This window comes from Hirundo rustica, chromosome 24 (assembly GCF_015227805.2).
Source record: "Hirundo rustica isolate bHirRus1 chromosome 24, bHirRus1.pri.v3, whole genome shotgun sequence".
Classification (NCBI taxonomy): Eukaryota; Metazoa; Chordata; class Aves; order Passeriformes; family Hirundinidae; genus Hirundo; species Hirundo rustica.
In genome coordinates, this window is record NC_053473.1 from 2784909 (window position 1) to 2887400 (window position 102492).

The 102492-nt window shown below is 50.2% G+C and overlaps 5 protein-coding genes across 12 annotated transcripts; all 5 read left to right on the forward strand.

Annotated features, from left to right (window-relative positions):
- Positions 1–1104: 1104 nt before the first annotated feature.
- NRAS (NRAS proto-oncogene, GTPase) lies at positions 1105–9864 on the forward strand. Of its 2 annotated transcripts, none has more exons than XM_040085644.1 (5): positions 1105–1248; positions 1979–2157; positions 3927–4086; positions 5328–5450; positions 5555–9864. In XM_040085644.1, the coding sequence occupies exons 1-4, from the start codon at positions 1138–1140 to the stop codon at positions 5445–5447; spliced, it is 570 nt and encodes a 189-aa protein (XP_039941578.1). In that variant the 5' UTR covers positions 1105–1137; the 3' UTR covers positions 5448–5450; positions 5555–9864. The 2 variants fall into 2 exon arrangements, with proteins under 2 accessions (XP_039941578.1, XP_039941577.1); XM_040085643.2 differs by having other exon boundaries at positions 6129–9864.
- A 3399-nt stretch (positions 9865–13263) lies between these two features.
- AMPD1 (adenosine monophosphate deaminase 1) lies at positions 13264–23881 on the forward strand. Of its 2 annotated transcripts, none has more exons than XM_058423442.1 (15): positions 13264–13288; positions 16506–16680; positions 17490–17655; positions 18989–19151; positions 19351–19570; positions 19906–20035; positions 20321–20515; positions 20717–20848; positions 20930–21093; positions 21214–21340; positions 21747–21910; positions 22242–22362; positions 22564–22737; positions 23156–23266; positions 23688–23881. In XM_058423442.1, the coding sequence occupies exons 2-15, from the start codon at positions 16508–16510 to the stop codon at positions 23841–23843; spliced, it is 2196 nt and encodes a 731-aa protein (XP_058279425.1). In that variant the 5' UTR covers positions 13264–13288; positions 16506–16507; the 3' UTR covers positions 23844–23881. The 2 variants fall into 2 exon arrangements, with proteins under 2 accessions (XP_058279425.1, XP_039941771.1); XM_040085837.2 differs by lacking the exon at positions 13264–13288 and adding an exon at positions 13617–13748.
- A 454-nt stretch (positions 23882–24335) lies between these two features.
- DENND2C (DENN domain containing 2C) lies at positions 24336–49111 on the forward strand. Of its 6 annotated transcripts, none has more exons than XM_058423470.1 (20): positions 24387–24404; positions 26372–26495; positions 30616–31538; positions 33020–33168; positions 33709–33821; positions 34182–34349; positions 36985–37081; positions 37739–37783; positions 39400–39581; positions 41504–41613; positions 42084–42153; positions 42494–42571; positions 43326–43466; positions 44093–44241; positions 44628–44805; positions 45129–45170; positions 46113–46218; positions 47006–47245; positions 48031–48117; positions 48690–49105. In XM_058423470.1, the coding sequence occupies exons 3-20, from the start codon at positions 30751–30753 to the stop codon at positions 48719–48721; spliced, it is 2775 nt and encodes a 924-aa protein (XP_058279453.1). In that variant the 5' UTR covers positions 24387–24404; positions 26372–26495; positions 30616–30750; the 3' UTR covers positions 48722–49105. The 6 variants fall into 6 exon arrangements, with proteins under 6 accessions (XP_039941529.1, XP_058279453.1, XP_039941532.1 ...); XM_040085597.2 differs by lacking the exon at positions 24387–24404 and adding an exon at positions 24598–25350; XM_040085595.2 differs by lacking the exon at positions 26372–26495 and having other exon boundaries at positions 24336–24404; positions 48690–49111.
- A 544-nt stretch (positions 49112–49655) lies between these two features.
- Positions 49656–52871, forward strand: BCAS2 (BCAS2 pre-mRNA processing factor). Its single transcript, XM_040085432.2, has 7 exons — positions 49656–49781; positions 49865–49957; positions 50257–50327; positions 50478–50639; positions 51271–51321; positions 51854–51934; positions 52434–52871. Exons 1-7 carry the CDS (start codon positions 49689–49691, stop codon positions 52561–52563), a joined length of 681 nt encoding a protein of 226 aa, XP_039941366.1. The 5' UTR covers positions 49656–49688; the 3' UTR covers positions 52564–52871.
- A 1111-nt stretch (positions 52872–53982) lies between these two features.
- On the forward strand, positions 53983–89981 carry TRIM33 (tripartite motif containing 33). Its single transcript, XM_040085454.2, has 20 exons — positions 53983–54415; positions 65070–65188; positions 65459–65606; positions 67744–67876; positions 70777–70893; positions 72983–73097; positions 73968–74114; positions 75357–75474; positions 76729–76973; positions 77214–77378; positions 78176–78376; positions 80460–80592; positions 81569–81632; positions 81954–82113; positions 82826–83172; positions 83658–83781; positions 84764–84838; positions 85709–85861; positions 87521–87571; positions 87654–89981. Exons 1-20 carry the CDS (start codon positions 53989–53991, stop codon positions 87864–87866), a joined length of 3255 nt encoding a protein of 1084 aa, XP_039941388.1. The 5' UTR covers positions 53983–53988; the 3' UTR covers positions 87867–89981.
- The last annotated feature ends 12511 nt before the right edge of the window (positions 89982–102492 follow it).

Below are 102492 nucleotides of genomic sequence, written 5' to 3' on the forward strand. Positions count from 1 at the left end.
GTCCCTGCCTGTGAGCCCCAGTGCTGGAATTCTCTTTCCCCAGTTCCTGCTCCCTCCTGGGGCCTCTGAGCCAGACCGCCCCTTCCTCTTGGGCTTGTGGGCTCCTGTCCTTAAGAGATGAGCCAAATGCACGATGCTCACTCACCCTGCAGTTAATTACCAGGAACCGCCCAGCTCCAGCTACTCATTAACAGCTTTTAAAAAGCACGAAATCTGACTTAAAATCCCGCGAGGCTCGGTGTCAGTGCTAGTTTAAAAACCACAGGCTGCGGGTTCGGTGTCCCTTTCCCCCTTTAAAGCCCCGTGGTTCTGGTTTGGTGTCGTTTCCCCTCCACATCCCCGGGCGCGGGCTCGGTGCGGTTCCCCCTTGAAAGCTCCGGGAATGCGGGGCCGGCGCCGTTCCCCGTTTAGAACGCCGTGATCCGGGCTCGGTGCCGCTGCCGCTTCGGAGCCGCGGTGCCGGTGCCGCCGTGTCCCATATCCCATGTCCGGTATCCCGTGTCCCGCCGTGTCGCTTCCGTGTCCCCCCCCCGTGTCCCGCCGTGTCCCCCCGTGTCCCGTATCCCGTGTCCCCCCGTATCCCGTATCCCGTATCCCGTGTCCCCCCGTGTCCCCCCGTATCCCGTGTTCCGTATCCCGTGTTCTGTGTCCCCCCGTGTCCCGTATCCCGTGTCCTCCCGTGTCCCGTATCCCGTGTCCCATATCCCGTGTCCCCCTGTGTCCCCCCATATCCCGTGTCCCTTCCGTGTCCCCCCCCGTGTCCCCCCGTGTCCCATATCCCGTGTCCCGTCGTGTCCCGTGTCGCGCCCGTGTGCCGTGTCCCGCTGCATCCCGTGTCCCCCCGTATCCCATATCCCGTATCCCCCCCGTGTCCCGCTGTATCCCGTGTCCCTTCCGTGTCCCCCCCGTGTCCCCCCGTATCCCGTATCCCCCCGTGTCCCGTATCCCGTGTCCCGTGTCCCGTATCCCGTGTCCCCCCGTATCCCGTGTCCCGTGTCCCGTGTCCCGTGTCGCGCCCGTGTCGCGTGTGCGGAAGCGGCGCGGGCGGTGACGCGCGGGCGGGAGGCGGAAGCGGCGCGGGGCGATCGCGGGGCGGCGGCGGCGGGGCCGGGCCGGGCCCGGCGAGGCCGCGGGGCCATGACCGAGTACAAGCTGGTCGTGGTGGGCGCCGGCGGCGTGGGCAAGAGCGCGCTGACCATCCAGCTCATCCAGAACCACTTCGTGGACGAGTACGACCCCACCATCGAGGTGCGCGGGGCCGCGGGTGCGGGACGCGGGGGAAGCTCTGGCGAGCCCAGGGCGGAGCCGCCGCGAGGTCCCGGCGGCGCAGCGCAGGGCTCTGGGAGCGGCTCCTGCCCCGTTCTGCCCCGGGGCTTCCGAAAAGGCAACCGAAAAGGCAACCAGAAAGGCCACCACGGCTCTGTGCAGGGCGTGGGTTCTGCTCACGGGGAGGGTGTCTGCGGTACTCTTTTCCTTTTTTTTTTTTTTTTTTCGTTCTCCCGTTGAGGAATTTCTTTAAAGTGACAGGAGTTCTGTGTTTTGTAACAAAGGATGAGAGGGTTTAGAGGCTCATTTAAAGCGGGGCATTTGGGGTATGGTGTAAGATGTGATAGTCTGGGTAATATTTAAAATACCGTAGTTTTAGATACTGGTAGTTTTTCATCAGAGACGGATGAGAATCGCAAAATCCAGACTGCTTTGGGTTGGAAGGGAGCTTAAACCTCATCTCGTTCCACCCCTTGCCATGGGCAGAAACACCTCCCACTGTCCCAGGCTGCAACCTGGCCTTGGACACCTGCAGGGATCCAGGTGCATCCAGAGCTTCTGTGAAACAGCTGGAAAAGCTCCTCTCCGTGTTTTTAGTATCATCACTGTTTTTGTTTTTGCTGCGTACGCTGGGGCGGGCAGGGCAGGGCAGGGCAGGGCAGGGCAGGGCAGGGCAGGGCAGGGCTGACCCGGCGGTGCCCGTGTGTTGCAGGACTCGTACCGCAAGCAGGTGGTGATCGATGGCGAGACGTGTCTGCTGGACATCCTGGACACGGCGGGGCAGGAGGAGTACAGCGCCATGAGGGACCAGTACATGAGGACGGGCGAGGGATTCCTCTGCGTGTTCGCCATCAACAACAGCAAATCCTTCGCCGACATCAACCTCTACAGGTAGGGCTGGGGCTGCCACGCCAGCGGGGGACACGGGGACGGGGCAGGGACGCTGCAGAGAGAAGCGCTGCAGGGCCTCGGTGAAGGCTCAGTAATGTGACATTTCCCGTTTCTTTCAGAAGGTTTTGTCACTGTGCTTTTTGCCTTATTTGCAGGAGAAGCTTTTTTTTTTTTTTTCAATCCCTTTACAGTTTTTAGCTTTTGTTTCCCCCGCTCACTCTTAGCTTGAAAGGGTTCTGGGCTGGGCCGGTACAGGAATCATTTCAGACTCGTCCTGACTTCCTTTCAAGTGGGTCATGTTGATAAATAACATAGGGAATGCACAGAATCACAGACAGGGGTGGGTTGGAAGGGAATTTAGAGCTCATCCGGTGCCACCCCTGCCATGGGCAGGGACACCTCCCACTGTCCCAGGCTGCTCCAAGCCCCAGTGTCCAACCTGGCCTTGGGCACTCCCAGGGATCCAGGGGCAGCCACAGCTGCTCTGGGCACCTGTGCCAGGGCTGCACCACCACCTTTAGTCAGTTAAGGTTGGGATGGTTTTTAGGGTTTTTTGTGTTAATCATATCATCAATCTGTGTAAATGTTTCCAGGGGGTGCCAAGAGAACAGGGTCAGACTTTTCCATGGTGCCCAGGACGAGGAGCAGTGGCCATAAATTAAACCACAAGAATTCCACCTCAACATGAGGAAGGATTTCTTTCTGTGAGAGTAGCAGAGCCCTGAAACAGCTGCTCAGGGAGCTGTGGAGTTTCCCTCTCCAGACACATCCAAAACCCACCAGGATGTGGTCACCTGTTCCAGGTGACCCTGCCTTGGCAGATGTTGGAGTCCAAGGCATTCCTTTGGCTGCCCTGGAGAGTCAGGGACCTGGGCAGGGGGGTCTGGGACCCCAGCCCAGAGCTCAGAGAGACACTGGCTTTGATTTCAGTCCATGGGAAAAACTTCCTACACTGAGAGAAGGTTTACAGGCCACAAGAATGTGAGAAATAGTAGTTTAGCTTATCACAGAATGAAAAAATAGTAGTTTTAGGTTCCTAGCATTGAAGTGAATGGGGACAAGATGGAGAATCTGGGGCGTTGAGTCCTTCTTCTTCTCCTTCTCCTTCCCTCACTCCATTGCTGCATTGACGTGGCACAAAGTAGTTAGTGAGGATTGGGTCAAAGTAAAGATGACCTTTTTAGTAATAGTGATAGACATTGGTAAGAAATAGTAAATAAGAAATACGTAGTAATTAGTATAAAAGATAAGGACAGCCCAGCTCGGGGGGAGACGTGAGGAATCCATGCAGCTGCGAACATCTTGTCGGACTCCGAGAAAATTGTAAGATAAGAAACAATAAACGAAGTGTGCAACATTGAAAAATCTAAACCTGAGAACTCCGTCTCTTCCTTCGGCTCAGCTCAGAGCTGCGCAGGGGAGCAAGGACCCTGAAACCACCTCAATGTTGGGGTAAGCCCCCGACAGGCAGAGGGCTTGGGCTGGGTCCTTCCAACCCCAGCTGCTCTGGGATCCTGTGAATCAGCTGCCATTTACAGCTGCAGCATGTCATCCCTAAGAAAATGGGTGAGAAATCCAGCGTGGAGTTATCCGTGGGCAGAAGAGGAGGTGTACAAAGTGCTTTGCCATCCTGCTGATCCCTGAGGCCCTGCTCACCTTTAATATGTTTTTTGTGGCACAAGGTTGTTTGAATACTGAACTAAAACCAGGTTTTATGTTTAGAAAACAGTTCCTATTATTTTTTTTTTTTTTAATTTATCTTCCTGAAGAGAACAGATCAAGAGAGTGAAGGACTCGGATGACGTGCCCATGGTGCTGGTGGGGAACAAGTGTGATCTGCCCACGAGAACAGTGGACACAAAACAGGCCCAAGAATTGGCAAAAAGCTACGGAATCCCCTTCATAGAGACCTCTGCAAAAACGAGACAGGTGAGGGGCTCTCCCAGGGCCTGACTTCTTCCTGGGAAATGCAGGAATGACATTTGCCCATGTGCTTTTGCCTTATTTACAGGAAAAGCATTTTTTTCAATCCCTTTACAGTTTTTAGCTTTTATTTCCCCGCTCACTCTTAGATTGAAAGAGTTCTGGGCTCTTTCAAGTACAGGAATCACTTCAGATTCGTCCTGACTTCATTTCAAGTGTTGATAAATAACATAGAGGATAAAAAAATTTCAACTCCCCTGAAGTTACTAAATAAAACTTAAAAAGTAACTAGGGAAAAAAATATACTCAAAATAATAAACATAACTGAAACCAGTAAACACAGAGAGAAAGAGATCTACAGTGGGTTTGTGGAAAATTATGTAACAAGAAAAAAAATAACACAAAAAAAAATTCACCTTTACTATCAAAGCGTTCAATAAATACAACCACCAAAACCCCCTTTTAATAAACCTCCAAAATCATAAAAATACCTCCCAGTAAGAAACAAATGCCTGCAAAACAATTCCTAAAACACAATTCTTACGTCTCAAACAAAACCCACATTTTCATTGTAATAAATAAATACCTTCTTATAAAGCCTCACAAAACACACGGAAGGAAAAGAAACCCAGCTACTTTCTGCTGCTTCAAATGATGTTAAAAATTTTGATCGCAGCCAATTGCAGCGGCGTTGGCAGGAGGAGCAGCAGAGTTCCAGCTGCTCGCCCTGGGGAGTGTCAGAGGCTGAGCTCGCTCACCCCAGAGCTGCCTGGTCCTCTTGGCTCGTTAGTGAATGCCAATTAGCAGATTATGATTGCAGACAGAATTCCCCAGACTGGACTAATGGGCTGCTGCAGAGGCGCCTTGGCCGCGTGGGGCTGTGCAGCCCTGCTCTGCCTGCAGCAGGGGAACGGAGCAGGGAAGGTGCAACTCATCTGGCAGCAGCCAGAAAATCCCGAAGAGCTGAATTCTGAGAGTTCTAAAATTAGGCAAGGAGCAGTTTGTTTCCTGCATGGAACCTCCCTGAGGTTTCCATGTTTCTTTTAGTGGTTGTTACCCCAGGAGGAGTCAGGAGGGTTTGGGACATCCACGTGGGTTTCTTCCTCTTAGGAGCCACGGGATGAGCTGGGTGCTGCTCTTCCTGCAGAACTGTGTCTTTCACATCCATGAAGGGGTTCTGGGATGGGCAGATCAGTGGTTTTGAAAGCTCCAGGGAAGAAAACACCGGGCCTTGTGTTTGCATTCAGGGTGTGGAAGATGCTTTTTACACCCTGGTGAGAGAGATCCGGCAGTACCGGATGAAGAAGCTGAACAGCAGCGAGGATGGGAACCAGGGCTGCATGGGATTGTCCTGCCTTGTCATGTGAAAGGTGAGCTGGGGCTCCACTTCTCACTGGCCTCTTCGCCTCCCAGCACTTGAGAAGTGTGGCTTAGAAATGCTGGTTGCTCTAGGAGGGGTTTTCCTCTTTTCTAGAACCTGTTGGTTCCAGGAGATTTGGTTCCTATGAGGTTTTAATGCTCAAAAAAAGAAAAAGTCCCCTCTTAAGTTGGCGACAGAGCTTAAGAAAAGGAATTTTCATTCACGTCACCCCTTTGGCTGATGGCTGGATGGAACAAGATGATCTCTAAGGCTGCTTCCAGCCCGAAACATTCCATGATTTCCACCGATTTCCATGGTGTGACCCTCTGTGTCATTCCTTCCGTCCCCTTCCTTTGGGAAACCATTTGGACTGTTTGGAGAACGTGTAATTTCTGAAGGGACACCTTGAAAGAGGGGTGTGCACAGCTGTGCCCCTGAGTGATCGACTCCTGCACTGCCTCCCTCCAGCCGTGTTCCTCTGGAACCTGCTGATTCCGGGATTGACCAAATCAAACAATGAAATCCGAGTTCCCAGCTGAGGGCAGTTCCTTTCAGCGACTCCCTGAACGCTGTTGCTCGTGACTGTGAGAACACAGACCAGCTCAGGACTTGCTGTGCTGCACTGCACACCCCCCCCAGAGCGGGACAGAGCTAATTAGTGCTAATTGGAGGTGCCTTTCTGTTCCAGATGCCAAGAAAACGCGGTTCAGGTGCAGCTGCTGGACGAGCCTGGATCTCCTGTGCTGCCTCTCCTGCTGATCCCTGCAGTGTTTTGGTGCCACCGACAGACTCTGGGCACCAGAGTTCCTTGGCACAAGGTCCTTCTCCGTGCTCCATCTGAAGAGAACATCCATGGCATCTACCTCCCTGCTCAGCTCACGGAGCAGCAGCACCTCTGGATGTGCTGGGATTCTTTCCTCACTGTGTTACCTGGCTTTGTTCAAGAAGGAAACCAGTCACAGAAGTGAACTGTAGAGACTAAATGCTGTGAAAAAGATGACACTTTACCTCTAGAGTAAAAGCTAGAAGTGCTGTGTGTCCCCTGTCTGTTGGATTCCGTGCAGTGCTGTCAGAGGAGTGGCACAGGGTGATGTCACAGGGCGTGGTGCCACCAGGAGTGCCCCTGTCCCCTCTCAGCTGGGTGACACCTGTGCAGCAAAAGTGAAACACCTCCAGTGCCAGGAGTGCCACCTACCCGATCCTCCATTCCTGTAATAAAAAGGAAAGCCTTTCCTAACTAAGTGCCTGTTTGCTAAGAAGATTTGAAGTTGTCCCTTGGGTTGAGGAAAACCCCAAGGAACTGGAATTTCTTGGGAGCTCGTTGTCTCAAGCAGGCAAGTGTGGTGTGGGTGATCTGTGCCTGGCAGGATCCTCCAGCAGGAATTTGGAGGCTGGAAGGTTCAGCAGGCGCTTGTGAGACTCCTGGACGAGGGAGGGGACACGCTGCGTCTGTGCTTTGCTTTCTTTGTGGGTGGAACAGTTTTTGTATTCTGTATTGTTTTCCTGCAGCATTCAGATCTCTTCCAAGTTGGACCAAACCTGTCAGCTGTTCATTTTTAACATGAACTGCCAGCATTTCTGGGCAGCTCCTCACTAATAAATCTGGGAACTGGAGGTTGCTTTGGACAGCTGCTATTCAGCTCTCTCTGTAACTTGCAAATTGTTTTTTGGGTTTTTTTTTTTTTTTTTTCCTGAATTATTTTCTTACCACAGACTGTAAAGAGTCTCTTCAAAATGTCTCTATAGACTGTAAAATGTAGTTGGAGTTTCCTTGTCAGGGAAGGAGTGTGGGGGTTTGGGGTTGACTCTGTCAGGGCTGCAGAAAGTGGCTGCTCCATCCCTGGAGCAGTCTGGGACAGTGGGAGGTGTCCCTGCCCGGGGCAGGGCTGGGGTGAGATGGGATGAGATTTGAGATGAGTTTTCAGGTCCTTTCCACCCCAAACCACTCTGGGATTCTGTGATGAAGGGGAGAGCAGCCACACCTGAGCCAGCTCCTGGCTGCAGCATCCTTGCAGGATGAGGAAGGAGATGAGTTCAGTGATGGCTTCACAGAAGGTGTGGGACAGACTGGTGGGAATCCTGAGCTCGCTCTGGCAGCCTCCAGCTGAGGGAATTGTGAGCTGGGTGAGTTCTTCCCGGAACAAAACACCCTCCCCTCCTCACCTGGGTGCTCAGGAGTGGTCACTGCTGGCACGCTGCCTGCAGTGCCGCTCCTGCCCTGGTCCTGTGCTGCTGGCACTGCGTTCTGCTGCTGTGCTGGCGCAGGGGAGCCGAGTGCCCAGCTCTGGGAGCTCCGTTCCGGCTCTGGGGAGGAGGAGGAAGGAGCCCTCGGCCAACAGAGGGAGCATTCGGTCAGAGCCGGCAGCAGGGAATTGCAGGAGGCTCAGTTTCAGGTGCCTGGTGTCAGTCACACGTCTTAATTTGGAGTGCTCAATTTCAAACGGGCGTTAGAAATCAGTAAACAGAGAGAGAAGAATTCTCTCCTGTTAATGTTGCTTCCTTCACTACTTACAGACTTAATTCTCCTCTGGGAATGAAGAGGATCAATTTGCATCACATTTCCTTTATCCGTGATAATCCTTATAAAATACTTCTTTTTTTTTCAATTTATTTTAACTTTGTCTGACGTGACTGATACGAACTAAACCCACCAAGAAAATTAATGTAAAGTATTCTTTTCCAGCAAGGTGCACACGATGTTGGGCAGAATTGTGGGGACCGTTGGCCGTGGCTCGAGCTCAGTTTGTGTGATGTTGCCCAGAGCAGCTGTGGCTGCCCCATCCCTGGAATTGTTCAAGGCCAGGATGGAGCAGCCTGGGACAGTGGAAGGTGTCTGTGCCCATGGGATGAGCTTTAGGGCCCCTTCCAGCCCAAACCACTCCAGGAGCGATCTCATGCTGCAGTTAAACGTGACAGAGCTGCCAGGGCTCAGAAAGCTTTGTCAGGAGGAGTTTTGTGCCAAAACCTTCCCTGTGGCTGGAGATGAGGGTCTGCTCTGAAGAGGTGTGTGGCACTGGGGCAGCCAGTTCATAAAAACACCCTGGGAAAATGAGGAAAAGCTTTTGGGATGCACATCTGGTGACACAGAGCCAGCAGGAAGGGGCAGCGCGCAGTTGGTGAGGACGCTGAGCGGTGACGTTCCGTCCTCCAGCTCCCTGGGTGGGGTTTGATTTCTTGGGAAGTGCAGGAATTGGTTTCCTGGCCAGCAGGATTGCTCAGAGCACGGCTGCCTGTGGCCATGGGAAGCCTCTGGCATTTGATGTTCAAAGGCTGTGTGGTCAGCCTGGAGAATTGTTTGGATGAGGTTCATCATAGCAATGCTCAGTGTGCTCTGGTCGGCATTAAAATGTACCAGCTGGAGCTCCAAAAGTGGGAATTCTCAGAAATGTGTGGGAACTGACTGGAAAATTCATCTGCTTCTCTTTGCTGTTCCCTTTCTCTTGGGCTCCATAAAACCTGAAAAGGGAAAACGCCCTGGTGAGGATAGGTCTGCATTAGTGTCACCTTTGGAACCTTCAGAAAGGTTTTTAGGAGGTTTTTTTTCAGTTTTTAGGATGCTGCAGAGCTAACCTGCACAGGTGATACTTTCAGCTCCATCAGTGTAGTTCCAAATCCAGCAAAAAACACAAAGTCAGGGCGTTGTGCTCGTCAGGAGTGTGAACTGAATGGTTGCAATTTGTTTCCAGCTGTCTCACAGAGAACTCTGGGTTTGGTGGCAGCCAGGAACTGGAAGGACAAAACCCTGTGAACTTTTGGAAAAACGATTTAGAAGATAAGCACAGAAGGTTTTGCACAAGACAGGTCCCTGGAAAAGGTGGTTTAGGAGATTTGGTCCAAATATTGTTATTTAGAACTGCACAACGCTGCACTAGTGCCGAGCTGATTGCACTGCCCTGGCTGGGCAGGGCACGAACAACTCTTGAGGTAAAATGTTAAAAAAGGGTAAAGCTCCTGTTCAGAACCTCCAGGTGCCAATGACTGTAAGAGATGTTTCTGTTGCTGTGGCTGAGCACAGCTCTGCAAGGAGCCGCTGGAGCTCTGGCTGTTCCTCCCTGTGCCCCAAGCCTCGGTCTTGTTCAAACTGCTCAGATTATGTCCTTGTCCTTGCCAGGACTTTGGATTTTAACCAGGATGTTTAAGCTGCCCTCACTTTTAGTACAGCTCAGACTTAGAATTGGATTTCAAGCAGCCTCAGGCCTGTGGGGGAAGGAGAGCAGGGGAAGTTTGAATCACGTTCTGACCTGTCTGTGCTCCTCAAAAACCCCAAACCTTTGAGTGTGTAACCCTCAGGATGGTCGGGAAATGTTGGGATCTGGACTTTTAACCCAAGGGCTAATTTGTTGTTACTTTGTTTAATTGTTTGCTTTCAATAATGCATCTCTTTTGGTTTGAATTGAAGTAAATTATTTTGCTTCTTTAAATAACTTTTTTAAAGAATAAACTTGGAATTCTTTGGTTGTTCTCTTTGGGTTCTGGGCACGGGCTCCACGAGTGGGTTACGGGAGGTTTCTCCCCGTGCCTGTGGGGTATCTGTGGGGTGGGATTTACTCCATTCTGTCCTGGGGCAGGGTCAGCTCCATCACAGACGTGCCCTAGAGCATCAGTGAGCAGTGAGAGTGGCCTTGAGACCTGCCACAGGCTTGGTCCAGAGTCCGGTTTTAATGACTTCACCATTCTGCATTTTGCTGCCGCTGAATTCCTGTTTGCAGTGGGGGTCCCTCATGCTGACTTACACAAAAAAAATGGAGAGGGAAGCTTCTTTGTTTGATATTCCAATGGCAAAACCAGCTATTAAGTTACTGCTGTGCCCAAACCGTGCTCTGTTAGGCTTTTAAATTGCTTGATTCTTCTAAAATACTTCCCTGTTGCCTTCCCTCCTGCAAAGAAGGCAAATTGTGTCAGGCCACACAGCAAATGTGCTTCGAGGGTATTTCTCCTCAAACCTTGTGGCTGGCATCTGAAACCTGGAGCCCAGGCTGGGTTTGGTGCCAGGGGTTTAAAAGCAGAGCCCCAGGAAGAGGGGCACACAGCTCCTGCCGCCGCGGAGTCACCCCCTGTCCCCAGGGGAGTCCCACCCTGACTGCAGGTGGGGGTAACCCAAGGGGTTCTTGCTTTCTTGGGAAGGTTCTCTGTCGGGGCTCCTTTGCAGGAGTTTAAATTCCCCGGCATTCAGGTGGTTTTAGAGTCCTGGCCCTCTGCAAAGCTCTGTGCCAAACGCAGGGAAAGACGGAGTCTTCAAGGTTACGTGCTTCGTTTATTAGTTCTTATCTTACAATTTTCTCAGTGTCCAAAAGATGTTTGCCGCGGCTCGGACATCTGGTGACTCCTCCTGTCTCTGGGCTGTCCTTATCTTTTATACTAATTGTTATGTATTCTTTATTTACTATTTATTACCAATGTCTATCACTATTACTAAAAAGGTCATCTTTACTCTGACCCAATTCTCACTGACTACTTTGTGCCAACGTCACTGCAGAAATGGAGTGAGGGAAGAAGAAAGAAGAAGAAGGAGACAACGCCCCAAATTCTCCATCTTGCCCCATTCACTCCAATGCCAAAAATCCCAAACCCACTGTTTTTTCACCCCGTGATATTCTAAACTACTATTTTTACACTCTTGTGGCCTGCAATGCTTCCTGCAGTGCAAGAAGCCTCTCCCATGGACTGAAATCAAATCCAGTGTCTCTCTGAGCTCTGGGCTCTGGGCTGGGGTCCCAGATCCCCCTGCCCAGGTCCCTGACCCTCCAGGGCAGCCAAAGGAATGCCCTGGGCTCCAACAGTTTCCCTGCTGTGGGGTTGTTCCCTGGTCCTACAAAGCATCTCCCTGCTGAGGAGCCGCTTTTGGCTGTGCCCTGGAGCAGAGGGCGGCAGCCCCAGGGGATCCGCGCAGGGGATGACCGAGAGCAGGGCGGGGAGAGGAGAATTCGCTGAGGGCTTCCCCAGCCCTGGGTGAGCTGATCAGCGCAGCCAGGAGCGCTCTGGTGAGCCCCCTCTCTGTTCATGCTCCTCCTCTTCAGGAACTGAAGCCGTTTTGCAGCAGAGCTCGCCCCACAAGGCCGGGCAGGCTGGAGGAAGATGCTGCTCAGGGACACGAGCTGCCCAATTCCTGCCACGTCCAACCCTTCTCCCTGGGCTGGGCCTGGGCGGAACGAGGGCGGCTCAGGGGTAGAAGTGTGAGGGTTTAGAGGCGCTCCAAAGCCTCTGGGTGTGGATCAGTCCCTTTGCAGCTGGAAAAGAGTGAGAAGACAGGCTGTTTGTGTCAGCCCTTGAGTTTGCACCGGCCCTGGATCTAACTTTAGCTCAGCGTGCCCAGGCTTTACTCAGATTTCCACCATGAGCCCACCCAAGATGACCCCGTGATTAAAAAAGCTGAGGGATCAAGAGATGATCAAGATTCTTCTCTTGAGGAAGACGACCTCTGTATCCTAAAGGTTATTTTTGGTTTCAGATGTGAATCCCAAGATTCCCAAGGAGGGTTAAAGGCAGATACAGTCCTTGTGGGAGAGCAAACAAGCAGGAGACAGATTTCACGGACCTTGAATGAAACAGATGAACAGTAATGTGGTGTGGAGACTCAAATTTGGGGATGGGTGAGGGCAAAAAGAATTCAGAACCTGAAGATTTTATCAGCTTGAGAGGGAGACCAACGCTGTAGCAGCATCCCGGCTTTGCCCTGGTGCTGCACCTCTGCAGGTTGGAGGGAGGGAGATTTATATTCTTGGGGAATGACAGGGAAGTGGGGCTAAAATTCCCTAAATTCTGGAGAATTTCTCAATTGCCATCCAGCTTGTTTTGAAGTTGTGCCCATCAAACAGTGGGCACATCTCTTCCAGAGAGGTTCTGGATGCTGTGGAAATTACCTCAGCTGGAGAAGCTGTGCCAGGTCTCAGCTCAACCCACTCCACTGGCTGTGCCACAAGATTCCTGTGCTCCTAAGGACAAAGTCCATGCCTTGTTAGTTCCAGCTCTGTATTTTATTTTATTTTGTTTTATTTGTGCAAGTGACTCTCTCACCTATTCCAGCCTTCTTCTTGGGCAAGGCCTTTCCATAGCTGTTCCTGAAAAGCATGGCGCAGGAATTCCTTGGAATGATGGAATTCCAAATAACGGTGTCTGTTCCAGGGGTTTTTCTGTTCCCTTCAATGCTCTGGCCAAAGCCACCCTTTAAACCACAGCCAGACTGTGCCCAAATGTTCTGTCCTATTCCAGGGCAGTTTTCCAATGCCATCAAGAATCAAGAACTGAAGCACAAACAAACAGAAGACTCTGCTTCACATCAAAACTCTTTTATCCTCCTGACCTGTTCAGTTTCACCACTTCCCACCAGGAATCTGAATCAGAAGCTCAGAGTTATCCTGGCAACACTCAGGGCACAGCAAACTCCGGCCTTTCCCTTCCCACAGGAGGCTTTTTCCAGCTCAGGTGAGATCTGAAGAAGGTTTGAGGACACCCTAAAGGAGGGTAGAGCTCTCAAAGCCAATCTGCTGGAAAGAACCTGCTTCAAATGAAGCCACAGGTGCCTCCCAAGCTGGGAGCTGCTCTGCCAGACCCGAGCTGGAGGCAGGAGCTCCCTGACCCACCCTGGGCTTGGCTGAGGGCTGCTCTCTGTCGGATACACCTTGGTTGTGGCTCACCACATGCAGAACTGATTATCAGATCAACATCACGACACAAAGCTCGGAAAAGGCAGCTCCTGAAAAGCTCAGGAACAAACTGTGACCTCCTTGCACTTTCCTTTTATTTATTGGATTCACCTGGGAAGAAGTGAGGACATCTGGGCAGCCCTGATGGCAAAATCCAGGCTTTCACACAGATCCCTCCCTCAGCAAAAACCTCTGAACAGCTCAGGTGAGAGCACGTGGTTTGTCCCTATCCACAGCCCCTGTTCTGACTGGGAATTTCCTTTAAACCTTTGGTTCAGCACAGAAGGCATCGGGTTCAGTCACTCTTAAAAGACTGAATTCCACATTAGAAAGGTGCAGCTGCCCTGGAAAGCAGAAATCTGGCCAGACACCAGCTGACGCTCCACAAAATGGAAAATGCAACCGTGACCTGAAGAAAAAGATTCATTAAATCTGAGCCCCGCTTTCACCTGTTTCGGTGCGAGTGCTTGTGGCTGCACTTTAAATAGTCCCACAGTTAATCTCCACTCTCCTTTTGGAGTGGGAGGGTCTGGTTACAGGGAAGGGAAAGCAGTAAAATTAGTGTTGGGCTGACGGGCAGTCACTTGGCCCCTCGTGCCTGGGGACTCTGGGGTGTTACTGAGGCTCTGCAAACGCTGCTGCAATGTCCCGGGTGAGAATTCCAGGTAGGTCTGAAAGCCAAGTGTGAGCCAAGGAGCCACAGGGAAGGTTCCAGGCCCACAGCCTGGGAGATTTGGATGTGTGGTGTCCAGGGGACCTCACCGGGGCCTTCGGGCATTTTTTTTCCTGCTTGGAGCCGTTTTTTGGATAGAGCAGTAAAGAATTCGTGCTATTGTTTGAATCTTGCTCTGCTTGTACTGAAGGAAGGTGTTGTCTCACCTGCAGTGTAATGGGCCCTGTACTGACATCATGAAATCCCTGTGGAAGGGCTCGGAGGGACTTCAGGAACCTCTGGTGAAGCTCAGCTGTGGGGAGCTGCAGCCCCGAGGGGGTGGGAGCAGGAGCTGGGCAGCAGGAGCAGGGCCAGCCAGGCTCTCAGGACGTGTGGGACATGTGACAGGAGACTGCAGAGCCCCGAGTGATAACAGCACCAAACAGCCCCGAGAGGAGCGTGTTTGGAATCGCCGTGCTGTGAGAGACGCTCTCCCAGCGCACAGAGCCGGTGTTAAAGCCCGGCCCTGCACCGTCGGTGCGAGGTTGTGAACTTTCCCGAGTGTAATTTGCGTCCACTGAAGAAATGAAAGGTCAAAAGAAACATTTCTGGGCTGCTTTGTCGGCAAATGAATACGTGGGGTCGGGATTCCGGAGCGTGTGTTCCGCAGGCTGGGCTTTGGGAAGTCAGCAGCTGTGATGCCAGAGCTGCAGCCTGAACTGCTGCCTCGGAGGGAAAGGGCAGGGGCTGCACCCTCAGAAAGCTGCTGCCACCCTGTCTGAGCAGCAGTGAGGATCTCTGGGGGTGCAGTGTCTCAGCTGTCTCATCCTGTGGGGGGATAAGGGGAGCTGTGACCACAGGGGGATGGAACTCGGCATCTCTGAAATGACCACGCATCCTGAGGGCCACAAAGGAGGGCGAGTCAAGGGCAAAAATTAGCAAAGCTACTTGAGTCTCTGCAATATCTGCTGGCCTGGTCAGCAGGAGGAGGCTGTGCTGCCCTGCCTGTGTCCCTGCTGCGTCCCTGCTGCACCCCAGCTCAGCCTCAGCACAGGACTGGCACCTCTCAGGCTCTGGTGGCACCAGTGAAGGGATCTGGGCTCCAGAGAACGCTCCACCTTGGGCACTGCAGGGAGAGCAGGGGCTGTGCCAGGCAGCAGCTGGGCCAGAGCCACACTGGGGTGGATGGGTGGGACGGACCTGCAGTGGGGTTTGTTCCCACACTGAGGCATCACCGGGGCTTTGTCGTGGGACAGACGATGTAGAACTTCCTTGTGTTCCTCAAAGTGGCAACTCCTTCTCTGCCTTTTCCTTCCAGTACCTAAAGGGGCTACAAGAAGGCTGGAGGGACTTCTCACAAGGGCAGGGCATGACAGGACAAGGGGGAATGGTTTTAAGCCAGAAGAGGGTGGGTTTGGATGGGATATTGGGAAGGAATTCCTCCCTGTGAGGGTGGGCAGGCCCTGGCACAGGCTGCCGAGAGAAGCTGTGGCTGCCCCTGGATCTCTGGAAGTGTCCAAGGCCAGGCTGGATGGGACTGGCAGCAGCCTGGAATAGTGGAGGGTGTCCCTGCCCATCAGATGAGCTTTAAGGTCCCTTCACACCCAAACCATCCCAGGATCCTATGGTTCTTTTATAAGTGGCAGGTGTGGAAGGCTTTGGCTAAACTCTTATTTTGCTAATCCCTTTTTAAAGACTGATGAGGTGATGAGGCAAAAAGGCTCAGATTTTGGGGAGCTGATCACAACAGCTTTTATTTTGTCTCTGTTTTATCTCAAACAGCAGAACACAAACGTGAGTATTGCTGGTTTTCTCTATGCTCTCTGTGTTACTTCTTAGACATGATCACTGGAATCAAGCAGCAGTTACATGATCATGTAGATCATGTAGATCATGGTGATCCTTCAGCAGCTGGGGAAATGCTATTTCCTGGCAGTGCCAGCTCTGCCCATTGGCGTTACACGGAATGATCCCACATTTTGGTCCTTTGATACAGCACCAAAATATGCAATTTGTTAAATATCATTCTGGCACCCTGAATGCTGTTGAGAATCCTCTGTCTGTTCTGCTTTGGTCCTCACCTGTGACCATGTTCTGTCACTGGATGCTGAGGTCCATCTTGGGTGCTGATCCTCACCTTGCTTCGTGTCGAGCTGCCAAAACCTGCTGTCAGCGCCCCTGTGCTGCCACGCAAACATCTGCTTCTGGGAAACCCTTGGTTTCTTGTTTTATGGTGTTTTGTTGGCAGTGGAAGGGCTTTCAGCTTTCCTTGTCCTCCTCCATAAAGCTCCAGCTTTGTGCCAGTGCAGTGCCAGTGGTGGCTCTGGCACCTTTGCACGCGGTGGGCTGGGAGCTGAGTGCTCGGGCTGCCAGCTCTGCCCCATCCGTACCTCTGTCTTCCCCCTGACTGCTGCAGCAAGAGCATTTCAGGCTCCCTGGGGCTGTAAGGGCTCTGCCAACTTTCCCCTCTTCCACCCAGTGCATGCTCCCATAACTGCCCTTCCCAAGGACCCGCTTCTCTCTGGGCCTTTTGGCAGCACTCTTGGGCTGTATGTACTTTCCCTGCTCTGCTGGGGTATCAAGGTGTGTCTCCAGCCCACCAGGTGTGGCCCAGCCTCGCTGCAAATTTGGGAGGTGGCTCAGAGTCTTCTCTAGGGTGTGGGGGCCACGAGGAAATGGCAGCTGAGCACGGAGCTGCCTGCAAGGGGCACCTGCCTGTTCCAGTGGCTGGGAATCAGCCCCCTGTGGGACACTGAAATCCTCTTTGCAGAGATGGACGAGTCCCTGCGCTCCTTCGCCGAGAAGATCTTCGCCTCCGAGGTGAAGGATGAGGAGGTCAGGGGGGAAATCTCTCATTTTGATGTGGAAGAGATCTGCCCCATCTCCCGCCAGGAAATGACGATGCACATGATGCTCCAGGAGTCCAGTGCCACAGTGGAAAAGCGGTGAGTTCCCAGGAGCCTGGGCAAGGAGAGGAGCACAGCCTGCACCTCCTGGCCAGAGCAATCAGGGGGATGTAAATCACGGCCCTCGGGCACAGCTCACACACCTGTGGAATAAATCCTTGCTAATCCCAGGGCATCTGTCAGGTACTCCAGGATTTCCTCTCCAACTTTTTTTTTCCTGCTGGACAGAAAGACACCCTTGGCCTGTTCCCTGGGTGTCAGCACAGCAATGTCCACGGAGCTGTTGGGGAGGGAGACTTGGGGACCCTGGAAAGATGCAACTTCCAAAGCCTCTGGCTGCTTTGTGTGCTGTGGCCTGTGCTTCTGGCAGCGCCTGTTTCGGGTGCTTAGAAATCACCAGTGGGCTGGTTTGTGCTGGGTTTAGAAATTGTAAGTGAGCTGGTTCGTGCTGGGCTCAGAAATCACCAGTGGGCTGGTTTGTGCTGGGTTTAGAAATCACCAGTGAGCTGGTTCGTGCTGGGCTCAGAAATCACCAGTGGGCTGGTTCGTGCTGGGCTCAGAAATCACCAGTGAGCTGGTTCGTGCTGGGCTCAGAAATCACCAGTGGGCTGGTTTGTGCTGCACCCAGAAATCACCAGTGAGCTGGTTTGTGCTGCACCCAGAAATCACCAGTGAACTGGATCATGCTGAGCTCAGAAATCACCAGTGGGCTGGTTCGTGCTGGGCTCAGAAATCACCAGTGGGCTGGATCACGCTGAGCCCAGCTGGAACACGACTGTGGGAAGTGCCCCGGGCCCTGCAGCCGTGTGTGACCAGGAACGGGGCTGTTTTCCTGAGCCTTTCCGCAGCAGGAAGAAGCTGATCCGCATGCAGACGACCGTGCTGGCACCGCCCGTGGCTCCGGGCTCTGGACCCAGGCTGGCTGTCACTGAGGAGGCCAAGTACCCCTGCCCCCAGTACCAGACTGTGCCCGACTTCCAGCGGGTGCAGATCACTGGGGATTATGCCTCCGGGGTAGGTACTTCCATGGCTGCTCCCTTTCCGTACTGGCCACCCCTCTGGTCCCTGCCTGTGCCTCAGCAGTGCCCAGTGACACGGGCACTGTACCAGGGGGGAGGGTGTCTCTCAGCTCAGTCTGTGCCTCACCAGAGCTGAATTCCTCAGCAGGAGCTGTGGGATGCTGCATATCCCCATGGGATTCTCCAGGCAGGGCCTGGCAGGGCGGGCTGTGCTCGTTGTGTCACATCCTCTCTGCTTGCACACAGCTCTGTCTGTCTGAGGTCTGTGCACATCCAAGGATCCCAGAGCTGCTGAGGGAAGTCACCAAACCCCTGGTATAGGCAGGGTCACCTACAGCCAGTTGACCAGGACTGTTATCACATCCCGTGCTAATCCCGTCTCGCTCTCCTCCTCAGCCTCTTATTACATTTGTGCTGCTTCTAAGAACCTGCTGGAGGGTTGCTCAGCCTGGAGCTGCATAGCAGAGGGGATCTGGGAATCCCTCCTTGCTCAGGCACTGAGCACATTCCCCCTGCCATGAGTGCCCTAGCTGGGAGTGCTGATTTCCCAGCCTACTCCAGTCCAGCCTCTCCTGACTGCTCCAAACACTTGTCAGTGCAGTAAATCAAAAGTCACTGACACGCAGGGTTAGTGCATGTTGTTGTTCCTGCTTCAGTTTCAGCTTGGGCTCCAAAAATAGCTTTAATGTTTTGCCCAGGCCTGGCTTCCATTTCAGGGCCAATTACTGGTTGCAGTGAGGAATGCAAGAGGGGGTGACATCGAAATTCCCTGCTTCTGGAACCAGGAGCTTCCCTTTGCCGTGCCTGGGTCTCTGCCTCTCATCCCTTCCTTGTCCTGCTCAGGCAGAGCAGTGGGACATTGATATGATCTGATGAGATATATATGATGAGATAGATGAGATATGATACAATTATGTGATATGACAAGGAAGTTGGAGAGGGACTTTTTACAATACTATGTACTGACAGGACAAGGGGAAATGGCTTCCCACTGCAGGGATGGATGGGATATTGGGAAGGAATCCTTCCCTCTGAGGGTGGGGAGGCCCTGGCACAGGGTGCCCAGAGAAGCTGTGGCTGCCCCATCCCTGGAAGTGTCCAAGGCCAAGCTGGATGGGGCTGGGAGCACCCTGGGACAGTGGAATGTGTCGCTGCCCACAGCAGGGGCTGGAACAAGATGAGATTTAGGATCCCTTCCAGCCCAAACCGTTTTTTGACATTTATCTTGCCGTGACCAAAGTCTCCCTCCACCTGGGTGCACCAGGGTGTCTCCTGGACACACCAGTGCTCCAGCTGTGTGGTTGCCTTCAGCATCAGCACCCTTGCAGGTGACAGTGGAAGACTTTGAAGTGGTGTGCAGAGGCCTGTACCGGGCGCTGTGCATCCGAGAGAAGAACATGCAGCAGTCGCTGCAGAGGTTCCCCAAGACGCCCTCGCAGTACCTGCGCGCCATCGAGGGCGAGTCCTGGAAACCGAGTGACGTTGGCCCAGGTACATCCAGGCACCCCCAAGGCTTCCTCTGGCTTCAGCCTGGGGCAGGGCTCAGGAAAGGGCTGTGCAAGGCACTTGCCCAGGCCCCCTCCTTGGTGTCGCAGTGGTGGGTGTCCCTGCTCACTGTGTGGGGTGTGGGAGCAAGGCAGGCCTGGGAGGTTTGGGCTGGCAGCCTAACGGAATTCTCCTTTTGCTGCAGTGTTCACCCCGCCAGTGAAGGAGGGGCAGGATCCCTTTGACACTGGGAACCTCCCTGAGGACCTGGGATACCATGTGCAGATGAAGGATGGGATAGTTTATGTCTACGCAGACAAGGCAGCGGCTGAGAGAAACGAGCCAAAGGACCTGCCCTACCCCAGCCTGGAGCACTTCATTGATGACATGAACTTCCTCTTGGTCCTGATTGCACAGGGGCCTGTGTAAGTGCACAACCCGCCATCTCCTGCCTCAGTGGGCAGAGGGAGGTCAGGGCAGCCCCCTCCCCTTCCTGGGAGGAGGGAGGAACACGCTGGTGACACACCTGGCTGCCCAAGTGTCCTCAGCCCTTGTCAGCTCTCTTGACTTGGGTCTTAAGCAAAGGGGCTGGAGACAGGACCTGCAGGTAGGGTCCCAGCTGGCCAGCCTTCCTTCAGGGCTCTGTAATAGAGCCAGGGGAGGAACCTCCAGCATGAGCTCCTCCACCCCAGGTGGAATCCATGTCCCTGTGCCGAGGGGTGAGGAGCCCAGTGACTGTTCTGCCCTTCGCTCTCACCAGGAAGACCTACGCTCACCGGCGCCTCAAGTTCCTCTCGTCCAAGTTCCAAGTGCACGAAATGCTCAATGAGATGGAGGAGATGAAGGAGCTGAAGAACAATCCCCACCGTGACTTCTACAACTGCAGGAAGGTAAAAGGCAAGGCTTAGAGCCCCAGGGACTCTGGAGAGGAGCTGTCATGGTGCCTGTCCCTCTCTGGGAACTGGATGTTAAAGCCCATGTCTGTAGCAGCAGCATTGCCCCTGTGAATGGGAATGTGCTGCCTTCCATGCTCTTGGCAAAGTTGTTCTCTGGCTGCATTCACCCGCTGGGCTGAGCCCTGCTCCCCACACCACGTGCTCACCTGGGGGCTTTGTTCACCTCCCTGGGATGGCACCCGAGCATCTCAGCCTGAAGCTGCCCCTCTGTTCTCCCAGGTGGACACGCACATCCACGCTGCAGCCTGCATGAACCAGAAGCACCTTCTGCGCTTCATCAAGAAATCCTACTGTGTGGACGCCGACCGCGTGGTCTATGACGCCAAGGGCAAACAGCTCACCCTGAAACAGCTTTTCCAGCAGCTCAAACTGCACCCCTACGACCTGACAGTGGATTCCCTGGATGTCCATGCCGTAAGTGTTAGGACATTTACTCTAAGATCACTCTTGCCCCCACGGCTTTTCCCTTCCCTGCGCACCCACACTTGTTGTGTGCGTTAATATCTGTGTCAGGGCGCAGCAGCTCCTGGTTTCGCCATTTTGGGTCGTTTGGCTCAGTCCCTGCTCCCTGCCAAGCTGTGAGGGCAGTGTTTGAGCCTCATCTCCCTGCTCCAGGGCCGGCAGACATTCCAGCGCTTTGACAAGTTCAATGACAAGTACAACCCCGTGGGGGCCAGCGAGCTGCGGGACCTCTACCTGAAGACAGAGAATGCCATCAACGGCGAGTATTTTGCTACCATCATCAAGGTATAGAGAGAGGGGAGGAGAACAGGGTGAAGCTGTGCTGCTGCTGTGGCTTCCCTTGCCATGGTGTGCTCTGGTTTGCAGGAGGTTGGCTCTGACCTGGAGGATGCCAAGTACCAGCACACGGAGCCCCGGCTCTCCATCTACGGGCGGTCGCCCGACGAGTGGGCCAAGCTGGCCAAGTGGTTCAACACCCACCAGGTCTATTCCCCCAACATGAAGTGGATGATCCAAGTCCCCAGGATTTAGTACGTGCTGTGGGGCTGAGGGAGCACTGTGCCTTATAGATCCCTCATCCCTGAAAGGGCTGTGGGGACAGTGAGCCATATTGTCCTCTGGGAACAACTAATCCCCATCTCTGTCCACAGCGATGTGTTCAGGTCTAAGAATTTCCTCCCCCACTTTGGGAAAATGCTGGAATATATCTTTGTTCCTGTCTTTGAGGCAACTGTCAATCCCCAAGCCCACAAAGAGCTGAGTGTCTTCCTACGTCATGTGAGTGTCACCTGGCGCTGTTGTCAGGTGTAGGGAGAACTCACATTCCTGTTTGTGCACAAGAAATGGGGCATTGGCCCTGACATGGAAAATGGCATCAGTGGGCTCTGCCTCATTCTGGGGAAGGGGTGGTGTGGCCAGAAGTGCAGGAAGGGGTCAGACTGCTTGGGCTGGCTGCTGTGGGGCTGTGAATCGCTGTCCACTCATCTCCTGGGCTTTATTCCTAGTCCTGGACAGTGCCTGGGGGGGTGTGAGGAGCGAGGTCTGCAGCCTTGCCCCACCTTGTCCTTGGGGGCACAGGGGTAGAGCTGGGCTCTGGTGAGCTGTGGTGGGGCAGAGTGAGCCCACCTGTGCATGACGAGGTGGGCAGTGTGAGATGCACCTTTTCTGTTCCCTTGCCAAGCAGATCACGGGCTTTGACAGCGTGGATGATGAGTCCAAGCACAGTGGACACATGTTCAGCACTAAAAGCCCAAAGCCAGAGGAGTGGACTTCCCAGAAGAACCCATCCTACACCTACTACATCTACTACATGTATGCCAACATCCTGGTGCTGAACAACCTGCGCAGGTGAGGCCTGGGATCTGCCAAGGGGCTGCCTCAGTTCTTTGATTGTTGCTGTGGAAGAAGTGGGGCTCTCCTCACTCTGTATGTGGCGCACCACGTCCCAGAGCAATCCAGACACCCCTCAGTAGGAGGTGTGGTGGACTGGGGAGAAAGTTGAGGGATTGCAGAGATGCATCTATTGCACACACAGAGGAGAAAAGAGAAGGAGCAATGTGCTCCTAAGTCAAGCTGGATCCCTGGGGTCTCATGGCAGGGGCAGAGCAGGGCCTGAAGTCAGCTCCAGCCACCCAACCCTGCTGTTTGCCTGCTCTGAGTGCTCCTTCCCTGTGCCCAGGCAGCGTGGGATGAACACGTTCCTGTTCCGCCCGCACTGCGGCGAGGCCGGGGCCCTCACACACCTGCTGGCCGCCTTCATGACAGCTGATAACATCTCCCACGGGCTCAACCTCAAGAAGGTACGTGGAGCAGGCTGCCAGGAGCAGCCCAGGCACAGCAGAGCAGAAGTGCTCACAGCTGCCTCATTTAGCTGGCTGGCCCATCTCCCTCCTTGCACACAATTCCCTGGCTGGGACCTGGCCTGAAGTGAGGAGTGACCCGGAGAGCTGGAAAGTGCAGCAACTTTATCCCTAACGTGGCATCTCTGCTCATCTTTGCAGAGCCCAGTGCTGCAGTATCTGTACTTCCTGGCCCGAATTCCCATCGCCATGTCCCCACTCAGCAACAACAGCCTCTTCCTGGAGTACGCCAAGAATCCCTTGCTTGACTTCCACCAGAAAGGGCTCATGGTGTCCCTTTCTACAGATGACCCCATGCAGTTTCACTACACCAAGGTACAGTGTGAGCTGAGCACTGGGGCTGGCGCTGTGGGGCTGGCACTGTGTGGGCCTCGGGTGTTTTGGCAGCCATTGGCACTTGCAGAGGGTCCAGCATATGCTGGGCCATCTTCCCAGCCACCAGCAGATGTTCAGGTAGGATATTAGGAAAAATTTCTTTACTGAAACAGGGGTCAAGCATCTGAACAGGCTGCCCAGGGCAGCGGTGCCTGGAAGTTTTCAAAAAACGAGAACACGTGGCACTTTGTGATATGGTTTAGGTGGCACGGGGGTGTTGGTTGAAGGTTGGACTTGATCATGCAGAACTTCTCCAGCCCCAATGATTCAGCGGTTCTGTGAGCTCTGGGACAGCCCCTGCAGAGCAGAACACAGGCTGTGCTGGTAAAGGCTGCTGACCCCTAACCCTGTGCTGCAGGAGCCCCTCATGGAGGAGTACGCCATCGCTGCCCAGGTGTTCAAGCTCAGCACCTGTGACATGTGTGAGATCGCCAGGAACAGCATCCTGCAGTGCGGCCTGTCCCACGAGGTGGGTGTCCTGTCCCACGAGGGATGTCCTGTCCCATGATGGATGTGTCCTGCAGTGTGTCCTGTCCCATGAGGGGTGTCCTGTCCCACGAGGGATGTCCTGTCCCATGATGGATGTGTCCTGCAGTGTGTCCTGTCCCATGAGGTGTGTCCTCTCCCACAACGTGGCTGTCCTGTCCCACAGAGGGGGTGTCCTGCAGTGTGTCCTGTCCCACGAGGTGTGTCCTCTCCCACAACGTGGCTGTCCTGTCCCACAGAGGGGGTGTCCTGCAGTGTGTCCTGTCCCACGAGGTGTGTGTCCTGTGGTGGTCCTTGCCCACGGCCTGAGATTGGCGACCTGCTCCTGCCGTGGGCTCAGGGCTTCCCTCGGGCGCTGCCAGCGGGGGTTCTGAGGCCGGTACCGCTGTCTTTGCCTCTGGCAGGAGAAAATGAAGTTCCTGGGTAAAAACTACCAGGAAGACGGGCCCGATGGCAATGACATACGGAAGACGAACGTGGCCCAGATCCGCGTGGCCTATCGCTACGAGACCTGGTGCTACGAGCTCAACCTCATCGCCGAGGGGCTGAAGAACGAATAGGCGGGGGCCGGGGCCAGGCCGGGGCCGTGCCGGACTGTGAGGGGGGCCGGGCCGGGGCCGTGCCGGACTGTGAGGGGGGCCGGGGCCGTGCCGGGGCCGGGGCCGGGGCCGTGCCGGACTGTGAGGGCGCTGGCACAGCGCAGTAAAACCCCCTCTGCTAAGCAGCCCCAAGCGCTCTGATGGAGAGGGGCGGGCCCGTCCCTTGAATGACAACCACTCCAGCCAATGGATGGTGGCTCTGTGAGCCTCGGGGCGGGCTGAGGGTGGGATGTCGAGCTGAGTGACAGCCACAGCAGCCAATGGACGGCGGCTCCGTGAGCGCCGGGCACCTCCTGCGGGAGCGGGCCGAGGCCGCGGAGAGACGGGACGGGGCGCGGCGGGGGCGGGGCGTCCTTCTGAGTGACGGTGACGTCAACCAACGGAAAACGGCTCTGGGCGCTCCGGGGCGGGGAGAAGGCGGGATCAGGCATTGAGTGACGGCCACAGCAGCCAATGGAAGGTGGTTCCGTGCGCGCCGGGAGCGTCCTGCGGGAGCGGGGCCGGGAGCGGGCCGAGGCCGCGGTGAGACGGGCCGGGGGGCGGCGGGACCGGGCGGGGGTACGCTGGGAGGGCGAGCGGGTGGCCCGGGGGGTTTGCGGCTTCCCGCAGTCGCGGGCGGGCTCGGGGCTGCGGGCCCGGAGGGGTCCCCGTGTCCCGGCTGCGGGCAGGCGGGCAGCGGCCGGTGCAGCATCTCCCCGCTGTCTGAAGGGCCGGAGGAAGCAGGTGCCTGCTGCAGCTGCCCGGGAGGACACACAGCTCGCGAGGGGAGCCGGGGCTGGGGTGGGTTCGTCTCCCCCACCCGTCCGGATGCCTGCAGGGAGGGTGCCGGGGGTGTCCAGAGCCGGACACACGGCAGGGCCCCGCTGACCCTCGGGGAACGCTTCTCCCAGTGAGGGCGATGGAGCCGCCCAGGGCTGCTGCAGTGTCTCCCCGCGGGGATAGCCAAAAGCCGTCCAGTCCTGCTGGAGGTGCCGCTGTCTGGGCAGAGCAGGTCACGCCTCCTGAGGGTCTCTCCCACCCCCACCGCTCTGTGATTCTACACAGAGTTTTACGCCCTGCTGGGCTGCGGTGGTTTAGGTCTCGCTGGATATTTGTGTTTTGTTGCACTGAGGTGCGTGGGGCTCAGTGGTTACAGAGCTCCTTGGGCGCGCTGGACCAGTCTCCCCTTGCCTTCCCCAGTGACTGCACGCACACCCCTCTGTTCCACTGACCGTGGCTGAGTGGGTACCTGGCTGTGACAGAGCCCAGGCACTGGTGGAGCAGTTCCTCCTGGCAGCTGGGACTGGCATCAGCAAGTGATGGAAGGAAAGTAGAAGAGAAGTTGCAGGAAATCCCGCCCCTGGAAATGTGTATTTGAGCACTGGTGGCTGGGGGATCTGACCTGGATGTGACCTTGAGTCCTTGTGCTGTCCATTGCTGCTTGGCAAAATTTTTATCTCAGTCTTCCCGTCGTAATACTATAATATGGGTATGACTCAGTGGGCAGCTCTGGAGCACATTATCTGAATGGTGTCTGAGACGTTTTCTTCACCCTTTGAACCTCCTGGGGCAGCTGCCTCGGTGCTGCTGAGACATTCCCAAAGGAAGGAGTGGTTGGCTGTGGCCCCACACAGCCTGTCTGGGGTGGCCCATGTAAAGACACACAGGCTTTGTGACTTTCCTTTAGAATCTCACCTCTGATGGTGGCACCAAGGAACTGCTCCAGGATAAGTGGCGTTTGATTTTTAACTCCATGCCCAGCTTGTGTGTCGGTGTGCAGCTGCAGCGTTCCTGGGGCTGGCAGCCAGCCCGGGGTGTAGGGGCTGAGTCAACTGCAGTTTGTCAGTATTGCTACCCTGGGCATTCAGATACTGTGAGTCAGGTTAAAAAGCCACGACTTTAAAAATAGTACATTGTGGGTTCTGTCCATGTGCCCTCTGGTGTAGCAGCCTTCAGGGCTTACATGTTGGAAATGCTTTGGTTTGGGTTTTTGAGGGTTTTCCTTGAGGAAAAAACATGCTTTCAAGAAGTTGAATTTCATCACTTTAGAAAAAGACAGTCAGTAGAAAAGTCTTAGGACCCCATGGCAGAGGCCAGACTTAACCTCCTTTTGCTGTGTAACTGGGATTAGCAGCACATTTTCTGTGTCCAGGGACTGTGGCCGTGGATCTAATGAGGCAGAACTGCTCCTCAGCAGGAGATGCAGCAGCACGGAAGGAGTTAATACCTCGTGGTTAGAGTAGCTTTGTATCAAGATGGAAATGACTAAGCACCCTACATTCCTGAAGTGTTACTTATTTTGATATAAAATCTGCTTGTTTGGTACTGCCCATGTCTTTGAGGCATCAGCATGGCAGAGTTGTTCAGAGGAGCTTCAGGGCTGTTCTGGAGATGACCGGAATGGGAGTAGCTGAGAGCTCTGGAAAGGGTCCTTTCCCTCCAGAAACGAGCTGCCAGCTTCCCTAAGCTGCAGAAGACAGAAACTGCTTTTTATTTGGCTACTAACACAGGAGGCTTGGCGACAAGGACTCTGGGGTGGTTTAGGACTGCACAGCTTTCACAAAAGAACTGAGATTGCCTCAGAGCTGCACGGGCTGGTCCAGGCGGTGTTTGTGCTCCCAGGAGCAGGACAAGGTAAGGTGCTGTGTCCGTGCCTCTCTTCTCTCTGTCCTCTGCTGCAGGGTGCTCAGGCTGCTGGGGGGTCCAGCAGCACGGCTGGTGGGGGGGCCTGAGCTCAGCACTAGACAGGGATTTATTCTGGAACAGCACTGGCAGCTTTCTCTCCTTGGGAATGTGGTTTCAGGAAATGGGATTGTCTCGAGGCTTTGCATGGAAAATGTGTAGTGTTGTTTCTGGCTTTCAGGGCTGGAAAAAGAGTCAGGGCTACCTGTCATGTGCTCTGAACGTGCCTTATTCTTCTGCTTTGGGAGCTTACAAACAGCGTGGATCAGAGAGGCAGTATTTTGGCAGAAATGGGTGATGTTTTGTCTAGAAATTATGTAATTTTCCCCCAAACTGCTGCTTCCAGTGAAATAATTGAGTATTCATAACTACACTGATCTCCTCCAAGTCCTGATGCAGTAAGGATGATAAATTTGGCTTCTCTGGAAATACTGGGAAGCACACTGAGGCCACTGAAGGAGTTTGGAAGGGGAGGTCAGGATGGAAGCAGTCACAAGTCTGGTTATTGTGTGACAGGAATGATTTGTAGAGTGCTTGATACAAGTGCTGGCTGCCTAACCCAGGTGGTCTCTGCCAGCTCTGTGTCCCTGAACTGCATTTTAGCCTGTCCTGGACTGCATTTAAGGGTTACTTAACTTGGATCACACCACCCCAGTGTGCTCTTTCTTCACCAAAGATCAGTCTCTACCTTTGCCTGGGCTCACGTGATGAGCTGAAATTAAATGCCTGGTTCTTGATAGCAAGTCTGGGCAGGTGAAAAGCTGCATTCCTCTCCTCCTTGGATGGATATTTTGGAAGAGACAATCCAAGGAGCAGCACTGAGCAGGAAGAACTTTTGGCTTGTGCTTGACTGTCTGTGGGTCCCATTCCTGCATGTCCAAGGCCAGGTTGGACAGGGCTTGGAGCAACATGGGACATGGAAGGTGTCCCTGCCATGGCAGGGGGTGGAAGGAGATGAGCTTTATGCTCCCTTCCAGTCCAACCCAACCCATTCTGGGATTCTGGAATTCCATGTGCTGGCCAAAGCTGAGCTTCTCCTCCACGTTTCTCGGCTCCCGGTTGTGCCTTACCGTGGGAGCAGGGACCTGGGCAGTGGGAGAAGGCAGGACCATTAGGCCTTGACTTTGGCCATGGCTTGAGATGAGGAAGCAGAAATGGATCTGGCTGGCTGAGGAAGCTGCAGCACAGGCCGTTTTTGCTGCAGCCTTCCCAATGTGAGCCGTGACAGGAAGGATGTGGGGTGGGCTGGCAGCCAGCAGAGCTCGGGCACAGCAAGGATGGACCCACCTGGAAAGCTGTGCAGGGCTCCTCAGCCTCCTCTGTGCAGTCATTTGTCCTCATGGATGGTGTTGGATGTCAGGAAAAGGTTCTTCCCCCAGAGGGTGGTGGGGCACTGCCCAGGCTCCCCAGGGAACGTCCACAGCCCCAAGGCTGCCAGAGCTCCAGGAGTGTCCTGTGCAGGGCCAGGAGTTGGACCGGATGATCCCTGTGGCTCCCTTCCAAGCATATTCCATGATTCTCTGTGGATGTTTCACCAGGCTGCTCCCAGAGGAGCTCACAGCTGGAGTATTTGGAGAAAGCAGCCAGCGCTGTTGGGAGTCCAAGCAGCTGTGAGAATGGGCTGCATGTGCTGCGTGAGTGCATGTGCTGCACTTGTTCAGAGCTGTGGGTCAACCCTTGCTCCGCTCTGCGGGGTCCCTTGGGTTCCTCTCCCTGCGCCGGTCCTGCCTCCAGCAGTGCTGTGTTTGGAGAGCTGGCAGGCACTGGAGGATGCTGGTGTGAAGCTGGGCTGCTGAGGTGGCTGTTGGAGCCCTGTCCTCCCCTGGCTGTCCCCAGCAGAGCCTGTCCCCTGTGCCCTGTCCCCAGCCGGGTCCTGGGGCGCTGGTGCTGCAGCAGAGGGAGAGCTGCTTTCCTGTCTGCTAATCAGCGCTGTGCAGACATGGATCGAGGAAGGATGGCTCTGCTCTGGCTCAGGATGTTTTAGCAACAATGCCTATTTATAGGAGAGGGCAGGGGCCCCTCGCTGGTGCGGGAAGAGGGTCTCCAGTGGCTACGGAAGCACTGAGGACAGGCTGGAATGCTGATGGGGGACAGAGGGCTGATGATGGAGCAAATATCCCCAGCTCAGGGCTTACCCAGATTGTCCAAGTCTATCCCTGAGTGGGAGAGTTCCCAGCAGCCGCTTGGGACAATGGGCTGAGCAATTCCAGCCTGTAAGAAACCATGCTGTGGAGACAGGGAGCTGCTTCCCACAGCAACCGTGCTGCTTTGGCAGAGGGGGAGAGTGCAGCAGAGCCAAGGCTCGGTGCCACGTGTGCCCAAACCATCCCTGAAGTGCCTGGGAGCCCTGGGATGTCCTCGACCAGTGAGCTTTCTCACTAGTGCTATCAAGTAGATCTGCCAAAGCCATTGCTTTGCTTTTAATGGCCAAGCAGATCAGCAGCTCCAGGGACAGCCCAGAGCCCTGGCATTTGAGGTGTGGCACCAGCGGCGGGCAGGGTGCGGGTCTGCTGTGGTGGGGGCTCTCCACACCCAGCCTGGAGAGTGGGACATGACCCCTTGCCAGGCAGGTTTAAGTTCCTCTGTCTCCCAGCTTGGTTTGCTGCCCATCCCTGGCTCTGCCCACTCTGCCAGGCTCTGGTGACTCAGTGCTGGCCGGGCGTGGTGGCCGTGGCTGGGGAGGACACGTGCCCAGGGTGGCAGTGGTGGCTGCCTGGCTCTGTCAGCTGGAGCCTGAGCACAGGCTTGGTGTGACTCTGGCCCCTGGTCCCACCTGGAGGAGGTCTGGCTGCTTTCTGCAGGGATCCTCTGCTTTTGTGAGTGTGTGGATTTCTGCTGTTTCCCTGCCTTTTGCAGGGAGACTTCCTGGTGCCAGGGGAATGTTACCAGAGCCCCTGGCCTGAGCTGAGCACTTGTCTCCTACTGGAAACAGAGGTTGTTAAATACAGCTGGAGGGTTGGAATTTCTGAAATGGGATAATTGCCCAGAGAAAGGGAGGAACGGGGCTTGTTACAGCCTATGGGCTGCTGCCTTCTGTCCAGGATGCGTTTTCACCTGTGCTGGCATATCTGGGAATATTGGGGATTCCTTATGAGCTACAGGTAGAGCCAAAGGTCTCCAAGGCTGAGGATTCTATATGTGAAATGTCTGTACTGGGGCCATGCTGGACCTGCAGTGCTGGGTCTGTACAGCCACCCCAGTTCTCCCTGGTGATTTCACCTGCATTTCTTGCTGGATTATCTGGAGGATGTGTGCTGTGTTACATGTGTGGGAAGTCTCAAAGAGCACAGCTCCTGTTTGTGCAGCCTCTGCTTTGTTTCTTCAGCATTCCTTCTCTGCTGATCTAAACATGGGGTGATTTTTTTACTTGAAGATGAGAACTCACCTGTTTCTTCTGCCTTGTGAAACTCCCTTGGCTGCAAGCCACAGGCTGGGCACCACTGCCCTTCAGTCTCTTGGATGGCAAATTTAGGTCAGGTTGACAAACAGAACACCAGGCAGGTTTTCACTTGTGTTGTGGAGCAAGAGAGCACTCCTGGGAGGAGGATGCCCTGCCAGAGTCAGGCTCTTCCCCAGCCACCACAGCTCTTCTCGTCCTGTGCAAAGCAGCAGCTCCTCTCTGGAGAAGCAGATGTGGTTCCTTTTTTCTGCAGCTGCCCTGGTGCCTCGTGTCCTGCTGTGTCTCTGCTGAGTGGGGAGCTCAGGTGCCGCAGGGATTTGTCTCTACTGCCTGAGCATCGGGAGGAGCTGCACTCCTGCAGAAGGGCTGGCTGAGAGCCACGCTGCCGTGTTCCTCTGCCTTGAAATAATTTCCTTCAGTTTGGATGCTTGGGATCCCTCGGGGTGTTTTGTGCCTGCTGCGTTTGTTTTTTAAGCCGGTGAAGCCTCAGGTCCCAGATGTGTGCACACACAGCCCCTGTGGGCAGCGAGCTCTGGAAGCCTGTCCCGAGCACGTGATGGATGTGATTTGGGGAGGAATGTTCTGCAGCCATTGCCAGGGAGCAGCTGGGACTTTGGGCTGGGGAGCGTGGCTGCGGTGCAGCTGATGCCTCTCTCTCGTTTTCACCCGCAGGTCAGAGCAGCCAGCCCGGACTCCGTGACACCGCTGGGCTCTTTGGAGTGTGGTGCCAGCTTTGATGTGTGCAGGGCACGGGAGGACGTGGGCAGGGCTGGACATGGGCTGTGTGTGAGCACTCTGGCCCCTGCCATGCACCCCACCGGGGCTGGGGACAGCAGCTTCTCCCGCACGGCGGTGCAGACGCTGTCCCGCAGCCACTGCCGCAACATCAAGCAGAAGATCTCCCAGTGGGAGGGCAGGACACGGGGCTGTCCCAGCAAGGAGAGGCAGCAGCCAAAGGACTTTGGAGTAAAGTATGATCCCAGCTGCAATGCGCTCCCCAAAGTGAAGCCAGAATGCACAGAGAACGGCAGAAAGGCTGGGTCCAAAGATCCAAAGAGCCTGGGGTTGGATTTCAGGGAAGATGCGCGGAGGTGCTGGCAGACTGGGGACTGTGGTGGCCCAGCTTCCCGAGCCAAGCAGAAAGGAGAGGGGCAAACGGGCTTCCAGGCCCCGGGGGTGACGCTGCCCCCAGGGAACTTCTATACCTCACAAGCTCCGTGGAGGAGAGCAGATCCCCTCCGGCCTGGCAGAGCCCCTCCTGCTGCCTTGGACCTCCAGAGGAAGCGAGGCAGCTCTGGCTCCACGGAAAGAGAACTGCAAACCAAAGGAGTGGACACTCTCTGCAGGGCAGAGAGGAGCTTGAGAAACATTTACTCTGAGGTTGAGGGGCAAGAGGAGGAGCCAGCTCCTGATCCACCACCCAAACCCCGCAGGACTTTCCGCTACCTGGCAGAGAAGGGTGCTGGTGGCCGTAGAGATGCCAGTGCTACCAGGGGAGCTCCCCTGCAGAAGCAGTGTGGAAAGGACTTGGTGTCATCCTCCAACAGCCCTGAGAAGAAAATAGCCAGCAGGAGGATCAGAGGGAGAGCCCAGAGGTACATAATTCGTCTCTCATGTCTGAAACATTTCCTTAAATCACTTTCTAGATGGGTTTAAGCAGCTTGCTTGGCATCTTGTCCTTGTGGAGGTGCTGCTAGTGGTGATGCCTTTCTCATGGGGAAAGGATGATCCTGGGTGAAAGTATCCTGCTTTTGCTGCTGACAGTCTTGCAAAGAAGGCTCCAGGTTCCAAACAGAAGTCAGCCCACACCTTAGAACAGAGTGGAGTGACAATATGCTGGCCCCAGGGAGAGATCTGCCTGCTGCTTGCCCTCAGCTGCAATTTGTGGATGGCGGAGGCGCTTTCTCTTGGGGCACTGTGGCTGCTGAGTGTTTGGTTTTCCTGGGAGAGAAGGATTCTTCTGTTGCTTAAGGCTGGAGGCTGTGGGTGCTGCTGCTGCAGTAAGTTTGGCTGGTTCTCCCTCTTTCCCATACCCTTCTGAGGTGGCTTGATGCAAATCCTGCTCACAGGTGAGCTGTCTGTGCTAGGCTGGTGTGCACAGTGCCAGCAGAGATGTGACTTGAGGTCCTGAAACCTTCCACTGTGGCAAAGTGTGCAGCAACATCCCAAATTTGATGATGATGATGGGCTAAATCCCTGCCAGCTCCTCTGGGACAGTGCCCTAATTTCAAAATAGCGGCTAAGTGGATGGAAATGCCAACCCACAAATGCATGAACACCCTGAGCACGAGCAGGAGAGGCCAGTAGGAAGCAGTGCCCTGGTTCTGAGCTGCTGCAAGTCTGCAAAACCTGGTTTGGGTTCTTGCCCCTGACAGGATGGGTCTGGCCATGCCTGCTTGGAGCGTGCTTGGCCATGGAGCCTCCAGCTCCCTTTCTTACTTAACAAATCTCCCAGACTAAGTGAGCAGGACTCACTTGGTGTGCTGGCTTTGACTGGGATAATTTTCTTCTTGGCCTCTTGTCTGGAGCTGTGTTTTGGGGTTGTGATGAAAATGTTGGTAACACAGCAGTGTGTGACTGTGCTCACACAGAGCTGGGAGGGGTCACAGCGGGGACAGCTGACCCCAGCTGACCCCAGGGATGTTCCAGACCCTGTGGTGTTGGGGAAGAAGCAGGAAGGAGGGAACATCTGGAGTTTGTGTTCCCAAGTCACCGTTACACATGACGGGGCCCCTGGGCATGGCCAAACACCTGCCTGCTGAGGGAAACAGGGAATGAATCCCTTGTTTCGCTCTCCTTGCTTGTGCAGCTTTTGCTTCACCTTCCAAACTGTCTTTTTCTTGACCCATGCACGTGTTTTGTGTCTTTTGCCCTCTGATTGCCTCCCCCATCCCACGGGGGGGGCAGTGAGGGGCTGAGCTGCTGCCTGGGGTTAGACCTCAGCCCTTGGAAACGCGAGTCCAGAGCGGAGCATCCGTGTGCTGGATGGTCCCAAGAAGGGCCACACTTGTGTGTGCGCTGCAGACAGCAGCTCAAGCAGGTGCCTTTAGAAGAAGTTACGCTGGTTTTCCTCTAGGAAATCTTTTGAGTTTGAGGACATCCAGGGCTTCCGCAAGCGGCCGGCAGCCAGCGGCTCCCACAGACCTCGGGAAGAGACAAATGGCACTGCAGGATCCAGGCTGGTCTACACTCAGTCTGAAGACAACATCTACGAGGACATTATCTGTATGTGCCTGTGCTTCTGGGGGTGCCCTCACTGTGTTTAAGGGTGGCTCTTGTGCTGGGGAGGGAGGAGTGAAGGCGAGGATGCATTGAGACCCTCTGCAGCTCTGGGGCTTTTAAGGTCTTCCCCATCTGGGGTTCTTTGTTGGTGTTGGTGACATCTGCACATGACCAGCATGATTTCAGATGTCACGGGAGGTCACTGGAGTTGGCCTGTGCTAAACTGATTTCTTTATTAGCTCCTGGAATGCTTTGCTTGAGTGTTGCACAGCGATCAGCGTGAACACTGCCAAAATGAGCTGCTTTGCAATAAAGCTGCTTGCTCTGCAGGGGAAGAAGTGTTTTGTTCTGCTGAGTCCCTGTACAGTTTGCCAAGTTGATGGCTTAGAAGGATGTGGTGGGAACCTCATCCAACTTTAAACAGGTCTCTCAGACACTGTTAAAGCTTGGCAGACAGCAGCACACTCTCCCCACTTATATCCCTGGCAAAAATTACAGGGCTTTATCTCCTTTCATAAATCCCCCATCCAATGCTTTTTGCAGGTCCTACAAAAGAAAATCCTTATGAAGATATCAGAGCTGTGCCCTTGCCCCTGTGGAAGGTCCCATCTGTCTGGAAGCTGCCCCCTCCCCGGAGCATCAGCAGGGCTCCCAAGGTAGGCTGGGGGGATTAAAGGGTCGGGTGTTTGCAGAATCATTCTCACAAGGAAATCCCTCATTTGTGCTCACCCCCAGCCTCACATTCCACGCTGCAAGTCAGTGGTTTGCCTTACTGTTTTATTGCTTGTTATTAATGTAAATAATATATAACGTAACTAATGAACAGCCATGGCAGCTGATTAAGCTGCTAAGGAGAAAAAGAGTAGGGACAGGAGATTTGGTGAGATGCTTGAGTGGGGAGGTGGGATGGAGAGCTTGGCAGAGCAGATTGGCCAACTGTAATCTGACTCCTCTGCCTGTGACCTCGGACCAAAGCTCGATCTCACGCTTAACTCTCTTCTGCTTCTGTTTTCCAGCCTCCCCCAAAACCTCCCTTCCTCAGCCGCAAGTCGCTGGAGCTGAAGCCCTCCCAGATAAGTTTCCAAGGGAAGATGGGGAAGGAGACCTCCCTGCCTGTCACTCTGTCTGAGTGGAAGCTGTTCCGGGCAGTGGAGGCTGCCAGCAGGAGAAAGAACCTGCCCTGGGTGAGATTCAAGTGTGAAACTTCACTTCTTGCCTGGCATTTCAGGCTCTGGCTGCTCTGCAAGTGGCCTCAGAGCTGTGGGCCAGGCAGGTGATTGCTGCTTGGCACTGCTGCTCCGTCCATTCCCTCTCCAAGTGGCAGGGCTGGTGTTTGGGGGTCTGAGTGCCAGTTCTGGCTGGGACAGTGGTGGTTTTGTTGGCTGAGGATGGGCAGACACAGCGCCCAGTGTTGACCTGGAGGGCAGGGCTGTGTGAACACAAACCCTTCCTCGTGCTTTGTCACCTAAGCCTTGTTCCCAGGGTTTCCATGGAACGTCGTGGTGCTGGGTTTGTGCTCTTGGAGAGCTACAGGGGCAGCTCTGTAACGCTGTGTGGACGTGTCCCCTGCTCCCAGGGACTCCCCAGACTGCTCCTGGTGTTCCACTGCAGGCCCTGAGCTGTGGCATTGTTGTGGGGCCCTTGGTTAATTGGAATGTTGGCCTGGAGTTGTGGACTGGCACCAGGAGCAGCAGTTTCATTAAAAACACCTCACAAAGCCTTCCTGCAGCTGTCCCTTCTGGCCTCCCCCTCCTGCCTGGCAGCAAAGACAATTATGCTGCTGAGGCCAGAGGGGTGAGGAAGGATTTTTATCCACCTTCACACAAGGGACTGTTCTGACTCTCCTTTGGAGCTGTGGGAGGGTTTTTAGATCCTCGTGTTGGCTACCAGCTCACATCCCTCTGTGGTAAAAGGCACCACGAGCTGTAGAAGGGCAGCTGCAGCTGCCCCTGTGGTGGCACATGGTGCATGGGACTCGAATTCCAGTTGTGGTAGTGGCAAGGACCTGTTTTTGCTGTGGTAAAATCATTTCACTTCAGCAGATCTTTATTTCCTCTGAAAATCACGTGTATTTGCTCAGATTGCACAAGCCTGTGAGGTAGAGTTGGACAGCTGCAAAGGACTTTTCAAACCTTTAAAGTGCTTTGGAGTATCAAGTAACTCCTGCCTGTGTTTTTACACAAACCCTAGGTCTGGAAAATCAGGAAGGAGATGGCAGGATTATAAAAATGCCGTGATGGAGAGTATCTCTCACTTGGAGGGGGGAAAATAAAATGTTCTCCAAAAAGAGACCTATTCCAAAAATCTGGTAACAATTTACATGCAGGAAGAGCACTTTACTCTCTTTGCTCATGAGGAATTGAGCCAAGGTTGCTCGAGAGGTTGAGAAAAGGGCTGGGGTCTAAAAAGTTAAAACCTTTTGCCTAAGAAACACATGGCTGCCTTTAAACACACCCAGGGTGGTGACTCAGCTGCACAAAAATCAAGACAGAAATGAAGATCTTCTAGGTAAGGCTGGATGAAAAGGGAAAGAAGGCAGATTTGGCAGGAGGAGCACTGCTCTCTGCAGTGGGCTGTTTGTTCCCTGCAGCCTCCTCGTGCTGGGAGGGCTGGCTGAGGCAGAAAATGGGGAGAAATCAATTGGAAAAGGAGAGCCTGAGCCTGGTTTGCTGATCTGGGGATTAAAAGCTTGAGCTGAACAAACAGGTTCTCTTTAATATATTTCTTTTTTTAATGCTGTATTTGTGATGACAAATGGCTGGGCCCCACCCTCCTGTGTTCAGTTTAATGAATTCTTGAGGCAGGAATGAACTTGACCTGCTCCCTGCGTTTAGGGTAAATCCCTCTTCACATGAAGGGAAAGCCGCCTTTGATGTGGGGAGTCAGGAGCCCCTGGGGCACTGGCAGGTGAGGGGAAAGCACAGAGCAGGCTGTGACAAGGACACAGAAAGTGTCAGGACTTTGGCTTTAAGGCTGTTGTGACCAGTGGAAGGAAGATTAACAGCACAGAGTGTCAAGATGCTGACCCTTCTTTCATGTCTGTGCTTAGTCTGCGTTGGGCTGTGCTTTTTCCCAGCTTTTTTCTTCCAGTGGACCAGGTGTGTGGTCCTGCAGCACAGACCCAATGTTCTGTCTTCATTTGTGCAAAATCCCAGAATGGTTTGGGTGGAAAAGCCCTTAAATTCCACCTCATTCCAGCCCCTGCCGTGGGCAGGGACACCTCCCACTAGAGCAGGTTACTCTGAGTACATCACCTTTCGTTCCAGCAAACACCTGGGACAGGGCCTGTGCTTGGAGCAGCCTCACTTGTGCTTCAGGAGCCTTGAGCTGGCACCCAACTACAGCAGAAAACCCAAAAACCGACCTAAAAACCAACCCCCAAGTTACAGTGAGAGAGCTCTGCTTTTTCTGGGCTTGGAAGGAGTTGGGGTGCTGGGGAGCATGTTCTGAGTCCTCGGTGCTGGAGGGGTTGGAAGATGTTCTTGCAAGTGCCTTTGCATAGAAAGTGGAGATCTGATGCCAGACAGTTTGTCACTTCTATTTCGGAATGCAAGTGTGACAATTTCCAGAATGTTTGTACAGTCTGGTGTCAGCTCTGAGCTGTGCTGACAGGGATCCCTCTCTTGCAGCAGAAATCTGTGCTCATTCTTTATCCCCTGAGCTGGGCTAGAAGGACTCCAGCCTCTGAGCCGGGGTTCCTGCAGGATTTGGGCAGCTTGCCCCAAGTCCTGGCTGGTGGCTGTTGGGCTGCCCTCCTGTTGGCGCCTGGACCCTTCTCTGAACCCCCACATTAGCCCCTGCTTCTGCTTTGCATTTCAGCTGGTACTGAAAATCCAGGAGATCTTTGATTCCAAGCGTGGGAAGAAGAAGGTGAAGCTGCTCAGTGCTGCTGGGAGAGAAGCAGCTCCAGTGAAAGGTATTGGGGTCTCCAGCACCACTGTCTGTGCTCTGAACACCTGGAGTGGCACAATTCCTCTGCCCCCTGGCCTGGCACCACCTCCTCATGCTGACACAACAGTGCAAACCCCAGCCTCGTGGCTGGAATTGGGCTTTCAGCTCAAGGAACGCTTGCCTAACCCAAATTTAACACTGTCACAAGGGGAGGATTCTGAGCCCGGGGAGCTGGGCTGCTGGTTAAAAACGCTCTTTCAAAAAAGCAGATTAAGGCGAAAATTCCTCAGAAAACCACTTGGCATGAGGACTACCACTGACTACTGCACTCACTGATGTGTGCCTTCTTCTGATTGAAATACACAATTTATTTACAGTTACTCTGTTCAGAAGCTCTGTTAAGTTTCATAGCACCAACCAGCTGGTTTGTGTTCTCTGCCCGTGTTCAGCTGACCTGCAGGTCGTTCACTGACACCACTGGCTCCATATCAGCTCTGCTTTTTGAAATTCGCTGTTGTGACACATTTTTCCAGCTGCCCTGGGCCGATGCTTTGGGCAGGATTGGTGGGCAGCTCCGAGGGATGTTGATCTGATGAGTCTCAGGTTCTGACTCTTTCCCAACTTTGGGTGTTGCCCATCTTCCTCCTGCGTGGCTAATAAGTGAAAACTATGTGTGTTTCAGGTGAAACCAGCGGGAACGAAAGCGATACGGAAAATCAGCCCAAAAGTGAGTGAATCACAGGGGCTGGTCCTGTCCCCACAGCACTGCACCCTTGGCTGAGGCCCTGGTGGGATGAGCTGACGTGTGGGGATCTGCTGAGACAGGGACAGGGAGCCTCTCAGAGGCCACGTGGCCAAGCCTGGGAGCTGTTGCTGTGACGAGCCAGCCTCTGTTTCTGTCCTCTCCCCTGAGCCCTTGAGGTTTAATGCCGTTCATCTGCCAGTCACCAGAAGCAGATTCATTTTTGGGTTGGTGATGTGGCTTGTGGGAGGTTGTTCCTGGTCACATTTGCTGCTGCTGCTTGAGGTTATTTCACTCCTGATTCCTTCCCTCGGTTCTGTCTCCTGTGATGCTGTGAGATGTCCTTTCCTCTGGGGAGAATTCACCTCGGTATTTGTCTGGTTCTGATGTCCTCAGTTTGACCATAGATCCAAACTCCAGACCTGAAACACCGGCTTGGTTTTAGCAGGTTTTATCTTCCATGTGAAGACAGATTAAACAGGAGGATCTGACAGCTGTGGCTGCCCCTGGATCCCTGGAAGTCCCCAAGGCCAGGTTGGACAGGGCTTGGAGCAGCCTGGGACAGTGGAAGGTGTCCCTGCCATGGCAGGGATGGCACTGGATGGGCTTTAAGGTCCCTTCAACCCAAACCATTCCAGGATTCTATGAACTATTTTAGGTATTTCATTTACTTACAGGGAAACATTCAAAAGACTTAAACTTGGAATGGAAATTGAAGTTCCATTGCTTTATTACAACAGCTTTGTGCTAAGGACAGTAGAGGAGAGTGAAGAATCTCAGCAGAAATACAGTGATTGAGTCACTGCCTGATGGAAGAGTTGTTTGAGAGTGTCTAGAATGTGTCACAGTGCCCGGGCCACAGGAATTCCTGATGTCAGAGAGCTGTGCCTGTGCTTGTGAGCCTGTGCTGCCTGTCAGGACAGCCCAGCTTGGGGGTGTCTTGGCCAGGGAGCTGCCTCTGCCTCTCCTGAGGTGGTTTTTGGAGTGGCTCCCTGAGTCCTGGCAGCTCCTGAGCTGCTGCAGCTGGGCTTCACTCCCTGCTGCCCCGTTCTGTCACTCTGAGATGTGTAAGAGCATCAGGGCACCAGGGGAAATTTCATTATCTGTCAGGATTTGCAGAGCTGCTGCCAGGCAGAATCCTGGAATTGTTAAGGTTGGGAAAGACCTCTAAGTTCATCAAGTCCGGTGTCACCACCATGCTCACCAATAAACCACATCCTCAAGTGCCACATCCACACGTTTTTAAGACACCTCCAGGGATGGTGACTCCACCACTGCCCTGGGCAGCCTCTTCCAGTGGTTAACAACCATCCCAGTGAAGAAATTGTCCCTAGTATCCAATCTAAACCTCCTCCAGTGGAATCTGAGGTTATTTCCTCTCCTCCTGTGCCCTGTTCCCTGGGGGAAGGGCAGCTCTGGGCATGAGGAGCTGGCTCAGGTGCCCCACATCCCATGGAGAGAGTTTGGATGTTGGGCAAATCCACCCATCCCTCTTCCCGCTCTGATGGCAATGCTGAGTCCCCTTCTGTGTCCTGTAGGAGTGTGGCAGTGCCAGCCACAGGGATTTATTGGGATTTATTGGGATTTATTCCTCTCCCCAGGTCACCACAGGTGCCTGAGGCACTCGGCCTCCAAGAGGAACCCGCACTACCAGACCTTGGAGAGGGATCTCATCGAGCTCCAGGAGCAGCGGCTGTTTGAGCTCTTCGTGGTGGTGTCCCTGCACAAGAAGGCATCTGAGGTCACCTACACACCACACATCATCCAGCAGTTCCCCAGCAAGGTAGGAGCTGTGTGGAAGCCTGCCCAGGGAACTGCTCAGCCCCGTTTCCCCTCCTAAACTACACTGGTCAGGATCTGGGCTTGGAACGTGAAGCACCTTGCTCTGTTGAATATGTGTCTTGATAAAGAGTTCATTGTCTTTTTTGAGCTGGGAAGGCTCCTACTTAATTCAAATTTCGTGAAGCCGTGGGGTATTTGATACCAGCTGAAGCAGAGGAGGGAGTGCAGAGTTCTGTCCCAAAGCTGGAACGGAGGAACCTCATCCTGGCAGTCTGTCCTTTATAAACAGGGAGTGAAGCACTGATGGTGCACAGGAACTGGAATCCCAGGGCTTTCGTGCTTCTGAGTAAAATGGCAAAGCTGTTTGTACAAGCCCCCAGAACCAGGAGAGCTGTGGAAGTGCTGTAGCTAAACCAAGCCCTTTGAAATAAGCTGTTCAGCCCAAATGGGTGACAAAATCAGTGTGTGACTGAATTACAGCTCAGTGTCCTAAACTGGGAGGCTGAGATGGAGCCTTGGTGTTTCTGTGGTACCAGATTGAGATGAATATTCAGCTGTCGCTGTCTGGGCTCGTACCTGCTGCCTTCCACTGGAAACAGAACAGAGCCAGGGATTCTGGCTGTGCCATCAGGAGAAAGCCAGGGATTGTTGAGCAATCTGCATGTCATCCACGTGGAGGAGATGTCAGATCCACTCAGGGAGGTTGTGTGGGACCCCAGCAGGTCCCACAGTGTCCCAGTTCCTGCTGCCTAAAGGATTTGTGTGCCAGTAACTCCAGTGTCTTAAGTGTGTAAATGCCTTGGGTTCACAAGATGAATAAGGAACTACACCCCAAACGAGTGCATAGTGTTAATTTAGTGGGTAAAACTGAACACACCCAAACAGTATCTGCTAAAAGTGCAAACTTTTAGGATGGGAGGAAGAAAGGAATGCAGCAGATTTGGTGCAGCCTCTCAATCTGTCCACTGCCTTTGGGAAGGGCACTGCAGGGTTCCCCTCCTGCTCTTTGCTGGCTTTTATAAAGGCACTGACACAAAAAAACCCAAAACTCTCTCAGTATTTATTTATCCTCTGCTCAAATGGAAGTGCTTTGGTGATGACTCTAGATGGCACAGTGTGTCAGATTGGGTGTCTCCCTTCTAATATTAGCTTTGCTTCCAAGTAATCTGCTGTCACCCTCTGCTTTGGGCTGTGAGCCCAAGGACATCTAAGCTTTTGTACAAGTGTTACTCTGTGAAAATGCTGTTCTGTTTTCCTAACACTTTGTGCTGTCACAGCTTGGGACACTGGAATAGCCTGGATGTGCTGAGTGCCTAAAATCGACTTGATGCAATAAACTTCCCACTTCTTGGGGGCATTTCCTACTTAAATGTGTAAAATTTCCTTACATTTCTTATGGAGCCTCTTATCTGAACACCCTTTTTTTTGCTCTTTCTGGGCAGTTTTGAGCATGGAATATGTCCTGGAGTCCTTGAGGGATTTGATTTGAACCCACATGTGGGTGGAACATGCGATGCAGAGAGTTTTTGCAGTTCAGTTATGAGTGATCTGCACATCAAAAGCTGAACACATTCCTGTTCCTATTAGTGTTTTCAAATCTCCCAGGGGTAGAACCAAGGCAGGCTGACCCAGCCATCATTTGAGGGCTCATTTCTACGTTCATTTTCCAATTAACTTAGCTATGCTTGTAGCTCCTTACTCCATCCTTACCAAGCTGGGTCATTTTACAATGGTCCAGTCAGCAGGAAAAATGCAGGAGGGATCTGGGAATCTGCTGATAGTCAGAACAGGTTCTCCTGTACCTGTGCATTAGCTATGTGATGCATCAGCCTTTGGAAGTGTCAGGAAGACACTTTCTGTATTTTAAATGCTGCAGCTGTGCACCAACTTCAGTGACTTCAAATGCATCTGTTACCCCTCCAGCCTGAACATCCCTTCAGACCATCCAAGGATACTGAAGAGAGGCTAAAGGTCATTCCCAAATTCTGCTTTCCAGATCCCAAAGACTGGTTCCCTTCATCAGACCTTAAAAGGTAAAGGCCTGGGTTTGAATACTTGTAAGTGAGACAGGCAATGCTGAAAGCTTTGGAGTGTGCCAGAGGAGCTGCAGCCAGAGCAGGGGGAAAGGGGAAAGGATCCAGGAAATCCCTGTGATAGGAGGGAAGAGGAGGTATGGAGCTGGGCTGGAAAGCTGCTGCTGCCTCTCCTGTGAGGAGGAATTTGTCCAAGGCCAGCTCCTGGGGCTGGAAGTGCTTCTGCTGCTCCTTGGCTGAATGGGGGAGCAGCTGGGAGGGAGGAGAGAGAGAAAAGCTCAGTGAGAGCAGCTGGGAAGAGGGAGAGCTGGAAAAGCTCACGGGCAAGTTTTTGCCCTGAACACATCCCAAAGTCCTTGCAATCATGCCTTGGCTCTTGTCAGCATGACTATAAGGAGTTTATGTGCTTTGTCAGTCTCTCCCCTGAGCTGTGTGGTGGATTTAACCCCGACTCTGCTTTGGTTCCCCAGTGAAACCTTTTCCTTCGTGCTGACGGGGGAGGATGGCAGCCGCTGGTTCGGGTACTGCAGGAAGCTCCTGGTGAGCATCTCTGGGAGGGCTGGGGGTACAGAGAGCACTGTCTGGGCACTGCCAGGACGTGACTCAGGGCTGCTTTCCCACCTGGGTGACCCATCCTGTGCTGCTGTGGTGGTGCCAACCCTTGGGATGCAGAGGGAAGGGTCACGACGGTGCCCAGAAATATTGAAATGGGCTCTGGGCATGAACCAGCTCCTGGAACTGGGTGTTCCTTGAGAACCTTCGTAGTCATAAGTGCAGGGGAGGCTGCAGCAGAAGGAATTCTGCAGTTCAGCTGCAGCGTGGGTGCTGGGTTGCTCCTTGCCCCCCTGTTCTCAGCAGAGCTGTTGCTGTTGCCTTTCAGCCAGAAGGGAAAGGGAAGCGCCTGCCCGAGGTGTACTGCATCGTGAGCCGCCTGGGCTGCTTCAACCTCTTCTCCAAGGTGAGCTGGCACAGCCTGTTCCTCGAGCCCTGACAGCCTGCAGGCTCCACAGAGTAACTGTGGATGCTTCTGTCAGGCTTAGTGATTGCAGCTCATCCCAGGAGAGTGGTGCTTCCTCCCCGTCTTTGCTTTGAGCAGGAAATTAAACCCTGGTGCTGAGCCTTGTCAGCCAATACAGAAATCCTTCAGCAATTACTGCCAGGAATGGCTTCCAGTGCCTGCTGTTACTGAGGGCGCCCCTTCATCCTCCTCTTCTGTGACTTGGAGATGGAAAATCAATTTGGGACAGGGCTGGATCTCCCCAGGGATTTTGTAGCTCCATGACGGGGGGAGATAAAGAGATGGAGACTGGGGGAAGCTGCTGCAGATAAAGGGCAGCTATTGCAGAAGAATACAGGGACGAGCTTTGATGAAAGATGGTTCTTGGAGCACAGAGATTCTAGAACAGTGTTTCGGGGAGGTTTCTTGGCGAGGGGGGTGAGGAGTTGCTCCTCTTAACTCCTCTGAATAATGAGAATTTGATTACTACATACAAGACACTTCCTTCCAGTAGCAGGAGACAGGACAGTTGTGCTCACAGGAAGCTGTTCCTGTTTGATTGTTCGGATGTTTGAGATCAGTTTCACAGGGGTCCCAGGCGAGGTGGGAGAGGGCTGTGGGCCTGTGTGGAGCTTTCTCCACGGGAATGCTCTGATGGATTCTCCCCTCTGGTCAGCAGCAGCAGTGACCCAAGGCCCCGTGTGTTTCCCTGCAGATCCTGGATGAGGTGGAGAAGAGGCGGGAGATGTCCCCAGCCCTGGTGCACCCCTTCATGCGCAGCGTGATGGAGGCACCGTTCCCCGCCCCGGGACGCACCATCACCGTCAGGAGCTTCCTGCCAGGAGCAGGAGATGAGGTAACGGGGGTCAGGGGGAGCTGCCTGCTCTCTGGGGGGTCTCCAGGGCACAGAGGCTCTTTGCAAACTGCACAGTGGTGCCTGGAAATCGTTAGCCTGAAGAAAATGTCCTGAAGTTGGAAGGGAGGCTGTCCCAGAAACCTGTTTGCTGTGGACTCATCTGCCCTGGAAGTGATTCCCTGCTTCTTAATGAAGAGCTTCTGGGACACTCTTCTGTGCTGCCCCATGCCAGCTGTGTGGGTTCAGAGAATATCCTGAGCTGGAAGGGATCCACAAGGATCATTGAGTCCAACTCCTGCACAGACACCCCAAAATCCCACCCTGTGCATCCCTGACAGCGTTGTCCAAACACTCCTGGAGCTTGCAGGAGTGAGCCCTCGGGGCTGTGCCCATTCCCTGGGGAGCCTGGGCAGTGCCCAGCACCCTCTGGGGGAAGAACCTTTCCCAAAATCCAACCTAAACTCCCCTGGCACAGCCCCAGCCCTTCCCTGGGTCCTGTTCCTGGTCCTGCCCCTCAGGAGGAGCTGCAGCCTGCGGTGAGCTCTGACCTCAGGCTCCTCTGCTGCAGGCTGAGGCTCCCTGCCCTGGGCTGCCCCCCCAGCTCTCCTGTGGCTGTGTCCTCCCAGGTGATGGAGCTGTGCCGCCCCTCCGACTCCCGGCTGGAGCACGTTGACTTCGAGTGCCTCTTGCAGTGTCTGAGTGTCTCCCACACCATCCGGGTGTTTGCCTCTCTCCTGCTGGAAAGGAGGGTCATCTTCGTGGCTGACAACTTAAGGTAAGAGATGAGGCTGAGTAGCTCTTTTGAGGGTTGCTGTCACTGGATATTGTTGTTTCTTCTGCGTTTGGACCTGTCCCCTGTCCAAGCTTGTCTAGTTTTGCAATTAATTCCAGTTGAAAACCTTCTGCACTCCCCACACAGCATGTGCATGCCTAGAATTTGGAGTATGCTGTTGACACAAGAGGAGATAAGGGAATGTTTCCTTTTTGCCTCTTTAGCCTGGGTTGATGGTGGTTTTAGCTCCCCATAACTGAGTTCAAAAGTGGCTGCATGGGGTCTCTGCTGATGCACAGACTGCACACGAGTGGCACCTGCTCTGAGCCTTCCAGCCTGTCCTGGAGGAGACACTGACCACCCTCCCTGTGCTTCTCCCACCTCTCCAGCACTCTGTCTAAATGTGGGCACGCTGCAGTGGCAACACTTTACCCCTTCACCTGGCAGCACACCTACATCCCTGTCCTGCCAGCTTCCATGATCGACATCGTGTGCTCTCCAACCCCATTCCTCATTGGCATCCTCTCCTGCTCCCTGCCGCAGCTCCAGGACCTGCCCATAGAAGAGGTGAGGATATGTGAGGCACAGACAATGTCAGTAGGATCAGTTTGACCTCTCTGGAATAATCTCTGGGTTCTGTTTGGGTATAAACTCTCAAACTTTTCCGAGCCACTTGGTGAATTTACCAGATAAATGCCAGGATGTTCCAGCGTTTTCAAAAATAAATAATATTCACTGTTCTCAGAGACAGGTTGCATTTATACATAACTTGTGTTTTGTGTGTGACAGCTCTATTAAAAAAAATATCCCACATTTAAAAAAACAAATTAAAAACCTGGCTTTGTTTCTATGTACCTGGTTATGAGTCAGTGTTTTCTATGTCTCCCCAGGTTCTGATTGTTGATCTTTGTGCTGACAAGTTTTTGCAAGAGGTGAGTGAAATAACAGTACCAGCAACTCATGTGTTTGTGCCAGGAAAAGGCTTTGATGAAAGAAAATAATAAGAAAATAAAGAAATCAGGAGAAGCTGGTGTTCATATGGAGACCTCAGTGGCTGAAGAAATTCCTTGTAATCCTTTTGAAAGGACAGGGAAGGGAACAGGCTTACAAACAATCCTTGTTGCAAGGTTGAGATTTGCATGAGGTGGAGAGCTCTTCAAAACCAAAGATGTTGCTTATCTGAGTTTAAAAACTATTCCTTGGTTTCTTATGTGAGGGAGATCCCTAAGATTCTCTGCTGCTTTCTGTCTGTCTCTCCCTGTGCTGTACAGCACTTTCCCCTTCTCATCCAGCTGGGGTGTGTTTGTTGGTTTGGGTTGGTGTCTTTCCCAGGAGTGACGGTCTAGGGAACAAATGGTCACAGTTCACTTGGGGTTCTCTGCTGAACTTCCCCAAAAGTGCTTCTGCATCCCCAGACAAGTAGCTGTAAAAATGCTGGGGGTTTTATTACTAGTTCAGGATATTTGCTTCTCCTTTTCCTTGCCTCACTGTTCTATTTTGCATTGCAGCCTGCAACTGGAGAAAGGTATTAAAGGATTGGGGGATTTTTTTTTTTTAAACCATATTATTGAGACCTGTCCTATTTTCTCAACAGACTTCTTGTTTTTTGTGTGTTTTACTGGTGAAATAAGCCTGAGTCTGTGTGGTGGCCAGTTGTGTGCGTGACTCTAATAAAAATGTACTTGGGGCATGCTGAGCAAATGTGTTCAATTTCTGTGGCTGCAAGATAAATATATTGTCTCCCTTAAAATAAATCACAGAATAACTCCCCCCTGACTGCTTCAGGCATGTTATGAATATTTCTAATCTACCTCCTGGTTCTCCTGCTGATGGGAATAACGCAAAAGTCCTTCCTTGGCCGTTTCTGTCTGTAGGTATCTGATGAGGATGAGATCCTGCCCCATAAACTCCAGGCTGCACTTGTACAAATCCTGGAAGAACGGAGTGAAATCCTGTCACACGGGCAGAGTGACACACAAGGTACTTTCTGTGGAAAAGTTTCTATGGAAAAGTGTTTTCCCATTAGGAGATCTCTACCACGGAGTTGGTAAAAATGAGCAAATTGAAATAAACGCTAAGAAGCGACATTTTAGCTGTTTCCCTGTGATCTTGTGAATGTGTGAGAAGTTTGGTGTGCTGACAGTTCCTCTTTTCAAACAATTAGTTTGGGCAGAACTGTAGTTTCCTTTGGGCCAACAGCATCAGCTCCTGTGCTTTGAATTTTATTGTGTTTTTTAAGTGGCAGAGACAATGTTTTTTCTCAGATAATGTAGCAAATTTCTGTATTTTAGAGCATAATCTGGCTGATCATTTTCAAAGTTGGACTGCTTTATACATGATTCATCAGATAAGGAAGTGTGAGAAACTTAAAAAGCTTTGAGTGGCTTGATAGAATGGCACCAGCAAATTATATAATTCCATAAAAACAAAGTTCACTTTCCAGAGAGTTTGTCTTGTGTAGTTTGCCTGATTCTTGAAGAGAATTAAACTTAGCCTGTTACGAGCTGACAGCTCATTACACACCAGCTGTTTGACAGGGAAAATGAGATTATGGATGTTTTAAATTCTGGAAAAGCTTTAGAACCGAGCCTGTCCCAGCTGCAGCAGGAAGTTGACATTGGGAAATTGACTTTTTGAGCTGAGGCTTCTTTGATCTCAATCACCTGGAATCTCCTAGTCTGAGATACAAAAAGTGACCGAGCTCTCTAAAAAAACCAATCCTCCTTTAGGAGAGGAACCACCAAAGTGACAAATGTCCTCGCCACAGGTGACGTGACCCTGAACTCCCTGGTCTCGGAGGCTTTTGTGCAGTTCTTCGTGGAGATTGTGGGGCACTACTCCCTGCACATGAGCGTGACGGAGAAGGGGGAGCGCGTGTTCCAGCGGGAGCCCTTCCGCAAATCCCACGGCTCCCGCACCGTGCGCCACTTCCTGCACTGCTTCATGGAGACCCAGATGTTTGCGGGCTTCATCCAGGACCGGGAGCTCAGCAAGAACCTGGTCAAAGGTAGCTGCAGCATCACCTTCTTGTCCCTTGTTTTGGCATCACCCTTTTGTCCCTTGTTTTGGCATCACCCTCTTGCCCCTTGTTTTGGCATCACCCTCTTGTCCCTTGTTTTGGCATCACCCTCTTGCCCCTTGTTTTGGCATCACCCTCTTGTCCCTTGTTTTGGCATCACCCTCTTGTCCCTTGTTTTGGCATCACCCTCCTGTCTCTTGTTTTGGCATCACCCTCTTGTCCCTTGTTTTGGCATCACCCTTTTGTCTCTTGTTTTGGCATCACCCTCTTGTCCCTTGTTTTGGCATCACCCTCTTGTCCCTTGTTTTGACGTCACCCCCTCTTGCCCTTTGTTTTGGCATCACCCTCTTGCCCCTTGTTTTGGCATCACCCCCTCTTGTCTCTTGTTTTGGCATCACCCTTTTGTCCCTTGTTTTGGCATCACCCCCTCTTGTCTCTTGTTTTGGCATCACCCTCTTGCCCCTTGTTTTGGCATCACCCTCGTGGTTCAAGTCTGCTTCACAGACTCCCTTTTGAAGTAAAGTGCCACCTGCCTCTGCTGTTGGAATTCTGTCACACGGAATAGCCCCGTGTCCTAATAATTACTCAAAAGAATTCAGTTTATAAAGCAAAGAATTTCTGCATCTCTCTTTTCTCATTGATCCTGCAGCTTACACACACTACGTGCAGGATTTCCTTTCGTGGCCTTGTTAATCATGATGCCACATGCGAAAAGATGGAGTAACTCATTTGGTGAGTGATTTTTAATTTTTTAATTCTATTTTCCTCTTTAGGCCTTTTTGAGGTCCGTGCCTTGGAGTATTTGGAGAGTATTCCAGAGACGGAACGAACTGGAATGAACAAAATCCTTCGCAGTCTTGGTAAAGGAACACCCCTTGCTTTTGTTAATTGTTAAAAAAAATTAATTAATTGTAGCTATTGAATAATTAATTTGTTACAAAGGAGAGGAAGGCTCCTTCTTTGCCCTCTGCACCTGTGTTCCCTTGTTTACATTTGTTGCTTCAGGGGACACTGAACACTGTGTGAGATTTTTCTTTTCTTTTTAAGCTTTTGTATCTTTAGTAAAGTTTGTGGGAGTTGCTGCTCTGAGCACTAGTTCCTTAACTTTGGTCCTGGCTGAGGACATGCCCAGGGGACAGAAGTTGTGTCTGCTGGCAGAGGTGGCCATGTGTTGCTTTCCACTTTTAAGTTCCTCAGCCTGCTGAGTGTCTCCAGCTCACAGAATCCCACAATAATTTGGGTGGGAAGGGACCAGTTCTGCCCTGGGCAGGGACACCTCCCACTAGATCAGGGTGCTCCAAGCCCCAATGTCCAACCTGGCCTTGGGCACTTCCAGGGATCCAGGGGCAGCCACAGCTGCTCTGGGCACCCTGTGCCAGGGCCTGCCCTCCCTCGCCTAAAGCTCCTAATGCTGTTTTTTTTTTCTCTGCAGGCAGTAAAATGAAATTCCTCCAGAAGAAGTGACCGGGCGCTGCTGCGGGACAGCGGCGGGAGGGGGGAGCCGCCGGGGCCGGACTGAGCTGTGCCCCGGGAGGGCCGGGACGGGGGATCCGCGTGTGCTGCGGAAACAACCGGCACGGGGATGGAAAACAGCTCCTGGATCCATAACAGCTCCTGGATCCATAACAGCTCATGGATCCATAACAGCTCATGGATCGATCACGAGTTCCATGGGTTGATAACAGCTCATGGATCGATAACCGCTCCTGGATCGATAACCCAGTTCCATGGGTCGATAATAGCTCATGGATCGATCACGAATTCCATGGATCGATAACCGCTCTTGGATCGATAACAGCTCGTGGATCCATCACGAATTCCATGGGTCGATAACAGCTCATGGATCAATTACAGCTCATCGATCCAACCCTTCACGTGTCTCCGTTCCTTAAGGGGGCGTGGCCGCGGCGGGGGGGCGGAGCCGGGAGGGGCGGGACCAGGGCTGCAGTCGCTCCGGGAGAGACGGGACCGGGCAGGGAGGGGCTGGGCCAGGGTCGGAATCGCACCGTGGGGAGCGGGGCTAGGCCTGGAAACGCTCCGGGAGCGGCGGGACCGGGGCTGGAGTCAAATCGGGAGGGGCGGGGCCTGGGCTGAGGGGCGGGGATGAGGCGGGGTCTGTGAGGGGAAAGGCGGGGTCTGTGAGGGAAAGGCGGGGTCTGTGAGGGGAAGGGCGGGGTCTGTGAGGGGAAAGGCGGGGTCTGGGGGGAAAGGCGGGGTCTGTGAGGGGAAAGGCGGGGTCTGTGAGGGAAAGGCGGGGTCTGTGGGGGAAGGCGGGGTTTGTGTGGGATGGGCGGGGTTTGTGCCTAGAGAGGCGTGGTTTCCCGGGAGGGGCGGGGATTCCCGGGTGGGGCGGGGTTTGTACCGGAGCCGTGCGCGGTCCCACGGGATGTGACGCGAGTGCGCGCGCGCAGTGCGCGCGGCCGCGGCCAAGATGTCGGGCCCGGGGCTGGTGGCGGGGGACGTGGTGGTGGATGCGCTGCCCTACTTCGACCAGGGCTACGAGGCTCCGGGCGTGCGGGAGGCGGTGCGTGCGGGGCCGGGACGGCGGCGGGGAGGGGCCGGGGCGGCGGGCGGGCTGCTCCCCGCCTGACGCCCCGTGTGCGTTAGGCCGCGGCGCTGGTGGAGGAGGAGACGCGGCGGTATCGGCCGACCAAGAACTACCTGAGCTACCTGCCCGCGCACGACTACAGCGCCTTCGAGGTGAGCTGAGCCGCCCTGGCAGCTCTCAGACCCCAGCCCAGGGCCTCGCCCTATCCCGGGCTCCCACGCCGCCATACCCCGTTTGCCCCCACTCCGTAACCTGGCTGTGACAGACCCTGCCTGTCCCCGTCTTTCCCCGCATACCCCTGTGGTGTACCCACCCTTCCCGGACCCGTACCCCTTCTGTGTCTCAACGCCCGGCTCTCTCTCCCCGTTATGGGTTTGTGTCCTGTCCCCGTCCTCCCTACCATTCCCCGCTTGTGTCCTACTCCTGTCCCTCACCGCTGCCTTCCCCGCAGACCGAGATCATGCGGAACGAGTTCGAGCGCCTGGCGGCCCGGCAGCCCCTGGAGCTGCTCAGTATGAAGAGGTGAGTGGGGCCGTGCCCGGTGCCCCAGGTGAGCCGTGCCCCAGGCGGGCTGTGCCCAGTGCCCCAGGTGAGCCGTGCCCCAGGCGGGCTGTGCCCAGTGCCCCAGGCGGGGCCGTGCCCGGTGCCCCAGGTGAGCCGTGCCCTTTGCAGGTACGAGCTGCCGGCCCCATCCTCCGGGCAGAAGAACGACATCACGGCATGGCAGGAGTGTGTGAACAATTCCATGGCGCAGCTGGAGCACCAGGCCGTGCGCATCGAGAACCTGGAGCTCATGTCCCAGCACGGCTGCAATGCCTGGAAGGTGTACAACGAGTAAGGCCTCAGCTGCTCTGCCCAACACGAAGTTCTGCGTGGAATTTCTGTGTATTTATTGTGTGTAAATCCAGTGGGGATCTTTAGAACATAGCCTGGAATAGATGAACCGCTGTGAGTGAAAGAGGCTGAACTCAAAGCTGTCTCAGCATGTGTTTTAATATATCCCAGTCTTGAATGTTGTGGGTTATATTTTATAATAGTGGGTGTTAATTAAGGCTCGTGATCGCCTGTGGAAGAATAACTCAGTAGTGGAAATGAAGGTGTGTTACTACAGATCCTGGGGCCATAATAAAGCTGCTGCAAAAGCCAAGAAAAGGCTGTAGAGTATGGCTACAGGAAGCACTGGGGCTAATTCGGACAGAGAATGTTAATGTCCACTTTTGAGAAGGGTTGGCTGAGCCTTAGATAAAGGAGCAGCCAAAGGAGTGCCAGACTTAGCTCAGAGAGAAGGCAAAAGGTTCCTGAGCTCAGGAGAAGGGAAGCAGGTAAAGGATCTGGTGGCTGGGACAAGGTGTTTGGGTTGCTGGGGCTTGTTGAATCCTTAACTCTGAGAAGTTAAATGTCAGGTGAAATGGGGCTGATTTAGCACTTCTGTGGTTTTAATGCTTTGCTTGCGTTGTGTCATCAGGCATCTGGTTCATATGATAGAACAAGCCCAGAAAGAGCTTCAGAAATTGAGGTGGGTCATTCTTATTCATATTTTTGTACTGACATTGGAAGTGAACCTTTCTCTCCCCCCAAGCTATACTACAGAAGATGTATATGCTGGCTACTGCCATGGTCACAGGGAAGAAGACTCAGTAAAAACAGTAATTAAGAAGTGTGACCCTGCCCTCCCCAAGCAGTTACATTCATCATGTCTGTTCTACTCAAAATTCTGTGTTTGTTTTGTTTGAGCCTCTGCTCTGGATTTGTGGAATCCTCCCTGAAATGTAGTGATGCTTTCTTTTCACTGCTGATAATTTAGTGTGCAGTTGTCTCTGTAAGGATATAATCACTGATGTTGGGTTTGGCCTTTTACTTTTATTTAACTCAGAGTTTTCTGTGAGCCCTGTACTGGGATTTGTCCATCTGGATGTTGTCATTACAGTCCTGGCCACACAAATGTTTTCCAGCAGTACTTCTAGGGATTGAGTGTTCTTGGAAATTAGCAACGGGCACTGCAGATGCTAAAGAAATGAGGAAATAAAACTGCATCTTTTTCTCCCCAGGAAAAACATTCAAGACCTGAACTGGCAGAGGAAGAACATGCAGCTCACAGCTGGGGCTAAGCTTCGGGAGATGGAATCCACGTGAGTATTGGCATTTCTCTGAAATTTACCTGACATTCTTCTTCCACTAGAAATTCAGTGAATCTTTGGTGCTGCTGTACCGTTGCTTTGCAGAAAGTGTTTTGAAGTATTTGTAGTTTGGTTCCATGTTTTTGTATTTATTTACATTATATTTACTGAGGTTAAGTGAATCATCGGATGGGAGCAGGGTATATTTATTAGCTGCTTAAAATTTCCTCAAGTGTATTAAACTCTTCTTTATCTCAGTCTTGGCAGTTAGTGGATGAGTCTAGTTGTTAAATTTTTTGTGGTTTTAGGTTTAACGGGGTTAAAAATTATTAATTGTCACTTTGGTTGTTCAAATGACCACTGTTGTCAACTGAGGATTATCATGTGTTAAGAAAAATACTGCTTTATTTGGTGTTTCTGCTTGCCTTGGAGCAACGTTTGTCTTTGATTTTAAACCAGAGGACTGTTACGTAACACTTAAAGGCTTTTTTTCATTTATTTTCCCTTCCAGGTGGGTCTCTCTTGTCAGTAAAAATTACGAGATTGAACGAACTATTGTGCAGCTGGAAAACGAAATTTCACAAATCAAGCAGCAGCATGGGGAAGCAAACAAGGAGAATATCCAGCAAGACTTTCAGTGACTTATCCTGACTTGTCTTAGTGCAACATGTGTTAAAAACTACAGAGCAGACACTTTGGAGATGCTGTGTCTGTAGACACCTCTGGTTGCAGTTGTGTGAGAGGCTAAAAGGGTATTTCCACTGTTTCTTTTCCTTGATTTAAATTCTAGGAGGAGGTAGGGTGGACTCAAAGCATCCTGTTTAAATGTATTACAGGCACCATTAAAGGCACTGTGAATTGTTTCACTTTTTACACACTTAGAGCAGGAGCTCACATTGTTCTGTTTTCCCCTATGCCTTTAATAAATCCTGTTTTGCTATTTGTCTAAGGTCTGGGAGCTGTGGAGGTGGCTGGGCCAGGGGGACCCCCAGACTCCCCTTCAGGGGCTTGGGGAACTGGAATTTGGGGTGGGGAAGTCATTCTGCAGCACTGGGGCTGTGCAGCACCCACCGAGGGGGCTCCAGTGCTACCTCCTGCACTGTTCCTCATCCCAAGACATGATTCCTGGTCCTCTTCCCCCTGCTCTGTTCCCTGTCCCCATGCACTGATTCTCATTCCGGTGCTCTGTGTCCCAGTGCCCTTTTCCTTATGCCAGTGTGCCATTCTCCATCCCACTGTATTATTCCCAATCCAGTTCTTTCCTGTCCTGGTGCCCTTTCTCCATCCAGCTCCATTTTTCCCATCCCAGTGCATTATTCCCCTGCTCATGCCCTATTTCCCCTTCTGCATGGGTATTCCCCACCCCAGTGGTTTGTTCCCTCTCCTAATGGGTTATTTCCTATCCCGGTACCCTATTCCCCCAGCCCCGTGTGGTATTCCCCCTCTTCATGTGTTATTCCCCATCCTGGTGGGTTATTCCCCATCCTGATGGATATTCCCCCTCTTCATGCGTTATTCCCCGTCGCAGTTGGTTATTCTCCCACTTCATGCGTTATTCCCCATCCTGATGGATATTCCCCCTCTTCATGCGTTATTCCCCGTCGCGCTGGGTTATTCCCCGTCCCGATGCGTTATTTCCCCCCCCCCCACGGGTTATTTCCCAGCCTGTTTGTGTCATTTCCCGTCCGGAAGGGTAATTCCCCACCCCGGTGGGGAATTACTCCTCTCCCGACGGGGCATTCCCCAGCCCGCTGCGTTATCTCCCAACCCGCTGCTCCCTTCCCCGTTCCCGCTGCTCCGTTCACCGTTCCCGGGGGCGCGCCTGGGGGCGTGGCCATCTCCCCGCCGCTGCCGTCCATTGGCTGAGAGCCCGCCGCACCGCCCAATAGACGCTCACCCCTCGGCCCAGTGACCGCCCGTGGTCCCGCCTCTCCGTGACGTCACGGCCCACCCTCCCGGCCGCGCGGTTGCCGCGGGAGCGCGCGCGCGTGCGCGGGGCCGGTCCCGCCCGGTGACGCGGTGACGCGGAGCGTGCGCGGAGCGGGGTCGGGTTCAAAGGAGGAAACATGGCGGAAAACAAAGGAGGCGGCGGCGGCGGGGACGCGGCCGCCGAGGCCGCGCCGGGCGGCGGCGGCGGTTTGGAGCCTCCCGCCGGCTCGCCGTCCGCCGCCGCGCCGCCCGAGGAGCGCGAGAGCCCCGGGGCGGCGGCCACGGAGCGCGGCGGAGGCGAGGCCGAGGCCGAGGCGGCGGCGGGGCCCGGCGCGGCGGCGGGGCCCGGCCCCAGCCCGGTGCCGCCGTTGACGCCCGCGGCGCCGGCGCCGTTCTCGCTGCTGGACACGTGCGCCGTGTGCGCGCAGAGCCTGCAGAGCCGGCGGGAGGCCGAGCCCAAGCTGCTGCCCTGCCTGCACTCCTTCTGCCGCCGCTGCCTGCCCGAGCCCGAGCGCCAGCTCACCGTGCCCGTGCCCGGCGGCGCCAACGGCGACGTGCAGCAAGGTGAGCTCGGGGCTGGTCCGGGACATGCCGCCGGGACCCGCCCCGCAGCGCGGGGCTCTCCCCGCCTCGCTCGGGCCCGTCCGGGAGCGCGGGGCCGCGGAGGGCAGCGCCGGCGGAGCTGCTGGGGTTTGCAGCGCGGATCGCGTCCTGTGGGTTTCCGCCGCAGGAACGAGGGACGCGGACCTGTTGGTCAGAGGGATGGAGCAGCTCTGCTGCGGGGGAGGGCTGAGGGGATTGGGATTGTTCAGCCTGGAAAAGAGAAGCGCCAGGGAGACCCTAAAGCCCCTTCCGGTGCCCAAAGGGAGTCTGTAATAAAAATGGGGACAGAGTTTTTAGCAGCACCTGTTGCGGTCGGAGTGGGGATAATAGTTTTAAACAGGAGCAGGATCGGTTTAGATTAAGTGCGAGAAAGAAATGTTTGCCATGAGGGTGTTAAAACCCCGGAACAAGTTGCTCAGGGAGGTGGTGGAAACATTCAGTGTCAGGCTGGGCCAGGCTCTGAGCATCCTGCTTGTGGCAGGGGGAGTTGGACTCATGACCTTTAAAGGCCCTTTCTAACCCCGAATATCCTGTCATTCTCTCCTTTGTCTGTTTTGTTTTGGCTTTCGGGGGTGACACAGCAGAGGCGAGTCAGGAAGGGGGTGGGCAGCTGCTCGGCTCTACGACATTGGGGTAAAACGTGTCTAATTAAATTCCGATTCACCGTTGTTGCAGTATTACCTGCCCAGGTGGGAACGCTGTGTGCGCTGCACCTGCTTTCCCGTGCACTGAGATAAATCTTTGCAGTGCTGTTTGTCAGCTGTGCCCCGGGGCTCTGCCTGGACAGAACCTGCGCCAGGGAACAGGGGTACACTGCTCCTTCCACGTGTTCTAATCAGAATCACAGCTTGGGTTTGATTTTTCTTCTATAGTATATGTTCAGGGATGGAACTGAAAAGCTTCTGGAGCTTTAGATGGGGTGACTCACGTGCTGTGAGTCCAAAGTAGGGCCCTGGTAAGTGGTTTTGCAGGTCCTAAATGGGCTCTCTGGTCAGGGAGACCTTGTTTGGTGACACCTTTGCACGCCTTCCCTGTGTTCCCCAGTGGAGGAATTAACCTGGCATGGTAGAGATTTCTTCATCCAAATTGTTCAGGAGTTCATCTACGATGTGCTCTTAAAAAGTTTATCGGTTTTAAAAAGATGATGTCTTAAATACAGTTTGACAATGCACTCAGTAAAGCACTCAGATGATCTTGTGATCCATGTTTTTAGATTCCAGGTTCTACATTTTGTGTAATAACATAGAGTGACAGAGTGATTTGGATTGGAGGGGACTTTAAAGCTCATCCAGTCCCACCCTTGCCCTGAGCAGGGACACCTTCCACTGTCCCAGGCTGCTCCAAGCCCTGTCCAGCCTGGCCTTGGGCACTGCCAGGGGCAGCCACAGCTTCTCTGACACCCTGTGCCAGGGCCTCACCACCCTCACAGGGCAGTGATATGCCAGTGGCATACACAGAACTTGGGAAGCAGGGTTTATTTTATTAGCAATTAGTAGGATTATCTGAGTCCTGCTGTATCTGTAGGTTACAGGTGTGAAAACCACTATGTACAAATTGGAATATCACTTCTTGCTGTACACGTTTTAAGAATGCTTGTTGGTGTGCTTTGGTGTAGAAAGAATTCACGTTTGGACTGTTGCAGGAAAAAGTTTTGGATGATGAGAGCAAGGTACAGGGAACTGGAGCATCTTTCTTGTGAGGAGAGACTTTGGAGCTGCACCTGGTTTGGTCCAGAGAGGGGATCCCATGAATCCATATGAATATTTCCAGGGTGGGTCAGAGGATGGTGTCAGCCTCTTTTCAGTGATGCCCAGGGCAGGACGAGGAGCAGTGGCCATAAATTATAATACAAAAAGTTCCACCTGGATGAGAAAGAAATTCTTTCTTTGGAGGGTGGCAGAGCGCTGGAGCAGCTGCTCAGGGAGGGAAAACCCACCTGGACACATTCCTGTGTCACCTGCTCCAGGTGACCCTGGGGTGATCTCCAGAGGTGCCTTCCAACCCCAGCTGTTGTGGGAGTGTCCTGTAGGGCTGTGTGATCCAGCTGTGGATCCAGCTGTGGTGGCACCTCGGCCTGCCTGAGCGCAGGAGCTGGAGCAGCTCGGCTGAGGATGGGCCATGCACCAGCAGAGGCATTTTTGTGGGCAGCTCTCTGCACCCTGAGCGTGGAATCAGTTGAGTGGCACGGGAGGTGGTTACCAGTAAGTGAGGTAGAAAATGGACCTCCTGAGAAGCACCACAGTGCTTAGTCACGCAGGTTCCTTCCCTCTTTTGGGAGTCACAAAGTGTGAAGTGTTGCTTCCACTTCTGCTGATTCTCAAAGTCTCCCTCTTGACGAGCAGTTGCTTTTTCATGAAGGAAGAATGAAGGAGAAGTGGTACCTGGAGCTGTGCCTGAGGTAGGTTACACTCTGCTGCAGGATCTCTCTGCTGGGCTGTGTGCCTGCTATCTTTCAGCATTTCTTCACATAGATCAGAGAAGTACAAGTGATATTTTCCTTTCTTTCTTAGTTTGCTTTCTTAATCAGTTTCAGAGTTTGTACACTGAGAGCTGTCAGGACTTGAAATAGTAGATCTGGGTGTTTATTGGGTAACCTGCGGAAATTGAATGTGAGTTTGGTGCCTGCAGAGCAGTTCTCGGGGTGACAGCACCTTCCTGGTGAAGCTCCCTCTGCCCTCCTGGAGAGAGTGGCGTTGGGTCTGGATCAGCATCTCTGCTCCTGCCAGGCTGCCACTCCTTCAGAGCCACGGCTGAAGAGGGCAGAAGAATCATCTCAATTCCTAAAAGTTAGAGAGCCCCTAAAACTTAAAAGAATTATCTGAAGTTGTGGTTTGCTGTATTAAAGACAAGCATTTGGTGGGTTCATACCTGTTTTGCTGGTGAAAGTGGTTTATTTTGCTGTTGATTACATTTATGTAGGGAAAAAAATAGAAGATTCTTGTTTTATGTATTGAAAACATATGCATTTCTTTAACATGAAAAGTAGCATCTCATATTTATTTTAATGTCTTAATTGGTTATGGGAATGTGCATTTGATTTGGTGGATGGATGTTTTCCTGGAGGTGTTTCAGCTGTCCAGCTGCACTCCTCCTTTCAGGCTGAACAGGCTACAAGAAGATGCCTACATTTGTATCACAGTATTGTAAAATAAAAAGCTGATTTCTAAGCTGGAGATTTCAGACTGTAACAGATACTGTCGAACAACTTCTCCTGCACCCACTGCTGCTCCTGCTCGTGGAGGAGAGGCTGTTTTGTGGTTTCACTGCCTGGATGAGATATTTACAATCTCTGGTAAGAAGATTATCTCAGCACCGGGGGCTGGGGCTCTCCCAGCTCCTTGGGAATGTCACAGTTACAATTAGGCTGGAAAACCAAACGAGCTGAAAAACCTCCACAGCTGGTTGTGTGTGTAAACTGAGGAAAAACACATTTACTACCCAGAGCTGTGATGTGTGGTACCATAAACTGGTTTGATATGCTGAATTCAGCCCCTGTGTTGTATTAATCACACCTAAAGTTTTTTTGTGTTTTGTTTTTTTTAAATTTGCTAAAGGAGGACGTAAAAGGTTTGATGTGTAGGAGGATGTGACATGTCCCTTACTCTGAGTTTGGTGGCAGGTACTGTATTTTCAGTCTAGAGGAATGAAAATTCCTGCATCAAAGAAGGCTGTTTAAGCTGTGTAAATGCAGCACTTCAAGTTTTATGAAACTGGATGTGAGTAGACATCACCTGAACTCTCTTGATTCTTTACTTTTCTCCTGTGTTAATAAGTGAGGTTCATGAATATATGCTGGAGCCCAGCATGAGCCCTGGAAAATGTTCAGTTCGTATTCTGGACTTACTAAAAATCTTGGTGTGAAACTTAAATTTCAGTCTAAATTAATAGTGTATTGTAAAATATTTCCACCTGAGAACGTTAAGACGTGTTATTTTTGTGAGAATTAATATCTGTGGCAGCTGTAATTTCTTTTTTCTTATTAAATATAATGTATTGTCAGTTCAGTGTGTGATAATTACTATATAATCAAGGACTGTTCAAAAAAACCCAAAAAGCTGAGTTAGGAGCGGGCCTTGAAAGCAGTTAATTTTTTTTTTTTTTTTTTCTTAATGTATTTTTATTCTGACAGATTTCAATTTGATAGTGTCGCTCCCTTGACCTGTGAGGGTTTGTTCCAAGGCCTAATCACTGAAATTAGAGCAGGGTTTTGATGTATGGCTGTGCTTGGACCCTTGCAGCGCTGAGAGAAATAAATATTATGCACATGGAGTAAGTACTATCGGAGTTCTCACCCAGTCAATGGGACCTGGCAGGGATTCATTCCTGAGAGGGCTGATTCCCTGCCAAGCCTGAACCCAGAACGGAAGCCGGAGTTACTGGGTTGCACAAGTGCCTGCAAATATTTCCTGGACTGGGAAGTTTCGTTTTTCAATGTCTTTGTAACAGTGTAAACATCTGACAGGACTTTAATTATCTGTACAGTCACTCAGTACTTCAGTGGGGGGAATCAGTCTGGCATTGCCATCTAACCCAAGCCTGTGTGTGATGTCTCAAATGATGCTGCTTGCTCGACAGAAATTGGGTTTTGGGAGGTTCCTTGTCAGGGGATGATGTGATAGAGTTTTTGGCTTGTGCTCATTGATGTCTCACAGGTATCAGCAGAATTTGAGGCCGTTGTTTGGCACAAGTGTGGTTGGAGTGGAGCATCTCGTGGGGTGGCAGGGCCAGGTGTGCCCGGCCCCGCCCCTGGCCCCGAGCCGGTCTGGTGACAGAGGTGACAGGAGGTGACAGAGGTGACAGGAGGTTTCTGGGAGCCTGCTACAGCTCTGTGGTCACTGCTGGGCTGAGCACTGTTGGCCCATCCTCCTGGGAACAGAAATTCCTTTATCCCTGCTTTGCTGTGCAGCCCTGGCTCTGCCCCTGCCCCTCTCCTCGCCGGGTGTGCTCCAGCCCGGGGCACCTGGGGCGCCACCAGTGCCCCAGTTTGGGGTCTGTCCCGTACTGGGAGCCCTGTTCTGGCGCAGTGTGGTGTGCTGGAGTGCAGAGCAGGAGCAGGGATGGCTGTCCTTGTCCTGCTGGTGCAGCCTGGGACACGCTGCTCTCTTGTGAAGGATGTGCTGTTGGCTCCTCTTCAGCTTGTTGTCCGTAACACACTTTACACATTTTATTTTAGGGTATTAAGTGAGGTCAAAGTTACTTTATCCTCATGTTTTTATAGTTTCAATACTCAGAATGTTCTGAAGAAACTAAAAAGCTGATAAAGATTTTTGTGCTTGGCATCAGAGCTGATGTTAAAGGAGTTGGATCTTACAAAAATAGGAGTTTTAGTATGTAAGCAGAGGTGTTTAGGAACACAAAAGTTTGGGGTCAGTGTTTGAATAAATTTTGAATTTATAAGTTTGAACTGCTGGAAAGACTCCCTATGATGTCCCAGTGATGGAGAGGATCTATTGGGTGCTACTGAGGTGCAAAGTGAGTTTTGGATCTCCTACATTTACGAGCATGCTCTGCCCTCCCTTGTTCATGTCCATGATCTCATCAGATCCAGGCCATCCTCATTCAGATCAATAACTCTCTTAATTATTCCATTATTGTTTTTTGTTCTCTGTGATATTTCAGTAGGGTTGGGTTGGGCTGTGATGTGTTTATTTTAGGTTGATTGAAGTCACCTTGGACTTGAAGCCAAAAAATGAATGTGGAGCCCTCAGTGTGGGTGCTTCTTGCCGAAGTTCCTTATTTTGCTTTAGCTCTTGCAATGGTTTTAGGCAGCAAATGAATTTTCATGGCTCCTTATGTGTTCCTCTTTCCTTTCACCCCACCTCTCCCTTCTCTCCCAGGAGGCTTCTGTGGTGTTTGTAAACAAAAACTAAAAAAACCAGATTGAGAGGATGGTTGTAGGTGGGTTTGGTGGGTGAGCAGATTAATTCTTACTGGCTTGGGAAGCTTTGTTGTTGTAGAGCTGGCCTCTGAAACATCTGAGGGAATTCCAGAAGGGTGGGTAGGGAGCAAAGAAGATTCAGAAAATTCCAGTTTTTTTCTTGTGCAAAAGCAATGGGTATGAGTTGAACACACTGATTCCTGAATATCAAGCTGGGCTGGGGACAGCAGCCGGAGACTTGACATGAACTTTCACTGGAGTGTCTCTGTTTTGATCCTAAAAGACTGGAAATACAGAGAAATCAGCCTTTCCCCTTCCTTCAGTGTAGCTCTCAAGCATCCTTGAAGTTTGCCAGTATTTTAGTATAATTGGTATTGATATGTCAGCCTGGAGAAAGCAATTCTAAGCAGGTGTTTAATATTTGTCTTACTGAAACTAGTTCAAGATGAAACCTGTTGAAAAAATTACCTGTTTTGAGATAGATTCAGAGGAACACAGTCACCCTTGGGGAGTGTTAAATATACAAAAGGTATTCACAGAGTTCTGAGTTACAGTTAAGAAAAATACTTGTGTTGCAGCTTTAGGTGTGAGTTGGGAGTGGCAGATTAAAAGCATCTTCCTCATGAAATCTGAAGGTTTTTGCAGTGTTCCATAGTGATTTGCTGCTGGATTATGATGCAGGGTTTTCAGCAGCCTTTCTGTTTTTAGGAAAACAGCATCAACTTTGCTCCTCAGTTTACTTCAGTCGTGCTTCCTGACGTGCTTTGATGTCTGTGGTCTAGTTCAGTGTGCTTCATCTACACCATAAGCAGTTAAAAGGATTACAGAGAAGCTGCTCTCATTAGTGTTCTTAAAGTCTTTGACAAATCAGGAGGTCTGATGTGCCATGGGAGGAGATGTGCCTGCAGTTGTGTAACTGGCAGTGAAATCTGTGTGTTCTGCTCGGGCAGAACCTTCTGGGCTGTTCTGGGCTCGTTTGGTGAGGGCGGGTCCTGGCTCAGCAGAAGCTGCCAGCAGAGCTGGAGCCTCCAGGAAGGTTCTCGTCGTGTCTTTGGTTTCACCAAGCAGTGACCTGGGCTCCCACAGGAGCAGCCCTTGCCAGGACAGGGATCATTCTTGGGGTGTGCCAGGATTCCCATTTACACCGCTGTGGGCTCTGTCCCAGCTCCCTTCACTGTGCTGGGGAGAGCTGCTCCCAGGGGCAGGTTCCTGTAGTTCCCAGGGATCCATCCCTGGCCACATTCCTGTCTTGCTGTCAGAGCTTTGTGTTGGTCCTCTGCTCCTGAAGGGCTCTGTCTGTCTCAGGAATCTGCATGGGACGTGGCACAAGGAACCTGGGAGCCTCTTTTCCTCCCTGGATCCCAGGCTGGGAAGCTCTGGCAGGGAGGAATGGCTCAGGTGAGGAGATGAAACCCATCTCCCTTTGAGCAGGGTTGGCAGTGCCAGGGCAGGCTTTTCCTGCCTGCTGGATTGGAGACACACAATCCACATTTCCAGATAGGAAACGATTCCTGCTTCTCCCTCCAGTCAGCCTTAGGCAAGGTGAAAGGAAGAACGAAACTCCATTTGGGCTGAGTGTTGTGTGTAGCAGCAGATGGGGGACAGGGGACGTGTGTGATGGGAAATATTTCTGCTGTTCTGCAGAAGGGTGGGACCAAGAGCAGAATCTGATGTGAACTGCATCATTAATTGGGAATAGGACATAAGGGAAGGGGAACGTGGTGCAGAGAGTTCTGTGGAAGAGGGGTGGTGACCATTTGTGCTCATGGTTGTTACAGGTCTCACTCGAGGTGTGTGATAGAAACAAGTGGAAAACTGAGCAATGTGGGCGCTCTAAAGTACAACTAAAGCAGCTTGAACCCCCCCTCCTGTCACCTGCAGCTCTTGTAATATAGTTCATCATTTCCTGTGGCCTTTTTAGGTCCGAAGGATGATTCTCCCTGAATTTCTTCCTGGAAGTACTGATACCCACAGGAGCAATCTGTGAAGTTTGCAGGGCGCTGAATTGTTCTTTTTCAGGACCTGAAGCACGGCTGTGTTCCTGTAGTTGATGCCGAGGGCAGGATTTTGGTGACAGCATCCTGTAAGGCACTGAGGAGCTGCTGCACAAAGTGTTTCAGACCCTGGGAGCAGGGTTTCACGTGGTGTGGTCAGAACTTCCTGAAAGAAACTTCTCTTTTTTCAGCTCTTTGCTTCTTGGTGCTGCTCTTGACCTCTGCAGCGACGATTTACAGCTCCAAAATAATATCGAGCCATCCCTGAGGACGTAGGAAATCTTGATGGTAATAATTAGGCTTGAGGGAGATCATAAACCACTCTGACCTTCGTGATTTGTATGAATGTGTCTTATTCTAATTCAACTGTGATTTGAAAAATGAGATTGATCTTTAAAGAATAGTTTTTACTGTGTGCTAATGTTTTTGGAAAGCAGAGTTACGGTGGAAATGTTTGTGCCAGGACTGATGTGTTTGATTTGTTTGATGCAGAAAAACAAAGTAGTGAGTTCTGCTGGAGTATAAATAGGATGATACTTTTATATTTACTTTTATTTTCTTATATGAGGGTTTTTTTTTTTTAATTGAAACCGACAGTGAAAACTTGTTTTTCTCAGGGGTTATGTAAATGTTTGAACCTTAGTTTGTCCTAAAATACATTCTCACAAATTTTTTGCAATAAACTTTGTTAGCTCACAAATTAGCTCAAGTTTTGACGGATAAAATTTTCTTCTTTTCTATGTAAATGCTATTTCATTGTGATTTTCTCTACTTTTCCCTTCTACCTCACAAAATTAGCCACATCTATATCTTTTCAGTACATCCCATTTCTAGTACAAATGGTGCTGCAGTGATTTGGTTTTTATTAGATTAAAAGACCAGGATAGGAGATGCTTAATGGCTCATACATCATTGGAAAGCCGGTGTTGGGATGTGAAAAAGGAGTGTAAGGTGCTAAATGAGAATTGCAGGGCCTTGTCTTTGGGTTTTGATCTCTTGAGGTGTGTGCAGAACACTGGGGGCACTTTGTGTGCAGGTTTTATTTGAATGTGGAGGTGCAGAAATTGGCTGTTGGACTGTGAGAGCGGGACCTGGGACTCTCTGTGTGCTCTCTGACAGGGGCAGTGGACAAGGTGGAATTAACCCCTGGCCTGAATTCAGCCTGTGGGCTCTCACTTGGATCAAAAGGTTTTATTTTATTGAAGCTTTCATTGCTTCGGCTACCTTAAAACCAACTAATTGGTTTTAAAGTAGCCAAAATCTGCCTTAATTTTTTTTTTTTTTTTTTTGCCAAAACCCAAAATTTGCCTTACAGGAAGGGGTTTTCATCTCTGGAGTTTGACCTGCTGTTGCCTAAGATTACAGATCTTGGGCTTCTTCTGTTTTGTTGTTTTCCTGAAATATTTTGTGTGCTTGACCCAAGGCAGCGCTGAAACTTGAGTTTTGGGTTTGGATGGAGTAGTTTTAATGGTAAATAGCTGGAATTTTTCTTCTGTAAGTATGTACACATCAGCTGCTGGGTGGCTTTCAGCTGGTATTCCCTAAAGAATTTTGTCTCTCAGTTGTAAGAAAATCTCAAAGTTGTGCGTGTGGGGAAGGTTTCACTGTGTGTGAATGCTCTTGTATGTGTAGCTGCTGCAGTACTGGTTATTTTTCATATCCTGCTCTTGAGATGTATTTGGTTTGGTGAGACAGGGAATTTTTAGTTGGATTATTGTCGCTCTGCAGTCAATCTCCTGTGTTCTGAAGCCATCATTAATTTCAGCACTTGAAAAAAATTATACTACTCCACTACTAATGTAATTAATCTCTCTGAAATGAGTCCTACTGTCCTAATTGAATATCCACAAAGGAGCTGAGCATCATTTAATTACACTTCTCAAAGTTATTTTAGTGTATAAAAATACCCAACGACTTGGAAAGCTTCTTGAAGATTATATTCTCAATAAATTGTATAGGAATTTAAGCTCAAATAACACCTCTGTGAAGTGTGAGCCGCTACCTAATTTATAAATAGGTTTTCAAACCTTCATGGGGGTTGTTCATAGACATCTTTAAATGTCAGTTTGGTTCATGTAGTAACTTCTTTGCAGCTCTGCTGAGGCTGTAAAACGAATTCAGTGATTACAAAGGATAACAAAGCAGGATGCTGGTGTTTTATTGCTTCTTCTGCCTCCCTGACCTCATGGAAATAGATGGTATTAGAAATCTTCTGTGCTACCTGGGAGAGCACCGAGACACGCTACTGCCATGGTATTTTCAGGAACATCACTGAAGTCATCCCAGCTGCCTGAGCTCTCTTAATGCTTGTCTTGAGACAGGCTGGACCACAGACTGTTCTAAAAAAATAATTAAAAAAAAAAACAAGTGTCTTGAGTTTTGTAATCTAAAATGGAGCAGGGGAAAAACTTAAATATTTGCTTGGGGACAACAAATAACTTCGCTAAAAATATAGGATTTTGGGGAAGAAATAAGTAGGAAAAAGTTAAATATGATGAAATTATCCCATCTGGATTGGAGATCATTTTCTGTAGAGGTTTGTGGGATGTTATTGGGATTGTTGAGGGCATGTAATTTGGGGTAAAACTTGTTCTACACTGGTAATGGCTGGTTTTTAATGACAGTGTCACCGTGGAATCCTTTACCCAGGTGAAAGGAGGAGCGTGCTTTGTGTTTTGTGCTCCTGGGCACGTTTGTGTGAGTTCTGTTGCCCTAAAAGCCTGGGGGATGTTGTGTTTTGCAGTGGGGGTGATCCGGTGCCCCATCTGCCGCCAGGAGTGCCGGCAGATCGACCTGGTGGACAACTACTTTGTGAAGGACACCTCAGAGGCCCCCAGCAGCTCTGATGAGAAGTCAGAACAGGTAGGGACCATCCTGCCTACCCCAGCCTGTGATTTCTGGGGCTCTCAGTGCACCTCAGGACAAGGCTGGTGCCTTTTCTCCAGCCTTGCTCTGATTTCTGGGGCTCTCAGTGCTCTCCAGAACGATTCTGGTGCCTTTTCCCCACCCCTCCTCTGATTTTTGAGGCTCTCAGTGCCCCCAGAACAATTCTGGTGCCTTTTCCCCACCCCTCCTCTGCTCTCTGGAGCTGTCAGTGCCCCCAGAACAATTCTGGTGCCTTTTCCCCTGGAGGTGTGTACCAGCTGCGAGGACAACGCCAGTGCCGTGGGTTTCTGCGTGGAGTGTGGGGAGTGGCTGTGTAAGACCTGCATAGAAGCTCACCAGCGAGTCAAATTCACGAAAGATCACATGATCAGGAAAAAAGAGGATGTGTCCTCAGGTGAGTGTTGGGTATCGCTTTGTTCCAAGAGCCTTTTCTCTTTATGAGTTAGGAGAGAGCGGGAGGATGATGGAGGTGACAACCAATTCTGTGTGTTTTACCCCCAGGATTTGGGAAATGTACAGTAAAAAAGTTACCAGTGTAAAATGAGTGGCTGTAAAAATAGAGAAAAAGCTAAATTTATAACAGTGATGTTTTGTGCAGTTTGATGTCCAATGCCTTTGGAAAGGATTTAGATCCATTCCTAATCATCTTTCTGTTTAGTAGAACAAGGAACTTAAATGGAGGGGTTGGAATCTGGAGAGCAGTGGCATATTGATACTCTTATCCATTACCCAAAGAAATTAAATTAAATTTTAAAAATTAAAACATTTTGTTGTATTTTGTTATAAGAAGCAATTCTAGTTCTCCCTGTAGAAATGTATAAGTTTATAGTTACCTTCAATATATGGTGTTACTTTCCTATTGCTGAGTAAATGTAGAATTTGAATCTGTTTTAGGCTTAATCTCTCAATGAGCAAAATTTAATATGTGAAGTGTGTGTAGGGTTTGTTTAACTGTGCAGCCTTATCAGAAGTAAGTTCTTAAACTGTTGTTTGATCATGTATCATTTGTAGCCTATTGAGGTAATGTGGGAAATCATCTCAGAACAGGTTCAGGCTTTTCTGGATTTTATCATTTGTAGCCTGTTGAGGTAATGTGGAAAATGTTCTCCAAACAGGTCCAGGGTATCTGGATTTTAGATCAGAAAATTCTTTTTGTAAATGGATTAAAAGTTCTGGTATAAAGACTTGTAGGTTCTCCACAATCTGGATGTGCCTGAGGAATGATCGTATTGAGGAAGAGACACTTTGCTCTCTTCATTTAAATTAATTTAAAATTAATTAAGATCTTCATAACTGTTTTGTTGCATCCTTTCAAAGGAACAAACAGTACTTTTCTCTCTGAAAGTAGTCTAATAGTTAAAAAGTTTGCTGTTGAGCTTAGTTCTTTTAGACGAGGATCTTATTTCATTTGCTCTATCAAATAAACCTAATTTTGGAGAGGCTTCTCTTTATGTCTTAATGAATATTTTTAATAAGAAATATTATCCATTTTAAGATTAAACGCATTAAGCTTCATAGATGAGAAACCCTTATATTCAATCAAATTATAGGGACCAAGAAAGAATTACTGATGTTTTTACAAGGAATGCTAAATTGTGACTCTCAGTGTGATGTTACAGCTCAGGTTTCCCTTGGATACCTGCTGGGAAGGGGCTGAAAAGTGCCTGTTCCAATAAAATCAACTTTCTATCAGAAGTTTTATTTATTGGGATTGTGGTGAAGGGCTGGTCATTGGTTTTTTTTTCCTTCTTAGACTCAAAGATGTGCCCTGGAGACTTTAAAATTCTCTCAGTGAGTGGCAGCTGAAGGTTCATCAGCTCTTTCTTCACAATAACTTGCATGATATAACCAGCTTCAGAAATGATGGAGAGTGAGGGAAATGTTTTAAACCCTACTTGCTGTACCTTCCAAAAGCTGCTTTCCTCTTTGCTAAGCTCAAGATATCCTCAGAACACTGTCCAGCACTTTTTTAGGAAACCCAGAACTATTTTTTGCCATTATTTGTTTTTTGGGGGTTTAAGCGACTCTTAACACAGGCAGCATTTGCTTTGCAGTTCCCACTTCAGTTGTTTGCCTAAATGAGGTGTGTAAGTGTTTGAAGGGATCACCTAGAAATCCCATGGGATAAAAAGTAAAAAGGTTTGAGGGGTTTTACCCATCCTTCAGTGTGTCAGAGGTGAAATTGCGTGGAATTAAATTCTAAACACATACACACCGTGCTGGTGTTTGTGTGCAGTCTTACAGGGCCTTTTAGCTGAGAAAAAAGGAATTCCTCCTTTTTGAATGAATAAAGTGAAAACAGCCATTAACCTCTGGCGCTGTAAATCACAGAGTCATGAAGGTTGGGAAAGACCTCTGAGATCATCAAGTCCAACCCCTGACCTGATGTACTCACAGTAACTTCAGCATGAGAACAGATCTGGAGGTGCCTTTTGCAGGTTCTTGGTTGTTACTGGAAGTTTGTTGTTTTTACTCTTCAGATTGCCTTAATTTTATTCTAAAATGCACAAATGGTTTATTTTTGAAAACAGAGGCCGTGGGAGCATCTGGTCAACGTCCTGTTTTCTGCCCTGTCCACAAACAAGAGCAGTTAAAACTTTTCTGTGAAACCTGTGACAGGCTGACATGCAGAGACTGCCAGTTACTGGAACACAAAGAACACAGGTACAAACATTCCCATGTCTTAACTCCTGTGTCTCAGAGGATGAAGTGGACATTGATGTGAACCAGTTGTGCTGGAAATTCTCCTGCATTTACTCCTTGTCGGGCTGAAACCATCCCTTGCAAAGGAGAGCCTGTGTGGAGTGATGGGAGCTTGGTCAGTTGGTTGAGCTTCTTCAAGTCTCCTAAGATCAGATTCAAGCCAAGATGGGCTGAGGAGGTTTGGTGTGATTCAGGTGTTGATTTGCCTGGCAGTTCCCAGTGCTGTCACTGTGCTCAGGACTGGAATGGAAATTCCTGCAGCCCTGAACACCTGGTGCTGTAAAAGAAACAAATGTGATAGAGTGAGTCACGGGTGAGGTCATTTTCTGAAAGGGCACGTTTGATTGTGCAGCAGTCTTTAGGGGAATTTTGTAAAGGAAAGTCTAAATTTTGCCTCTTCCATTAGTATGTTCTTGTAGTGCAGAGGGGAGAAATGGTTGGGGTTTAATTGGTTAAAAGTTGCCTTACTCCAGGTAAAAAGAGATGCTGAGTTTGCCTCTGCTAGAAGAGGAGTTGGGACCCCTTTATGACGCATTGCAACTTCCTGCTCTTTAGCAGCTCTGTCATGGAGTTGTTTGAATGTCTGAACAAATATTTTTCAGTGTCGTAGCAGAGAATCTGGGGGTAACACATTTATCAACCACTGCACCACTGCTTTTCCTTAACTCTTCTCTCTAAAGGTGCAATACTGAATTTACTGTTGTTTTTCTCAGAACAGTGATTATTCTCAGACTGCTACAGCAGCCTGTGGAGAACTTTCACTTTTGACATTACTATTATTGAAGTCTTAACACCCTCAAATATTCCTGCTCTGTTCTTTCATAGGCTTAATCATAAATATCCTGGATGACTCCCTTGTCACCAGGGCTGCTCTCCTGGGACTCACTAACTTGGTCTAGTTGGTTTCTTTGCATCTGTTTTGTGCACGTTGCTAATGAATTAACAGATGGATTTTGTCCTACTTACCTGTGCTCTTCCAGAAGGAGAATTCATTGTTGTTACTCTGCCTTTTTTTTTTTTGCAGAATGTTCTTTCCATATGGTTCTGTGTGCAGGTGTGAATTACAGATGATTAAGGCACTGCTTTGTCTGCCTGAAGTACAGCTGAGATTTTGTGGAGAATCATGCCAAGTGGAAAAAGAATTGATTTTAATCCCCTGGGTTTTTTTCTTACCTGAAATCCTAACAGTTTACACCAAAGGAGGGGGAATCACCATTTCAGTAGCTCCATGGTGCAGTGTTCAGAGTTCCAGTCATGGAATTCCAGAGTGGTTTGGGGTTGGAAAGGACCTTAAAGATGATCCCATTCCACCCCTGTCATGGGCAGGGATTGTTGGGGATTCTGTAGAAAGCTGGCAATTCTTTCAGCAGCCTGATGCTGTGTGATTCCTCGAATTTGGTTGGTTTCCAGTCCACACACTTGGGAAGCTGGAAGTGTACAATACTGAAAAAAGAAAAGTGTTTTGGCTGTAGCAAGAGCTACAGCAAAATTTTAGCAGTTCAAGCTGAACGTGATTTTTCGTTTCTCCTTCAAGTGGAAATATGAGTTTGAACATAATCAAAATAATTTCAGAAAATCAGCAGCTCCCAAATATTTTGAATTTTACTGTCTTTTGGCTCTAGGAATGCTACTTTTTTTTGTATTATAGTATCTAAAATCTCGTGCTGCTGCAAGAACTTCAGGCTGTTCTTACAAAAAGCAAAATTCCAACACTGAGACTGAAGAATCTGAACTCTTGGAGTTCAGACTTCTCTGTTGCTATTACAAACTGAATTAACAGGAGTAGAGTTGTTTTTGTTGTGAATGATGTTCTTTGTCTGAGTCCCTGTTATCATGGTTGTGAATCATTTAAATAAAAAAAAACTGTCTTGCTGTGAGTTTGATGCCAATCCAGACAGTTTTTTCCCGTTGGATTGTAATGTTCTAGATTGTGGCAGAAGACAACACTGCTTTCTTTTTCATTTTCTTTGGGAGATAATGTAAGTTGTTTCTAATGCAGCTTATAGGAATCTTCATTAATTGCAGGAATTTTCTGCCAATTGGAATATTGGGAAAACATAGCCAAGGTGTTCTGGGACCTTAACTTCTCCCTGTTGTTAACAAATTATATTTCAGAAGCATGACATTCATTTATTGCAAAGACAAGACTTAGCAAGTGACTTTTAGGGATCTTGGATTTTGAGCAATTGATTAGAAAAGATGGAAATGTGCAGCTGCTTAATTCAGAGGCATTTTGATCTGTTGCATTGATAATTCCAATGTTGGGAAAAGGCACCTAAATGTGTTCTTTCCCCTCAGTGTTGGTACTTACTCATTTCAGATGAGGTAACGGAAAGTACCTTTGATAGCAGCTGTTCAGTTGAACAGCTTGGAAGGGAATTTTCTTCCCTTGGAAGCAGCAGAGGTGGAAAAATCTTGAAGTTTTTTAATAGGGGAATTTTCTCCAGATTAAACTAATGCAGTCAAACATGAGCATTATCATCCCAGCTGAAAACCTGGGGAATTTGGGATAGTTTAAGAGGTTGGGTTTTTGTATCCTTTAATGTGTGTTTAAGCTATTGGTGCATTTTCCTCATCGAACTCTGAGGTCCCTGTTCCATAGCCTGGGAAACGAGGCAGTGCATCCCTGTGTGGCTGGAATTGGTAATTTCCCACAGAGCTTCAGTCTCCTGGCCAGTAGCAAAGGACTTCAGCAGCACTTCAGCATTTTACACACTGGTTGGAGCATGCAGAATCTGATTTTTCTCAGTGTTCTGTCACATTTTTTCAAAATTTCATGGCTTTGCACCTGAACTGGGAGCCCTGAGTTCCAGCCCCCTGCCCCTTGGTGTAATCAGTGTTTTCTCTTGCCTGTTGGAAAGGTACCAGTTCCTGGAAGAAGCTTTTCAGAACCAGAAGGGTGCCATTGAGAACCTGTTGGCCAAACTTCTCGAGAAGAAGAATTATGTAAATTTTGCAGCTGCCCAAGTTCAAAATAGGTGAGTTCCCCGAAATGATCAGCTTATTTCACTGCCTTTTTAATGAATTACGGTGAGGTGAATGATGGGACTAGAATAACACATTGGACTTCATTTATGTCTTAATTGCTATTCACAATGTTTATTTTCTCCCCCCTACAAGACTCTGCATTTCTGTTACCAGAACCAAATGTTAAAGGTTGTATCTTTTGTGACAACTTTGGGTAGAACCAAAGATGCTGACACATTTTTTACACTTTAGGGGTGGGGGAGAACAAAAGAAATGAAAAAGGCAACAAAACCCATCCTATGGTCTCTCCTAAGTTAGCTCTAGGCGACAGAAAAGTTGAAATGTTAAAATATTTTTGTTTCTTATGAGGGCCTCTGACAACTATGTAACAAAAACTTGGTGTGAGTTTGAATAGGAAATCGTGGTTGATTGTGGGGTTTTGATTGGGTTTTTTTTCTTTTAGGTAGCTTCACTTAAGATTTCCAGGGTTATTTGAAAATTAACATTCAATACTGAATCTAGAGGCAGGGGGAGCACGTGATCCCTGCTGGCTTTTTGGGTGACGTGGTGCTGCTGCAGCTCAGGGAATTCCACCCTGATTCTCAGTGGTTTTGTGAGCCTCCTGCAGCTTTTAGGTCATTTGCAAAATGACACATCTGGGGGTGGAAAGTACCAGGGCAGGAGGAGGATGTGAACCGAAGATAGAAAGAGAAGTTCTGATGCAAATTTTTAACTCCTTGTGGTGTCATCTACATTAAAAAAAAAAAAAAAAAAGCAGTGTAAGGGAGGAAGAACATACAGAGGGAAGCGATGACAATTGGTATTTTTATGTGCTGACTTTCCATGGAAGTCTTTGAAAGGTCCCAAAACACAACACCATTGTGAAGCATAGAATTTTTACACAGTTGAAGAGACAGAAGCACGGCCATGTAGGCAATAATTAAACTGAGAGCTCAAGAAATGCCACAAAACATTCTCTGATAGGACTTCCAGGCCGGGAATGGGTGATGCACTTATGAGTAACACGTTTTAATGGTGAAGGGTTTTTGCCCAAGGCTTTCTGGCTTCAGTGAATTCAGGGAATTTCTGCAGCGTGGGATTGAGTTGTGTCAAGATCTCAATTTTCTGCTGAGCCAAATGGCTGCTGCAGGTGAGACAGTTCATTCCAGTGCTCTGCTGGCGTGTAGGACACAAAATCCACCATCCTAAAAACTTCAGGGAAGGAGGAAAGATAAAGGTGTTACAATCTTGTTGGCAGATGGTAGGAAATGGCCATCATCCCTGATGTTGGAGCGTGAAAGTGTTGAAGGAACAGCTCTGCTGGAATAATTGTTGGCTGCCAAAGCCAAGGGTGGATGCCATGGATTTAATGAAGGGTTGGTTGGGTGGTTTTTGGAGTAGGAGATGAGGTTGTGGTGTCATGAAAAGCCACGTGTGTGTCCCAGGTGCCTTAAAGGGCTTCGAGCCCAGCAGTGTTCATCATCAGACAGCCAGCGTTGGTCCTGTGGCTGGCTGACATCAGATCCTTGATGTGGCAGCAAAAAAGCTCCTCAAAAAAGGACAACTTAAATCTTCACCTTGGTTCACAGCAAAGAATTCTGCTGCGATGTGATCTCGTTAGACGAAGGCAGTATAGGATCAAATAAATCCAGAATTTCCATGAGGTTTAAGAAACAAAAAAAAGTCTGACAGCCAGTAGTAGTGGAGCACAAGAGAATAATTTAGACTGATACCAGGCACATCATTAGTGAAATGTTTATGTCTTTATTGTGTATTAATTACAGGTTTGTAGTAACTTTAGTTACAAGGGAGGAATTAATTTGAAATTCAGGGTGAATTTCTGCTTAATATAAATTCTCTTAAAAGTTTAAAGCATCAGATATAAATGTTTCGTAGTGAGTGACACGATTTGGATATTAATATATAAATGTACATAGTGACATGGTTGTGGCTGGTTATTTCTCTATTTTTCTTTATATAAAGAGTGTAAACTACAAGGGCTTTCATACTATTTGAAGGAAAACAAGTTGTAAATTTGTATTTGGCAGTGAAGTGTAAAGTGACTGACAATCCATTGCGTTTGTTTGTTTGTTTTTTTAGGATAAAAGAAGTAAATGAAACCAACAAGCGAGTAGAACAGGAAATCAAAGTGGCTATATTCACCCTCATCAACGAAATCAATAAAAAGGGAAAATCTCTCCTACAGCACCTTGAGGTACACTTGAAATAAAAAGCAGTGCTGGTGTTGAGTTTCCAGTCCCCTTTTGAGGAGCCCCATTTGAAAATGGCTTGTTTGGTGTGGCTGCAGGTGCTGTGGTACTGAAACTGCCTCTCAGTGGTGTGCTGGAGTTAAATCTCTGCTTTCTCCTCCCATTAGAGCCTGTGGCTCCTTCAGTTTTGTGTCCATGCCTCATATTCAGAATTGGGCTCCTTGTAAAGGAGTGTCTGAAAATCTCCTTTTCGTGTTCTGTTTGCCATATTTCTGTATTATAACACAGTTCTGAGGTGTGTATAATTTAACAGTTTCCTCAAACAGCCTTTTAAGGTTCATGTAAGAACATTCAGAGCAGCCTCACGTATTTGTACACGAAGGTGTAGTGCTGGTATTTAAAGTTGTGTAATACAGGGTAATAAAAGAGACCATGAGTTCACAGCATCCTTTCCAGATGGCACATTCTGAATTATTGCATTCTGACTTTTATTAAAAATCCATGAAAATTTAGGTTATTATTACCTGTTTTATCTGAGGAGAGGAAATCCCTTGTAAGAAATTGGTTCAGTGCATATGGCCGGCCTGCCATGGGAAATCTAAGATCAGATGAATCACAGTAGATTTTTCCTGGTTGAGAAACGATTATTTGGCAAGGAAATCGAATATGCCTGGAAGAATAAAGTAACTTGATCATTAGGAAAAGAAATAACGTAAAATTACATGAATTTTGGCTTTTCTTGTTTACTTAACATTTGTTAAAATTTTCTTGGGACGTTTTCCATTTGATCATCCAAAACCTGACAGCGGTTTGCATTTCCCTCCTACATCTAAAAGCAGGAATAAACTTCTGATAAAGCTTTTGTTCCTTTGCAGAATGTAACAAAGGAGAGACAGATGAAGTTGATCCAGCAGCAGAATGACATCACTGGTCTGTCACGGCAAGTGAAGCACGTGATGAACTTCACGAATTGGGCGATCGCGAGCGGCAGCAGCACTGCCCTGCTCTACAGCAAGCGCCTGGTGAGGGAACCCTGGCACTGGGAATCGGGGATATCCTCACCTGGGAGGGACCCAGCCACAGGGATCATCCAGTGCGGCCCCTGCCCGCACAGACAGCCCCACATCCCAGCCTGGGCATCCCCGGAGCGCTGTCCAAACTCTCCTGGAGCTCTGGCAGCCTCTGCCCATTCCCTGGGCAGTGCCCAGCACCCTCTGGGGAGGAACATTTCCCTGATCTCCAACCTAAACCTCCTCTGACCCAGCTCCATCTCCTCCCTGGGTGCTGTCCCTGTCCCAGAGAGCAGAGATCAGCATCTGCTCCTCCTCTTCCCCCCACGAGGAAGCTGTAATTGCAATGAGATTTCCCCTCAGTCTCCTCCAGGCTGAGCAACACACAGCTCCAGCCCCTCCCTTTGGTCCTGTCCCTGCTCACAGAGGTCTGAGCTGTCCCTCTGCTGCTCCTGAGGAAGAAGCTGCAGCCCCCAGTGAGGTCTGACCTCAGGCCCCTGTTCTTCAGCAGAACAAAGTGCCCTCAGCCCCTCCTCGTGTGGCTGAGCAGACCTGGCTGTGCAGTTCTGGCCCAATCCCTGTGTCCAGAGAGGGGAAAAGTCACACAATATATGCAGTCTGAGATGAGACACAAAGTCAAGTGTTGGTAACCAAAAGGGTAATTAATTCCCTTTTATTGACATGAGTACCCCCAGGTCGTTCACTGCAGGCCAGGGGTGTGCTCACACCATCATCCTGGCACCAACTTTCCCAGTCTGGGAACGTATCCTGAGCCACAAACACAGAGGGGCAGGGGAATCAAATATATCCAGAGTGAGATTAAGAGGTCAAATGTTGGTAATCCTAAGGATACACCCAGTTGTGCCATGTGGGCCCTTCATGGCACCTTCTCTTCAACTTCAGATCTTTTAACAGAACCAAGCAATTGTGCAACAATTCACCCTTTACCATAAGGGTTTAGGGAGTGTTGGTGTAGGAGGAATGGGGTCAGCTGTGTGAAGGCACCTGAGTGTTTCACTGCAGTCCTTGCAGTGATGTTGTGGAGTAACGGTGCTGCTCTGCACTCCTCAGAGTAAAGAAGTCGTACGCTGCGGGATTTTTGTGGTGAATTGAGAATTTTCCAGCCTATGAAGCAAACTTGCTGCTGCCAGTCCTTGTTGGTGTTCCGTGGCCTAAACTCTCTGGGCAAACACAGGCTGGTTGTTTCTCATTCTGCATTTCTTTGTCAGCAGCAGTGCTTTTGTTCTCTCTCAGATCACATTCCAGCTGCGGCACATCCTGAAGGCGCGGTGCGATCCCGTCCCGGCTGCCAACGGAGCCATCCGCTTCCATTGTGACCCCACCTTCTGGGCCAAGAACGTTGTCAATTTGGGTGAGAAAACTGCCTTTGTTTATTCTGAGATACTGGGAGAACTCTGTTGAATTGGGGGTGTTCATCCAGCAGGAGTGAGTGCAGTGCAACACGCCTCTTAATGCAGGAGATAAAAACTCTCTTGACATAACCCATCCAGTCCTGGTTATCCTCCTCATCTGCTCTGTTCTTTCTATTAGCAAAGCTTTCTCTAAATTAATGTTATTTTCCAGTTGGAATGGTTCTAGGAATAGCCATAATCAGAGTGGTTTGGGTTGAAAGGGAGCTTAAAAGTCGTCTCATTCCACCCCCTGCCATGGGCAGAGACACCTTCCACCATCCCAGGGTGCTCCAAGCCCTGTCCAGCCTGGGCTGGGACATCCACAGCTTCTCTGGATTGGACACTGGACCTGTGCCATTTCCAGTATATTCAATATAATCACTTAGAGTTTGCAAAATACAGGTTTTGAGTGAGAGGAGAGGGCAGGGCCCGGTGAGACAGAGGTACCTATTAGCACCTGCTTGTGAACTTCTCTGTTGGACAAAAAATTTCACAGAAAATCTGATAAAAATAGCAGCTTTTGTGTGTACTCACACCTTGCTCTGAGTCCACCATCCAGTTTGGGGTGTTCCTGTCTTCAGTCAAGGATGTTTATTCTCTGGGAGGAGACAGGAAACTGTCAACCTTAATAAACGGGGACGTGCAGATTCCACTGAGTACACATTCACAGTCAAAAATCAACATTTTGCCTTTTCCATATAAAAATAGGACAGGAGTTATCTAGAGAGGCAACATGGTCTGTGACATTGGAGCAAGACAGGACTTGCTTGTAGCAGTGTTTTCTGTCGTGTTTGTAGAACTTGTGCAAAGTCACTCAGTGGTGCGACACTCAAATATCTCTTCCCAGGCTTCACTTCTTTAGACATAGAAACTTTATGCTCAAAATGTTTGTTTTCTTTTTTATTTCTCATCTTGTCCATTTCTTGTGAAGGCAGAGAAGTAATTTCTGTCAGTTGTGGCTTTTAGGCTGTGCAGTTCCAGTTCTTTCACTCTTCCCTCACAGATCATATTTTTAATTTTTCTTGTAGTCTGAGTTCTCTTTTTGCTTTTATCTTGTATGGTTATTGAAGACATAAAGAGGAAATTTCAAGCTTAAATTGCTCTGAGAAAACTGCATATAGAAACATCTGAATAATTCGCATATGCCAACCTTTGGAGGACGATGAGATCTAATTGCTTCTTTTGGGATATATATTGTGGTGGTTTTTTTTTAGGTAACCTGGTCATTGAAAATAAACCAGCCGCTAGTTACACTCCCAATGTCGTGGTTGGGCAAACTCCTCCGGGAACAAACCACATCAACAAAACTCCAGGGCAAATCAATCTGGCTCAGCTTCGACTGCAGCACATGCAGCAGCAAGTGTATGCCCAAAAACACCAGCAGCTGCAGCAGATGAGGATGGCCCAGCCATCAGCATCCGTGCCCAGGCAGAGCAGCCCCCAAGTCCTGCAGCAGCAGGTGAGTCCTTTGTGTGTTCTTATTTCACCTCCTTTCACCGTAACACTGAGATTTAAAATTGCCCTGTCAAATCTCAACTTGCAAAGCAATTTATAAACTTTAAATCTTTGGAGATTTGAGATGCTTTAATGTGACAGCTGTTGGCTTTGCTTGATGTTATGTTACTACTGCTGTGGAAAGAGATGGGCTTCTTTTCTCCATGTTAAAAGCGCAAATTTTAAAAAACCCAAACCCTTGCAGCCTCCCAGGTTGATCAGCATGCAGACCATGCAGAGGGGTAACATGAACTGTGGGGCTTTCCAAGCACATCAGATGAGAATGGCTCAGAATGCTGCTCGTATTCCAGGAATCCCACGCCACAATGGACCTCAATACTCCATGATGCAACCTCACCTTCAAAGACAAGTATATCCTGTGTACACGCTTCATTTGTGCCATTGTGCCAGACTTTCATTCCAGTAGATGGTACCTCCAGCTGTAAATGTGTTTATCTGTCCCCCTGTAGCTCACAGCTGCACACATTTATATGCTTCTGTTCCATGTTGCATTACTGTGCTGTGACAGTTTTGCTGAACGTAAGGAAGTTCAGACCTTAGGGGTGGAAATGAAATCCAGTGTTTGTGTTGCAGTTTAGTTCTGGGAAGCGAAACGTTTCCTTTTGCACTTCTCAGTGGCATTCAGCTGAAAAGAACGTTCAGAGGTTTATTGGAGAGTAGTGAGGAGTAGTGAAGTTCAAAGTGGTGTAGTTGAGGGGTTTTGATTAAATCAGCTGCTGAAGTGTTTTTAAATTCACACCTGAAGCATTGATGCAGAGCTCTGCATGCCATTAAGAATAAAAATCCTTGACAACGAACGTTAACGTGACTCAAATACCAAAAGTGACTTTATATTACTTGAAACAGTTACTTTTATCTTAAAAAAAAAAAAAAATGTAACCGCTTGCAGGAAGCAATTGCCTTAAGAAAACACAACTAAATACAAAATAATTTAGTGGAAGCAGTGCTGTCTGTTAAAAATCCGGCCACGTGAGGTATTTTTTTTTTTTCCTTTCCAAGTGAAGAAGAGTTAAGAGTCGCTCTGCCCTCAGTGCTGGCAGGTGCTGCACTAGCAGTGAGCTTTGCCCCGCTTGGGTGGAGGTCTCTCCCCGGGGCAGCGTCGCAGCCGCGGCGCCGTGCCCCAGCCCGGTGTCTGTGTCTCCCCAGCACTCCAACCCCGGCCACGCGGGGCCCTTCCCGGTGGTCTCCGTGCACAACACCACCATCAACCCCACCAGCCCCACCACGGCCACCATGGCCAGCGCCAACCGCGGCCCCACCAGCCCGTCGGTGTCGGCCATCGAGCTCATCCCGTCCGTCACCAACCCGGAGAACCTGCCCTCGCTGCCGGACATCCCTCCCATCCAGGTCAGTGCTGCTCTTGGAGTCGCCAGGGTTTGGCTGTGGAACGGTGTGATGTCGTCTGAAGTCGTGGAATTCGAACGTTCAGCTTTCCTGTTGGGTTTTTAGCTGCTTTTCTGCTCGGGACGGTGGTTGGTGTTTATTGGTTGTTGTCTATATCGCAGTCTCGCAAGCTGTCAGTTCTGCTGCGCTTCTAGTTAACAAAGCGAAAAATGGCTGCTGTCTCTCTCTTTACACGGCCTTTTAAGGTTAAATAGTCTAATTAAGAAATGACACCTGAATTATTTTTACTTTTAACCCAGTACCAACCAGCCGTGGCCCACAGCGTGGACTTTTCTATCCAGTTACAAAATCCCACCCAGACCCATGAAGGAGGAGGTGAAGAAGAAGAACTGGCCTTCACCTTAAACCCTCCATCTTGCTTTATATATATTACTGTAGTCTAAAACTTTAAACTCTTACATTTTCCACCCTGTGATATCACACACTTCTATTCAAACCCCACACCCACAATCCCAGTGCTGTCATTAAATTTTGGAAGCTTTCTCCAAGGCCTCAGGTCAAATGCAGTGTTTGCTTGGGGGTCAGTGGCTCTCAGCACAGAAAGTCTGAAATCCTCAGTGCCCAGGATTCCAACACCCTTCTCTTAGGCATGCAGCTATTTTATCCATACCTAGTAACCTTTAGATTAATCAATATTTAATGTGTCCTGTAGTAAAATTAAGACTTTGATTAATCTCACGTACTGTGTTCACTTCCTTTCTTCCACAAGACCATCTTGTGGGAAGATATCAGCAGAATAATTAAAAGTGATGTATTTTGAGTGCCCTGAACGGGGATTTATTCAGGTTTAAAGCTGCCTGGAGTTTCTCTTCGATGTTCCTGGAAGGAACAGAAAGCACACAGGGACATGTCCCATTGTCCCACAGAGAGGGGACACAAGCTGAGGTAGATTTTGAAGCTGAGCTCATTTGGAGAGGTGAAAAGCACAATGTAAAGTACAGGTGGAGGCAAAGAAAGTGGAAGTAATGTGTTTTCTGCAGGAGTGTTTGGGAGGGGAGGAGGATGATGGCTTCATCCTGAGAACGGGGCCTTTGCATTGAAATGCCCGTGTAAAACCCAGGAGATTTGGTCCAGATACAGGAAACCAAAATAAATTCCATCCAAGATGCTCTGCTGGAAAACCAGCTGCAACTTTGCAGCTCTTAAATGTTGAGGGCTGGTGTGTTCAGTGTTCTCAGGAGGCTGCAGGTCATTTTCTGATGTGAGAATGGTGGGGAAGGAGAAATCCCACCTCAGTGTGAGCAATCTGCAGTGCTGAGGCTTTGGAGCAGAACACCAATGTGAGAGGTGGTGCCTGATTCAGCTGAGTGTGTGAAACTCATCAGACACCAAATTAGAAATTGTGGGATAGTCCAAAGCATTACCATGCAACTTCCAGGGGCACTGAAAATGCAGAATTCTGCTAAGATACTCTTCTTTTTATAGCTGTTCATGTAATAGCTGGTAGGGATTTTAGCTGGATTTACTGGATAAAAAGTGTTAGTCCTTCAAGCACAGTCATTAAAACCCACTTGGAGTGCAGTGTGTTTCAAACACATTATGCATTTAACACATTTTACACATTTAAGCAGAGTCCCTGTCTCCTTGGGTTTAGCAGGTACTAAAATCTGTTTGAAAAGGGAGTGGGAGATTTCCCATCATGTTAAGGAAATACAAGATTATGGCTTCCCTTGATTTCTTCATGATGGAATAGCTTTTGCAGCCTCAGTAATCTGGTCACACCATGTGTGTGACCAACACACTGGGCAGCTGGGAACCAGAAAGTTTGCAGTGACCTTGTGTAAGTGCAGCCCAGGATCATACTGGAAAAACTCAGATTTAGGAGCTTTTGAAAAACGTTACTTGAAGTTTCTGATTTGAAAGCCTGATCTCTGCATGAAACTGATAAAAAATATTTGCTGAAGTCCTGAATCCTTGAAGGGAGAGGGAATTCCAGTGAAGATACCGATCCCAGTTTAAAGTTATGGAACTGGTATGAAAGTTGAATTAGACTTCTCTGATTGAGATTTTTGTTTTTCCTCCTTAGCTGGAAGATGCTGGTTCCAGTAGTTTAGATAATCTGCTAAGCAGGTACATCACAGGCAGCCACCTCCCCCCACAGCCTACGAGCACCATGAATCCCTCCCCAGGACCTTCAGCTCTGTCTCCAGGGTCATCAGGTAAATCTGATGGGTTTTTCTAGAGATTCTGGATATTTCTGCTATTTGAGTTGAAAATGATTGCCTTCCCTTCCTGCCGGAAGGGAAGTGACGTTTTATTTAAAATTTGTTTTGCTCAGAATTAGATTCTGCTGGGAATTTCAATTTTATTCCCCTTCAGAAATGTCTTTGTAGTAACAAACTGCCAGCATATGGATGCAGTATTCCAGATCCATACAGAGATGCTGTCAGGGTCATTCTGAGCATAACTAATTAATGGTAGAGCTTTTCTTATGCACTTGAACAAATGAAGTCACCAGTACCTAATTCTGAGTTATATAAACATTGAAAATATCTCTTTCTATGAGCAAGAAGATTATTTCAGTCAGTAAGAAGAAATCCTTCCCTGTGAGGGTGTCAGGCCCTGGCACAGGGTGCCCAAAGAAGCTGTGGCTGCCCCTGGCAGTGCCCAGTGCCAGGCTGGACAGGGCTTGGAGCAGCCTGGGACAGTGGGAGGTGTCGCTGCCCAGAGCAGGGGTGGCACTGGGTGATTTTTAAGGTCCTTTCCAACCCAAACCATTCTGGGACTTGATGTTTCTCTGGGTGTTCTCTACAAGACTTGTAAGATCCTGTAAACGAATGGGTGCAGCAGTGGGGCTTCCTGTGTTTCTCAAAACCTGCATGCAAACCATGCAGAGGCTGCTTTTTGGACTTTTTTTTGGTGGCTCCCAGTGCATAAAACTTGAGCGTGTAATGGGCTGAAGGCTTTAGCACTGTTTGGATTAGGTAAAATAATTACTGGAACTCTAAGAACTGTGTGTTGTCGCTTTTTTATTTAACGTGATGTGCTGGATTTGTTGTGATCAAAAAGACAGAGAGAACAGCTGACCTAGGTGACAGTAAATGAGAATATTACTGCAGCATTTCTGGGGTTACTCAGCACTAGTCAGTGAATGTGAACTGGTACCAAATCAATTTGTCTGCTGCTTCTTTGCAGGTTTATCCAACTCCCACACTCCTGTGAGGCCTCCCAGCACCTCCAGCACAGGCAGCAGAGGAAGGTGAGTGTCACATTAACACTGTCAGGCTAAAAAAAAAAAAACAAAAATCAGACGTGAAGAAGTCCAAAAAAGAATTGGCAGTTGGCAAATTGTGCTTTGTCATAACTGTGACCGAGGAATGGAAGAATGTTTACATGAAGATTTATATTTTTAATTTTTTTTTGCCCCCTGCACTGTGATTCTCCTGTGCCTTGTAAATTGGAGCCATTGTAAATGTTCTGACACCCTTTGCCTTTCTTTTGGGAAACAGTTCATGTGAATTTCTTTGCCCTGTTGATTTTATCCTCTTGTTCATCTCATGATGTGCTGGTGTCTCTCCAGCTGTGGCTCCTCGGGCAGGACTGCTGACAAAACTGGCATTGGCTTCAAGGCTGACCAAGTGAAAGTAAAGCAAGAGCCAGGCACAGAGGAAGAGATCTGCAGTTTCTCAGGAGCAGTAAAGCAGGAAAAAACAGAGGATGGCAGAAGGAGTGCTTGCATGGTAAAGTTAGTTTGTGCCCAGTGTGTTGTGGTTTTCCTGGCAGCATGTTTTAAGAATTTGGAAAGGGAGAAAAAAAACGTGTTTTTGCTCTAAAGCTTCATACTGAGAGGTATTTTCTTCCTGTTTATGTTCTGCCAGGCACAGGGTGGTCTGTGATGTTAATTTTATCTTTAACTATTAAAATGAAGTAATATAGTGTATTTGCTGCTTTTAACCCCTAATTAATAAAAGCTGTGAGTCACCCATTGACAGTGGACATTCCCACATAGATAATTGCATTCAAAAAAACCTCCAGTCAGTCAGAAGTTCTTAGACCAAAGTATAAATCAAATAATTAGCAAATGAATATTTTTCAGTGTTTCCCAACTGTGCTTGATAGAACAGGACTGTGTACAGGGAGCAGGGTGGTGGAGTTGAGGTTTTTCCTAATGACAACGAAGTTGTCATTAACAGCTTTTAATGACTTAGCGTGTTTGGCTTACCAGAGCATTTCTCGTGTTAAATACCAGAAGAAACGAGTGTGTTCTTCCAAGAAAGGACACGTGGAAGAGCAGCTTTCAATACTGTGTGCAGCTCAGCTCTTCCTCCTGATTTCCCGTGGCTTTTGGGAGATGAGCACGAGAAGGGTTGGGAGGCTTTTGAATTCCGCCGCAGGCAGAAAGACGCCGCTGTAAAATCAACTCTGATTTTCCGTGCGCTGCTTCGATTCCAGCTCAGCAGCCCCGAGAGCAGCCTGACACCACCACTGTCCACTAACTTGCACCTGGAGAGTGAGCTGGAAGCTTTGGGAAGCCTGGAAAACCACGTGAAGACGGAGCCAGCAGATGTGAGCGAGAGCTGCAAACAGTCCGGGCACGGCCTGGTGAACGGGAAATCGCCGGTGCGGAGCCTCATGCACCGCTCGGCCCGAGGCGCGGGAGAGGGGAATAACAAGGATGACGACCCCAACGAGGACTGGTGTGCCGTGTGCCAGAACGGGGGGGACCTGCTGTGCTGTGAGAAGTGCCCCAAGGTGTTCCACCTCACCTGCCACGTCCCCACGCTCCTCAGCTTCCCCAGGTACCGGCGGCAGCGGCGTGAGCTGAGATTGCGCGCAGAGCCCAAGCTGGTGTTTCCTCCAAAATCGGCTTGTTCTGGGTGGCTTCTGATCCCACAGAACCAGGACATTGCCAAGGCCTTGCCTGAGTTGTTTGTGTGTGGCTGAGCAGCGTTTATCTGATAACAGAATCCCGTTCTGGTTATCTGTGTAAGGTCTCACAATGAGATTCTGTTGTGTAAAGTCGCACAATGAGATTCTGTTGTGTAAAGTTCATTTTAAGGCAAGGTGAGAAAGGGGTTACAAAGTATTAAAGCATCATATGAGGGCAAGAAACACGGCCTTGACTGGCAGAATTATTGTGAGCATTGAGGGTCGTTCCTTAGCTTTGGGTATCCGAGTCTTTACTGCAGCAGAATGTCAATCTGTAAGAGTAAAATCTGTTTGTAGTCCTGACCGATGAGAATTTATCCCTGGATGTCTGGAATAATTGTGCTTTTCTCTTTAGTGGAGAGTGGATATGTACATTCTGCAGAGACCTGAGCAAACCTGAAGTGGAATATGATTGTGACAATTCCCAGCACAGCAAGAAGGGGAAGACAGCACAAGGCCTGAGTCCTGTGGACCAAAGGGTGGGTCTCCAACCTGCAGGGATCTGCTGCCCTGCAAAAAGTGCATCCTCACATCAGCCACCCTCCTCTGGCTGCTGATGGTTTGGCTTTGACTGAAGCAAACGAAATGCAGTTGTGGCTTTGCAAAGCAACCCAAAATGATGAATGAGATTTTTCGTGCTGCGGCCACATCTCCAGGTGCTGGTGACTGTGGGAGTGCCCCAGTGCATGGGGACTGCAATCGCTTAGGAGCTAAAATTCAGCATTAACACAGATTCTGTACTTAAATGCATCATTTAACATGCGCTTAATTAAAAGTCCTTTGAATTTAGCATTGGTGTCACCTTCATAAAATAGTTCTGTGAGCTTGGTGTGTTGAAGTGCATCCTGTGAGAGGTGCTGGGAGTATTCAGGTGCATTCTTGGGGAATTTTAGTGACCTTGACAATCAGATTTTTTGCTTTTAGCTTTATTTTTAACATTTTGTAATGTTAAGAGTATTATCAAATCAAATTCCTCTAAAGGAATTACAAGCAAGGCAAGGCAAAATATTTCAGCAGGGAATTTATAGAAACACTCTGGCTCTGCTTTCAGATTGTTCAGTTTTGTCTTCCGGGGAAGAGGAAAGTCTGCAGCCCAGTCCTTTTCTGTTACATGTGGTAGTGATTGGACAAAAGCATAAAAGTGGTTGTAGTTGGTATTTTATTTTTTAATTTGCAGTATATTGGTATGTCTCTCCATGCTTGACTTCAGCCCTAGGCATTTGGCTAGGAGGGAGAAAACAAAGAGGAAATCTGTGAACAGTAAATGGAGTTCTGCCTCTCCACTCCGCCCTCCTAAGAACTTTACCTTTTTAAATTAAAGGGGTTGCATTTTAATTTGCTAGTACTAAGCTGTTAAAGTACAAGCCTATTCAAAGCAGGGAGGTATGAATCTCTGGGCTAGGGATAAATGAAGAACATTCATCTGAAATATTAACCTGACCCTGTTTATTTCTTTATAAGAAATGTGAACGCCTCCTGCTTTACCTGTACTGCCACGAGCTGAGCATTGAGTTCCAAGAGCCAGTCCCAGCCTCGGTGAGTGTCCTGAAAAACAGCTGGTGATTTATATTTGGTATAACAGCCCTGAGAGTCTGGAGTTGGATTTGGGAAGGAAGTGACTGCTTTCACCAGGAGCATGTCTCCCTTGATGAGTCTGGAAGTTCTGGCAGTCATCCAGCATTTCCTGGGTCTGAGAGGGGAGAGCAGCTGATTCTGGAGCTTCTCCGGGCAGATGCTTCACTCCCAGTCTCAAAAACAGATATTTAAAAATACTCCCAATTAGCAGTTACTGAATTGCAGCAAGATGTCTCAGGATACCCATGAAATTCAAAATGCTGTAGGAGAGCTTTTTGTTTCTTTTTGCACAAACTTGAACGAGAGGAGGGAAGAAACTGCTTTGACTCTCGTGTTTTCAGCTGTAAAAGAAGTAACTGTAGTGAAAAAGCTTTGCTGAGCTGTGAGAGACACTGAAGGTTAGAAAGAATCCCAGAGTGGTTTGGGTTGAAGGGACCTTAAAGCCCATCCAGTGCCACCCCTGCCATGGCAGGGACACTTTCCCCTGCCCCAGGTTGTTCCAAGTCCTGCCCAACCTGGCCTTGGGCACTTCCAGGGGTCCAGGGACAGCCACAGCTGCTCTGGGCACCTTGTGCCAGCCCCTCCCCACCCTCCCAGGGAAGGATTTCTCCCCAGTCTCCAATCTGAAGCTTCCCTCCTTCAATTTACAAACCCTCGTCCAGTCACTCCATACAATTACAAAGAACTTTTTAAACAGTTTGAGGAAAGGAAGTTGTTCTGCTTTGCTGAACATGCCTGAACTGTTGGATGAGATTGAGGGATTGATACCTTCAGTGCAGAAATTCAGCTGTGAGCTCTGTTCAGTGATAGATCACTGCTGGTTTTTTACAGATACCAAACTACTATAAAATCATCAAGAAACCAATGGATTTATCCACGGTGAAGAAGAAACTGCAGAAGAAGCATTCCCAACACTACCAGAACCCTGAGGACTTCGTGGCTGACGTCCGGTTGATCTTCAAGAACTGTGAAAGGTTTAATGAAGTATGTTAACTTCCAATCTGAGCACCTTTGGTCATTTTAGCTCAATGTTTATTTCAAGCTGGTTGTGCAGCTTCTCCCACGAAAAGCTCTGCTTCCAGCTGTAACTTCTGCTTTTGGAGCAGATGCTGAATCAGGCACTTAAAAACCAAACAAAACTCGAGGCAATTGCAGAGTAACTTCTCATTTTTAGCTAAATTGGGAGAGCAGAGGGAACTTCCCAAATGCATTCAGTGGTGTCTGTGAGTGAGGAGCAGGGGGACCTGGTTACTGTGCATCAGGTTGATGGCAGAAGTGCTCAGGAAGTGCTATAGACATCCAGCAAGTCCTTAAAAGTGTCTCAAGCTGCCCAGGTAATTGTTTTACACTCATGGAACATGATAGAATCTGTTGAGAAACTTCCTCTACTGAGGAGAAATCTGCCTTTCTGGAGATATTCTGGTTTTAGTACCTCACACAGGCTGAATCCAGCAAAGCTTTGTGGCCATTTTGGCTTTTGTTAACCTTCCTGCTTGAACTCCTTGGTAGCTGGGCTCTCACAAAAATCAGATTTCAGTGGATAACTTGGGTATGGGGTCATATTTTAAACTAATTTTGCAATGGTCTCATCGGATAATGAAATACCCCTTACATGTGAAATAATGGCTTGGGGAGATAAATGACCTGAGTGTTACTGCTAGTGGAACAATGGAAAAAATAATCTGAATATCAAAATAAAAAATGTGGTATTGTGCTGAAACAGAGTAGGAGCTGAGAGGGTTCCTGATCTCTGTGATGCTTTAAAGCAAGGATGACAAAAGGCATCACAGGGAGTGGCTTTCTTCTGACCTTAGAAATGCAGAAAGCAGCCAATATTTCTTATTTCTCTGTAAAATGTAACCTGAAACTTGCAGTGTTTGGGCTGCATTTCTGGCCCCGTGCAGAAGGAAACTGCACAAAGCTACAATTAAAACCTCCCTAGGAAAAATCAGGGTAATTATGTGATGCTGGAACTGCTCACAGGCATTTGGGACTTTGACAGCCCCAACTCCTTTATGTCCCTGCATAAAGGTTCATGAGGTAATTAATTATGTGAACTTCTCAATCAAGGGAATTAATGAAGAGGAAAACATGCTGCAGCTCTTAGAGACCAGAGTACAACAAGGGAGGAAGGACTGAAGGGAATTGTGGTGATTTTTTTTTTTTTCCTTACATTTTTAAAAAAGAAAAAAACATGTTTCAGCTTGCCTGGCTCATGGCAGAAGTTGAGTCACTCTGACCTCTCACAGCAGCATCATGTCGAGTGCCTCTAAGCCAAAAAAGCTTTCCCAAAGCAGAAATCCACGTGGGGTAATTCCCAGGAAAGCAATCTCCTGGAGCTCTCCCCTCTCCAAAGGAGACTTTCCCACAGTCGTGTCCAGGCAACTCCAGTTTATCCTGAAGAAAGCAGTCCTGAGTTAGGAAACGGCTGGGAGCCACTGGTACTAAAGTTGTGTGTTCTGTTGAAGGTTTATTTACCGCCTAAGACTGTTTTAAACCTGCTGCCTCAGTTTGGGAACTAAAAGCTAACAAACCATAACAGTGTTGTTGTTATGGCTGACTTTAGTCATCCAAGCCTGTGCGATCTCGTAACTTTAGGAAGGATTATAATTTCATTTTTTTTGACTCTGGTATCCTTTTTAGATGATGAAAGTTGTTCAAGTTTATGCAGAAACACAAGAGATTAATTTGAAGGTAAGCGTTTCAGACCACGCACACTTGGTGAAGGGATGTGCATTTCCAACAGGTGAATATTCCTGTCTTCTTTCATCCACAGGCTGATTCAGAAGTAGCACAGGCAGGGAAGGCAGTTGCATTGTACTTTGAAGATAAACTTACAGAGATCTACTCAGACAGGACCTTCCAGCCTTTGCCTGAATTTGAGCAGGAAGAGGATGATGGTGAAATAACTGAGGACTCCGATGAAGATTTTATACAACCGCGTAGGAAACGCCTAAAATCAGATGAGAGACCAGTGCATATAAAGTAATCTAATGAGATGGACCTAAAATTTATTGTAAAAACTGTTATTTAAGTGTTCCTGGAATATTATCATGCCTACAGTGGCCATCTTGAAGAAGCTGATAGCTTTTTAAACAGTATTAGATTACAAAAAACACTTGTACAGAAAAACATTCGCATCAAAAGGGGAAAAAAACCTGCATTGTAAATTTTTGGTGGTTTGTATTTTTTTTTTTTTTTCTTTTTTTCCTTGATTACTTGCTATATTCTTTCTTTTCCTGATGGAGGGGACGCACTCATCCTGGTCTCACAGAGAGAGGTGGAGGAAGGTTGAAGAGCAGCAGATTTGATAGGAAATGTTGCATGTACAGATCAGACTGCAGTGACACGAGCTGCAGGACTGGAGCCACTCAGGGGCTGCACCTTGCGTTGCACTGCAGTGCAAACTGGGAGCAGAGCTCCTGAAACCCCCTCTGTGTCCACTCAAGTGTGTGCTGCTCGTTGCTTTGATCATCTCATTGAAGCAGGATTGTGAATAACTGACCTCCTGTGTCCATCCAGCTGTTGACATTTCGCTTTCTTTACTCCATTTTACGTATAGCAAAAGGAACAAGAAAGAGAAATCATTAAACTGTTCTGAACGGGCGAGTGCAGGAATGTGAGGTTTTGCCAGATGAAAGGCAAAGCTGCTGGCTCCAATCCCTTTCAGTAGGACAAGGTGTATTTATTAAAGTCCTGTACCCAGAACATTTTAATGGCATCCATGGCAGAAGTCTCAGTGTTGTCATCTGTCCCTGACCCCCTGACGAGGCAGAATGTTCTCTCCAGTATTCATTCTCTAGTTTTCTGTACTTAAAATATAGACTGAAGAGGTAATAACTGGTTGGGGTGTTTTTCCAGTCTTCCTAAATATCAGTTTCTAATAGACCACTCGGCAAACAATAACCTATTAACTACCAAATGTGTAAAATTTCCTGTATTCACTTTGTCTTATTTGTAAATAGTGAATTGAGATTTCTCGCAGGTCAGCAACATTTGCTGAGCTGTTTTTAAGCTAATATGTATTCTTATTGATTGTTCCTATCAAGAAAAGATTTGTAATATATGCTATTTCTAACATTGCATTCATTTTGAGGTTCTGTCTTATTTTTCTTAGAGTACTTCTCAGAACTTTCTTCAGAAGCAGCTTGTGAGGGAAAAGTGCAGGAAGATTGGAATCAGTCTGAGTTTGGGTTGCCTGTCCATGCATTGAACAAAGCACTTGCACAGGGTTTGGCCTTGAGTGGTTTCTGGTCAAAGAGTGAGAACAGAACAATTTCCCAATTCCTCAGGAAGCCCTGAGGCACCTCTGCAGTGCCTTCCCTTGCGCTGCCTCCATCCCAACATTCCTGCTTAGAAATCATGGAGTCACCAGGAGTTCCAGCTCCACAAGTTGTTCTCTTCACTGACGCCAGTCAGTGCTAGAAATAAACACAATTTCTGGCCTTTCTGTTGATCTTGTTAAAGGAAGCTGAAGGATTCTTGTAACCAATGAGCTCGAGATGGCGGATTCTCGATTTGCCGTCATTTCTGTGGATCCAGCGATCCTGTGGGAGATCCCTGGGGGTTTGGTGTGCTCAGCACAGCACTTCCTGTGGCGTTGTACACGCTCTGCCATCGTGGTGAAGAGAAATATTTTAGCACAATATCAAATTGAGAAATGCTCTCAGCAGTTTTTATGCAAATCACTGCAGATTTGGGTGCTTCTATAAGAACCAGGTCTGTGTACCTTGGGATTCTCCCTCTTGCAATAAACGAGGGGACTGAAGATGTTTGTAACTTCCAGCTCACTTCTTTACTCAGATGTTACACTTCAAACTCAAAATGCTTGGCTTTGGTGTTTTTTTTAAATTTCTCGGACTTTACCAGTGCTGTTTTAAGTTTATTTTTTAGCCGTTTGTATGTGAAAGGAAAATTAATTCCACTTTAACATACGAAAGCAGCAAAGAGCAACAACTTTGCCTGTGGCAAGGCTGAGGTGTGAATAGGACACTGGTAGTGACAAGGGATCATTTCATGGCTCTGTGTATTGCCTATTTATGCATTTCTAGTTTTCTCAGCTTCATTTTGCAAAAGGAATATCATTAAAATTATCATGAAAATAAGATTCTGTGAACTCTCTTCACTCGGGGCTCCTGTTTTTTATGGCACTCCTGGTACTTTCAGGCCTCACCTTTGGAGCTCTTCCCTGGGCAGCAGGAGGGGATTGGATCCTGCAGAGACCCTGGGGATGAGCGTGGGGGGATCCCAGCAGAGCTCAGGGGGAAGGACTCACCCCAAACCCTCCAGGAGGCTGGTGTCCCCCGGGCACTGCTCCCCCCCAGAGCCAGAGCACTTCCCAGTGTTTTGGGACAGCCTTTCCTTTGAGGTGACCTCTCCACCTCTTCGCTCCAGGTGGAGAACTTGTCCAGCTCACGCTCAGCATCTTCTGCACACCAGGAGCGCGGCTGAGCTGGACCTTGCTGAGCCCAGGGTCAGCCCCAGCCACCCTCCCGAGCTGCTCCCATCCATTCCCCAGAGCTCAGTAGGATGATGTGGGATTTGCAATATTTGCAGGCAATCTCAAGTGTTTCTTTTATACAGTTCTCCTTCTTCCCCTTCGTTTTTGAACTCCCAAAGCGGCAGGTCAGTGATTGTTTTGAAAGCAGCAAAGTTCTATTTGAAATTATTTGAAAAGCTAGATAAACTCTGCTAATCCCTTCCCTGATCCTGTAGCCTGGTTGTTCAGCGCAGAACTGGGAAGGGTTTGCTCAGTGGAAACGATTTTTGGTGCCTCACTGTTTGTAACCCATTCAAATTAGCAAATTACCGGCTTTGTATTAATGAGCCCCTAATTCTCTGAGCATCTTCTCGGTGCCAGCTGCTGTGTGTGCAATGTGTGAATGGTTTTACCTGGGGAAATCCTGTAAAACTGTGATCCCACGGGGTGGCAGGAGCAAGCTGGCACTTGGTGCAACTCTCCTTTAAAACGCTCCCAAAAATCCGTGTCTCCGTTTTGGCTGAGAATTGTTGTTGCGCCCGAAATTTTAGGTGAATCCAAAGAAGGAGAAGGTGATTTGCTTTTGAGATGGGAGTGCTCGATGACCTCAGCAGCTCTCCTGCCCCCGAAATTCCTGGTGATGAGTGGGAATTCAACGCCTAAATGAGCTCAGGGCTTTTATTTAGCTGTGCCCTGGAATTAAATGGCCTAAAGCACAACGAGGCAGAGCTGTTATCCAAAAAAAAAAGGGGGTTTTCCCCAAATTCTGCCAGCAGAAATGCTCAGTTACGAGTAGAGAGGTCGTTCCTCTGAGATGTCGCCGTGGCACTTCACTGTGACACTCTTTATGCTGGAGCAAACATTGCAAGCTACTGGAAAAAGTCTTTAAAATGAGCCCAGATTTCTGTTTGATCACCTGATTTTGGCTGACCCGGCAAAGTTTGGGTTATCGCAGCAGTGTTTTGGGGCCGTGTGTGTGGTGCACTGGGAATTGGCTTTTCCCAGCTGGCTTTTCCTTGTTTTTCTCACTCTCTTCCTCGAAAAAAAAAAAAAAAAAAGCAATAAAACTGCTTTGTCAGCTGCCTGCCAGCATGACAGGAACCCTTTCCTTTGGATAACGATTTTATAGGGAAGTTTGTATGCAAATCACCAAGCCTAGCTTTTAAAAATGAAACGTGCAGCAGTTCCTGACAATATAGAGTGTGGCATTTTATTTTAAAAAAAAACAACCTGGGGAAAGTTCCATATTTTTTTAAGAAGTAGCTGTTTGAGCAAATGACGGAGGTACTTTTTAAAAATAAAAATGCAAACGCGGCGGTTTGCACCCATGGCACATACGGATTGTATCTTTGGGTGTGGTGATTTATTTTGTCTTCTCCGAGTGTGTGTGCAGGAACCCTTCCATCTTCTTCCACTTGGCTTATGGGGATCCTTTCTTCTCTGCTTTCTATTGGATCAGGATTGAATCAGCTTTCCAAAACTGCAGTGAATTTGGGAATCTTTCTTACAAGTGGGCTATGAAATGTATGAAATTCAGTTTGGGCCTTTTTTCTGTTGAGTGGAATCACAGCTCGAGGCTGCTGTCTTTAGAATTTCTGGGATTTCTACCAAGAGAGGTCCTGGAAGATTTTGTAAGCTGGGCTTTGGCAGGATTCGGGCTGAGTGAGCTCCCCTGGCTCGGCTGTGCTCACCTGCAAGGGGGGATTTTTTTAGGCTCAGAACACCAGGACACTTGTAAATAATCCTATACAGATTTGTGCAGTGCAAAGCTTGTTTTCCATGTCAAAACATTCTCCTGGAAGGGTTAAATCATGGCATTCTTCGGTTCTTCAATTATTTCCTGCTTCCAGTACTAGAGCTGGCTCATTTTGCACATAATAAACTTGCCTCATCTTTTAATACGATTCTTTGAAAAAAAACAAAAAACCAAGTGCTGTTTCTGTGATATTGTATTACCTGAATCATCCTATTTAACTTTTTTTTTTTTTTTTTTAAAGTTATCATTTCTAATTGTTCTGTTCCTGTGTTCTTTTGCTGGTGTGTAATTAAAAAACAAGAAATTTTCTTTCCCTGGTTATTTAATATTTTAGCTGCCTGTAAATATTTCTTGTTAAGTGCTCTGGAATGTGCCGTAGAAGTTGTATTAGCTCGGTTTAAAGCATTGTTTGGAACCCATTTTTGGTTGCTTATTTCTATTAAATTAGGAAAATCATTCTTTCAATTTGAGTTTCTTTCTTGCACATCATCAGACACCGATTCACACCTGGCAAAACACTTTCCTGACGCCGCCTGCAGTGTGGAAATGGGGCGAAATTCGGGCTGGTGAGCCCAGCTGAGGCCGCAGGAAAAGATTTCTCACATTTATCTGCACCTGGGCACGAAGCACAAGGGTCTGGAGGTCTCTGGACCTTTTGCACAGCTGGAATTCCGCTGTGGCCCGTCCCCTGGGGCTGCAGGTCGGCGGATGTGCCTTGAGCTGCTCCCCAGCACTGGGAAATGCCGGGTTTGGGGTGGATGTTGCCGCTGGAGCTGTGCCCTGACGCTCGTGCCCGGAGCCGAGGGCAGAGCTGAGCCTGGCGGGTCTCGGTGCTTGGCCCAGCTCAGCTGCAGCGCTGCAGGGGCTGCGCTGGCTGCTTTTGGCAGGAGGCATGCGACGATGGCAGCTCCTGCAGCGCCCAGCTGAGCGCACAGCGGAGGGAGGGAGGGGATGGGATGGGATGGGATGGGATGGGATGGGATGGGATGGGATGGGATGGGATGGGATGGGATGGGATGGGATGGGATGGGATGGGATGGGATGGGATGGGATGGGATGGGATGGGATGGGATGCTGCACCCCAGTGAAAATTCCCCTGGAATAATTCCTCTGCAGCCAGTGAGGGAGAGCTCTGGTGGCCTGGGGTGGTTCCCAGCCTGGGGCTGTGTCTGGACTTCCAAACGCAGGTGAAGGCTCTGATCCAGGCAGGTCTGTCACAGACCGGTAGCTCCCTTCAGGCTGGGGCTCACAACAAACTCCCATTTTTCTCTCATTCTTTGTTTATTCTTTAAACGCCTGTGGTGGCTGAGCGTCACAGGGGCTCCTCGAGGAGAGCTGTGTCCTGGGACAAGGTTCAGTGAGCTTCACTGAAGCTTCTGTTCTTGCTGAAACAACGAACACCTGCACTCCCTGCCCGGCTCTGCCCCTGAACCTCTGCCCTCCCAGCCCAAACCCTGGCACACGAGGTGGATGGAGCTGGCTGGGCACTGCTGGGCACCGCGGGGGGCTGAGTGCCCCTGGAGCTGCCAGAGGAGCAGCGGGGAGCTCTCGGAGGGGGTTTTGTTTCTCTTTTCCCTCTCCCAGCTCCCCCAGCCCATCTGCTGCAGCTCTTTGGGTGTCTGGTGTTGGCCTCTGTGGCTGGGCTGGCATCTGGCGTTCGCAGCTCCTCTGTTTGACTCCGCTCAGCCTTGCTCGGATTTTCTGTCTCTTTAATGCCCTGGGTTTAATTCTCCCGGCTTTAATTAATTCTCCTGGCTTGCTCCAGCGCCACTGAGCTGTTCACCCCATCACTCAGTGCTGCACCTCGGCTGCCAATTTTCATTTCAGCCCAGGGTGAAAAATCCCATCCCAAAATCCTACCAAGGATTAGAAACGGCTGCTGAACAGCCCCGTGCTGCCATTGTAGAATTCACATCTGTTACAGAATCCCAGAACGGTTTGGGTTGGAAGAGAATTTAAGCTCATCAGTGCCACCCCTGCCAAGGCAGGGACGCTTTCCACTATCCCAGGTTGCTTCAAGCTCCCTCCAACCTGGACTTGGACCCTCCAGGGGTGTGGATATCTCTGGAGACACAGATGATTCTGGACTTGCTGCTGTCTGAGGGTTGAGATGATGAGTCTGGCTCTTCTCCAGAGCACCTTTATCAATCTCCCTCCCCGTGTGAGCTCTGGGTGACTCCAGTGCCTGAACAGGCTCACAGGGGCTGAACTGCATTCCTGGCTGTTCCCGTGTCTTTGCTCAGAGCTGCTGGAGCAGATTGAGCAGAACAAAGCATTTAAAGCTGAGCAAAAACTGCTCTTTGCCAAATCACCTTGCCCTGCTTCCCACGGGCAGCAGCACGGCGCTGGCCGATCTCTTGGGTTAATGCTTAGGAACAGAGATAATGTTTGCTAAATTAGCAGGGTTTAAACCAGGGATATAAATTCCTGCTCCTCTCATTACCACATCAGAGATGGGCACGTTTAGCACAGAGCTGCAGTGAGCAGAGGGCACAAGGGTCACAGAGGCTGAGGGGGCTGGGGCCTCCTCACTGAGGGGCAGCAGAGTGGAGTGTGCAGGGCTGTGACTGCTGGGCATCCTGATATCAGCCTCTGGTGCTCATCTCCCAGCCCTGGAGGTGCCCGAGGCCGGGGCTGGGAGCACCTGGGGTGGTGGAAGGTGTTCCTGCCCATGGCAGAGGGTGGGATGGGATGGGAAGAGCTTTAAGGTTCCTTCAAAACCAAACTATTTTGGGATTCTGTGATGTGCTGCCCGGCCCTTTCTGCACCCCCAGCACCGCCCAGGGGCAGAACCTGCTGCTGTTTGTGCAGCTCAGCCCCTGCCCTCCCTCAGGGCCCCAGACACCTCTGAGCCACCCCAACTACACCGGGGGAGAACCTCTTTACTTTTCTGTCTTGTATAACAGAGACAGAACCAAAAGCCTTTTGTGGTGGAAGAATCGCTCAGAAGCGTTTGGAAATCACATTGTTTGAGGATTTCCACCACTGTGGGGAAATGGGGCTGGGGTACACCTTTGGACCGTGCTGTGAACAGTGGGATCTGCATTGCAGGGTGCATCTGTTTCAGATCACCGTCCTGTCAGGAAAGAGAGAGCTCTGAAAGCGCCTGGAACCCCCATTCATCTGGAATTTTCTTTTTGGACTCCCATTCATCTGGAATTTTCTTTTTGAGCCCCATTCATCTGGAATTCTCTTGTGTTCGGTGCGGTTCTGCAGCTGCCAGCAGGCACAGCAAGGTCTGTGCCCTGGCTCTCAGAGGGGGTTTGCTGTTGACTGCAGGACGAGGTGCAAAATTCCAAACTGAAGCTCTTGTTTCCCCTTGGAGTTTGTGTTTCCAGGCGATCCCAAATGTAAGTTCTTCATCTTCGGTCTGCACTGGATGCTCCCAGAGGAAGGAGAAGCTGCAGCAGCCAGCGCTGGCAGCAGCGCCCGAGCTCAGGGTGAGTTCTGCTCCCCGAATGAAGACAGATCTGCCAGCCTGGGGTTTAACCAGAGCACGGCGAAGGCGGCTCAGAGGTGGGGTGGGAAGCACGGGGAGCTCTGGATAACCACCCACACCCTGTGTGAAGGCAGAGACGGCGGCTGTCACTCGCACACCACCCCGCCAAGAATCCGCAAATTAACCGGCTCATCCCCGAAATCCTCCTGCTCGGATCGCGTCACCAGATGGTGCTGCGAACACAGCAGCAGCTTTCCTGGGGAAGAAACTCCTGGCTTCGTTCTCTGCTGAGGGTGCGAAGCTCGGAGAATCCCACGGGCTGCCTGGGAAGGAGCTTTGGGATTTGCTCGGAGTGCAGAGCTCATCTGCCGGCCCCCAAGGGCCCTGCTGGGCAGAACCCTGCAGAACCCTGCGGGTTCCATCTCGGTCCTTTCCCTGGCCCAGGCTCAGAGAGCTCCGGGGGTGCGAGTGGCGCTGAGCCCCGCACGGGCAGAGCTGCGAGTGTCAGCGCTGGGCACAGCGAGGATCCGTCCATCATCCATCCATCCATCCATCCATCATCCATCCATCCATCATCCATCCATCCATCCATCCATCCATCCATCCATCCATCCATCCATCATCCATCCATCCATCCATCATCCATCCATCCATCCATCATCCATCCATCATCATCCATTCATCCACCCACCCATCCATCATCCATCATCCATCCATCCATCCATCCATCCATCATCCATCCATCCATCATCCATCCATCCATCCATCCATCATCCATCCATCCATCCGTCCATCCATCCACCCATCCATCCATCATCCATCATCCATCCATCCATCCATCATCCATCCATCCATCATCCATTCATCCACCCACCCATCCATCATCCATCCCTCCATCCATCCATCCATCATCCATCCATCATCCATCCATCCATCATCCATCCATCCATCCATCCATCCGTCCGTCCATCCATCATCCATCCATCCATCTACCCATCATCCATCCATCATCCATCCATCCATCCATCCATCCATCCATCCATCCATCCATCCATCCATCCCCTGCCTGCCCCGGGCAGCTCCAGGGGCCGGGAATGCCGAGCAGGGAGAGGATGGGGTGTGGGATGTGGGTGCGGGGTGTGGGGTGTGGGGTGTGGGGTGTGGGATCAGCCCCTCTGAGCAGGGAGGGGATGGGGTATGGGCTGTGGGATGCGGGGTGTGGGGTGCAGGATCGGCCCCCCTGTCCCTCCTGGCTGCTGTGGCCACGGCGCTGCCGGAGCTCCCACGGGCAGGAGCGCTCTGGAGGTGACAGCTCCGTGCCCTGCCTCTGATGGGGGTAAATGAACCATTCACACTGCAAACCTCGTGTGTGGGGATGTCAGCAGGTAGTGCCAAAGAGCAGAGCCACAGAACCACGGGGTCACAGAACCACGGGATCACAGAGCCACAGAACCACGGATTCCAGAATCCCAGAACCACAGAGCCACAGGATCACAGAAACACAGAATCACAGAACCACAGAACCACAGAACCACAGAACCACAGAACCACGGGATCCCAAAACAACAGAATCGAAGAACCACAGAATCACAGGATTCCAGAATCACAGAACCACGGATTCCAGAATCGCAGAACCACAGAGCCACAGGATCACAGAAACACAGAATCACAGAACCACAGAATCACAGAACCACAGAACCACGGGATCCCAAAACAACAGAATCGAAGAACCACAGAATCACAGGATTCCAGAATCACAGAACCACGGATTCCAGAATGCCAGAACCACAGAGCCACAGGATCACAGAAACACAGAATCACAGAACCACAGAATGCCAGAACCACAGAATCTCCTGAGCTGGAAGGGACCCACAGGGATCATCCAGTCCAACCCCTGCCCTGCACAGGGCACCCCAGATCCCACCCTGGGCATCCCTGGGGCGGTGCCCAAACACTCCTGGAGCTCTGGCACCCTCAGGGCCATGCCCATTCCCTGGGCAGTGCCCAGCACCCTCTGGGGAAGAACCTTTCCCTGATCTCCAACCCAACCCTGACCCTGCTCCAGCCCTTCTCTGGGTGCTGTCCCTGTCCCACAGAGCAGACATCACCACCTGCTCCTCCTCTTTCCCCCATGAGGAACCTGGAATTGCACTGAGTTTTCCCCTCAGTCTCCTCCAGGCTGAGCAGCACAAGGATCTTCTCATTTGGAACCTCCTGGACTCCTCACTTGAGCCAGGCATGCAGTGTAGCTCTGGGTGCTCTGCACTGCTGAGAGCTGTCCAGGAAGGAGATGCTCCTCAGCCACTTTCTGTCTCTTTAAAGTTTTGGTTTGTGATCCTTTCCGTGAGCAGGGCAGGTGCCCAGGGCACTCACTGCTGCTGCACGGATCTGCTCCCAGGTCTGAGCCCACCTGCAGGAGCCTGGATCTGATGTCTGTGTGTCCTTGGTGCAGAGCAGAGCTGAGGGCAGGGGAGATCTCAGCCTGCCAGGGGTCTCAGCCCTGGGTTTGGGTCAAATCCTGCAATGGATGTTGGGTGTGCTGATCCTGCTGGGAGCTCAGGACACCCAGTGTTAATGACAGCTGTGGGGTGGGCTGCACTTTCCCTGTGTCCATCTCTTGTCCTGCTGCCCTGCACTGAGTACAGAGGAAGGGTATGACCACCTGGAATGAGTTAAGGACAGGCAGAGCCAAAATTGGGATTACTGCGATTTTTGGCTCCTTCATCACTCACTGGAAGAGCTGACGGGGCTGTGGGTGCCTGTGTGTGGTCCGGGTCTCTCTCCTGATGAGTTTGCAGCGTATTCCTGGTTTTACCAGCCTTGTGCCACGCCCTCCTGCCCTCTGGAACACCTGATTTATCCGAGGGTGCAGTCAGCACCCATCCTCTGCTGCGCTGTCTGGCAGTTCTCTTTCCCAGTGTGCCCAGAGCTCAGCCTGGTCTTTGGGAACTCCTCCATTCCCAGTTCCCTTTCCCAGCAGGGACGTGGTGCTCGGTGTGCTGCTGCTTCAGGGGGTGACTCTGGACATGTCAAACCAGTTTAATCTCCTGCCCAATTACAATCAGCCTAATTGTCCTGCAGATCCAGAGCCAGGTTCCTTCTGGTGGCTGAGCAGAGCATGGCTGTGCCAGCCCATCTTATTTGCTGCTGGCTGTTGAAAACTAAATTCTGTGGGAAGTAATTCAGTTACTCTGGGGGTTCTGGAGGCTCTGTCCTGCCCTGTGCTTCCAAGGATCTCTCTCATTGCCTTTCCTGGGTGATGGGCACAGCAAGTGACTTCACAGGAAGGATTTCTGGCTGCAGATGTGATTTGTGGGGATCACATCTGTAAGATGACAGAGCTTCGTCCAAATCAAGACCTGCACCCTCAGTTACCTGATGAGTTCCTTCTTCCTTTTGACTAAAGGTTCTTTCCTGTTTGCTTCTGGGTCCTCAGAGTTACAGAATCACAGAGTGGTTTGGGTAGAAGGGACCCTCACGTCCATCCCATTGCAGCCCTGCCCTGGGTGCTGGGCTCAGAGGGCAGTGCTGGGACGATGTTTGGCTGTCACCTCAGCAAATAAACTCAGCAAACAACTTTCTGCCAAAGCTAACAGCAGGGTGTCGTTTAGAGCCTCGGGAAATAACGTTACCAGTAAGTAAAGACGCTTAAGGAAAAAGAAAACCAAACAAATTATTTAGTCCCAGTGAACTCCTTTGGCCCTGGGATCTGATGCTGCCAGGAGCAGCCAAAGCCCCACAGAGTGTCCCCCCACCCCATCCCTTTGCCATCAGCCTTTTCTCCAGGGTGAGTCCTCCCGGGCTGGAACCTTTGTGTTTGGCGAAGCAGCCTGTGCATTTTCCTCTGGGAGTGCTCAAGGCCAGGCTGGAATGGCCTTGGAGCCCCCTGGGGCGGTGGGAGGTGTCCGTGCCCATGGCAGGGGGGGGCACCGGGTGAGATTTAAGAGCTCTCTCCTCCCGAACCATTCCACTGTTTTGGGCTCTCCTGCTCTGCCCGTGGGCAGCTGGCAAGAACACCCTCATTCCAGACCCGTGCCCCTCTTCTGGGGGTGTGGAGCTCTGGGAAAGAAGGTGCAGCAGAAACCAGAGCCCACGTGCTGCTTGGCTGGGCTGAACCCGGTTATTTCTCCACCAGGCTCCTTGGGGACACCACTGCCAGCACATCTGTCATTTAGGATTCTGTCTGTTGTCACCTGTGGAAGGAGATTATTAAGCAGCGAAGTGATTGACAAGGGCTTTCTCTTTTTTCTTTTTATTAATAGGAGCATTGCAAATGCTGCTCTGGGCTCCCAGGGGAGCTCCCAGCAGAGGATGCTCTGAGGGTGAGCTGGATGTGTAAACACCTCCTCCACGCAGATCCACACGTCTCCAACAGGGAAAAAACCCTTGGATTGTTGGCTGTAGGTCTCCTGAAAGAGGTTTGGGATGGCTGAATGGGAGAGCCACATTCCCAAGGGCTGGAAGGGGCCTGGGGAGCAGGAGGAGACAGGGGAGAGGGAGACTTGGTCAAGTCTTGGCTCCTGGAGGGTGTTGGGTGGGAAGCAGCAGCCCCAGGAAAAGCAGCTCCTGCACATCATGCTCCTCTCTGGAGGCTGCTGGAGCAGGGTTAATCAAAGAGCTCTCAGGTTTCTTTTCACATGTTAATATTCTCCTGAAATAAAACATTACAGCGTTTTCTCTCCGAGGCACAATTGTGCACCACAGGTTTTGTTTTCCCTGTTATAAAATGCTGCTATTTTTATTACTTGCATTTCCACTGGGAGAGATAAAAATAACCAGAATACAGCAAATACTTTGTTAGTACACTGGGGGAAAAAAAAAAAAACACCAAAAAAACCCCATCTTATAACTCTTTATTTCCCATTACACACAGCAACTTAGAGCGGTTCTTCCAGAGGGCTGAGATTAAGGATATCCTGCTTTGCTTCTTCGTCTCCATGAAAACACTGCTGGTTTAAAGCCTGGGTTAATTCCAAGGAATGCTGGGCTTTGGGACCTCCTGCCCTCTCTGCCAGGTGTTACTGGAAGGTGGCTGCAGATGGATGTGTTCAGTCTCTGACTGTGCAGACACCTGGAATTTATCCAGGGCCTTTTATCCAACGCCCTCCTCTTTGCTGATGGGAACGCTGCTGAGATAAAGCCGTCTGCTGCGTGGCCTGGGCATGTTTCAAACCCAAAGTTCCTCATTTCACGGCTGCTGGAGCCGGGGATCAATGGCCAAAGCCTTGTCCTGCTCTGGAAACCCTGGATGCCGCCTGGAGCCTGCTGGGATGAAATGTCAGAGGGCTCCTCCTGCTTCCCTGAGCTGCAGTGGCTGAGGAGGATGAGAGAGCAAAGGCTTCCCAGGAATTTTTAGCACTTTATAATCAAGGACAAATTTTAATCTCTCTTCTGGGTTCTGCCACCAAAGCTTTATTGGCCTTCAAAGAAAGCGCAGTCTTTTAAAAATAAATTATGCAGGGGCACTGGTAGAGGTGTCCATGGCACAGAAGGCTGAAATGAGACCCTAAAAGCAGCAGTTTTTCATCTGCTCTCAGAGAAAAGATGTGTTAATACCGATCATTAACATTTAGGCAAAAAGCCACCTTGAGCCTTCTGAGAGCCCTGCACCAGCACCAGCCACCTCTGGCCTGGGGGAGGTTGGATTTCAGCTCTCTTTGAGTCAGGGGTCTAATCCCAGCCTAATGCTCGTTCCAGGGATTTGCTGCCATAATCTTCCTGAATGTCCTAAATAAGCCCAGCTCACCAGGCTGGACAGGGGCTGACAGTCCTGGGGGGCACCAGGATGCCAATCATGGAATCGTGGAGCACCCTGAGCTGGAAGGATCCACCAGGACCACCCAGCCAGCCCCTGGCCCTGCACAGACCCACCAAAAATCCCACCCTGAGCATCCCTGGAGCGCTGTCCAAGCAGCCCTGGAGCTCTGGCAGCCTCGAGGGAATGCCCTGGGGAGCCTGGGCAGTGCCCAGCACCTCTAGGGGAAGAACCTTTCCCTGAGATCCAACCCAACCCCCCTGGCACAGCTCCAGCTGCTCCCTGGCACCTCAGCCAGCCAGGCTCTCACTTCATTTCCTTTTATTGAGGTTGTGGCTCGTGTTGAAGGCAGCTGTGGAAGGTCAGAGCCTCCCTGAGCTCTCTGGACAATGGCTTTGGGCAACAGCTCATCCTCCCACCTGCCCGAGCCCAGCTCAGCTGATACCCTCAGCCATCTGATGCTGCTGGAGCAGAAATGGCTTTTTAGAGCTTCCAGCCCTGCCAAGTCAGGCTCCGACTCTTCACCTTGAGGATATGCAAAGATCCCAGGTCAATAAAATGTATTTCAGAGTCTCACCGCCAGGAAAGAGCTTTTGGGTGGCAGTCCTGCCTCTGGAACCCTTCCTGCCTGGATGCACACAGCTCCAAAGCCACCTGGCTCCAGCTTTGTGTGCAACACAGCAGATTCCAAGATGCCTCTTGGAATGGGAGCTTTTCAGGACACAGAGCCACATTTCCTTGCCCTGAATCCACGGAAGCCAGCCCTGCCCAGAATGCCTCGCTGGCACTGCAGGACAGGAGCTGGCAGCAGGGACTGCCACCCCCCGCCACCGTGGCCTTTGGGCTGAGCAGTTCCTCCCAGGCTGTGCCCAGGAGGGAAATGTGTTATTATCTTTAAACTCCTCATCTCAGAGTGTGCTCATGCTGCAGCCCAGGGATTTTCATTTTAGGCTACAAATTCAGCATGATCCTTCCTCCTTCCTTCCTTCCTTCCTTCCTTCCTTCCTTCCTTCCTTCCTTCCTTCCTTCCTTCCTTCCTTCCTTCCCTTCCTTCCTTTCCTTCCCTTCCTTCCTTCCTTCCTTCCTTCCTCCTTCCTTCCTTCCTTCCTTCCTTCCTTCCTTCCTTCCTTCCTTCCTTCCTTCCTTCCTTCCTTCCTTCCTTCCTTCCTTCCTTCCTTCCTTCCTT

What these genes read in the sequence shown, in the direction of transcription:
- NRAS (XM_040085644.1), top strand. Translation starts at nt 1,138, where the DNA reads ATGACCGAGTACAAGCTGGTCGTGGTGGGCGCCGGCGGCGTGGGCAAG. An exon ending in AGTACGACCCCACCATCGAG is followed by an intron (nt 1,249 to 1,978) that starts GTGCGCGGGGCC and finishes CGTGTGTTGCAG; the next exon opens with GACTCGTACCGCAAGCAGGT. An exon ending in CCTCTGCAAAAACGAGACAG is followed by an intron (nt 4,087 to 5,327) that starts GTGAGGGGCTCT and finishes GTTTGCATTCAG; the next exon opens with GGTGTGGAAGATGCTTTTTA.
- AMPD1 (XM_040085837.2), top strand. Translation starts at nt 13,727, where the DNA reads ATGTCCCGGGTGAGAATTCCAG. An exon ending in GTCCCGGGTGAGAATTCCAG is followed by an intron (nt 13,749 to 16,505) that starts GTAGGTCTGAAA and finishes TCCTCTTTGCAG; the next exon opens with AGATGGACGAGTCCCTGCGC. An exon ending in ACCGAGTGACGTTGGCCCAG is followed by an intron (nt 19,152 to 19,350) that starts GTACATCCAGGC and finishes CTTTTGCTGCAG; the next exon opens with TGTTCACCCCGCCAGTGAAG.
- DENND2C (XM_040085595.2), top strand. Translation starts at nt 24,336, where the DNA reads ATGGAAGGTGGTTCCGTGCGCGCCGGGAGCGTCCTGCGGGAGCGGGGC. An exon ending in CATCTACGAGGACATTATCT is followed by an intron (nt 33,169 to 33,708) that starts GTATGTGCCTGT and finishes TGCTTTTTGCAG; the next exon opens with GTCCTACAAAAGAAAATCCT. An exon ending in TCCAGCAGTTCCCCAGCAAG is followed by an intron (nt 39,582 to 41,503) that starts GTAGGAGCTGTG and finishes TTACCCCTCCAG; the next exon opens with CCTGAACATCCCTTCAGACC.
- BCAS2 (XM_040085432.2), top strand. Translation starts at nt 49,689, where the DNA reads ATGTCGGGCCCGGGGCTGGTGGCGGGGGACGTGGTGGTGGATGCGCTG. An exon ending in CTCCGGGCGTGCGGGAGGCG is followed by an intron (nt 49,782 to 49,864) that starts GTGCGTGCGGGG and finishes CGTGTGCGTTAG; the next exon opens with GCCGCGGCGCTGGTGGAGGA. An exon ending in AAAGAGCTTCAGAAATTGAG is followed by an intron (nt 51,322 to 51,853) that starts GTGGGTCATTCT and finishes TTTTCTCCCCAG; the next exon opens with GAAAAACATTCAAGACCTGA.
- TRIM33 (XM_040085454.2), top strand. Translation starts at nt 53,989, where the DNA reads ATGGCGGAAAACAAAGGAGGCGGCGGCGGCGGGGACGCGGCCGCCGAG. An exon ending in CTGGAACACAAAGAACACAG is followed by an intron (nt 67,877 to 70,776) that starts GTACAAACATTC and finishes CCTGTTGGAAAG; the next exon opens with GTACCAGTTCCTGGAAGAAG. An exon ending in CCCAAGTCCTGCAGCAGCAG is followed by an intron (nt 76,974 to 77,213) that starts GTGAGTCCTTTG and finishes AAACCCTTGCAG; the next exon opens with CCTCCCAGGTTGATCAGCAT.